Here is a 126065-nt window from a genome sequence, read left to right as displayed (position 1 = left end):
AAGAGAGAGGGAGGTGGGGAGAGAGAGGGAGGTGGGGAGAGAGAGGAGGGGAGAGAGGAGGGGAGAGAGAGAGAGAGTGCCTTTTTAATTCAACCCAAACAACCATTTGCAGGCAGTGCTTTTTTACTTCAAACTAACTATATTTTCATTTTCAAACCAAATTAAGGGTACTCACAGTGCTGTAGACATTTGTTCAATGTCATTCAGAGCTCAGAGTGACAGAGACTAATTGACAGAGCTCCAGCTTGCAGAGACTAATTGAGGCACACCACTTCCTGGTTTTATAGTCCCTTCCCCTGCCTCCAGCGGGGGCGGCAGAGAGAATGGGGAATTTTGTAAAAACATTAATATCTCAGTCATTTTTCATCGACGGGAAAAATTCTCGGCACACATGCGGCGGAGGGGGGCTCTGAGCAAGGTGGCCAAAAATGACGGCCATGGGTGGCGGCGGTCTCTCGGAAATCGCAACACAGATGGCCAAAACCGGTCAAGAACAGACTTTTAGTAATATACTAGACCAAGTGCAGATTCGTTGGGTCTGTTCCCCCAATGTGCGGTTGTGGGGGGGAGGCGGCATGCAGCGTCACACACACTAACTAACCGCCCCCCGCACTCACGCTAATTACCCCCCTTGATATTATATTAATATTATTAATTTGCTCCTTTTACCCCATACACACCCTATCTACTGGTGCATAGCCCCCAACTTGCAGTCACATCTAAAGAGGGGGTGGGGAGGGGGTAGAGAGTGAGGGCAGAGAGAGAAGGGGCAGAGACAGAGAGAGAGACAGAGACACAGCGAGAGGGGCAAGAGGGAGAGGGGGGTGGAGAGGAGGAGAAGAGGGAGGGCGGGTGAGGGGGGAAAGGTGGGGGAGGGGGGGAGGAGAGAGAGAGCGTGAGAGTGAGGGGGAGAGAGAGGGGGTGCTGAGAGTGGGGTGAGGTGGGGAGCAGGGAGGGGGAGGTAGGGGGGAGGGAAGAGGGTAGGCGGTGTGGAGGGGAGGGGGTTTAGGGGAGGGAGGGAGGGGAGGAGGGGAGAGAGAGAGATGGGGGGAGGGGGGAGATGGGGAGGGGAGGGGGAGGAGAGATGCGGAGGGGAGGGGGAGGGGAAGGAGAGGCGGGGGGAGGAGAGGCGGGGGGGAAAGGGGGGAGAGAGGGGGAGAGAGGGGAGGGTGGGGAGCAGGGGAGGTGGAGGGAAGGGGGTAGGGGTGTGTGGAGGGGAGGGGGTTTAGGGGAGGAATGGTGGGGGAAGGGGTGGAGGGGAGGGGAGGAGAAAAAGAGGGGAGAGAGACGGTGGGATGGGAGAGGGGGGAGAGGAGAGGGGGGAGAGGAGAGGGGGGGAGGAAGAGGGGGGAGGAAGAGAGGGGGGGAGGAAGAGAGGGGGGAGGAAGAGAGGGGGGAGGAAGAGAGGGGGGAGGAAGAGAGGGGGGAGAGGAGAGGTGGGGAGAGGAAAGGGGGGGGAGAACTTAAAAAACATTTTAGAACCAAAAAAGACACATTCTGCAAGCATTGTAGAACCAAAAGAGACACTTTTTGCAAACGTTTTAGAACCAATAAACGCTTTTTGCAAACATTTTAGAACCAATAGACACATTCTACAAACGTTTTAGAACCACTAAGGACACCTACATTTGAGTAGACATGTGTTCAGTGTTATTCACAGCTCAGAGAAACGTGACCCTCTGCCTTCCTCCATCTTGAAGAGACTGATTGGGGCACACCACTTCCTGGTTTTATAGTCCCTCCCCCCTGCCGCCAGCAGGGGCAGCAGAGAGAATGGGGAATTTTGTAAAACCATTAATATCTCTGTCATTTTTCATCGACGGGAAAAATCCTCGGCACATATACGGCGGAGGGGGGCTCTGAGCAAGGTGGCCAAAAATGACGGCCATAGGTGGCGAAGTTCTCTCGGAAATCGCAGCACAGATGGCCAAAACCGGACAAGAACAGACTGTTAGTAATATAGATAGATAGATATAGATATATAGATGTATGGTATTATTCAAAGGTTCAAAAATGCCTTTTTACTGCGCAAACAAAGTTTTTACTGTATTTTGGTACAAATGACAATAAACCAATACAATAAATATAATTATCACAATTATGGGCTCCTTAATCAATACTACAATACCACAGGTAGACAAAAGTGCTGGAGAAACTCAGCGGGGGCGGCAGCAGCTATGGAGCGAAGGAAATAGGCAACGTTTTAGGCCGAAACCCTTCTTCAGACTGATGTAGGATGGGGGGGTGGGGGGGGGGCTGGGAAGAAGAAAGGAAGAGGGCTGAGGGAGAGCTGAGAAGGAGACAATAAGGGCTACCGGAAATTGGAAAAGTCAATGTTCATGCCACTTGGGTATAGACTGCCCAAGCGGAATATGAGGTGCTGCTCCTTCAATTTCCAGTGGTGCTCACTTTGGCCATGGAGGAGGCCCAGTACAGAAAGGTCGGATTCGGAATAGGAGGGGGAGTTGAAGTGCTGAGCCACCAGGAGATCAGGTAGGTTATTGCGGACCGAGCGGAGGCAAAACGATCACTAAGCCTACGCTTGGTCTCACCGATGTAGATCAGCTGACATCTAGAGCAGCGGGTGCAATAGATGAGGTTGGAGGAGGTGCAGGTGAACCTCTGTCGCACCTGGAATGACTGCTTGGGTCCTTGAATGGAGTCGAGGGGGGAGGTAAAGTGACAAGTGTAGCATCTCTTGCGGCTGCAAAAGGGAAAGTGCCCGGGGAGGGATGTCAATACCACATCCTTTTTCAGCACCCCAGCCCTCATCGTACTTGCCGATTCAGTACCCTGGAATGTTGATGTTCCAACCATGTGTCTATGATAGCAACAATATCATATTCCCAGATGTTGATCAACACTGTTATCCACCTTGTATGCTGTGAGCAGATGCTATAAGCATTGGTGACTTAGTTTTCCTTCTGCTTGCAAGAGGCATTTAGACAGGCAATTTGCAAGATATCCAATGATACACCCCTAATGTGGGCAAATGGAATTAGTGTAGATGGGCAAAGAAGTTAGCATGAACGGGATGGACCGAAGAACCCATTTCTGTATTGCATAACCCATTGACTCATTGATTTAACTGTACCTCTCCCCCAAATGTGAGAATCTGTGTCCCATTACTCAGCCATGTTACAGAGAATATTTGTTATATCATATATTGTTATTGAATGACTGTAGCGGCAGATTTTCATTTCTTTCGGGTAATTAGCACCCTAGCCGCTATTTTGATGAGAATGGTTGAAGGGGGTGTCTTCTAAACGCACGCAAGCTCACTCATGGAGACCTTCAGAGCTTCTTCTCAGATATGACTTCAAAACACAGTCTTTTGATGAATAAATGCTTTATTGTTGCTAGAAAACAGTAAGATACATCCAAGTTTCTTCCGACTCGTTACTACAATCTTCTTCGAACTCCAGCTTATTACTTTAGACATTAATAAACTCATCATGTCTCCGTAACACTGGCAAGATCTGGCATGATCTCCTTTAGATCTCCCATGGACCCCGCATGGCTCGCATGGCTCGCATGGCCCGCATGGCCCGCATGGCCCGCATGGCTCGCATGGCCCGCATGGCCCGCATGGACCCCGCATGGACCCCGCATGGGCCCCGCATGGCCCGCATGGCCCGCATGGTAGAAGGGTTAAACTGCCCCATCGTCTCTCAAAACTAATCTAAAAACTAATCTCTTACTCAAGCATCTAAGCTCCAAACACGCCCAAAAACACGTCATAAATCCCACCCACAATATAACGGGCAGTCTAAAATTTAAAGGCACATGCCATCCTCAATGACATGCAAAACAGGCCAAATGGCCACTACATGGCTTCTAAACAAAAGTTATTTAAAAGTGTTTTAGGGTATTAGTCTGAGCAACATTAAGGTAAATCTACCAGTTTGGCACAACCAAAATCAAGACTGCTAGATTATTGGAGTTTTACTGTTATGTTTCCTTATGAGTAAACTTCCCGTAAGGAAGTTGGAATCCACACAGGTTCATAAGTAACCTGTCCAGTTCACACATGTCCCAACTTCTCCATAATTGGCCATAATGATCCAGAAATCTGAAACCTTATGTCCTACACATTATTTTAGTTATACCAGTTTTGCATCTGGAAGCGTGTACGAAGGAACTACAGATGCTGGTTTAAACCGAAAATAGACACAAAAAGCAGGAGTAACTCAGCAGGACAGGCAGCATGTTTGGAGAGAAGGAATGGGTGACGTTTCGGGTCGTGACCATTCTTCAGACTGGTTAGGGATAAGGGAAACGAGAGATATAGACAGTGATGTGGAGAGATAGATAACAATGAATGAAAGATGTGCAAAAAAGTAACGAAGTTAAAGGAAACAAGCCATTGTCAGCTGTTTGTAGGGTGAAAAGGAGAAGCTAGTGTGACTTGGGTGAGTGAGGGATAGAGAGCGAGGGAATGCCGGGTCTACCTGAAGTGAGAGAAATCAATATTCATATCACTGGGCTGTAAGCTACCCAAGCGAAATATGAGATGCTGTTCCTCCAATTTGCGTTAAGCCTCACTCTGACAATGGAGGAGATCGAGGTCAGAAAGATCTGGGTCGGAATGGGAAGGAGAATTAAAGTGTCCAGCACCTGGGAGATCTGAAAAGTAAAAGGCATCTGAAAGCAGTTAGTATCCTGGAGTGACCACTACTATGCGGGCAGACACTAGTAGAACAGCCTTTTGGGTGCGGCCATGTGGAGGTGCAAATTCTATGCACTGGGTAAGTACGAAGCTTTGACTTGAGAGGGCTGTGTGGACGGTAAGTGTGAGGCTTTGGCATGAGAGGTCTTGGTGTGGAGGGTGACAGTCTAGTGCAGTAAAGAAGGCAATTAGGGCAGTGGTATGCTCCTCCTGCAGGATGTGGGAAGCCAGGGAGACATCCAGTGTCCCTGAGGACTACACCTGTGTGAGGTGCGTCCATCTGCAGCTCCTTGCAGACCGCATTAGGGAACTGAAGCAGCAGTTGGACGGCCTCCGGAGCCTCCAGGAAACTGACAATGTCATAGATAGCAGTTACATTGAGGTCGTCATTGCACGGGTACATGCAAAAGGTAGATGGGTGACCACCAGAAAAGGGAGAGTACAGCAACCCCCTGTGGCCATTCCTCTCAACAACAGGTATACCACTTTGGATACTGTTTGGGGAGATGACCAGTCAGGGGAGAGCAGCAGTAGTCAGGTCTATGCCATTGCCCTTACTCTGGGGCACTGGAAGGAAGGGTGAAGCAGGCAAAGCCATAATGAAAGGAGCTTTGTTAGTTAGGGGTAGGCAGGAGATTCTGTGGCAGCGGAAGAGACTCTAGGATGGTGTGTTGCCTCCCTTTAGTCAGGGTTCAGAATAATTCAGAGTGGCTGCAGAACATTCCCCAAGAGGAGGACGAGCAGCTGGATGTCATTATGCACATGGGCACAAGTGACATCAGTAGGCAAAGGGATGAAATCTTGCTGAGTGAATATAGGGAGCTAAGCAAAAGGTTTATGGAATGAGTTGCCAGAAGAGGTCGTTGAAGCAAATACTATAACAGTATTTAAAAGACACTTGGACAGGTTAGTAGGTACATAGAAACATAGAAAATAAGTGCAGGAGTAGGCCATTCAGCCCTTCGAGCCAGCACCGCCATTCAATATGATCATGACTGATCATCCAAAATCTATATCCTGTTCTGGCTTTCTCCCCATATCCCTTGATTCCCTTAGCTCTCAGAGCTAAATCTCTCTCTTGAAAATGGGTTAGAGGGATATGGGCCAAATGTGGGCAAATGGGACTAGATTAGATGGGCCATATTCGTTGGCATGGACGGATTGGGCCAATGGCCTGTTTCCATGCTCTATCGGATATATCCTTGTGTACTCACGAACATGTGGAACAAAATAATCCAGATGATTACAATCCGATACGTCCTGCTCTTTAATCTTCTCATTAGCTCCCTAAATTCATGTTGCAAGACCTATTTTTTTTACCTTTGTCAGTGGTAGCAATGTGAACCATGACTTCTGACCTTTTTACTCCCACTTTAGGTCATTCTACAAACCATTCTGTTACATTCCAGACCCTGGTATAATAGAGGCAAAAACACATTTCTTGAGTCGCGTTTATTATTGAAGCAGAACCAATGTATTTCCCTTTGTTGAGTCAACTACCATTCTTGCCCTTTGACCTCTGTCCCTTGTGCATCTGCGCCACTGATGATGCTATGAGTGTGTTCTGTCTGTACTTCTTATAGATAACTGACCCCGATGCCACATTTTGCAACATAAACGAATTTGGAACAAGATGCACTCTGATATGATATTTGGGCAACACCAGTAACAAACTGAGGCATCCTGGTCGTGCCTTGGCAAACAAGTGCAGTGAAGAGTGACACAAAAAGCTGGAGTAACTCAGCGGGTCAGGCGGCATCTCTGGAGAAACATAGAAAATAGGTGCAGGAGTAGGCCATTCGGCCCTTCAAGCCTGCACCGCCATACAATATGATCATGGCTGATCATCCAACTCAGTATCTCGTACCTGCCTTCTCTCCATACCCCCTGATCCCTTTAGCCACAAGGGCCACATCTAACTCCCTCTTAAATATAGCCAATGAACTGGCCTCAACTACCTTCTGTGGCAGAGAGTTCCAGAGATTCACCACTCTCTGTGTGAAAAATGTTTTCCTCATCTCGGTCCTAAAGGATTTCCCCTCTATCTTTAAACTGTGACCCCTTGTTCTGGACTTCCCCAACATCCCCAAAAGGAAATAGGAGACGTTTGGGTTGAGACCCTTCTTCAGACTGAGTCAGAGGAAGTGGAAATGAGAGATATAGATGGTGGTATAAAGAGATATAGAACAAATGAATGAAAGATAACCAAAAAAGTAATGTAAATAAAGGAAACAAGATATTGTTAGCTGTGGGCTGGGTGAAAATGAGTTACAGACAATGAACCTCGACAAGATGACTTGATACTGGTATGGGGGAGGGACGGAGAGAGAGGGGATGCAAGGGATACTTGAGCAATCAATATTAATTTCATACCGCTGAGTTGTAAAGTGTACTGTTCAATTTATTTGGTGCGTGTGACATTGCGCCATGGAATAATTCAGGGAATTGGCCGGTGCATTCGGGTCATTCAGGAGTTGGGCAGCAAAGGGCACTGCAGTTGAGATGCGACCATAGGAACGGTGGCGTTACAGCCAGGTGGGGCAAGGGTCGGCCCAGGAGGCTGCAAGGTGGGCAAGAGGGCCTGCTGATAAAGGAGGGCGCTACCGGCGGAGTGCGGCGTGACCACAGCGGCAGCGCATTGACGACAGCCGCCGTTGACTCGTTTCTTGTTCCCTAGTTACGAGAGAGACGCGACCTGACGGATGTTGGTGGAATTAACGCGTGAGTGTTGTGCACAGGGAACGGTCGAGTTGATCGCTGTGTGTGCAGTGATTTAAGTGAGTATTCCGCCGAGAATCACTTCTGCTGGCAACTGCTTAGATTGTCGGCACAACGCGAGAGGGCACTGGGCCCGATTTGATGTTGAGATGTGGACAAATGCGAGGTGAGGTCTACAAGATGATGTCAGGATTATTTAACCGAAAGGAAACTCGGGCCTTAAAACTCGTAGGTGAGGTGTTGTTAAAAATGTTTATGTAAACATAATTAACACCACAGATCAGCTGCAAATGTCGATGCGTTAAGGAAAAGAAACATATACAGGAGTTATGTGCAAATCACAAAGTTCTGGGGCAGCTCAGCGGGTCAGGCAGCATCTGGGAGGCAATGGAAAGGCGACGTTTCGGGTCTGGACACATCTTCGGACTAATGGAGTAGTAGGGAGAAAGCTGGAAAAGAGGTAGAAAGCCAGGGATGAAAAGGAGACAAACGATGTCAGATAAGGAAAATAGGGGTGAAATGTGTAGCCAGAGGGAGGCATACAGGTGGAAGAAGAAAGGGGGAAGTGGAGAGGGGGTATGGATTGTGGGAGAAATTGATGTGGTGAACCTCTGTCTCACCGGGTGTGGATATAGGGAAAAATAACAGATCACTGGAGATGATCCAAAGCCCGATCCTCAAAAGAAAGGGATCTAACAATGAAAGAGGTGTAGAGCCTGGTGTATATTACAAACATATAATGGTTTGGGATCTGATCCACCAGAGAGCTCTGTTTCCTGCATCCCTATATTTAACAACCTTATCTACTTTATGAACAAGTTCCTTATCTACTCTCTGAGCAAGCCAGGCCTGTGTAAGATATGTGAGTTAATGAACTGAACATGAAGCATGAACTATCTGTAGAAGGTGACCACAGAGCTTTCGGAAACATAAAAATCTATTTAATTGATCAATTGCTGATATCAATTTTCCATGAAGTGAAGCCAATCAACCATTGCACAATCTCCCATGCCATGTACTATCCCTAATCAGGCTTTGTCCGTCTAAATTCCTGTATATCCTATCCTTCAGAAAACCCTCTAGTAACTTTCCAACTACAGATGTTAAGCTCACTGGCCTATAGTTCCCAGCATTTTCCCAGCAGCCCTTCTTGAAAAAAGGCTCAACATTTGCCACCCTCCAGTCTTCTAGCACTTCCCTGTATTTAAAGACGACGCGTAAATTTCAACCGCAATTTCATCTGGTTTCCCACAATGTCCTCGGATATATATGATCAGGCCCTGGAGATTTGTCTACCTTCATACACGACAATACCAGCACCTCCGACCAATCCGCTGATCTTCTAAAATCAGTAGCCCGTTCCTGCTTTTTCCCCATATCCCTTGATTCCGTTAGCCCTAAGAGCTCCACTGCCTTCTGTGGCAGGGAATTCCACAGATTCACAACTCTTGAGTGAAAAGGTTTTTCCTCATCTTAGTCCTAAATGGCCTACCCCTTATTCTTGAAATGTGACCCCTGGACTACCTCAACATCGGAACGGTGTAAGGTGTTGCACTCTGGGAGGTTGAATGTAAGAAGGGACGTCATCTTTCTATGTTCTCCAGGGATGCTGCCTGATCCACTGAATTTTGCCAGCACTTTCTGTCTTTTGTTTAGTCATTGAGCTGTACAGCATGGATAAGGGCTTGTGCACCAATGTGTCTTCCTGAGATTGGCCCATATGCCGGCTTTTGATCCATATCATTCCAAACCTTTCCTATCCCATGTACCTGTTCAAATGTATTTTAAAGTTTTATAATTGTATTTGGCTCTACCACTTTCTATCACAACTTGATCTATATATTCGCCACCTTTACAGGGGCAAAACCTTTCCAAGGAGCAAAACAGCAAAACCTTTCCTATCCAAGTATATGTCCAGATAACTTTCAAACATTGTACTTGTATACGGCTCTACCATGTCCTCTGGCACCTCAAACCATATACCCATAATCTTTACAAGGGCAAAATAAATGGAATAAAATAAAATAAAAGGGTCCAGACCCAAATGGTCACCCATCCTTTTTCACCAGAGATGCTGCCTGACCTGCTGAGATACTCCAGCACTTTGTGTCTATCTTCAGAAGTTTATGATTGTTGGATATGAATTAGCTTAGCTCTGCAGTTTTTGAGTATTTGGTAGTATTTAAAAAAAAAAAAAAAAGCAAAATGTACTTTTTATTTCTAACATTAAATATATATTATGCATCTATTTCCTGCAGATTCTGGAAATACAAACAGAATGTTAGAGGAAGAGGATATCACTACCACTTCAGCTTATGCAAAATGTCAAGTATGTTTCAGATATGGTCCAGATAGTCTAAAATGGACACAGTCTGTTGATCTGTATTAATCTTCCCCTAGTCTACTTATCTCACTAATGCTTATTATCCTGACATAATTGTTGGGCCAAGATGGTCAAAAGATCGTAAGAACGTAAGCATAATCTTTGCATGCTTCCTGCTTGCTTTCCCATATGTATGTCTGCCACAAGGATATTTTTCTACAATACACCCGGTCTCTTCATCTCGGCTGTTAAAATAGATTGCAAATTATGGATGCCCCGGTACTGATGACAGAGTAGTGAGTAGTGCCTGCCGAACTGAAAGGACCCTTTTATCCTAGCGCTGTTTTCTGGTGACTGATCCTTTATCATGATTTTTGACTTTAGAGGTACAGTGTGGAAACAGACCCTTAGGCCCATCAAGTCTGCGTCGACCAGCAATCATCACATATACTAACACTATCCTATACACTGGGGACAATTTTACCCAAGCCAACTAACCTACAAACTTACACATTGTTGGAGTGTGGGAGGAAACTGGAGCTCCTGGAGAAAACGCACACGGTCACAGGAAGAACGTATAAACTCTGTAGAGACAGCACCCATAGTCAGAATCAAATCAGGGTCTCTGGTGCTCTAAGGCAGCAACTCTACTGCTGCGCCACTGTGCCACCCTCATGGAAACAGGCCCTTCCGCCCGCGTCTACACTGATGTTCAATCATTCGTTCACATATCCTCTGTGTTATTCCGCTTCTGCATCCATTCCATATATAGTAGGGGAAATTTGCAGAGGCCAATTAAACTAGAAATTGTATATCTTAACTCTGCCTCAACTAGCTCCTCTGGCAGCTCGTTCCAAACACCCACCACTCTTTGTGAAAAAAAGTAACCCCACAGTTTCCTATTAAATCATTGCCCCCTCACTTTAAACCTATGTCCTCTGGTTCTCGATTCCCTTACTCTGGGCAAGAGGCTCTGTGCGTCTACCTGATCTATTCCTCTCATGTTTTTGTACACCTCTATAAGATCACCATTCATCCTCCTGCGCTCCAAGGAATAGAGTCCCAGACTGCTCAACCTCCCCGATAGATCAGGCCCTCGAGTCCTGGCAACATCCTCGTAAATCTTCTTTACACCCTTTCCAGCTTGACAACATCTTTCCTATAACAAGGTGTCCAAAACTGAACACAATACTCTAAATGCAGCCCCACCAACATCTTATACAACTGCAACATGACCTCCCATCCTCTGTACTCAATACTCTGACTGATGAAGGCCAACGTGCTAAAAGCCTTTTGACCACCCTATCTACCTGGGATGGCACTTTCCTGTACTCTTAGATCACTCTGCTCTACAACACTCCCCAGAGCCTTGCCATTCACTGTGTAGGTCCTGCCTATGTTAGTTCTCCCAAAATGCAACATCTCACATCTCTCTGTATTAAATTCCATCAACCATTCCTCAGCCCACATGCCGAACAGATCAAGATCCTGCTGCAATATTTAACAACCATCTTCGCTGTCTACAATACCACCCATTTTTCTTGTCTTTATTAGCAGGGACATAGAATGAAAGAGAGGAGATTATGGTACAACTGTATAAAACATCATTTGATCACAGCTTGATGGATGTGTCTGCACCAGAAAGTGTGCACAGGGGATTGACCAGAATGTTGCCTAGGATGGAGTGTGTTAGTTATAGAAAGTCTAGGTTTGGAGCAGAGAGAGCTGGGGTGGATCCTGATTGATGTATATACAATTAAGAAGCATAGATAAGGTAGAGGGTGACAAACATTTCCTCTTGGCAGAAGTGTTTATAATAGGTTGAAGGGAAGGGATAGGACATTTAGAGGGGACTGGAGGAGGAGTATTTTCATTCAGAGAGTGGTTGAAATTGGGAACACACTACCTGAGAGGTGATTGTGGCAGACCCTGCACAATTAGAAGCACATTGTGCTTATTTGTTTATGATATTTGGTGCTAATAGCAGGCAAGGATGCCCACAGCCCTTTATAATTTAGCACATTTCTACCAGGCTCCCTCTCTCTTCTCCACTCCCAGGAAAATAAATGCAGCCTCTCCAGTTTCTCCTCATGACTGAAAAGCTTTGTCCCAGCAAAGATTACCATGAATCTCCTCTGCACCTTCTCCAATGCAACCATGCCTTCTTATAGTGTAGTGAACAGAGGTGGACAGTTAGTTCTTCAACTGTAGTATAACTGATATCTTATTAAGTTATACAAGAATCTTCCAGCTCTTCGATGTCTCTGGCAATGAAATTGAGCTGTTTATGTATGTAAAGGGGCTGTCCCACTTGGGCGACCTAATTGGCAAGTTTAGAAGAGTTTGAAAAAATGACATGTAGACCTCCTTCGACTATGTAGAAGACCTCCTTCGACTATGTTGAAGACCAGCTTCGACTAGCTACGACTAACTTCGGGAAAATTGGACACCGAATAGTGGCGAGTGAAGACGACCTCCTTCGACCTCCCTTCGACTATGTTGAAGACTATCTACGACTACCTTCGACTACCCTCGATTACCTACGACTAACATACCGACCTACTACGACTAAACCTACGAGTAAAAAAAGTATCGTTTTTTTCCATGGCGACCTTTATTTACTCGCGGCATTTAAAAAAAATTTAAATATTTTTATTAGAAGCATATACATATCATAACCAAAACACAATTTGTTTACCAGTTACATATTAACACAGCTTCTGTTTATTTTTTTATAGTTTTTTTTGAGAGATAGAGCTATAGAGAGAAGGGAGGGAGAAAAAAGAAAAAAACAAAATAAATTACCAATAACACAATTTTGGAGATAGGTCCCTATATTATAAAGTGTAATTATTCATCCAATCCTGGATTCAAGTTTCAGTCAAGCTTCCGTGCTGAACCAATTCACCCTTTCAGAAAATCAATAAATGGAGACCATATTCTAGCAAATAATTCTGATTTGGCAATTAAGATAAGTCTAATTTTTTCCGAATGTAAGGTCTCAGACATTTCCATAATCCACATTTTAATTGTGGGGGTTGTTGGGTTTTTCCAAAATTTTAATATTATTTTTTTCCCAATTATTATACTATAATCAAGGAAATTTATTTGGTTTATTGTAAGTTTTAAGCTATGTTCTGATATTCCTAATATTAATAGTTTTGGATCAGAATCCAATTGGATATTAACAACTTCAGAAATAATTTTAAAGATATCCGTCCAGAAATTTTTAATTTTTGTACAGTTTACAAAAGTATGAGTTAAATTAGCTTCTAAATATTGACATTTGTCACAGATAGGAGAATTATTTGGAAAAATTCTGTTTAATTTTGTTTTAGAATAGTGCAGTCTAAAGAGTGTCTGGCATTTAACGAGCATTGATGTATATGTTGCAAACTTTCATCTCATATATCTTTCATTATGGGTTGAGCTAATTCATTTCCCATGCTTGTCTATATAGTTCCGTCGACGGGACCTCACTATCTAAAAGAATATTATAGATAATAGTAATTTGTACTGTAACTGTAATTTTTTAAAATATGTGCAATAACCCATACTGTATATAGGAATCCTATTTATTCACTCTATTCATCCATTGTCTTTTTATAGATATGTATATAGCGCCGCAGAACTGTGCACCTTATCCCCCCCCCCCCCCCCTTTGTTTTGTTTTTTGTTTTTTGCACTAATTACATGTCTGCACTGAGAAGGAGCTGCTTTTAATCTCATTGTACATGTGTATAGTGACAATAAAATGGCATTCTATTCTATTCTATTCTATAAATGTGAGATATTAATTTATCTGTGTTAGGATGTTTATTCAAACATTCGTCAAGGATCTCTGGTTCTATATTCTTGTGTATGTGATTTAACATAATCTATATTACTAAAGGTCTAATCTTGACCGCTTTTGGCCCACTGTGCTGCGATTTCCGAGAGAACGCCGCCACCTACTGCCGTCATTTTTGGCCACCTCGCTCAGAGCCTCCCTCTGCCTTCCTGGACTGGAGGATTTTTCCCATCAATGACAAATCAGAGAGATATTAATGGTTTTTTTTAATTCACCATTCTCTCTGCTGCCCCTGCTGGAGGGAGAGGGAGGGACTATAAAACCAGGAAGTGATGTGCCTCACTCATCTCTGCAAGATGGATGAAGCCAAAAGGTCACGTCTCTCTGAGCTCTGAATGACACTGAACACATGACTACTCAACTGCGAGTCCCCTTAATGTGGTTTGAAAATGAAAATATGGTTTGTTTGAAGTAAAAAAGCACTGCCTCAAATGGTTGTTTGGGTGCTTTGGCGAAGTTAAAAGGCACTACTTTCTGCGAATGGTGGCTTGGGTACTTTGGCTTGAAGTTAAAAGCACTACTTACTGCAAATGGTGGCTTGGGTGCTTTGGCTTGAAGTTGAAATGCACTACTTACTGCAAATGGTGGCTTGGGTGCTTTGGCTTGAAGTTGAAAGGCACTACTTATTGCAAATGGTGGCTTGGGTGCTTTGGCTTGAAGTTGAAATGCACTACTTACTGCAAATGGTGGCTTGGGTGCTTTGGCTTGAAGTTAAAAGGCACTACTTACTGCAAATGGTGACGGGTGCTTTGCCTTGAAGTTGAAAGGCACTACTTACTGCAAATGGTGGCTTGATGCCTTTTGCTTGAAGTTGAAAGGCACTACAGTACAAATGGTGGCTTGGGTGCTTTGGCTTGAAGTTGAAAGGCACTACTTACTGCAAATGGTGGCTTGGGAGCTTTGGCTTGAAGTTGAAATGCACTACTTACTGCAAATGTTGGCTTCGGTGCTTTGGCTTGAGGTTAAAAGGCACTGGTTACTGCAAATTGTGGCTTGGGTGCTTTGGCTTGAAGTTAAAAGGCACTGCGTACTGCAAATGATGGCTTGGGTGCTTTGGCTTGAAGTTGAAAGGCACTACTTACTGCAAATGGTGGCTTGGGTGCTTTGGCTTGAAGTTGAAAGGCACTACTTACTGCAAATGGTAGTTTGGGTGCTTTGTCTTGAAGTTGAAAGGCACTGCTTACTGCAAATGGTGGCGGGTGCTTTGGCTTGAAGTTGAAAGGCAGTACTTACTGCAAATGGTGGCTTGGGTGCTTTGGCGTGAAGTTGAAAGGCACTACTTACTGCAAATGGTGGCTTGGGTGCTTTGGCGTGAGGTTGAAAGGCACTACTTACTGCAAATGGTGGCTTGGGTGCTTTGGCGTGTAGTTGAAAGGCACTACTTACTGCAAATGGTGGCTTGGGTGCTTTGGCTTGAAGTTGAAAGGCACTACTTACTGCAAATGGTGGCTTGGGTGCTTTGACTTGAAGTTGAAAGGCACTACTTACTGCAAATGGTGGCTTGGGTGCTTTGGCTTGAAGTTGAAAGGCACTACTTACTGCAAATGGTGGCTTGGGTGCTGTGGCTTGAAGTTGAAAGGCATTACTTACTGCAAATGGTGGCTTGGGTGCTTTGGCTTGAAGTTGAAAGGCACTACTTATTGCAAATGGTGGCTTGGGTGCTTTGGCTTGAAGTTGAAATGCACTACTTACTGCAAATGGTGGCTTGGGTGCTTTGGCTTGAAGTTAAAAGGCACTACTTACTGCAAATGGTGACTTGGGTGCTTTGCCTTGAAGTTGAAAGGCACTACTTACTGCAAATGGTGGCTTGATGCCTTTTGCTTGAAGTTGAAAGGCACTACAGTACAAATGGTGGCTTGGGTGCTTTGGCTTGAAGTTGAAAGGCACTACTTACTGCAAATGGTGGCTTGGGAGCTTTGGCTTGAAGTTGAAATGCACTACTTACTGCAAATGTTGGCTTCGGTGCTTTGGCTTGAGGTTAAAAGGCACTGGTTACTGCAAATTGTGGCTTGGGTGGTTTGGCTTGAAGTTAAAAGGCACTGCGTACTGCAAATGATGGCTTGGGTGCTTTGGCTTGAAGTTGAAAGGCACTACTTACTGCAAATGGTGGCTTGGGTGCTTTGGCTTGAAGTTGAAAGACACTACTTACTGCAAATGGTAGTTTGGGTGCTTTGTCTTGAAGTTGAAAGGCACTGCTTACTGCAAATGGTGGCGGGTGCTTTGGCTTGAAGTTGAAAGGCAGTACTTACTGCAAATGGTGGCTTGGGTGCTTTGGCGTGAAGTTGAAAGGCACTACTTACTGCAAATGGTGGCTTGGGTGCTTTGGCGTGAGGTTGAAAAGCACTACTTACTGCAAATGGTGGCTTGGGTGCTTTGGCGTGAAGTTGAAAGGCACTACTTATTGCAAATGGTGGCTTGGGTGCTTTGGCTTGAATTTGAAAGGCACTACTCACTGCAAATGGTGGCTTGGGTGCTTTGGCTTGAAGTTGAAAGGCACTACTTACTGCAAATGGTGGCTTGGGTGCTTTGGCTTGAAGTTGAAAGGCACTACTTACTGCAAATGGTGGCTTGGGTGCTGTGGCTTGAAGTTGAAAGGCACTACTTACTGCAAATGGTGGCTTGGGTGCTTTGGCTTGAAGTTGAAAGGCACTACTTACTGCAAATGGTGGCTTGGGTGCTTTGGCTTGAAGTTGAAAGGCACTACTTACTGCAAATGGTGGCTTGGGTGCTTTGGCTTAAGTTGAAAGGCACTACTTACTGCAAATGGTGGCTTGGGTGCTTTGGCTTGAAGTTGAAAGGCACTACTTACTGCAAATGGTGGCTTGGGTGCTTTGGCTTGAAGTTGAAAGGCACTACTTACTGCAAATGGTGGCTTGGGTGCTGTGGCTTGAAGTTGAAAGGCACTACTTACTGCAAATGGTGGCTTGGGTGCTTTGGCTTGAAGTTAAAAGGCATTACTGCAAATGCACTTACTTCCTGTTTGCACTGTATATTGATTTTAGATAAAACGCTACCACTTGCGGCTGTGATTTTTGGCCATCTTACTCAGTCCCCCTCTGCTCAGCAGGTGCAGAGAATTGTTCCCATCAATTAAAAATAAAAGTGTTATTAGTGTTTAAAAAATGTTGAGAATCTTTCTCCTGTCAATCACGCCATGAAGGCCACACCTTTTCCGGTGGGAGGGGGAAGGGTTATAAAACCCAGAAGTGTGGGTGTGGCTCAGTCTCTGCATGATGGGGGAGGGAGAGGTCACGACTGTCTGAGCTGTGAATGAACTGAACACACTGAATGGCTACTGAACTGTGAGTTTGGTGTTTTGTGTGGTTTTATGGTGGTATCATCCTGCATGAAATGGTATGAAGCTGCATTTGAATTTGGTGGCCTTGCACCCTGCTTGAAGTGGAATGAAACTGCACTTGAATTTGGCGGCCTTGCATCCTGCTTGAAGTGGTATGAAACTGCACTGAATTTGATAGCCTTGCACCCTGCTGAAAGTGGTATGAAACTGCACTTGAATTTGGTGGCCTTGCACCCTGCTTGAAATGGTTTGAATCTGCACTTGAATTCGATGGCCTTGCACCCTGCTTGAAGTGGTAGGAAACTGCACTTGAATTTGGTGGCCTTGGATCCTGCTGGAAATGGTAGGAAAATGGATTTGAATTTGGTGGTCTTGGGAATAGCCATGAGTCAACTGCCAGCCCACCAGCTGTGAGTGAGCTGCCAGCAGATCAGGCTTGAGGGACTGAGATGCCACCCCAAGAACCCATACCAGCGCTCCAGAAAGCCCCCCCACTGGCCACCAATATTGGAATTGGTGGAGAGGTGAAATATTGCGTCGGGGGACCAGCCCTCCCGTGTGAACATAGGACCCAACAGGTCCCACTTAGTCTAGTAATTTTATATTGTTCTATTAAGTCTCCCCTCAACCTCGGCCATTCTAGAGCAAACAATCAAAGTCCTCTCTGTAGCTGAAACCCCCCAATCCAGGCAACATTCTGGTAAACCGCTGCACCCTCTCCAACGCCTCCATATCTTTCCTGTAATGAGGCAACCAGAAATGATCAAAAGCGCACAAAATTACTTTCCAAATCACCTGAGATTAAACTTTTGTTCTTTACCATTTACCATTTGCTCTATCTTTATAGAAAAATCAGTTTGACAACTAAATAGCGTGGTAGTGTTGTAGATTATTCTAGAATGGCAAGACGCTTAACAGCATTGATGTGTAGAGCTATCATGGAGTCCAAGTTCACAACAATGATAGCATTACTTATTATTGTCAATTCAGGATGAATTACGCAGGACGGTTGCTGTCAGAGCGATGAAACAGTCTACAAATGAAGAAAATTACGTCGAGGATTTTGACCATGGTGAGAATTTGCTAATACATACCATAAACTGTAGCAATGTAACTATTTTCAATCTCGTCAAGTATCCACATTCAAATTGATTGGAATTAATGTTGTAAATCTCAATTACTTTCATAAGTTTATCTTTTTTTGCTTTAATGATTATTGGAGCATCCAAAATATGCAATGCTAAATGTTGGAATCAATGAGAATTTTCCAGTCCACTTTTAGTAGCATTAGCCAAGTTTACTTTTTTATTCACAAACCTATGAAATTCATGAAATGTTTGTTTCAACTGGAATTGCAGAGGGGTGGGAACCAGAGCAGCAGGTCAGCAAATGGAAAGTCTGATGAGAAAATGGAAGTTATGACAAATAAATCTCAAAGAAAGGACAGGCAGGAGAGATTCATGAATATGAGGATAATTAAGGATGTGATGTGCTTACTTCAATGCAAGGATTATTGTGGGTAAAGCTGATGAACTTGGAGCCTGGATCAGTGCTTGGAATTATGATGGTGTAGCCATTAAAGAAACTAGATTGCGAGAGGGACACGACTGGCAACAAACTTGCTTCGGTTTCGATGTTTCAGACGTTGTGTCATATGTTGATAGAATAGAGCGGCTGGGCTTGTATACTCTGGAATTTAGAAAGATGAGAGGAAAACTTATTGAAACATATAAGATTAAGGGTTTGAACACGCTAGAGGCAGGAAATATGTTCCCGATGTTGGGGGAGTCCAGAACCAGGGGCCACAGTTTAAGAATAAGGGGTAAGCCATTTAGAACGGAGATGAGGAAAAACTTTTTCACATAGAGAGTTGTGATTCTGTGGAGTTCTCTGCCTCAGAAGGCATGGACGCTGGTTCTCTGGATGCTTTCAAGAGAGAGCTAGATAGGGCTCTTAAAGATAGCGGGGGTCAGGGGATATGGGGAGAAGGCAAGAATGGGGTACTGATCGTGGATGATTAGCCATGATCACATTGAATGGCGGTGCTGGCTCTAAGGACCGAATGGCCTACTCCTACTCCTGCACCTATTATCTATTGTCTATTGTCTAAGATAGAGAGGGGATAAAAGAGTTGCAGTTGCTGCTATACTAACCAAGGAGAACATCACGGGGATACTCAGCGAGTACATACTGGAGGGTACGTCTACAGAGGCAGTATGGGTTGAGCTCAAAAATAAGAGGTGCAATTACTCTAATGGGATTATATTATAGGCCACTGAATAGCCAGTGGGAGATAGATCCGACATGTTGACAGATTACGTAAGGATGCAAGAATCACGGGGTTATTGCAGTGGGTGATTTTAACTTGCATTTTGATTGTTAATGACTGGAATTTACTCAGGGCAAGAGGATTAGACAGGGTACAATATGTAAGGTGTATCCAAGAAGGCTTCCTTAAACTGTATCAGGATAGTCTGACTCGAGGAGGCACCATACTTATATTGGGAAACAAGCCTTGCCAGGTGACTGGAAGAAGAATTTGGAGATAGTGATCACAACTCCATAGGTTTTAAGATTGCTTTGAGTAGGGACAGGTCTGGATGTTGGGGGATAGTTCTTAATTGGGGCAAGGAGGGTAGATCGGGAGCATTTGTTATTTGGTACATCCACAAATGACATATGGGAGTTGTTTAAAGGCAAGCTAATCAAAATACAGGATCAGCATGTTCCAGTAAGGAGGAGGGATAAGGACAGCAAGATAAGGGAATCGTGGATGACAAAGGAGGTTGTAAATTTGGTCAGGAAGGAAAATGAAGTGTACGTCAGGTTTAACAAGGTGGCATCAGGTGGGGCTTATGAGGAATATAAAGCGAGTAGCAAATAAATCAGGTGGGTGATTAGAAGGGCCAATATTTGCCATGAAATGTCATTGGTGAGATAGATTCAGGAAAATCCCAAGTTTTTTACATTAAAAATAAGAGGGTGACCAGGGAGAAGGTAGGAGCACTCAAAGTTAAAGGATGAAAATCTATGATTGGAGTCCAGAGGTGAGGTACTGAATGAGTACTTTGCATCTGTATTTACTGAGTGTTGGACTTGGAGGGCAGTGAGGTCAGTGTGGAGAATACGAATATGCTCTTGCAGTTTGGGATCAAGGAGGAGGAGATGCTACGTTAGGGGGATAAGTTCTCAGGGTCTGATGGGATCTGTCCCAGGTTATTGAGGAGGGCAAGAAAGGAGAATGTCACCAGAACGTGCACCTAAGGTAGCAATGACATGGTAAACTCACATGGAGGTGAACATTCCAGAAGGATTTGGAAGCCCGGGACGCTAACCCATCGAGGGTGGAAGACGTCGCACATGACTGAACAGAGTGTCGAAAGCTTGCTCCCCAATGCACTCAACAATGTTGGAGGAACTAAGTAAGTAAGAAAGGAGATGGAGGGGCCTTGATGAGAGTCTTTGCTAACCACAGGCAAGGTTATTCCTTGGAAGTAGAGAAAATCTAGGGAACTAGAGGCTGATGATCCGGTGATCAGTGGTAGTTTAACTATTGGAGAGAATTCTTTGAAATTTACTCCCAATTGAAGGAGAACACGCTAATTAGGGATAGGCAACCCGGTATTGTTGTCCAGAGATGCTGCCTGTCCCGCTGAGTTACTCCAACATTTGGTGTCTACGTTCGATTTAAACCAGCATCTGCAGTTCTTTCCTACACGGCATTATATGCAGCAGGTTGTATCTCATTAACTTGATTGAGGTGACGACTTAGATTGATGAAAGTAGGGGGGTGAATGTTGTATACTTGGATTTTAGTAAGCTCCCTCGTGGTAGGCTGATCCAGAAGATTAAGATGTACAGGATTCACATGACTTGGTTATATGGATTCAAAATGGGCTTATTCACAGACGACTGAGGGTTGTGGCAGAAAGTAGAGATTCTGGCTGGAGGTGTATGACCAGTGGAGTTCTGCAGAGATCTGTGCTGGGACCTCTGCTGTTTGTGATAAATGACCAAGACATAAATGGAGATGGGTTGGTGAGTAAATTTGGTGACAACACCAAAATTGGAGGAGATGCAGATATTGAGGATCTAGATTTGCATCTACGCCCCAGTCAATAATGAATAAATGAAAATCCCCTGCTGCTACTACCCTGTTGCTTTTACAGTTTTCTGCGGTCTGCTTACATATCTGTTCCTCTATTCTTGATGACTATTGGGAATCCTGCAATATAATCCCATTAAAGTGACCATCCTTTTCTTATTACGAAGATCTCCCCATGCAGTCTTATTAATCGATCTCTCCAGGATATCTTTCCTAAGTACTGCCTTAAAGCTCTCCCTGATCAGCAATGTAATTTCCCCCATTCCTAACTCCCTCTGTCACGCCTGAAACGTTTGTACACCGGAACTGTAGCTGCCAGTCCTACACTTCCCTCAACTACATGTTCGTAAAATTGCAACAATATCATGATCTCCTGGGCTGATTCATGCTCTCAGCACATCTGAATTATCTGTGAGACTACTTGCATTAAAGTTAATGCAGATAAGAGGACCGGTCCTCTCATGCTTCGCTTACTGTCTCTGCCTAATGGTCCTGTCTGTTCCATTTTATATTTTCTACGTATGGATTAGCCTTTCTAACTGTAATCCTGATCCAGTTTGTGTTTCCCCAGTTTAAACCCTCCTGAGTAGCACAAGCAAACCTCACTGTGAGGATTTTAGTACCTTTCCATTTTTTATTTCTAAAGAACACCAGATGGGTTTTTATGACAAACCATTATATCTACAGCCATCATGATGGAGGCCAGTACTTTCTTTAAACAGATTTAGTTGATTATTTGATTTTAAGTTCTCCAGCTGAAATGGTAGGATTTGTATTTCACAAAAAATATATATTCTGTTTAGCTTATTGTCACGTGTACCGAGGTACAGTGATAAGCTTTTGTTGTGTGCTAACCAGTCAGTGGAAAGAAAAAACATGATTACAATCAAGTCATTCACAGTGTATAGATACATGTTTTAGGGAATAACAGTTAGTGCAAGGTAAAGTCAGTAAAGTCTGATCAAAGATAGCCCAAGGGTCACCAATGAGGTAAATAGGAGTTCAAGACTGGTTGTGGTAGGATGATTCAGTTGCCTTATAACAGCTGGGAAGAAATCTGAATCTGGAGGTGTGTGGTTTCACACTTCTATACCTTTTGCCCGATGGGAGAGGTGAAAAGAGGGAATGGCCAGGATGCGACTCATTCTTGATTATGTTGCTGGTCTTGCCGAGACAGCGTGAGGTATAAATGGAGTAAATGGAAGGGAGGTTGGTTTGTGTGATGGTCTGGTCTGCATCCACAATTCGCTGCAATTTCTTGCGGCCTTGGATGGAGCTGTTCCCAAACTAAGCTGTGATGCATCCTGTTAAAATGCTTTCTATGGTGCATGTGTAGAAGGTTGCTTGATGGTCACTGGAGTTAAGGAGGAAATAGGTAAAATAAACATAGTAAAATAAGAAATTAGTGGTTTATCATCTTTGAAAGTGGATAAATATCCAGGTCTGTTAGAATATATGGAACTACGGCTAAGAAAGCACATTAATGCCTCTACTTCCTCAGAAGATAAAGCAAGTTCAGCATGTCTCCAATGACTTTTATCAACTGTAGAAAGCATCGATTGGGATTCAACACAGCCTGATTTGGTAACAGCTTTGTGCAAGATTGCAAGAAATTATAGAGGGTTGTGGATGTAGCCCAGTCCATCACACAGACTAGCTTCACCCCCTCATCATCGATCCCATCTACACTTCATAATGCCCTGGGAAAGCAGCCAACATAATCAAGGACTTTTACACTCCAGTCATTCCCTCTATTTCCCTCACCCTTCGGCAAGATATAAAAATTTGAAAGCTCATACCACCAGATCCAATCTACCTTCGATTTTACCAGCATTTGGAGCTATTTCTTATACACCAGATTCAGGAACAGCTTCTTCTACTCTTCATTACTGTTATCAGACTACTGAATGGTCCTCTCATGAGGACAGGGAGCATTCTCGATCTTCCAACTTCATTGCAATTTTTCTCTAATGCAATAATGCTGTAAAATACTTTGCATTCTGGCATATTTTTCTCTCTGCACTTGTGCATGATATATTCCATCTTTGGAAATGTGCTGATAATAAAACCAACTTTGTGGAGAGTTCCATAAATTGCTGTTCAAGCTCCAAGCCCCGTAGCTCAAGCAATTCTAGCTGATAACATTTCTTGTACCCATGGATGGTCAGATCTGCCCCTGCCCAGATGCAGTTGGTATGCTCTAAATTGGTACATTTTAAAATTTTAAACTGTTATGGGAAGCAGCAAGAATGAGCTGTGTGATTTTGAGCAGCTCCATCATATAGGAGCAGGAGGAACTTTGCTTGTTGAATATTTTCTGCATTGCAAGTGTTTTGACTGCAAAGCATTTAATTACTGTAAAATGTTTTGGGACGTTGAGTTTGCGGAGGATGAACGCAAACAAATTGACTTCTATGATTAAGTAATAAAACACTTCATTGGCATAAACACTGTGACACAATGATACAGTGGTAGAGTTGCTGCCTTACAGTGTCGGAGACCCGGGTTCGATCCTGACTGCGGTGCTGTCTGCACAGAGTTTGTATGTTTTCCCTGTGACCGCATGGGTTTTCTCCGGGTGTTCCGGTTTCCTCCCACATCTCAAAGACTTGCAGGTTTAGCTTCGGTAAAAGTGTAAATTGTCCCTAGTGTGCAGGATTGCACTAGTATACGAGCGTGGACTCGGTGGGCCAAAGGGCCAGTTTCCACACTGTATCTCTGAACTAAACTAAATTAAACATAACCCTTTAAGTCAGATGTGATTTCTTTGAGGCAGTTTTCGAATTTGCTCAGAATCCTGGTGCTACCATTCTAAGCAAATTCCAGAGATCCACCCATTTCTATTACCCCAGATATTTCAACATAAATTGGAAAATCCCTTTGTTCTGTTTTCACACCTTACACTTCCTTATCTACACACTTTCTTATCTGTGTACCCCCCCCCCCTCCCCTGACATGTCTGAAGAAAGGTCTCGACCCGAAATGCCACCCATTCCTTCTCTCCAGAGATGCTGCCTGTCCCGCTGAGTTACTCTAGCATTTTGTGTCTTTCAGTTTAAACCAGCGTCTGCAGTTCCTTCCTACACATAACCAATTCTAATTTTTGCTCCCACTAGTCCAGCACATTTTCTCAAGAATGACCCAGTTATTATTTGCTTGCAAACCCCTTTCTGCCCTTTGTGGTGATTTTGGAATAGATTCCCTGGGGAAGGGTGTTTTAAGGCACATAAAGGAGGGTCAACATTTAAGAAAAAAGGAAATCCGATCTTGAATCTAATCCATGTTAGACAAATTGTTCTTTTGCAGAGCTAATGAAGGATTTTGGTATCAAAACAAGAACTACAAGCTCTGAGAAAACAGAGAAGAAACCATTGATGTGTCATTATGTGTTTTCAGAATATGAGAAACCAAGAAGAATATTTATGAAGAATACAAAAAACAATGATGCTGAACTTAATATTTTAACTATCACAGAAAAGCCAGCAGAACACCATCACAATTATGACCAATGGAGCCCACCATCTTTTTTGAAATCTGCAAAGAGTAACTGGAGAGAAAATGAGGGGAAAGCACCTATCCCTAAACCAAGGGACTATAAAATGAAACAATCATCCTCAACAGGTATTTTATTTTTAATATATGACATTAACCTAATGTAACACATTAAACATTGCAATTCAATCTTTGAAGTGTCTCGACCCGAAACGTCGCCTTATCCTTTTCTTCAGAGATGCTGCCTGACCCACTGAGTTACTCCAGCACTTTGTGTCTATCTTCAAAAGGTAGCCGTTGGATTGGTTGAGTTAGTGTATTCCAGTGTCAGAGCAGCAACGAGACATTTCAAAAGGTAACATTTGGATCGGTTGAGTCAGTCTATTTCCGTATGGGAACAGCAGCGGGGATTTCAAAAGGCAATGGTTGGATTAGTTGAGTTAGTGCATATCAATGTCGGAGTAGTTGCGAGCAATTTCAAAAGCTGGATTGGTTTAGACTTTACTTTTAGGCATTAGAACCTATTTCAGCATCAGAGCAGATGCAGGAGATTTCAAAAGGCAGGCGTTGATTGGTTAAGTGATCAAAATTGCTGTGGGGGAGGGGGGTTAATGTGAGGCTTCAGCTCAAGAGTTTCAGCGAGGAGGCTAGGGTGACATGGTGGCGCCGCGGTAGCGTTGCTGCCTTACAGCGCTAGAGACCCGGGTTCAATCCTGACTACGGGTGCTGTCTGTACGGAATTTGTATGTTCTGCACGTGACCTGCGTGGGTTTTCTCCGGGATCTTCGGTTTCTTCCCACACTTCAAAGATGTACAGGTTTGTAGGCTAATTAGCTTGGTAGGATTGTAAATTGTCCCCAGTATGTGTAGGACAGTGTAAGTGTGCGGGAATCGCTGGTCGGCAAGAACTCGGTAGGCCGAAGGACCTGTTTCCACGCTGTAAGTAAACTAAATTAAACTAAACTAAAGAGGAAATCAGGAGGTAAAGATACAGTCAGCTGTTTATTGTGTGTGATTTTTGTGCTTTTCTTTCTCTTGGTTTTAGTGCTGTAGTGATGGCTGGTAGAATGATGCACTGTCCTCCTGCAGGATGTGGGGGGGGGGGGGGGGGGGGTCAGGGAAACTGCTAGTGCCCCTGATAAGAGCATCTGTAGGAATTGTGTCCAGGTGCAGCTCCTTAGCATTAGGGAACTGCCGCTGCAGCTGGACAAGCTCAGGACCATCCTGGAGAACGAGACCTTCATAAATAGTAGAGCAGAGGGATGTAGGAGTACAGGTGCATGGTTCCTTGAAGGTGGTGCCACAGGTAGATAGGGTGATCAAAAAGGCTTTGGCACATTGACCTTCATCAGTCATAGTATTGAGTATAAAAGTTGGGAGGTCATGTTGCAGTTATATAAGGCATTGGTGAGACCGTGTTTAGAGTATTGTGTTCAGTTCTGGGCACCATGTTACAGGAAAGATGTTGTCCAGTTGGAAAAGGTGCAAAGAAGATTTACAAGGATGTCGCCTGGACTCGAGGTGCAGGAGAGAGGTTTAGCAGGCTGAGACTCTATTCCTTGGTGCACAGGAGTATGAGAGATGATCTTATAGAGGTGTATAAAATCATGAGAGGAATAGATCGGGAAGATGCACAGAGACCCTTGTCTGCAGTAGGGAAATCGAGAAGCAGAGGACATAGGTTGAAGATAAAGGAGGAAATATTTAATAAGTATCTGAGGGTTAACATTTTCACACAAAGAGTGGTGAGTGTATGTAGGCAGTGACCATTGCAACATTTAAGAAACACTTAGATAGGTACATGGATAGGACAGGTTTAAAGGGATATGGGCCAAACGCAGGCAGGTGAGACTAGTATAGATGGGACATGTCGGTCGATGTGGTCAAGTTATGCTGAAGGGCCTGTTTCCATGCTGTATGACTCCATGACTCTACAAGAGAGTAGGTGGGTGAACATGATAAAAGGAATAGACAGTGAGTGCAGGTGGCTCCTCTGGCCGATCCGTTCAAAACAAACACAAAATGCTGGAGTAACTCAGAGAAGGAAGAGGTGACGTTTTGGGTCGAGACCCTTCCTTTGACCCGAAACGTCACCCATTCCTTCTCTCCACAGTTTTAAGAGGGAGTTAGATGTGGCCCTTGTGGCTAAGGGGATCAGAGGGTATGGCGAGAAGGCAGGTACGGGATACTGAGTTGGATGATCAGCCATGATCATATTGAATGGCGGTGCAGGCTCGAAGGGCCGAATGGCCTACTCCTGCACCTAATTTCTATGTTTCTATGTTTCTATGCCGCCTGTCCCGCTGAGTTACTCCACCATTTTGTGTCTAACTTTGCTTTAAACCAGCATCTGCAGTTCTTTCCAACACATTATACCCTTCTGGATACTGTTGAAGGGGATGATTCATCAGGGATGAGCAACAGTAGCAGTCAGATGTTTGGCAGCGAACCTAGTTCTAAGGCACAGCAGGGAAAGGTAATGTCAGGCAGAGCTATAGTAGTAGGAGTCCTGTTAGTTGGAGGGACAGACAGGAGATTCCGTGGGAGCAATTGAGACTCCAGGGTGGTGCTTAGTCTCCCTGTTGCCAAGTTCCAAAATGTCTCGGAGCGGCTGCATGACATTGTCAAGGGGGAGGGTGAGCAGCCAGAAATCGTTGTGCCCGTTAGCACAAATGATGTGGCTAGGAAAAGGGATGACATCCTGTAAAATGATTATAGGGAGTGAGGCAAAAGGACCTCCAAGGTAGTGATCTCCAGATTACTTCAAGTGTCATGTGCTAGTGAGGGTAGGAAATGGAAGATAGGACAGATGACTGTGTAGCTGTCAAGTTGGTGTAGGAGGCAGGGATTCTGATTTTTGAACCATTGGGATCTCCTCTGGGGCAGAGGTGAGCTTTACGGGAGAGATGGGATACGCCTAAATTGGAGGGGAACCAATATCTTGGCGGACAAGTGTCCTGGCACGAGGACCCTGACATGTTGGATTAAATTGCATTTATTTTAAAGCGAGAAGACTGACAGGTAAGGCAGGTGAATATTGGGCTTGGACATGGATGTGTGACTGGGATGTTGTAGCCATTAGGGATACCTGGCCAAGAGACAGACAGGTTTATCAGCGTAATGTTCCAGGGTACAGGTGCTACAGGAAAGGTATAAGTGGGAGTAAAAGAAGTGGGATGTTGCATTATTGATGAAGGAAAATGTCATGGCTGTAGTCCAAGATGACATTACTGATGGTATATCCAGTGAAGCCATATGGATGCACTTGATAAATAAAATGGGGATGATCACCTTGTTGGCAATGAACTAGAATACTAAATAGTCAACGGGAATTAGAAGAGCAAATATGCCAGGAAATTACGGACAGCTGCAAGACCAGTAAGATTGACATAGGAGGGGATTTTAACTTTCACAATGTAGACTGGGACTGTCTTACTGCCAAGGGCTTAAATGGGGTGGAATTTGTCAAATGTCATAGAGTCATTGAGTCGTACAGCGTGGAAACAGGCCCTTTGACCAAACTTGACCACATCGACCAAGATGCCAATCTATTCTCGTCCCGCACGCATGCATTTGGCCCATACAGTTCCACATCTTTCCTATCCATGTACTTGTCCAGCGGGACAGACAGCATCTTTGGAGAGAAGGAATGGGTGACGTTTCGGGTCAAGACCCTTCTTCAGACTCAAGTCTCGACCCGAAACGCCACCTAATCCTTCTCTCGTATGTCGATAGTCTGTCTCCTGTGATGCAGGCAGAGAGGTTGAGAAAAGGGAGAGAGGTGTCTGAGAGTCCAGGTGAATTTAAAGGCAGGGTGGAAGTTAGTGGTGAAGTTAATAAAGTCCATGAGTTCTGCAGGAGGGAGGAGTATTATGACCAGTTTTGGTCACCCAGGCTTAGGAAAGATGTTAAGTTGGAAAGATTGCAGAGAAGATTTACGAGGATGTTGCTAGGACTTGAGGACCTCAGCTATAGAGAGAAGTAATAGGATCCTGAGGTACTGATTTTCACACAGAGTGTGGTGGGTATATGGAACGAGCTCCCAGAGATGGTAGTTGAGGCAGGTACTATAACAACATTTACCAGCACAGGAAAGGTTTCGAGGAATCTAGACTACGCGTAGGTACGAGGGACTAGTGTAGTATAGGTGGGGCATATTGTTTGGCTGGGGCAAGTTGGGCCAATGGGCCTGTTTCAGTGCTATATGACTCTGTGGCACTAGAACTATTTTTTCCTTGATATGTATATTGCTAACATGTTAATTGCACAACAGGAAAAGGCACTAAATCTATGATTCCATTTTTTGTTTCTGCTTTTGTGAAGAAAGGGAAACGAAGAGTTCACTTTCAGGTGAATTTCCAAAACCAAGACCACGTTACAATCTTTTGAAAGAAGAAAGAAATGATTTGGAGAAACAAGACGATAACCTTTTTAATATGTCTCATTCGCCGTTTTCTTCAGCTGTCAAACACAAATTGCACTCTGGAGGTTCACATTCTGAGGTAATGCAAGCAAACGTGTTGTTTTCTTAATAGTGCTGAATAATACCTTTGATTGAACTTTATGAGGGGACAAAACATGTTGTGGTATGTGGGGGATAATTAGAATGCTGAACATAGACCTGGAACAGGCCCATAGGCTCACAATGTTAATGCCGAACATGATGCCAAGTTAAACTAATCTCAGCCTGCATGTGATCCATATCCCTGCATTCCCTACATATCCATTTCTAAGAGCCTCTTTATTGCTATAATCGTATCTGCCTCCACCTCCACGCATTCTAGGCATCCACTACTCACCGTGTAAACAAAAATGTCCCTCATATCTCATTAAAACATTGCTCCACTCACTGCAAAACTGTGCCGTCAAGTCTTTGTCATTCCCACTCTGGCAAAAAGTGTCTGACTGTGTACCCTGTCTATTCTGCTAGTTCACATTGTCATTGGAAAATATTACCAAAATCAGGCACAATACCAGCAATGATCACCGTGAGTTTCTAAACTAGTTGTGAACAGCATGAAAAAATTATTTGAAATTCGTAAAGGGATAAATTCATAGATAATTAATTTATTTGCAGAGCAAGTTTAATGTGAACAAGTGTAAGGTGGGACGTTGAATGTAAGAGGAAAGTAGACAGTTGATAGCAAATCCCTTAACAGCAAAGCAGTGGAGCGATCTTGGGGTTCAAGTCCAAAGCTTGCTGAAAGTGTAGGAAGGAACTGCAGATGATGGTTTACACTGAAGATAGACACATAAAACCCTTCTCTCCAGAGATGCTTCCTGAAAGTGGCAACATCAGTAGATAGAGTGGTATAGAGTGGTTATACTTGCCGAGGACAGTCTAGGCATGGAGTATAAGAGTCAAGTAATCATGTTACAGCTTTATTTGGAGTATTGTGTGCAGTTCTTGTTGCCTTATTTACAGGAAGGATGTGGATTTGGGTAGAGGTGCAGAAGAGTTTTACCAGAATGCTTCTGGACAAACTTTTATTGTTTTCTTTGGAGCTTCGGAGGTCGATAGTATATAAAGTCGTGAGGCATAAATAGGGTAGATAGTCAGAATCATTTTCTCAGGAAGGAAATATTGGTTCAAAAAACATAGGTTTAAGGTCAGATGGGGAAAGTTTAAAGTTCAGAAAACTGGAGGCAAATGTTAACCCTCTATTCACGAGGGGCTGCAGGGAAAAGGTTGGGAACTACAGGCTAGTGAGCTTAACATCTGTGGTTAGAAAGTTACTAGAGAGTATTCTGAGGAATAGGATATACATGCACTTAGATGGACAAGGGGTGATTAGGGATGGTCAACTTGGTTTTGTACATGAGAGGTTGTGTCTCACGAATCTGATTTAGTTGTTTGAGGACATGACCAAAAAGATCAATGAAGTCAGAGCTGTCGACGTTGTATACATGGATTCTAGTAATACATTTGGCAAGGTTCCGCATGGTAGGCTGCTCTGGAAGGTTAGATCCTATGTGATTCAAGAAGAGATAGCTGAATGGATAAAAAATTGGCTTCGTGGAAGGAAGCAGAGGGTGATGGTGGAAGGTTGCTTTTCTGACTGGAGGTCTGTGCCTCACAGTTCAGTGCTGGGTCCATTGTTGTTTGTCATCTATATTACAATTACAATCACAATAATACTTTATTAGCCAAGTATGTTTTGCAATATATGAGGAATTTCATTTACCAAGTCAGTCATACAAATAAAAAGCAACGGAACACACAAAACACATTTTAACATAAACATCCACCACAGAGACTCCTCCACATTCTTCACTGTGATGGAAGGTGAAAAAAAGTTCAATCTCTTCCCTTTGCTCTCTCGCGGTCGGGGGCCTCGAGCCTTCCATTGACGGGATGATCTTGACTCGCGTAGCCAGCGGTGGGCCCTCCGCGTCGAGGCGATCAGCTTCTGCATCGGGGGGATGTCAGTTCCCCCGCGCCGGACAATCGAACCCCGCGTCGGGGCTGTTCGAACCTTCCGCGATGTTGGAGCTCCCGACATCCACGGCCTCTCCCGAGACTGCGAGCTCCCGGTGTAAAGTCCGCAGGCCTCGGTTGGAGCGATCCCAGGCAAGGGATCGGCCCCGCAGTGCAGCCCATGGTCAGTCCGAGGAGGCCTACAGCTCCATCGATGGTAGGACGCTGAGCGACCGGAGAATGCAATCCGAAAATTAAATGCATCTCCGGCAAGGTAAGAAATTGGAAAAAAAGTTACCCCCGACCCCTCCCCCTCCCCCCACATAAAACAAACTGGAGAACATTTACACAAACATTTAACACACACTAAAAAATTTTAAAAATACGAAAAAACAAACAGACTGTTGGCGGGGCTGCCAATCGTGCGGCGCCCCTGGTGGTGTGCCAAATCAATGATTTGGATAAGAACGTACATTGCAAGGTTAGCAAGTTTGCAGATGACATAAAAATGGGTGGTATTGTAGATAATGAAGGTGGTTGTCAAGAATTACAGCAGCATCTTGATCAGGTGAGCTGAGGAATGGTTGATGGAATTTGATACGGAGAAGTGTGAAGTGTTGCATTTTGGGGGCAATAACATGGGCAGAACCTACACATGGTTCTAACGGTAGAGCTCGGAAGAGTGTTGTAGTGCAGAGGAATCTAGGAGTACAGGCACATAGTTCGTTGAAAGTGGCATCTTAGGTAGATAGGGTGGACACACAGGCTTTTGGCACAGTGGCTTTCAGTCAGAGTATTGAGTATAGAAATTGGTAAGTCATTGTGCAGTTGTATAAGACGTTGGTGAGGCCTCATTTAGGGTGTTGTGTTCAGTTTTGGGCATTATGTAATTGGAAAGATTTTGTCAAGCTGGAAAGGACGCAGAGATGTTGCCAGGCCTCAAGGGCCTGAGCTATGGAGAGAGGTTGAGTAGGCTCGAACTCTATTCCTTGGAGCGCAGGAGGATGAAAGGAGATCTGAAAGAGGTGTATAAAATCAAGAAAGGAATAGATTGGGTAGACGCTCAGTCTCTTGCCCAGAGTAGGAGAATCAAGAACCAGAGGACATACATTTAAGGTGAGGGGGGGGAAAGATTTAATAGGAACCTGAGCGGTAACCTTTTCACACAAAGGTTTGTAGATGTATGGAACGAGCTGCCGAAGGAGGTATTTGAGGCAGGTACTATCGCAACGTTAAGAAACATTTAGACAGGTACATAGATAGGACAGGATTAGATGGTTATGGCCCAAATGCAGGTAGATGGGACTAGTGTAGATGAGACATGTTGACCGGTGTGGGCAAGTTGGGCCAAAGGGCCTGTTTCCACACTGTAAGACTATGACTCTATGAGAAGTGCGGGACTAGTATTTTCCTCAGAGAATAGTGGTGGAACCACATACATTAGAGGCTTTTACATAGGCATGTGGATATGCAGGGAACAGAGACATATGGATCATGTGCTGGCAGAGATTAACTTGGCATCACATTGAGCACTCTCCTCTGCCTGGTGGAGCTGGTCCTCACTCAACAAATTCTCCTTCGACTCCTCCCACTTCCTCCAAATCAAAGGCGGAGCCATGGACACTTGCATGGGCCCTAGCTCTGCCTGCCTCATTGCAGGGTAGGGCGGACAATCCCTGTTCCAGGCGTACACTGGCACTATCCCAGAATATCTCCGCTACATTGACAACTGCATCGGGGCTATCTCCTGCACCTATGCAGAACTCATGGACTTCATTAACTTCACTACCAATTTCCATCCTGCACTCAAATTCAAATGGACCATCTCCGACACCTCCCACCCTTTTCTTGACCTCACCATTTCAATCACGGGAGATAGACATTTGTTACAAACCTACTGACTCCCAAAGCTATCTGGACTACACTTCTTCCCACCCTGCTTCCTGCAAAGTCTCTATGCCCCTACTCCCAATTCCTCCGTCTCCATCGTATCTGCGCCCAAGATGAGGTGTTCCATACCAGGGCATCCGAGATGTCCTCATTCTTCAGTGAACGTGGGTTCCCCTCTTCTGTCACAGATAAGGCCCTCACACGTGTCTCCTCGGTATCCCATACTTCCGCTCTTGCTCCCCTTCCCCACAGTCGCAACAGAAACAGAGTATCCCTAATCCTCACCGTTCGCCCCATACAGCCATTGCATACAGCACATAATCCTCTGACATTTTTGTCGCCTCCGACGGGATCCCACCATCTTCCCATCTACACCCCTTTCCGCTTTCTGCAGAGACCGTTCTCTCCGTAACTCCCTGGTTCATTCATTCATTCCCTTCCAAACTAACCCCTCCATGATACCTTCCCCTGTAACCGCAGGGGATTCGACACCTGTCCTTATGCCTCCTCCCTCGTCTCCATCCAGGGAACCCGACAGGTGAGGCAGAGGATCACTTGCACCTCTTAATAAGTTCATAACTGAGGAGCAGAATTAGGCCATTCGGCCCAACAAGTCTACTCCGCCATACAATCATGGCTGATCTGTCTCTCCCTCTCAACCCCATTCTTTTGCCTTCTCACCATAACCTTCTCCAATCTCATCTACTGTATCCGTTGTTCTCGGTGTGAACTCCAATATATCGGCGAGATAAGACGCAGACTGGGCGATCGTTTCGCTGAACACCTACTCTCAGTCTGCCTTGGCACATGCGATCACCCGGTTGCCAAACATTTTAACTCCCCTTCCCATTCCCATACTGACTTTTTTGCCCTAGGCCTCCTCCACTGTCAGAGTGAGGCCACAAGCAAATTGGAGGAACAACAGCTCTTATTACACTTGTGCTGCTTACAAGCCAACGGTATGAATATCAATTTCTCTAATTTCTGGTAACCCTTGCATATCCTCTCTCTCCTTCACTCCCCCACCCTATTTGTCATGCTAGTTTCACTGTTCGTATACCTTCAACATCACCTCATCCACAGCCAACAATGGATCATTGTGGGCTCCACCTTTCCTGAGTCATTGTTGCCGGCTTTGATTTGTTCTGTACCGTTTCTCACCTCTAGATACCCACTCCCCTGACACTCTCTGAAGCAGGTTCTCTACCCGAAATAGCACCTATCCTTTCTTCGAGAGAAGCTGCCTGATCCACTGAGATACTTCAGTATTTTGAGTATAGAAGTTGGGAGGTCACGTTACAGTTGCACAAGACATCGGTGAGACCATATTTGGAGAGTATTATGTTCAGTTTTGGTCACCCTGTTATAGGAAAGATGTTCTCAAGCTGGAAAGGGTGCAGAGAAGATTTATGAGAAAGTTGTCAGGACTCAAGGGCCTGAGCTGTAGGGAATGGTTGAGCAGGCTGGGACTTTATTCCTTGGAGTGCAGGAGTATGAGCGGTGATCTTATAGAGATGTACAAGATCATGAGAGGAGTAGATAGGGTAAATGCACAGAGCCTTTTATCCAGAGTACATAGGTTTAAGGTGAGGGGGGAAAGATTTAATATTAACCTGAGGGCAACTTTCTTACATAAAGGATGGTAGGAGTATGGAATGAACTGCCAGTGGAGATAGTTGAGGCAAGTGTAGTTTAGAGATACAGCGCAGAAACAGGCCCTTCAGCCCACCAAATCCGTGCCAACCAGCGAACTCCGTACACTAACACTATCCTACACACTAGAAACAATTTACAATCTTTACCAAAGCTAATTAATCTATAAACCTGTACGTCTTTGGAGTGTGGGGGGAAACCGGAGACAGCACCCGGAGTTAAGATCAAACCCGGGCCTCTGGCAATGTCAGGTAGCAACTCTACCACTGCGCCTCTGTGCCGCCGGTTCCATCACAACGATTAAGAAACATTTAGACAGGTACATGGATTAGATAGGTCTAGAAGGATATGGGCCAAACGCAGGCAGGTGGGACTAGTGAGATGGGCATGTGGGTCGATGTGGGGACGTTGGGCCGAAGGGCCTGGTTCTATATAGTAGACATTGTGACTCTTTTACTCAAGCTCTCCGGCCACACAACCTCTTTATGAATCTTTTCTGTGCTCTCATTGGCTTAATTGCATCCTTCCTATGTTTATATCTTGTTAATTTATAAAGTATTTCTTGTTATTCAAGTATTCAAGAAGTGCCAGTCTTCTGTCAAAAGCATCATCATTAAACATAAGCAGAAGTACATCATCAATACCCGATGCCAGGTTTGCAGATTATATTGAAGCACAAGTGCAATCTCCTACAGGTTGGTTAATGAAGTTAATAATATTTCTACAATACTTATATTCAAAGGGACATTCTTAGGTATTTTAAAAGCAGAGATTGACAGATACTTGATTAGTAAGAGTATCAAGGATTATGAGGAGAAGGCAGGAGAATGGGGTTGAGAGGGAAAGATACATCAGCTGTGATTGAATGGCGGATTAAGCTTGATGGGCTGAATGGCCTACTTCTGCTCCTATGACTTATGAACATAAATTTGGGGGCAGTTATAGCTGTCAATGGAGTGGTGTGCTCCTCCAGTCTGATGTGGGGAATTAGTGTGCAGTTTAGTGTCCCTGGTGGCTATGACTGCAGGAAGTGTGTTCAGCTGTAGCTCCTCTCATAGCACACGGATCAGTTGGAGTGACACACTGAAGAGCATACAGGAGGCAAAGAGGGTTATAGGCTGTAGGTTCAGGGTGGTGGTCACACCAAAGGTTCAGACAGATAGATGGGTGGTCACCAGGAGAGGCACACAGGAAATCCCGGAGTAAGGTTGATAGGGATCAACTGCCTCCACCACTTCCTCTGGCAGTTTGTTTCATGTAAGCAGTAAAATGTTGTTTTACATGCTATCCAGGTAAATTGTACCATGCACAGGTAGAACAGGTAGTGCAAAAGAGAAAAGAAACAAAGTTCAGAATATATTGTTATAGCTACAGCGAACATGTAGATAGGAAATGTGCAGGGCTGCATCGAGGTAGATTTGAAGATTGGAAATACATCCCTAATACATGAGAAATCTTTTGAAGAGTAAATCCAGCTGGGAAGTAGCTTGATTCGCGTGATACATGCTTTCAAGCTTTTGGGTCTTCTGCACAATAGGAGAGTGGAGAAGAGAGAGGGAGTGAGTAGTTTTTGATTATGTTGGCCACTTTCCTGAGGCAGTATGTATAGATGAAGATGATTGGGCAGAGGGGTGGGGAGCCTGAGCTGCATCCACAACTCTTGGACAGCACAGTTCCATGCCTTCCATGCATAGATTGCTTTCAATGGTGCATCTATAGAGATTTGCAAGGATCTTTAAAGACATGCTGTATTTTAATAGACAATAGGTGCAGGAGTAAGCCATTCGGCCCTTCGAGCCAGCACCGCCATTTAATGTGATCATGGCTGATCATCCCCAATCAGTACCCCGTTCCTGCCTTCTCCCTATATCCCCTGACTCCGCTATTTTTAAGAGCCCTATCTAGCTCTCTCTTGAAAGCATCCAGAGAACCTCTGAGGCAGAGAATTCCACAGACTCACCACTCTCTGTGAGAAAGACTTTCCCGAGTCTTCTGAGGAAGTAGACGCATTTGTGTGCTTTCTTGCCCAAAGTGTTGATGTGGTTGGATCAGGTCAAACTGCTATTGATATTTACATCAAAGGGATGGTCTTGACCATTTCCACTTAAGCACTGTTGAAGGTATTTGTGCATTTGACCGGCACCCTGAATCTAGCTTTCATGGCGGGTCCAGTTGCCCTTTTAATTATATCTCAGATTGGAACATGAAAATCAATAAGACATGTTGCAGCTTTATAAAACTTTGTCTAGGCTGCATATGGAGTGTTGTGTACAGTTCTGGTCACCCCATTATAAGAAGCATGTTAGAAGCTTTGGAGTGGGTATGGATGTTCACCAGAATTATGTCTGGATTAGTAGATATAAGGACAAGTTGGACAAACGTAGGTTGTTTTCTCTGGAGTGTCAAAGGTTGAGGGAAGGCCTGATATGTATTTAAATTATGGAGTTGGGAAGTTGTGTTACAGTTGTACAAGACATTGGTGGGGCCACACCTAGAGTATTGTGTTCAGTTTTGGTTACCCTGTTATAGGAAAGATGTTGTTGAGCTGGAAAGGGTGCAGAGAAGATTTACGAGGATGTTGCCAGGACTTGATGGCCTGAGCTATAGGGAGTGGTTGAACAGGCTAAGACTTTATTCCTTGGAGCGCAGGAGGATGAGGGGTGATCATATAGAGGTGTATAAGATCATGAGAGGAATAGATAGGGTAAGTGCACAGAGTATTTTACCCACAGTCAGGGAATGAAAAACCAGAGAACATGGGTTTTAGGTGAGAGGAAAAAGATTTAATAGTAAACCAGAGAGACGTTTATTTTTTTTAAAGGGTGGGGTAAATGGAACAAACTGCTTTTAGACTTTAGAGATACAACTTGGAAGCCGACCCTTTGGCCCACTGAGTCTGCGCCGACCAGCGATCATCCCATACACTAGCACTATCCTACACACTAAGGACATTTTACAATTAACGGAAGCCAATTAACAGACTAACCTGTATGTCTTTGGAGTGTGGAAGGAAACTGGAGTACCCAGAGAAAACACACGTGGTCACGGGAAGAATGTACCATCTCTGTATAGACATCACCGCAGTCAGTATTGAACGCAGGTTTCTGCTGCTGTAATGCAGCAACTCTACCGCTGCACCACTATGCCAGAGGAGGTAGTTGAGGCAGGTACTTTCACAACATTTAAAAACATGTGGACCAGTACATGGAGAAGATAGGTTTAGAGGGATATGGGCCAAACAAAGGCAGATGGGACTAGTCTAGATGGAGCATTGTGGTCGGCGCGGCAAGTTGGGCTAAAGGTCCTGTTTCCATGTTTCCATGCTCTCTGACTCTCTACTTCTCAATGGAGAATATTTGGGGTCTGGACCCGTTATTTTTGTAACTACGAAATGCACCTGGGAGTTTCAATTTATGTTGGCAATGTTGAAAAATGGCATTATATGTTAAGCGAGCTGAGATGCGCAATTGATGGTAGAAGGACATTAGGCACACTAGTATGAATCTCTACTAATTCCACTAATGGCTATAAAATCCAATGTCTGGACAAAGTATTTTCAGGTCTTTACCCCAGGAAGCTTACAAAAAGGATCCATCTATAGTTGTTTAAAATTTTGAATGTACTAATAAAATACAGATTTGAATTTATTTGGGAAGTTAGGTTAATTTTTAAAAGGTAAGTTGAGATTTGTTTACAAAAGTATTGGGTTCTACTTGTCCTTGATGAATCATATTCCTTACCTAGCCACATTCCTTAAATGTTAACTTTTATTTATTAAGTGTCCTGATGCTTTAAGTGAGTTGCAAATAAATTAATTTTAAATGCATGTGTTGTATTTCTAAGCCAAGGTTCATGAGATTGTTAGAAAGTTATGTCTGCCAGAAATCTGAGAAGCTATTGTGGGATGGCAGGACTTTCATATGAGGAAAGACTGGATAGACTTGGCTTGTACACGTTGGAATTCAGAAGACTGAGGAGGGATCTTATAGAAACTTACAAAATTCTTAAGGGGTTGGACAGGCTAGATGCAGGAAGATTATTCCCGATGTTGGGGAAGTCCAGAACTAGGGGTCACAGTTTAAGGATAAGAGGGAAGACTTTTAGGACCGAGATGAGGAAATCATTTTTTACAGAGAGTGGTGAATCTGTGGAATTCTCTTCCACAGAAGGTAGTTGAGGCCAGTTCATTGGCTATATTTAAGAGGGAGTTAGATGTGGCCCTTGTGGCTAAAGGGATCAGGAGGTATGGAGAGAAGGCAGGGATGGGATACTGAGTTGGATGATCAGCCATGATCATATCAAATGGCGGTGCAGGCTCGAAGGGCCGAATGGCCTACTCCTGCACCTATTTTCTATGTTTCTATGTTTCTATGTACAGGTTTCTGGTGATAACCATTATGTCAGGTGGGATTTCTGCCATTGTTGAGCCCTTGTAAAATGATGCCAACAGTGCTGCCAAGAGTACATCTTTAAATCATGATAGATAGTGTTGACGGCAAGTTTAGTTGGTTACTTTTCACACTACTTATTACCAACAAAGAAAATTCTAAACCAAAAATATTAAACCAGAGTTTATAAGAATTCATTGATTCTGTTACTTAAAAATAAGTAATTTAACCAGCTAAAAACTGGATGTTCTCCCATGTAAAATAAAGTTAAATAACATTCCATCAATCGATTATGATACATATGTAGAATGTTTATGTAAATCTTTTAACATTATTTTGCTTATAGATAGTGATGTCACAGGCAGCTATGCAAATGATAGAATCAATGGGAAGATATCACCCATTGCTGGGGCACAATTTGAAGATAATAACACAAATGATGAAGTGAAAATTAAATTAAAGCACTTGTTACAAGCAGAAGCGAATGTAGATCATTGGCAAACTCAAGTGTTTAAACCCAACTTGGAGCAACATGTCACTGATCATGCCATCCCGGAGTCTTTCATGGGGAATTCTTCCAAATTGAAGGTAATTATTTTAAATGTTATTTACTTACTTTGCAATGATTCTTTACCAACAATTCTTTATAAACTATCTTTCCAAGGTAGTATCATTTCTGTTTTTACCATCAAATGTTATTTAAAACTTTTCAAAGTAAATAGAACAAGAGATTTTGGAGGTATTTCGATAATTGGGGAATTTAAGTGATTATACAGAGTATATAGAGTACTCGGAGTAAGTTTAAAGAAATTCAAGTTTAATTTAATGGATTGATATTTCTGGATTACTACCTGCATGTTGTGTAGTACAGCTGGGGCTAAGAGACATAGAAACATAAAAAATAGGTGCAGGAGTAGGCCATTCGGCCCTTCGAGCCAGCACCGGCATTCAATATGATCATGGCTGATTATCCAAAATCGGCACCCCGTTCCTGCTTTCTCCTCATATTCCTTGATTCCAATAGCCCTAAGAGCTAACTCTCTCTTGAAAACATCCAGTGAATTAGCCTCCACTGCGTTCTGTGGCAGAGAATTCCACAGATTCACTCTCTGGGTGAAAAAGTTTTTCCTCATCTCAGTCCTAAATGGCCTACCCCTTATTCTTAAGACAACTGAAAGGGGCTGGGGATAACAAAAGCTAAAATGAATTTGGTGAGATCCGAATGGTGTCAGTCTAGAGGATGGAACAGAGTGGTTTGTTGAACATTCTGAGGGTGGGGTATGAGCTATAGTCATGGTCTTTTTGGCATCGATGATGTATGCAGTAGAGGAATGAATTCTTGTAAGCAGATTACAGGGATTTGAGAAAGAGTCTCAAATATAGAAAGTTTCCCAAATCTGCTAAGGAATTTCTGATGAATGTGTGGCTGAAGAGATGATGTAGAGTAGAGTTCAGAAAATAGACAAGATGTGCCCAATGTTTGTGTCCACTATGGTGAAGGTAAAACCATGCCACAGGAAGAAGGAAGACATTTCAGTGGCCTCTGCAGAAAATCTCATATTTGGCGTCATTGGAATAAATGCCATAGAGATAGGGGAACTGTAAGAATGGAACAGAGTTGCTGCAAGAGGTGGAATGCCACGAGCCTGTCGGTTTGTAGTGGATGTTTGTGGGTAGCTTATATACTCTCAGAGATTAAAGTGCAGAGATCTAGAAAGGGAAAGAAAGTTAGAGAAGGACAATGTTTAGATGTCACAGAAAAAAAGTTCTGTATGAGTGTAGGAAGGAGCATTAATGAAGTCTTCAGTGTACTGGAAGAAGAGTTGAGGGAATGGGCCCGTACTACTGAAATAATGACTGCATCATGTCTTTCAAAAAAGAAAGGTGTTGCTTGGGCCGATACAAGTGCTTGTGGTTACTTCTTTGATCTAGTAAATGTGAGTGAAATTGAAGGAAATGTTGTTTTAACAACTAGCTTCAAACAAGGAGGTCGCAGGCTGTTCAATGTCAGAACATTTTTAGCCAGGTGAATAAATATGAAGGGGAGCTGGTTAAGCCTTTGTTCAAGGAAGGTGTAGTGGTCCTTAACACCCTCTTCAAATGGGATGGAGGTGGAGAGAAATTATACATAGAGTGTGAAGATGAGCTAGTTGGGACCAGTAAATTGAAAACTGTTGATGTGGCAGAGAGCTTGGAAAGGAACAGTACCAAGAGAGAAAGGATGGAGTCAGGGCGAAAGGAAATTACTTTGCTGGTGTAAGACCAAGTTGGAATAAGAGGTCTAATTCAACATCCTGCTTGTGGATTTGGCAGAAGGTATAAGTGGGCTGTGTACAGCTGGGATACTACAACCTTGGAAACTATGAAAGTATGATTTCCTGACATAATGAGGTCCATGACTTTCCTGACATAATGAGGCCCATGACTGTGTGAGAGGTAACAAATTATCCCTGGGATGGCGGGACTGTCATATGTGGAAAGATTGAAGAGACTAGGCTTGTATTCACTGGAGTTTAGAAGGATGAGGGGGTATCTTATAGAAACATATAAAATTATAAAAGGGCTAGACAAGCTAGGTGCAAGAAAAATGTTCCCAATGTTGGGCGAGTCCAGAACCAGGGGCCACAGTCTTAGAGTAAAGGGGAGGCCATTTAAGACTGAGGTGAGAAAAAACTTTTTCACCCAGAGTGTTGTGAATTTGTGGAATTCCCTGCCGCAGACGGCAGTGGAGGGCAAATCACTGGATGGATTTAAGAGAGAGTTAGATAGAGCTCTAGGGGCTAGTGGAGTCAAGGCATACGGGGAGAAGGCAGGCACGGGTTATTGATTGGGGACGATCAGCCATGATCACAATGAATGGCGGTGCTGGCTCGAAGGGCCGAATGGCCTCCTCCTACACCTATTTTCTATATTTCTATGTAAGTACAGTCCAAAGGGATGTATGAGGATGCAGTTTACATAGAACAGTACAGCACTAGAGCAGGCCTTTCAGCCTACAATGTTTGTGCCGAACATGATGCCAAGACAAACTCTTAGCTGCCTGCACATAATGCGTATATATTACCTCCATTCCATGCATATCCATCTGCTGATGCAAAAGTTTCTTAAATTTCACTACAATATTTGTCTCCACCACCGTCCCTGGCAGTGTGATCCAGGCACCAACTGTATAAAAACACTTACCCCCCCCCCCCCCCCCATCAACCTCCTTCTCCTTTCAATTTTGCCCCTCTTAACTTAAAGCTATGCCCTCCAGTGTTTGATATACTGGAAAAACAGTTACTGTCCACCCTATCTCTGCCTCTCATAATCTTATATACTTCTATCAGATCTCCCCCAACTTCCGGCATTCCAGAGAAAGCAATCCACGTCTGACCAATCTCTCCTTGTAGCTAAAACCCTCTATTCCAGACATAATTCTGGCACACCTCCTCTGCACACTTTCAAAAGATTCTACATCTTTCCTGCATTGGGGCAATCACAACTGCATACAATACTTCAAATGTGGCCTAACCAAAGTCCAAAAAGCTACATCATAATCAAGATACTCAATGCTTCAACCATGAAGGCAAACACTAGTCCCACCTGCCTGCGTTTGGCCCGTATCCTTCTAAACCTATCCTATCCATGTACCTGTGTAAATGTTTCTTAAACATTGCGATAGTATCTGCCTCAACTACCTCCTCCAGCAGCTTGTTCCATACACTCACCACCATTTGTGTAAAAAAGGTATTCTCAGGTTCCTATTAAATCTTTCTCCCCTCACCTTAAACCTATGTCCTCTGGTTCTTGATTCATCTACTCTGCGCAAAAGACTCTTTTCTTTTCCTCTCATGATTTTAGATACCTCTATAAGATCGCCCCTCATCCTCTTGTGCTCCAAGGAACAAAGCTCTAACCAGCTCTACCTCGCATTACAGCTCAGTTCCTCGAGTCCTGGCAACATCCTGGTAAATCTTCTTTGAACCCTTTCAAGATTGACAACATCTTTCCTATAACATGGTGACCAAAACTGAACACAATACTCTAAATGTTGCCACACCAATGTGTTGTATAATGGTAACATGAGCTCCCAACTTCTATACTCAATACTCTGACAGGTGAAGACTAATTTGCCAAAAGTTTTTTTGACCATCCTATCTACCTGGAATGATGTACCTGAACTCCTGGATCCCTCTGTTCTACAACACTCCCCAGAGCCCTACCATTCACTATGTAGGTCCTGCCCTTGTTAGACTTCCCAAAATGCAACACATCACATTTCTCTGTATTAAATTCCATTTGCCATTTCTCAGCCCACCTGATCAAGATCCTTCTGCAATTTTTGACCGCCATCTTCACTATCTCAATACCACCCACTTTAGTGTCATCTGCAAATTTGCTAATCATGCCTTATACATTCTCATCTTACCTCATCTGGCAGTTCGTTCCATACCCCCACCACCTTTTGTGTAAACTGTAAGTTGTAGTATTCTCATACATATCATTGATATAGATGACAAACAGCAAAAAAAAAATGGCCTCAGCATAGAACCCTGAGGCACACCATTAGTCACAGGCCTCTAGTCCATCACGCTCTGCTTCCTTCTATGAAGCCAATTTTCTATCTATTCAGCTTTCTCTCCTTGGATCCCATGCAATCTGTTTATTTATGTAACATCTATAGCTCTGCCATTAACTTTTTTGGTCACGTCAAAAAAAAACTCAGATTTGTAAGACATGACCTCCCATGTACAAAATCATGCTGACTATCTCTAATCAGTCCCTGTCTATCTAAATGCATGTGAATCCTAACCCTCAGAATACTCTCAAGTATCTTTCCGACTACAGATGATAGGGTCAGTGGCCTGCAGTTCCCAACCTTTTCCCTGCAGCCCTTCTGGAATAGAGGCACAACATTTGCCACTCTCCAGTCTTCGGGCACCACACCAACATTTAGCTACGAATCATAAATCTCAGCGAGGGCTCCTGCAATTTCCTCTCTAGCTTCCCAGTGTCCTCGGATGTATCTGATCGGGACCGAGAGATTTGTCTTTCCTCATTCACATCAGGACCTTCAGCACCTCTGCGACCATGATACTGACTGCTCTCAAGACACTTCCAATGACTACGCCAAGATCTCCCGTTCCGTCTTTTTCCATAGTAAAAACAGAATAGAAACACTCATTGAGGACCTTGCCTATTTCCTGTGACGCCACACAGATTTGACTGTTTTGATTCCTGAGGGGTCCAACTCAGGACCTCTGGTTATCCTTTTTCCCTTTATGTGCTTATAAAACCTCTTGGGATTATCCTTAATGCTATCTGCCAGAGCTATCTCATGACCTATTTTTGCCCTTATGATTTCCTTTTTTAGCTTAGTCCTTAGTTCCCAAAACTCCTGACAAAAGCCTTAATTTCCCTCCTCAGCCAGGCTTCCTTACAATTGCCTGCCTTGCCCTTCACTCTAACAGGGACGTGCATATCCTGAACTCTTGTCAGCACACTTTTAAAAACATCCCATTTTCCTGACGTTCCTTCTATCAAACAACTTACTCCAATCTACTTGAGCGAGTTCCATTCTCATACCCTCAAAGTTGGTCTTGCCCCAATTTCGAATTTTAACTCGTGGGCATGCTCTGTCCCTATCCATAATTATCTTAAATCTAATAGAACAGTGGTTGCTGGGCCCTAAAGGTTCATTCACGAACACTTCATCCACTTGCCCCTACCAATTTCCCAAGACTAGATCAAACGTTACCCTCTCCCATGTAGGGCCCTCAACATATTGCCGGAGGAAATTTTCCTGAAGACCTTTGACAAATTCCACCCCATCTAAACCTTTTGCACTATGACGCTCTCTGCCTGAGAAGATGGTAGATCCTGACAGGTAACAGGTTGGACAAGTGAGGGAGTGTTTTTGATAGGCAGACGGCTAGACAAAGACCAGAGATAAAATGTCAGAAGCTGTGAGACAAAAGGATTGAAAATTTGCGAATTGTGATGCGAGAGGAAGGAATGCAGATGGAAAGGGAGCGAAGGGGAGAAATAAGTGTGAGTCCCAGTGGGGCATAGGGGAGAGACGGGGAAAGAAGAGGGAGGGCGCAAGGGAAGAACGGGAAGGCAGGGGGTTGTAAATGTCTATAATTGGAGAATTCAATGTTCATACCTTCTGAATTTCTGAATTTGTAGTCGGCAGGGCAGTACTCTGCATATCGCCAACTTGGATGTGTTGTGCACACTAACATGCTGTTAGTGCCCCCCTAAAACTGTCCAGTGAAGGTGATTTGACTATATTGTTGTCTAGTTTATTCCATTCCCTTAAGGTTCTTACAAAGAATGAGTTCCTATAAACATCTGTCTTGGCGAATGGGGTTTCTATTTGCATATCATTTCTCTTGTTACTATTGGGTTGGAGGCTACACAACAGAATATGAGGTGCTGTTACTCCAGTTTGTTTGTGGCCTCACTCTGGCAGTGAAGGAGGCCCAGGAGAGAAAAGTCAGTATGGTAATGAGGAAGCAGTAGTTATTATGGTTAGCAACCAGGAAATCCAGTAAACCTTGGTGGGCTGAGCGCAAGTGTTTGGCGAAACGGTCATTGGGTCCACTCTCAGTCTTGCCGATGTACAGGAGGCCATATCAGAATGTGCTTGCATCGCAACGTTATAAACATTGAATCCTCCAGTTTTAAGTAACTAGAAAGCACCTCACCTCCCTTCTTTCCCCCCTCCCCCCCCCCCCCCCCCTTCCACCTACATTCCTTCCTATAGCTTCACAATGCATGACTCTTCGATCCTTATGTCTGACGACCTCTGTGTTTTCATCTCTGGCCTTTGTCCAACCATCTGCCTATCAATGCCCCCCTCACCTGTATCAACCTTTTACCTTCCAGGCTTTGTCCTGCCCCTTCTCTCTTCTAGCTTTCTCCCCCCTCCCATCCACCCCCCACAGTCAGTCTGAAGAAGGGTCCTGACCAAGAAGGGACCTTTCCATGTTCTTCAGAGATGCGACTTGATCTGCCTACAGCATTTTGTGCCCTTTTTTTGTAAACCAGCATCTGCAATTCTTTGTTTCTACACTATACTTTTTAAAATTAAATTACGTATAACTTTTCAATATTTTCCATCTTAATTGGTATTTTTCCTTAACATGCGATGAAAAAGACGGTTGTGTTTAGAATCTTAATGGGTGTACAAGTATATGCTTCTCACAAAGTAAGAACTGTCACTTAATTGCACATATTGTACAGGATGAATTTCAGCTTTTGAGAATTTATCAGTGTTTTAATTACACAACTTTAACCAAACAATAGATAATTTAAATAATTCAGTCAAAAGTACTTTTGATGGTCAAGAGTCAAGGGTGTTGATTTGTCACATGCACAAGGACCAGAACAATGACATACTTAATTACTGCAGCTACACAGCCACATTACAATAAAAACATATACAATAAATGATCAATTACATGAGATAAACCAGACCATAATGGCGCAAGCCAAAGTATACAATCAAACCTCAGCAGTGCAAAGACAAAAAAAGTTCAGTGGTGTGGTAGTGTTGTGGTCACAGTTCTAGACAGTGGTTTAATGGCCTGACGGCTGATGGAAAGAAGCTGTTCTTGAACATGGAGTTAACTATTCTCAGGCTCCTGGAACTTCTTCCTGATGGTAGCAGTGAGCTGAGAGGTGGCCAAGGTGGTGTGGATTATTGATGATATTAGCTACCAGCTCGAAGCAGCGTTTACCATAGATCCTTTAATGGTAGGAAACTCAATACCCTTCATGTCATTGCCTACTCTTTCCGCAGCCTCTTTCTTTCTTGGGTGTTCGAATTACTAAACTGGTGCTCCTATACTCTCTACCATATACTTGCAGAAGTTCAATAGAGTATTTGTCAACATGCTGAATCTTCTCCATCTTCTGAGGAAGTAGAGACATTGGTGAGCTTTCCTTGTAATAGCATCAACGTGCTGGGCCCAAGTCAGATCTTCAGTGATATGCACACTCAGGAACTTGAAGATGTTGACCCTCTCTAACACCATCCCACTGGTCTCCAACCCTCTCCAACACCACCCCATCCCCGATAGAAACATGATCCCTCAGCTTTTCTTTCCTGAAGTCAATAAGTACAGAGAGGGTAGAATAGGTGATTGAGCAAATAGTGTTGATGTGTCCCTGTGCTGCCAGCAAGGAAGAGGAGTGTTGTCAGTTTGTACTGATTGAAGTCTGCCAGTGAGGAAGTTTTGGATCCAGTTGCAATAGGATGAGCAGAGACCCAGTTCCTTGGGTCTGGTAATTCGAATTCCACTGGACCTTAATTGGTACATGTGACAATAAACTGACCTTGAAACCTTGAGTTTGGAAGAATGATGGTGTTGTGTTTCCTCCTATCTAATTTATGTTTTTGCAAGAAGGCTGAGCAAATGAAAATATTTACTATCGTACTTGCAGGAGAAAGACCAAGCTAGGATGGAATGGATTGGGAGCAAGGGTCAAAATCCAAAATCACATCGAAAATCAAATGATAGCAGGTAATGCAAAAATAACATACTGATGGTCCAGCACTCCTTTATGGTGATTTTATGCTAAAATATGCAGATTCACATAAGGTTTCAAATCCTTATTCTTTAATGGGAATCTGTATTCAAAATGAAAATAAGCATTAGGGATAAAATGGATTGTTGTGGAAAATGTTTCAAATTTGTAGAACTGTACAACACAGGAATAGGCCCTTCTACCCATGATGCCTGTGCCGAGCATGATGGAAATTAAGTTAACCTCTTCTGTCTGCATATTCCTCCATTCTCTGCAAATTAATGTGCCTTCCCATAAGCCTCTTTAATACTGCTACAGTATCTGCTTCCACCATCACCCCAAGCAACGCATTCTGGGCTATAATGTTCCGTGTAAAATTAATTTCCCCATCTCATCTTAAAGCTATGCCCCTAGTCTTTGATATTTCCATCTTGCAAAAAAGATTCTGACTGTCAAATCCTATCTATGCCTCTTTAGTTCTTTAGTAACTTGTCAGTTTCTTTGTTGAACTAAATTAAGGCGCATGTTGCAATCAAAAGCGCTTGAACAATTGGTTGGGAAGAAAGCCAAACTGTAAGAAAGACGACTGCGCCTCCTTTTCAAGAGCAGCCAGCTCTTGCACGGTCGGTGCCAAAGCATCAACATGACCCTTAAACGTGCTATCAAGTTCTATCAAGTTTGTCTTCAGTCTCCAACATACCAGAGAAGCAGGCTAAGTTAGTCCAAGCTCTCTATTCACATGGTGGACATATGGAATGAGTTGCCAGAGGAGGTAGTTGAGGCAGGTACTATAACAATATTTAAAAGACCTTTGAAGATATATGGACAGGGACATCGATAGGAAAAGTTGTGAGTGATATGGGCCAAATGTGGGCAGGTAACTAAGGAGGACACAAACAATCTTCCTGATATAATAGTGGCCAGAGGATCTGGGGTGACGGAGGAACTGAAAGAAATCCACATTAGGCAGGAAATGGTGTTGGATAGACTGATGGGACTGAAGGCTGATAAATCCCCAGGGCCTGATGGTCTGCATCCCAGGGTACTTAAGGAAGTGGCTCTAGAAATCGTAGATGCATTGGTGATAATTTTCCAATGTTCTATAGACTCAGGATCAGTTCCTGTGGATTGGAGGGTGGCTAATGTTATCCCACTTTTTAGGAAAGGCGGGAGAGAGAAAACAGGGAATTATAGACCAATTAGCCTGACATCGGTGGTGGGGAAGATGCTGGAGTCAATTATAAAAGATGAGATAGCCGAACATTTGGATAGCAGTAACAGGATCGGTCCGAGTCATGGTCCGAGTCAGCATGAATTTACGAAGGGGAAATCATGCTTGACTAATCTTCTGGAATTTTTTGAAGATGTAACTAGGAAAATGGACAAGGGAGAGCCAGTGGATGTAGTGTACCTGGACTTTCAAAAAGCATTTGATAAGGTCCCACATAGGAGATTAGTGGGCAAAATTAGGGCACATGGTACTGGGGGTAGAGTGCTGACATGGATAGTGGGGTACCGCAAGTCTCGTTACTGGGACCGCACCTATTTACAATATACATCAATGATTTGGATGAAGGGATTCAAAGTAACATTAGCAAATTTGCAGTTGACACAAAATTGGGTGGCAGTGTGAACTGTGAGGAGGATGCTGTGAGAATGCAGGGTGGCGCAGCTGGTAGAGCTGCTGCCTCACAGCACAAGAGTCGTGAGCATAGAAACAGGCCCAGCAGCTATACCAGCTGCGCCACTTGGACATATGGATTCAGAACAAGCTTACCAATAGAAGACAGAGGTTATGATGACAGACAATAGAAGACAGAGGACGACAGATGGCACAATGGGCTAAGTGTTCGGCTGGCAACCTGAAGGTGGCCGGTTCGAATCCTGCTTGGAGTGTGTACTGCCGTTGTGTCCTTGGGCAAGACACTTCACCTACCTTTGCCTGGGACTAGAGACGGAAATTAGCTACTGATTGGCTACAATCTCGCATATTTACATGCAAATGTTCATTAATATGCACTGTCCCTATAAAAACAAATTATTATTATTATTATATATTATGATTGAACCCTATATTCCCTGATTGATCACTTTTGTCACCTCCTCAGATCTCGCTTGTTTATATGTGTATGGGATGCTCTTTAATCTTACATGGTATTGACATGTCACGGCAATTTCTGGTCCTCCTAATTCCCTACGAGAGTTCTTTCCTGCATTCTTTATATTCCTCAAAGGGCTGTATGATTTCACCTTCCTAAACCTTGGATGTGCTTCTTTTTTTCTTTTTGACCAAAGCGAGAACCTCTTTGGTCATCCAAGGTTCCCTTACCTTGACATCTTATCCCTCCTCTTTTCTGAAGCATGCCAGTCCTGAAGTCTGATCAGTTGATCTTAAAATGACTCTCACGTGTCAAATGTGGACCTACCCAATAACAGCTGCTGCCTATTTACTCTGCTTAACTGCCTAATAATGTTTGAATCTGCCTTACCCCAGTTTAGTATCTTTTCCCCAGGACCAGACTTACTCCCACTGGTAAATATTTTAAAAGCTGCGGAGTCTTCAATTGTTTAACATTGGAATCATAGAAAGTAAGTATAAGCATTTGCACTTTTCACAGGTCTCTGAATTCACCCGTGCAGACCATGGGAAGATCTTCTGCTAGAAAAAGTCCACAATCCAAAACAACTGAACCTCGATATTTGGGAACATTAAAAATCTTGGACAGAAAGGCTTTACCAAATGAAACTTCTAACCTTGAAGCTCCAGACACTATCAGGGCATCTATTTATCAGGTGATTGATAAGACAAAAGTTGGAATTAAAAATGTTTTGTTTAATCTTGTGTGAATTTACTTGTAACTGGAATGTCTATCTTAGATTTGCTGAAGGAAGTAAGAATAGACATTATTACCAGCATAATTTTCAAAATGTTATCACTGTAGTGGTTTATTACAATGCAACCACTCCCGCATTTAAATAATTGTTTATGCTGGGCATTATAGGTACCAACTTGGATCAAATTTCTCAAGAAAAATCTTCTTGGACATTTGGCATGACTTATCTTGGTGCAACTTTATGAAACATTGGTTAGCAGAGCTGGAATATTATGTGTAGTTCCGGTCACCACATTGTATAAAGGAGACGATTGCACTGGATGGAATGTTTAAGTTATGAGGAGAGCTGGGTTTGTTTTCTTTCATGTAGATGTGACTGAATGTGTACCTGACAAAGGCATGCAAAATTATGAGGCATATTAGGGGGCGGGACAGTGGCACAGCTGGTAGAGCTGCTGCTTTACACAGTCAGAGTGTCAGTGAATGAATGAATGAGAAAGTGGAATAACATAGAACTAGTGTGAACGGGTGATCGATGTTCGGCGGGAACTCAGTGGATCGAAGGGGCTATTTTCAAGCTGTATCTCTTAAAATTATAGCTAAATAGAAACATGGTAGATAATAAGAAACGTTTCCCCATAGCAGTGGTGTCTAAGCTGAAAAGGCATCAATTTAAGGCGAGTAGTAAGGTTTAGGGGAAAACCGAGGAAGTATTTTCCCCCCTTTGTTTAAGAAGGGAAATAAAGAGAATCTAAGAAATATAGGCTGGTGAGCCTCATGTCAGTAGTAGGGAAACTATTGAATTATTTGAGATAGGATCTACTCACATTTGGAAGATAATTGGCTAGGGACAGCCAGCACGGCTTGGTGTGTGGCAGGTCGCGCCTTACTAACTCAATTGAGTTTTTTGAGGTGATGAAGGACATTAATGAAGGTAGGGCAGCGGATGTTGTACACATGGATTTTAGTAAGGCGAAGGTAGACAGTCTGAAGAAGTGTCTCAACTTCAAATGTCATCCATTCCTTCTCTCCAGAAAAGCTGCCTGTCCTGTTGAGTTACTCCAGTATTTCCTGTCTATCTTTGGGGTAAACCAGCATCTGCCATTCCTACCTGTCCCACTTAAGGGCCTGTCCCACTGACGCGACCTTTCAGCGACTGTCTTCAACCTTCAAGCTCAAGGGCACTCTCCGGAAAAACCTAGAGCTGGATCGACCATCAGCGATGAAACCGAGAGCTGGATCGACCGACCGCACACACATGCACGCGCACACGCACACACAGGCAGGGGCCAGGGAAAGTGGGGGAGCACTGTCTGAAATTCACACCCGCAATGAACAGGAAGGTAAAAGACGGCTGCACAGTGAATGGTAATTCCTTTAGAGAGCGGGGGGGGGGGGGGGGGGGTGAGAAGGGGAGAGAAGTGGGGGAGAAGGAGTGGAGACACTTTTAAGAAGCCAGACAACTTATAATAAAGTTTAGCGGGCATTTAACTTACTGGTCGGTTTTCCTTGGTCCTGAAAACTCCAATGAGCCAATTAAAATGCCCGGTCAGCGAAGGAGATTGCCTACGGCTGCCCTCGACTGCCTATAATTACATAGCGACCCCACTCCACTGCACTACGAGTTCAAAAGAACCATGCCGACCAATTTTGACTCGCGGAAATTTTTTTAACCTGCTGAAATTTTTTCCTGAGGCCGCGAGTATGTGGGAACTCCCCTCCAGTATGAAGGAGAGTTCCAGTGACCTCATAGGACCTCCTAGGACCACGTGTCGACCATGCTGCGACTTTGAGTCGAGGGCAAACTCTTCTAAACTCGCAGATTATGTCACCGCAGTGGGACAGCCCCATTACGCGACCTTTTTGGCGACTGCCGGCACACGTGATAGGTCGCCGAAAATTTGCAACATGTTGAAAATTCAGCGGTGACTAGAAAGACGCTACGACTCTTTGGAGACCTCTCACGACCATAGGAGATCTCTCACGACCATACAGGTTGTATGGTCGTGAGAGGTCGTCTATGGTCATGAGAGGTGACCCGCGACATGTCGCCATGGGTTGCCTGTATGGTCATGAGAGGTCTCTCTATGGTCGTGAGAGGTCTCCAAAGAGTTGTAGCGTCTTTCTGGTCGCCGCTGAATTTTCAACATGTTGAAAATTTTCGGCGACCAATGACGGGTGCCGGCAGTCGCCGAAAAGGTCGCGTAAGTGGGACAGGCCCTTAAGGCTTTTGATAAAAGTCCTTCATGGTAGGCTGATCCAGAAGATTAAGATGCACATGATATGCAGTGACTGGTTGTGTGGATTCAGAATTGGCTTATTCATAGAAGACAAAGGGTTGTGGTGGAAAGAAGATATTCCGACTGGAGGTCTGTGAGAGGAGTTGCAGGCAGTGAGGAAGGCTGTCAGAAGATACAGAGGCATACGTAAATCTGCTGTAGAAATGGGTGGAGGAATGGCAGAAGTAATTTAATCTGTGCATGTGTGCCGTGTTGCACATTGAGAGGTTGAATGTAAGGAGAGTATATAGTTAATGGCAACATGCTTAACACCATTGATGTGCAGAGGGATCTTGGAGTCTATGTTCATAGCTCACTGAAGGTGACAGCACAAGTAGATAGGGTGGTAAAGAAGGCAAATAGGATAGCCTGCCTTTATTGCTTAAAGCATTGAGTATAAGCGTCAGGAAGTCATGATGCAGCTTCTTAAGAATTTGGTTGGGTCGCATTTGGAGTACTGCTTCCAGTTCTGGTTGCCCCTTCCGTCTATTACAGGAAGGATGTGGAGGCTTTGGATAGGGTCTTCTTTCGTGTGGCGTGCACAGCCTAAAGTTGTAGGACAACTTGTTCTATTTGATCTTCCGTTTGTGCACGTCGAGTTGATTGCATCAGTCGAAACAGGGCGGACCACGTGAAGGTTGCAATCTTCCACCCATTGGATAAGGTGCAGAAGAGGTTTGCCAGAATGCTGCCAGGATTAGATGTGTGACGCACGTTTTTACATAGAGATGGTGGGGGCCTGGGAATTATTTCCAGAGATGACGGTGGAGGCAGATAGGATAGTGGAGTTAAAGAAGCTGTGAGAACGCTCCCTCCCATGGATACCGCTCCGATCCCTGCCACTGACAGACAGAAGGGAGAGGGTGAGAGAAGAAGAAGGGGAGAAGGAAGGAAAAAGAAAGAGAGAGGGGAAGGGAGAGAAAATGGGGCATTTCTCGGCTAGCTATGTTCCCCTGTTGCAGATTGGAGGAAGACTGAGACACTGGGATAAACACAAGACCACCAGCGCCATCGTGTGGTGAAGACTGGGCTGCCAGGTGTAGCCTTAGATAACCAGCTTCTCCACTGAGCCAAATACGGCGTGACTGGAGTAAGCCTGAGACTGCCAGTGCATCTTACCCCATGCCCACAGACAATGAGGGACTGCACCCACACACAGAGGTAAAGACTGAGCCGCCAGGATAAGCTTGAGTTCACCAGCGCCATCTCTTCAAGCCCAAACCACAGCTCTCAGGACAAACCTGAGACCGCCAGTGCCCTCTCGAGGCAAGGGTGACCTGCAGGGAGGAGAAGCCTTAGATCCTCCTCCTTCATGACTGGGACTGAGCTGTCAGGACAAGCCGAGATCATCGGCTCTTCCTCACGTGCATCCTGACAATGAGGCAAAGCACCCCGCATGCAGACCTGAACTTTCTAATCACTGTGAATAAATCATATCTCGTGAGTTCACCCTGCCACGACTGTCGGTGTGGTCATTGCCGAACCCGGGGGCGTACCCCACGGCATACTGCGGGCGGATGCAGGCAAGACCACAGTGGCTACTTGCATGATGGACAGAATTTTTTTTACCAAGTCCCAGGATCATCGCTATCTGAAGGGAGAGGGGAGTGATGTGGCAATGCACTCTCCCTTGGCTGCCGCTCTGATCCCGGTCACCAGCAGACAGAATGGAGAGGGTGAACGAAGAAACAGGAGAAAAAGAAGAGGAAGGAAGAAAAAGAAAGAAAGGGAAAGAAAGTGGGGGCATAATCCTTGTGTTGCCCTGTTGGAGCCACGGGGACAAACCCAAGATGACCAGAGCCACCGTGTGGTCAAGACTGAGCTGCTGGAAAAAGCCCAAGACATCCAGCTCCTCATCCGAGGTCAAGCCTGAGTGGCCAGAGTGAGCCTGAGACCACCAGTGCCTCCTACCTGCCCGCAGACAACGAGGGACTGTGCCCGCATACAGTGGCAAATACCGAGCCATGAAGAAAGCCTGCGACCGCCAGCACCATCTCTTCGAGCCCAAAGCTGTGCTGTCAGGACATGCCTGAGACCACCACTGTCTCGCCTGGAGGCAAGGGTGAACTGCATGGAGAAGCCTGAGATCTCCACGCCTCCTCCTTCAAGACCAGGACTGAGCTGACGGGAGAAGCCAAGATTGCCAACACCTCCTCATGTGCCCCCTGACATTGAGGGACACCGCCCTTCCTTGTCACTGTAAGAAAATTATATCACGTTAGATCACTCTACTGCGAGTGCTGGTGTGGTAATTGTCGAACCCAGCGTCGCCCCCGACATCACTTTTAGATAGGCATATGGAAGTGCAATTGGTATGGATAATGTAGAGACAGATGTGATCAGCTTAGCTTGGCATGGGCCGATGGGTGGGTTCCTGTGCTGCACTGTTCTATGTTCTAGAGGGTGATTGTAATCTGAAACACAATGCCTGTGAAGATGGCGGAGGCAGGTAGCCTCACCATTTATGAAACATCTAGGCAAGCATTTGAATCAGCAAGGAATAAAAGGCTGCAGACCAGTAGATGAAAGATGTGTGTCTGTAAATGTAACTGTAGATGAAAGTGGTGTCACAGGTAGATTGGGTGCCTGCTGTTGGTATATTAGCCTTGTCAGTGTATGGGTATTTGAGTATAGAAGTTGGGACATTATGTTACAGTTGGGGTGGCACAGTGGCGCAGCGGCAGAATTGCTGCCTTATAGAACTAGAGACCCGGGTTTGATCCTGACTACGGGTGCTATCTGTACAGAGTTTGTACATTCCTCCTGTGACCACATAGGTTTTCTCCAGATTCTCCCGTTTTATTCCACACCCCAGAGACATACAGGTTTGTGGGTTAATTAGCTTCAGTAAATTGTAAATTGTCCCAAGTGTGTAAGATAGAGTTAGTGTACAGGGTGATCGTTGGTCGGCACAGCCTCGGTGGGCTGAATGGCCTGTTTTCATGCTGTATCTCTAAAGTCTAAAGTTGTACAAGACATTGGTGAGGAGCACTGTGTTCAGTTTTGGTCACTCTGCTATAGGAAGGAAATCATTAAGAGTGGAAAGAGTGCAGAGAAGATTTATAAGAATGCTGCTAGGACTTGAGCTATAAGGAGAGATTGGGCAGACTTGGGCTTTATTCCTTGGAGGGCATGAGGTTGAGGAGTGATCTTACAGAGGTCTATAAAATCATTAGGGAAATAGATAGCGTAAATGCACAGTCTTTTACCCAGGATAAGGGAATGGTATTGGGGGTGGGGTGTTGACGTGGATAGAAAATTGGTTGGCAGACAGGAAGAAAAGAGTAAGAGTGAACGGGTCCTTTTCAGAATGGCAGGCAGTGGCGAGTGGAGTGCCACAAGGCTCGGTGTTGGGGCCGCAACTGTTTACCATATATATTAATGATTTGGAAGAGGGAATTAGGAGCAACACTAGCCAGTTTGCGGATGACACAAAGCTGGGTGGCAGTGTGAACTGTGAAGAGGATGTTGGGAGGTTGCAGAGTAACCTGGACAGGTTGAGTGAGTGGGCAGATGCGTGGCAGATGCAGTATAATATAGATAAATGTGAGGTTATCCACTTTGATGGCAAAAACAAGGGTGGAGATTATTATCTCAATGGGGTTAGGTAAGGGTTAGGTACAGCGAGACCTGGGCGTCCTTGTACTCCAGTCACTGAAAGTTGGCTTACAGGTACAGCAGGCAGTGAAGAAAGCTAATGGAATGTTGGCCTTCATAACAAGAGGATTTCAGTATAGGAGTAAAGAGGTTCTTCTGCAGTTGTATAGGGCTCTGGTAAGACCACATCTGGAGTATTGTGTACAGTTTTGGTCTCATAATTTGAGGAAGGACATCCTTGTGATTGAGGCAGTGCAGCGTAGGTTCAGGCTTGATCCCTGGGATGGCGGGACTGTCATATGACGAAAGATTGAAAAGACTAGGCTTTTATTCACTGGAGTTTAGAAGGATGAGGGGATATCTTATAGAAACATATAAAATTATAAAAGGACTGGATAAGCTAGATGCAGGAAAAATGATCCCAGTGTTGTAAAATGTTCCCAATGTTGGGCGAGTCCAGAACCAGGGGCCACAGTCTTAGAATAAAGGGGAGGCCATTTAAGACTGAGGTGAGAAAAAACGTTTTCACCCAGTGAGTTGTGAATTTGTGGAATTCCCTGCCACCGAGGGCAGTGGAGGGCAAATCACTGGATGGATTTAAGAGAGAGTTAGATAGAGCTCTAGGGGCTAGTGGAATCAAGGGATATGGGGAGAAGGCAGGCACGGGTTATTGATTGGGGACGATCAGCCATGATCACAATGAATGGCGGTGCTGGCTCCTCCTGCACCTATTTTCTATGTTTCTATGAATCAACAACAAGAGGACATATGTTTAAGGTGAGAGGTACAAGATTTAATACAAACCTAGTGGGCAACTTTTTCACTCCAAGGTTAGTGAATATATGGAATGAGCAGCCAGAGGAAGTAGCTGAGGCAGATATTATAACAGCATTTAAAAGACACCTGGATAAGTACATGGATAAGAATTTTACAGAGATATGGGCAAAAACATGGGGCATCTGGTTGGGTTGATAAACAAGCCCTGATGGCTGGACTACACCCAGTCTGTGAACAATTTCAGGCACCACGCATTAATACTTTAAAGATAGTGTATTGCCCTTGGATCCCAAGAATTTGGAGTGGATGTTACACCTATAAGGATTCTATTCCCTAAATTAGTAACTTCTAAAAATGAATGGAATTGAGAAGATAAAGTCTGGGAACTATAGGCTAGTTAGTCTAACATCTATGGTTGGAAAGTTACTAAAGAGTATTCTGTGGGACAAGATATACATGCATTTAGATGGACGAGCTGATTAGGAATAGACAGCACGGTTTTGTCCGTGGAAGATCGTGTCTCATGAATCTGATTGAGTTTTTTGAAGGTGTGACTAAAAAGTTTGATGAGGCATTTAACAAGGTTTCACATGGTAGGCTGCTCTGGAAGGTTAGATCGTTAACCTTAATCAATCAATAAAAATCAATAATCAATAAAAATCTACGTCAATAAAAATTGCCTACCGCTCAGTCCTTCGGCCACTTTGCGGGAAATCTGATCACCTAGCTGTGCTTCTACTCCCTGCCCATAAACAAAAAACTGAAGCAGGAGGATCCAGTACAGAGAGTTGTTCAATGTTGGTTGGCACGGTACTGCTCTGAGTCAGTGGACTGGTTCACATTCAGGGTTTCTGCAGCCAATCTGAATCAGTACGCCACTGCCTTGACTGACTTCATCAGCAAGTGCGCAGAGGAGTACGTGCCGACGAAGATCATCCGAGTGGTCCCCAACCGGAAACCATGTATGGACCGTGAGGTACACTCACAGATGAAGGCCATGTCCAGTGCACACCAGGTCCGGGAAGTCAAACGATCCCAAGCGTAAAAGAAAGCCTGCTATCATTTTCACAAAGCTCTCAACAATACCATGAGATAACACTGGGATAAACTTGAGTCCCAGTATAATTATTCGGGCACATGCAGAATATGACATGGTCTGAATACTATAACTGGCTACAAAGTGAAGTCAGGCAACATCAGTGGTGATAGTGCGGCCCTACCTGATGAACTCAATAACATGATGCTTGCTTTGAGCACAAGGCCGATGACATCTGTCCCTTCAGGCTCAAGTGTGCCTCTTCCCAAGGTCACTGTGGCAGAAGTTAGATCAGCCTTCCTGAGGGTGAACCCACGGAAAGTAACTAGCTCAGACGGAGTCCTTGGCCATTTCGTTAGAAGCTGCGCGGACCAACTAGCGGGAGTATGCAGGGACATCTTTAATCTCTCACTACTCCGTTCTGTGGTACCCACCTGCTTCAAGAAGACCACTATCATCTTGAATCTGGTGCTGAAGAAAAGCAAGATCACATGCCTTAATGTCTAGGGGGCGCCGTCCTGTGGTATGACTGCCCAGCCTGCAGCTGTTCGTTTTTCACTCTTTTTTTTTAATTTTTAGTGAGTTTTAGTGTTTTGTTTTATGGAGTTCTAGACTTTTTTATGTGGGGGGGAGGGGGAAACTACTTTTCAGGGTCCTTACCTGGTCGGAGATGCAGCTTTTCTCCGGGCTGCACTTTCGACCCGTCCTCGCGGCCTACCAGCGGGCCTGGAGCGGCGTTTCGTGAGTGGACCGCCCAGTACCTCGGCTTCGGCAGCGGCACAGCGCTGGAGCGCTATTGCGGAGCGGGCGATGCCTTGCCTGGGTCGCCGCGCTGGAACCGTATGCTGAGACCGCCGAGATAAATATTGCGGAGCTGCGGGACTGTGGAGCGGCCAGCTGTGGGCGGCGGCGCTGAACCTAAACATCGGGAGCCTGGGATCTCTCGATGAGATTGCCAGTGGTGGAGCTCCATCCGGCGCGGCCTTGTTGGCTTCGGAAGCCGCGGTCTCTGGTAAGGGAAGCGGCCGTTCCAGGGTTTCCCAAGCCGCTGAGAGGACTCTCCCGACGCCGGAGTACAATCATCCGGCGAGAACGGCCTGGAACATCGGGCCTCCTTAAAGGCAACTGTGGAGGCCTCAATAGGCCCGACTATGGGTGGACATGGGATGGGGACTGGACACTGTGCCTTCCCTTATAATGGGAACCATTGTGGGGGGATGTTTTTATGTTTAAATTTCTTTATTATTGTTATGTCTGTATTCTTTCTTTATGTGCTGCATTGGCAAGAAGCATTTCACTACACCTAGGTGTATGTGACCAATAAAATAACCTTTGAACCTAATGACTGCTGTCCAGTGGCCTTGACAACAACCTGCATGAAATGCTTTGAGAGGATAGTTATGGAATGCATTAAATCCAGTCTACCAAGTAGCCTTGACCCATTGCAGTTCGACTACTACCACAACAGAGCACGGTGGCGCAGCGGTAGTGTTGCTGCCTTATAGTGGCAGAGACTCGGGTTTGATCCTGATCATGGGTGCTGTTTGTCTGGAGTTTGTAGGTTCTCCCCATGAACTGCATGGGGTTTTTTCTCCCGGTGCTCTGGTTTCCTCCCATACTCCAAAGACGTACAGGTTTGTGGATTAATTGGTTTCTGTAAAATTGTAAATTGTCTCTAGTATGTGTAGGATCATGTTAGTGTGTGGGGATCACTGGTCAACATGGACTTGGTGGGTTGAAGGGCCTGTTTCTACGCTGTATCTGTAAATTATGCCATTACGCTGTATCTGTGACCGATGCCATCTCCTACACTCATCCCTGGAACACCTGGTTAAGAGAGACACCTATGTCAGACCTATTCATAGACTACAGCTCTGCTTTTAATACCATTATCCCATCCAAACTTGTGGAACTTGGAGTCATCTCAGCAACTGGATCCTCAACATCCTGACTAACTGAACCCAATCAATGAGGGTAGGGGACAAATCATCCTCTATGATAATTCTCAATGCTGGCGCCATGCAAGGATGCGTTCTCAACCTCCTTCTGTACTCCTTGTGCACCTATGACAATGCAGCCAGGTACAAATCCAATTCAATTTACAAATTCACGGACGACACCACCGTTGTGGGCCAGATATCAAATAATGATGAGACGGAGTACAGGAACGAGATTGAGAAACTCATGACCTGGTGTCAAAACGACTGAAGAAAGGTCTCAACCCGAAAAGTCACCTATTCCTATTCTCCAGAGATGCTGCCTGATCCTCTGAATTACTCCATCTTTTTGTGTCAACCTTTCTCTCGGTGTCAGCAAGACATATGAGATAGTGATCAACTTCATGAAGCAAAGTGGTACACATACCCCAATATGCATTGACGTGGCCGACGTAGATAGGGTGGAAAGCTTCAAATTCCTAGGAGTAAATATCACCAGCAACTTGTCCTGGACCACCCAAAAGTGGCTTAATGGAAGGTAGCAGAGGGTGATGGTGGAAGGTTGTTTTTTGGACTGGAGGCCGATGACTAGTGGTGTGCCTCAAGGTTCGGTGCTATGTCTATTGCTGTTTGTCATCCATATCATTGATTTGGATGAGAACGTACAAGGCATGATTAGTAAGTTTGCAGATGACGCTAAAGTGCTTGGTATTGTAGATAGTAAAGATAGTTGTCAAAATTTGCAGCAGGATCTTGATTGGATGGGCAGGTGTGCTGAGGAATGCTTATAGGAGTTTAGTACAGATAAGTGCGAGATGTTGCATTTTGGGACGTCTAATCAGGGCAGGACCTACACTGTGAATGGCAGGGCCCTGGGAAGTATTGCAGAGCAGAAGACTCTCGGAGTGCAGGCACATGGATCCTTGAAAGTGGCGTCATAGGTAGATAAGGTGGGCAAGAAGGCTTTCGGCACATTGGTTCTTCATTAGTCAGGGTATCGAGTATAGATGTTGGGAGGTTATGTCGCAGTTGTACAGGACATGGGTTAAGCCACATTTGGAATATTGTGTTCAGCTTTGGTTACCCTTTTATAGGAAAGATGTTGTTAAACTGGAAAGGGTGCAGAGATTTATGAGGATGTTGCCAGGACTCGAGGGCTTGAGCTATAGTGAGAGGTTGAGCAGGCGAGGACTTTATTCCTTGGAGCACAGGAGGAGGATGGGTAATCATATGGAGGTGTATAAGATCATGAGAGGAATAGATAGGGTAAATACACAAGAGGACATAGGTTTAAATTGAAGAGGGAAAGATTTAATAGGAACCTGAGGGGCAATTTTTTTACACAAAGGGTGGCAGGTATATGGAACGAGCTGCCAGAAGAGGTAGTTGAGGCAGTTACTACCCCAACATTAAAAAAAAACATTTGGACAGGTACATGGATAGAATATGTTAAGAAGAATGTGGGCCATACACAGGCAGGTAAGAGTGGTGTCGATGGGGCATGTTGATCTGCGTAGGTAAGTTGGACCATAAAGGCCCTGTTTTCACTGAGATTACTCTATATGAGACTATATCCGACCTTTCTGTCCTGGGCCCCCTCCATGGCCAGAGTGAGGCCCACCGCAAATTGGAGGAGCAGCACCTCATATTTCGCTTGGGCAGTTTACACCCCAGCGGTATGAACATTGACCTCCAATTTCAGGTAGTCCTTGCTTTCTCCCTCCCCCTCCCCTTCCCAGCTCTCCCACAACCTACTGTCTCCGCCTCTTTTTCTTCCACCTCCTCCACATCAGTCTGAGGAAGGGTCTTGAACCGAAACGTCACCTATTCCTTCGCTCCATAAATGCTGCCTCACCCACTGAGTTTCTCCAGCATTTTTGTCTACCTATATGAGACTATCTCAGTTGACTTGGAAGGCCAGAAGCCAAATATTAGGACCAGGAATTAAGATTGGAAATGCTTCTATATACAAGGTCAGATAGAAGTTTGGAATTCTCTTCCATAAATATATATTTTTTTCAGTTACGAGAATTGTTTTTTTTGTCAGCTTGGAATTAAGGGATCTCAGACATGTGTAGATAGATCATTTATTAGCCATGATTTCATTGAACCAGCTCAAAGATATAAATAGTTACATTATTTTACGGTGTTCCTTTATTTTCATTTTCCTGTGCCTGCAATGTTTTGATCTTCCTGAGTTTAGTTTAGAGATACAGCATGGAACCTAGCCCTTCAGCCCACTGAGTTCACACTGCCCATCGATCACCCTTTCACTCGATGTTATCCCACTTTCCCATTCACTCCCTCAATATTATGGGCAGTTTTGCTGGACGCCAATTAACCTGTCGCCTTTGTGATGTGGGAGGAAACCGGAGTTTCCGGAGGAAACCCACGCGGTCACGGCGAGGAAACCCGTGCAGTCACAGGGAGAATGTAGCATCTGAGGTCAGGATGGAGCGTGAGACTCTTGCACTGTGAGGCGGCAGTTCTACTAGCTGTGACTGTGCTGTCCGATACATTTTCTTGTCAATTGTTTTATTAGTAGTAGCATTTTTAATTAAAAAATGACCCTTATTCAGTCATCTATAGAAATTACTACCTGTGATTAATTACCAGTAATTTATGTGTATTTATTCATGTCTCATAGGTGTGGTTAGAACGGAAAAAACACCTTCTTCATGAAGATAAAAAACAACAAAAGCTCAAGACACAACATGAAAATGAGAAGAAAGAGCAGGTTTCCTGATTCACCTTTAATGTTTTTATGTAAAATGCTAGTTTCATCAATGAAGGATTAACTTTGAAATATTGCAAGTACACAAGTAAAAGGATTGATCCATTTAAAGAAATTTGAAAAACAAAATTATTGTGATGTGCTGCTTTGTACTTGAAAAAAATGTTTCAATATTTAATATATAATGTCCATTCTGACCTGTGGACACCCATCAGTATAAATCCCATCTTTGAACACGGCACATAGACTTCTATGCTTAGGCACTTCAAGTGCTTATCTAGACACTACTTAAATGCTGTCAGAGATTCTGCTTCCACTATTCTCTCAGGTCTCTTGACCCGAAATGTCACCCATTTCTTCTCTCCAGAGATGCTGCCTGTCCCGCTGAGTTAGTCCAGCATATTGTGTCTACCTTCGATTTAAACCAGCATCTGCAGTTCTTTCCTACACTAGGCATCATCACTCCAGGTTTAAAAGGTCCCCCTCATATCCCCTCTAAATCTGTTACCCCAGAATCTATATCATCTAGATTTGTCTACCCTTGATAAGAGTAAAACAAATCCTGCACTCCAACCTATTAAAACCCCTAATAATTTTATATACCTCAATAATGTTCTCTTTTCTCCACTCCACTCCACTCTCTCCTCATGTGAAATGCTCCATCCAAGGCAACCATCCTTAGTGAATCTCCAATACGCAAAACCCAATGCTGTCACATACTTTCTCCAGTATGATGGCCAGTATTCTGCCTGGGTGGCTTACAACTCAACGGTATCTCCCCTTTCTTGACTATTTCCGACACCTCTCTCACCTTTCTTGACTCATATTCACCTGGACTATCTCTGACACGTTTCTCCCATTTCCTGATTTCTCTGTCCCAAACGCAAGAGGTTTGACGTTTACTACAAACCTCTGACTCCCAGTTACGTGGATTACACTTATTCCCACTCTGCGTTTTGCAAAGATGCCATCTCCTACTCTAAATTCCTCTGTCTCCGCCGCATATGCTGGCAAGATGAGGCTTTCTATGTACAGTATATGAAGACAACCAAGACGTATTCATTCTTTAGTGAACGTGGTCTCCCCCTGGCTGTCAACCTGCTCAATCTTATCATATAGCTCAGGCCCTTGGGTCATGGCAACATCCTCGTAAATCTTCTCTGCACCCCTTCCACATTAAAAAAACACCTTTCTTATAACCGGGAGACCAAAACTGAGCACAATACTCTGAATATAGCCTCACTAGTGTCTTGTACAACTGTAACATTACCTCTCAACATCTACACTCAATACACTGACTAATGAAGGTTCTGCAGCTGAAATCCAGCTGCAACTCTGGAGAACAAAAGATCGATGTGAGCTCCTCTGATACATGTGTTCGCTGAGCAGCTGGATGTTTGGGGATTGTTAACCCCACAATTTTTGGAAAGATTGAAAAACCAGAAGCCCAAATTAATAAAGTTTATTATTCCAGGGAGTTTGAGGAAATTATTTAAATCTTTGCTAGTCTGTGATCTCCTCTCACCTCATGGTCTTCCCATTTTCTGAGCAGAGAGCATTATGGTCTAATAATTCCATGTACATTATTCCTTGAAAAGCTGGTGATATGAATATAGATATCTTTGTGCATTTACAATGCACCCTTTGTCATCCTTTAGGATCCTCTACAAATCTGTCATTTTATTAATTTATTCTTGAGTGGTGGTGGGTTGTCTTCTTGTAACAGTCCATCTTGTGAATGAAAAGCGATACACTTCCAAGGTAGTGTGTGCGTGGCACGTGCGTTAGAGATAACCAGCATATATGTGTGTTCCCCTTGCACCTGCTGTTCTCATTCTTCTCAATGAACACAATTCCATGTATGATACAACATTCTCCCCCCTTTATCAGAAATAGAAAAAGCTGCAGCTCTCTCCCTTTCAAACATTGACAGAATTTCAGCTCCTATTTATTGTTCTTCTTGCATTTGTGATGTGATCAGATTCTGGCCATGTCGCTAGACCAACTCTCAAACTTTACAACAGTAAAGCCAGTGTCTGTCACAGCTGTGTAGCTTGTCAAATCTATACAATTTTGATGTTTGTGAAGGAAACCAGCTTTCGTGTGACTTCCAGTTTCATTACATTTGCACAATTAGCTTATAACAGCTTATGTATTTCCTCCATCATATGTTGAATTGTGGTTGTCAGATTTAGTGTAACTCTCTTCACTGAAATCTCAACTCTGACCAGTCTTTATCCATTCTGAGAAGCACCAGCACGTGGCAACCGTGCATTCAATTACACCCTCCCACATAGTTAATCCGTTTTATAATGGGCAAGAAATGACCACATCTTGATAATTGAATTAAGAACCACCGATTTTGGGGGGAAAATATGGTACAGTAGGTAATCCTTCAGGCTTAAGCTGCAATAACTAAGGTTTGATCATGATCTCCATTGCACTGTGTGTGGGGTTTGCATTGTCTCCCCTTGAGTGAGCAGGGTTTACCTAGGGTGCTCTGATGTTTTCCCACATCCCAAACATGCTGATAAGTTAACTGACCACTGTAAATACATTTAGTGTTTGTGGGTTGTACAAGAATCAGGGTCGAATCGATGGGTGTGTAAGAGATGAGCAGTTTGTGAGATGATTTACCTGATAAGATTAGCCAGATCATCTTTCCTTCATGATTTTAATTAGGCTAAATTTAACAATTTAGCGCCGTTTCAATTCAAATATCATGTCTTGAAATTGTGGAGCCATTGTTCAAATCCACTTTCAACCTGTTTACACAAATCACATATTAGTCCCCATTTTTAACATTCTTCACATTCACCTCAACTCCCCAGATTCTCTAATGGCCTGTCCCACTTAGGCGATTTTTCAGCGGACTGCAGATGACTGTCAAGTTGCCGGCAGTCGCCTGAAAAACTGGCAACTGGAACGGCGACTGTCAGAGTGGAACACACACAAACACATCACTTCCTTCACCAGCCCGTTATGCAGGCGGGGGACAGGGCAAGCGGGGGGAGCGCTGTCTAAAAAATTCACACGGTGCAAAGCCAAGGTGAAACAGACACACACCACAATGAACAGGAAGGTTGGCACTGTAAAAAGATGGCTAAAGCACAGTGTACGGTAAGTCCTTTAGGAGAGGGGGGAGAGGGGGGAGAAGGGAGGAGGAGGAGCGAGACAACTTTTAAGTTGCCAGAGATACACGGCTGTGAAGCTCAGCAGACATTTAAGATTATCGGTCGGTTATCCTTAGTTCTGAAAACTACTGCTTACCTTTTTTTCCCAATGAGCCAATGAAATTCATCGGTCAGCACCGGCTACAACCTACGAGAACCTCCGAGAACCTTCGACCTCCTGGCAACCCGTAACGACCTTGTGGCGACTCGCTACACTCCATGGCGGCTCCATTCTAGTGGCCACTAATCTTTCAACATGTTGAAAAATTCACGGCAACCATAATGAGGCCGCGACTAGTTCCCAGAATGCGGGAACTCCTCACGACCATGAAGGCGACTCCCCGGCAACTACCCGCGAACATGTGGTGGCCATGTGGCGACTGCAGTGGCCTAAAAAGTCGCCTAAGTGGGACAGGCCCATTACTCACACACTAGGAACAATTTACAATGGCTAATTAACTTATCAACCTGTATGTCTTTGGGACATAGTAGGAAACAGGAACACCAGAAGAAAACCCGCGTGATCACAGAGAACGTGTAAATTCCACACCGATGTCAGGACAGAAGCCAGCCACTGGCGCTGGCTGTGAAGCAGCGGCTCTACCTGATACATCATTGTGCTGCTTTGAGCATGTATTAATTTACGCAATCAATACACACGATAGTACAGCTAGATACAATTTTATTGAATTATCTTTAATCTACAGCCTATTTTTTGTACTCCTTCCTTTTTTGAATAAGTTTGTAACATTTGCAACTTTAGACATCTGGAACTACATCCGTATATAAGTAGAACGGCATGGTTGTGGTCATATCTGTAATAGGCACACTTATATTCCTCAAAAACTAAGTTGGATTTACCAGCTTTTCTACTTGCAGTGCAGTTGACCTATTATATACCCTCTCTCTACCTTCTATTCTTCTACTAACTCCTTTCTTGGAAGAACCATCTTGATCACTGAATTCTCATTCAGTGCTTCAGTTTTAACCTCTGGCTCGTTTTAGGTTCTTAGTATAATGTGGATAAATGTGAGGTTATCCACTTTGGTGTCAAGAGTAGGAAAGTAGACTATTATCTGTATGGTGGCCGATTAGGAAAAGGGGAATTGCAACGAGACCTGGGTGTCATGGTACACCAGTCATTGAAAGTAGGCATGCAGGTGCAGCAGGCAGTGAAGAAAGCGAATGGTATGTTAGCATTCATAGCAAAAGGATTTGAGTATAGGAGCAGAGAGGTTCTACTGCAGTTGTACAGGGCCTTGGTGAGACCACACCTGGAGTATTGCGTACAGTTTGGTCTCCTAATCAGAGGAAAGACATTCTTGACATAGAGGGAGTACAGAGAAGGTTCACCAGACTGATTCCTGGGATGGCAGGACTTTCATATGAAGAAAGACTGGATAGACTCGGCTTGTACTCGCTAGAATTTAGAGGATTGAGGGGGGATCTTACAGAAACTTCTTATGGGGTTGGACAGGCTAGATGCAGGAAGATTGTTCCCGATGTTGGGGAAGTCCAGAACAAGGGGTCACAGTTTAAGGATAAGGGGGAAGATGAGAAAAAAAAATTCACACAGAGAGTGGTGAATCTGTGGAATTCTCTGCCACAGAAAGTATTGAGGCCAGTTCATTGGCTATATTTAAGAGGGAGTTAGATGTGCCCCTTGTGGCTAAAGGGATCAGGGGGTCTGAAGAGAAGGCAGGTACAGGATACTGAGTTGGATGATCAGCCATGATCATATTGAATGGCGTTGCAGGCTCGAAGGGCCGAATGGCCTGCTCCTGCACCTATTTTCTATGTTTCTATGTAATTAACCATATAACCATATAACAATTACAGCACGGAAACAGGCCATCTCGGCCCTACAAGTCCGTGCCGAACACTTATTTTCCCCTAGTCCCATCTACCTGAATCGAATTGTTCTTGACATTCCTTTAATTATCCCTATTAATGTTTACAGTGGCTGCAAATTGTCACTACCTTTTCCACAGAGTTATACAGCACAGAAACAGGATGTATGGTCCACTATGTCCACGCTGACCTCCCTTTTATCTCCCATTTAACAGACTCTAAGCCTTGGCAATTCAAGTGCTCTTTGTGATACTGAATGTTGCAAGAGTACCTGTCTCCACCATCCACTTGTGCTGTCTTGTTCCAAATTCCTCCCACTTTCTGGGTGAATAGATTATTCTTTGGACTCCATCTAAATTTTTTACCCCCAATCTATGCCTCTAGTTTTACGCGACCATTCTTCTATTTACCTCTTTGCCCCTCATAATTTGATACCATTGTACCATTTAAACGTTATCCCTTTCTGATTCTGTGATAATCTAAAATATTCCACTAAGAAACTAACCAAGAGAACAAAAGATCTACCTGCTTCCATTTGGTATAATTGAGCATTTCCATATTGGCTGAGATGAACATTAGATTTTGCTGCTGTGTTTCATGGTCAAATAACTACTAACATTCATTGAATAGACAAGATACTGGAAGGGTGATCCCATGTATTGAGCTGCATCAGAGTATATCGTGTCCTTTAGTGAAGAGGCAAAATGGAAGGAAAACTAAATAAAAATGTGTATATGGAGATGAAATACAAAATATTTGATATAATTTGGAATAGTTCTTTCATTTTGCCATCTATAAAATTTGAGGGACAATGAAACATGAATGTTTTAACTAATTGCTTTATTTCATTTAAAGAAGATTATTGAGACTAAAGAAGATGCAAAGGCATCATTCGAGGCCTGGCGGAGAAAAAAGAAAAATGCATTCCAAAGAACTGATGATAAGAAGAAAGAAGAGGAAAAAGCAAAGCAACAAGCAGAAGCAGAGAAAGAGGAGAAGAAGGGAGAAGCAGAAAAGGCAAGAAGTGATAGTTGATTAAATTTGATTAATTGACAGTTTGGTCTACTTTAATGGAAAATTTTGCTTTCAAGATATGTTTCATAACACAAAATCTTTAGCAAAAAGCATTTAATGATCAGGGAATATTAAGCAAATCAAACTGAGTACAAAAATTTGTTTTTAATCTTCAAAAGTTGAGGAGAGAGTTGGTGAGCAGCAAATTTAGGAGAGAAAACATTTTTGAAAAATCGGTGGGAGAGTTAAGAGAAACTGGTTTTTGATTGATTTTTAAGTGAAGGAAGGCCATTTAAAACAAGCGTTTGATTGGCTTAGGAAGAGACAGCAGCCATTAAAAGCAAGGAAGATTGCAGAATTGTGGGAGATTTTTTGTAATCTTTAAAAGTCGAGACATTAGTTGGTGAGCAGCCATTTTGAGAGGAGAAGGTAGTCTTGTACATTTTGAGAGGAGAAAAAGCATTTTGATGGAAAATAGGCTTTTTACAAATGAAGGAGGACATCTACAAAGCAGGCTTTTCAATGACTCAGGAAGAGATACTGCAGCCAATAAAATGAAGGGCAGGGTTAGCAGAGGGGCCTATTGCGAGCGGCTGAGTTGAGGTGAAGTACTGCAGTTGTATGTAAGTGCAGAACTGAGGCTTTGGTTCAAGAGGCTTCAGAGAGAAGGCTGAGCAAATGGTAATGGCTGGTTAAGGTCTGGTTTGCTGTGTAATCTTCCGAAGTGTTTGGTATCATAGAGATGGCAGGTGGGATAGTGGAATGCTCCTCCTGCACGATGTTGGAAGTCAGGGGCTTTCCAGTGCTCTTGAGGACCACATCTGCAGCAGGTGCATTCGGCTGCAGCTCCTTACGAACCACATTAAGGAACTGGAGATGCAACTGGATGACCTCAGGATTAGCCAGGGGGTGAAAGTGTCTTAGATAGTTGTTACAGTGAGGTGGTCACGTCTAAGGTACAGGCAGGAAGTAGATGAGTGACCACCACGAAAGGGAATATGCAGAAAGTGCAGGAAACGCCTAAGGCTGTTCCCCTCGACAACAGGTGTCCTCCTTACATTACATTGAATTGAATTTAATAAATGTTATTAGCCAAGTATGTATACATACAAGGAATTTTTGGTGCTTTGCTCGCAAGTAACAACACGATATACAGTAGACAATTAAAAATAAGACATAATTTAAACATGTGAAGAATGAAAGAAAATACCAGAGCAAAAGAGGCTACAGACTTTTGGCTGTTGAGTACAGCTATTGCTCATGGAAAAAAAGCTGTTTTTATGTCTGGCTGTGGCGGCTTTGACAGTCCGGAGTCGCCTTCCAGAGGGAAGTACTTCAAAGAGTTTGAGGCCAGGGTGAGAGGGGTCATAGATGATCTTACCCGCTCGCTTCCTGGCCCTTGCAGTGTACAGTTCGTCAGTGGGGGGAAGGTTGCAGCCAATAACCTTCTCGGCTGATCAAACGATGCGCTGCAGCCTCCGGATGTCATGCTTGGTGGTTGCGCCAAACCAGACCATGATGGAGAAGGTGAGGACAGATTCTATGATGGCAATAAAAAACTGGACCATCATTACCTGTGGCAGATTGTGTTTTCTCAGCTGCCGCAGGAAGTACATCCTCTGTTGGGTCTTTTTGACGATGTAGTCGATGGTGGCCTCCCATTTAAGTCCCTGGAGATGATGGTTCCAAGGAACTTAAATGACTCCACAGATGTGACGGTGGTGTTGTTGGTGGTGAGTGGGGGGAGGGGAGAGGGAGCTCTCCTAAAGTCTACAATCAATTCCACCGTCTTTAGAACATTGAGCTCCAGGTTGTTGCAAGGGCAGCAGGACGCCAGCTGTGTCACTTCCTGTCTGTAGGCAGATTCTTCCCCATCCTGGATCAGTCCAATCAGGGTTGTGTCATCCGCAAACTTGAGAAGCTTGACAGAGGAGTGTGTGGAGGTGCAGTCGTTGGTGTAGAGAGAGTAAAGGAGAGGGCAGCCTTGCGGTGCTCCTATGCTGAGGGTCTGCGGGTCCGAGATGTGCTTTCCCAGCCTCACATTCTGCTTCCTGTCTGTCAGGAAGTTGGTAATCCACTGACAGAAGGGTTCAAGCACAGTCAACTGGGAGAGTTTGGAGTGTAGTAGCTCTGGCACAATGGTGTTGAATGCTGAACTAAAATCCACAAACAAAATCCCTGCATAGGTCACCTGGCGGTCTAGGTGCTGGAGGATGAATTGCAGGCCTAGGTTGACTGCGTGATCCACTGGTCTATTGGCCTGGTATGCATTTTCAACCTCTCACTTCTGAGGTCTGAGGTTCCCACCTGCTTTAAAAGGGCATCAACAATACCAGTGCCCAAGGAGTGCAAGGTGACATGCCTCAATGACTATCGACCAGTGGCACTAATGTCTGTGGTGATGAAGTGCTTTGAGAGGTTGATCATGGTGCAAATCAATTCATACCTCGACAAAAACCTGGACCCACTGCAGTTCGCTTACCGCCACAACAGATCAACGGTGGATGCGATCTCGCTGGCTCTCCACTCCGCTCTGGACCACTTGGACAACAAAAACACATATGTCAGGCTGTTATTCATTGACTACAGCTTGGCATTTAATACCATCATCCCCTCCAAGCTGGTTACCAAGCTCTCAGATCTGGGTCTCTGCGCATCCCTCTGCAATTGGATCCTCGACTTCCTCATTCACAGACCACAGTCTGTCCGTATTGGTGGAAATGTGTCATCCTCGATAACAATCAGCATGGGAGCACCTCAAGGCTGTGAGCTCAGCCCCCTGCTGTACTTACTCTATACTCATGACTGCGTAGCCGGACATAGTGCGAACTCCATCACCAAGTTCGCCGACGACACCACTGTTGTGGGACGTATCACTGATGGGGACGAGTCAGAGTATAGAGGTGAGATCGACCGATTGACCAAATGGTGCCAGCACAATAACCTGGCCCTCAACACCAGCAAAACCAAGGAACTGATTGTGGACTTTGGGAGGGGTAGGATGGGGACCCTCAGTCCCGTTTATATCAACGGGTTGATGGTGGATAGGGTCAAGATCTTCAAATTCCAGGGCATGCATATTTCTGAAGATCTTTCCTGGTCCCAGAACACTGATGTGTTGGACGACAGATGGCACAATGGGCTAAGTGTTCGGCTGGCAACCTGAAGGTGGCCGGTTCGAATCCTGCTTGGAGTGTGTACTGTCGTTGTGTCCTTGGGCAAGACACTTCACCTACCTTTCCCTGGGACTAGAGACGGAAATTAGCTACTGATTGGCTACAATCTCGCATATTTACATGCAAATGTTCATTAATATGCACTGTCCCTATAAACAAATTATTATTATTATTATTATTATTATTAAATGTAATTATAAAGAAAGCACATCAGCACCACTACTTCCTGAGAAGATTACTGAGAGTCGGTATGTCAAGGAGGACTCTCTCGAACTTCTACAGGTGCACAGTAGAGAGCATGCTGACTGGTTGCATCGTGGCTGGTCCTAATGACTACAGGCCTGTCGCACTGACCTCTGTAATCATGAAGACCCTTGAAAGACGTGCTGGCCCACCTGAAAAATATCACAAACCCCCTGCTGGCCCCCTGCAGTTTGCATACTAGGCCAATAGAGCAGTATATGACGCAGTCAACCTAGGCCTGCGCTTCATCCTCCAGCACCTAGACCGCCAGGGGACCAATGCAAGAATTTTATTTGTGGATTTTAGCTCTGCGTTCAACACCATTGTGCCAGAACTACTACACTCCAAACTCTCCCAGTTGACTGTGCCTGAATCCCTCTGTCAGTGGATCATCATCTTCCTGACAGACAGGAAGCAGCATGTGAGGCTGGGAAAGCACATCTCGGACCTGCTGACCTCAGAATAGGAGCACCGCAAGGCTGCGACCTCACCCCTCTCCTTTACTCTCTCTACACCAACAACTGCACCTCCACAGACTCCTCTGTCAAGCTAAGCAAGTTTGCGGATGACACAACCCTGATTGGACTGATCCAGGATGGGGAGGAATCTGCCTTCAGACAGGAAGTGACACAGCTGGCGTCCTGGTGCCATCTCAACAAATTATAATGTTTTATTTTTAATTGTCTACTGTATATTGTGTTGTTACTTGCGAGCAAAGCACCAAGGCAAATTCCTTGTATGTATACATACTTGGCTCATAAAATTGATTCATTCATTCATCCATTCATTCATTCATGTTCTGCGCAGTCATTGTGGACCATAAAGCCTATTCTTTTCCTGTACTGTTCAATGGTTCAATGGTGCTTTATTTGTCACATGTACAATTACACAGTGAAATTCTTTTTGCATATATTACACATGCAGGCGTTGCCATTTTTGTCACCATTATTAAAAGTCCAAAGTACAGTCGGCCCGCTCGCTCGATGTATTGGAGCACTTCCTACGAACCCCCTCCTCGTCCAGCCATCTTTGTGTCCTGGAGGAGCCTCGTGCAGCCGACCTTGAAGGCGCTGGAGGCATTACACCTGTTCACCCCCCTACCGGCCCTTGCTCCTCGCGTCTGATGTCTCCAGATCCCTCCCGGTTATGCCATCCGACAAGTCTTCGGGCGAGTTACCGTTACCGCCGACCGACGAGACTTTGGGCGGGCCCCTGGTTACACCGTCAAATGAGCCTATGGGTGGGTTACCGGTCCCGTCGACCGACGAACCTTCGGGAGGGTCCCGCTGACCGACGAGCCTTCATTCGGGTTCCCAGTCTATGTTCTATTTAAAATTCTGCGGGAGCTTTGATGAGTAGAGGTTGTGTTCCGCTAAATTTTCTCCCAATTCATATACTCAATACCCTTGCCTATGAAGGTAAGTAAGCTGAATGCCTTTTCCACTACTCTACCCACCGGTGTCATTATTTTCAGAGAGCTGTGAACTTGCACGCCAAGGTCACTCTGTACATTGTGTAAGAAAGAACTGCAGATGCTTGTTTAAATCGAAGGTAGACACTCAGTGGGTCAGGAACATCTCTGAAGAGAAGGAATGGGTGACATTTCGGGTCGAGACCCTTCTTCAGACTACTGTCGGGAGTGGACGGGGCAGAGATAGAATGTAGTCAGAGACAGTGAGTGGTGGGAGAACTGGGAAGGGGGAGGGGATGGAGAGGGAAAGCAAGGGCAATTTGAAGTTAGAGAAGTCAATGTTCATACCATTGGGGTGTAAACTACCCAAGCAAAATATGAGGTGCTGTTCCTCCAATTTGCGCTGGGCCTCACCCTGACAATGGAGGAGGCCCAGGGCAGAAAGGTTAGATTGGGAATGGGAGGGGGAGTTGAAGTGCTGAGCAACTGGGAGATCAGGTAAGTTAAGACGGACTGAGCAGAGTGTTCAGCGAAACGATCACTGAGCCTGCGATTGGTCTCGCCGATGCAGAGAAGTTGACACCTGGAACAGCGGATACAGTAGATGAGGTTGGAGGAGGTGCAAGTGAACCTCTGCCTCACCTGGAAAGACTGTCGGAGTCCTTGGATGGAGTCGAGGGAGGATGTAAAGGGACAGGTGTTGCATCTCCTGTGGTTGCAGTGGATAGTACCTGGGAAGGAGGTGGGAAGGGACGAGTTGACCAGCGAGTTTTGGAGGGAACGGTCTCTGCGGAAAGCAGAAAGCGATGGAGATGGTAAGATGTGGATCACGTTGGAGGTGGCGAAAATGTTGGGGGATTATGTGCTGTATGCGACGGCTGATGGGGTGGATGGTGAGGACAAGGGAGACTCTGTCCTTGTTACGAATGGGCAGAGGGGGATCAAGAGCGGAGCTGCGGGATATCGAGGAGACCCGAGTGAGAGCCTCATCTATAATGGGAGAGGGGAACCCCCGGTTCCTAAAGAATGAGGACATCTCTGATGCCCTGGTGTGGAAAACCTCATCCTGGGCGCAGATGTGGCGTTGACAGAGGAATTGGGAGTAGGGAATAGAGTTTTTACATGAAGCAGGGTGGGAAGAAGTGTAGTCTAGATAGCTATGGGAGTCAGTAGGTTTGTAGTAGATGTCGGTCAATAGTTTGTTTCCTGTGATGGAGACGGTGACATCTAGAAACGGTAGGGAGGTGTCGAAGATGGTCCAAGTGAATTTGAGTGCAAGATGGAAATTGGTGGTGAAGTTGATGTAGTCAGTGAATTCTGCATGGGTGCAGGAAGTAGCACCATTGCAGTCATCAATGTAGCAGAGGTAGAGTTCGGGAATAGGGCCAGTGTACGCCTGGAACAGTGATTGTTTGACGTACCCTACAAAGAGGCAGGCATAGCTGGGACCCATGCGAGTGCTCACTCTAAACATTCATGCTTCCAAGGTACCTGTTTACTGTGTATATTCTGCTATCCCACAAGATGAATACCTTTCAAGGGGAGATTTTAAAAGCATTTCTATGGGGTGGAGTGAAACTGTAGGAAGCAGATGATAGCATAGGGAGAAGATCATAGTTCAACAGGTGGTTCGGAGTAGGAATTAAAACATTGGTTGGGCAGCTGATCAGGAACTCTTTATTCCCTCTCCTTATTTCACATATTTCTTAATGGCTCTTAATTAAACTCAAATGTTGTCATCGTTGTATTAAGTAGATTTAAATTTGTACACGGTTCTTAATAGGTTGTCTGCATGTTTCCTGATCAGAAAAATGCAACATGATAGGATAGTTCATCTTTTTCTCAACTATTTTTACCTAAAGTCTAAAGATATATTTTGTGTATTAGTGCTACAAATAGTAATGAAATAACATTTTTTCTCTTTGACAGGTATTTGAAAAATGGAAAGAAGATAAAGATCAAAATCTAAAAGGAACTTTACAGAAGCAAAAGCAAATTAAAAGAGAGAAAAAGGAAAAAGAAAAAGAGCAAGTCACTGAACGAAAGAATGAAAATGCTTCAGCTTTTATGAAATGGTAAGCAAATTTTATTCCCATTATACTAATATTGTAAGAGATATCCATTGGGCTGAACTTCTAGTTACTTCAATGCTCTGTTTCTCACAGTTGTAGCTGTTTCTTTTTCTTTTCCACCTCAGTGATCTCCTATTACCAAGCCTTTGCCATATTCCCTCGGCTGGCACAACCACAATTCGTACCATTCAACCTCTCTTGGACTCCTTTCTTACATGGATATTTATCCCTCGCCCTTATTTGCAACTTAAGACATGCTGGCTTACTAATTTATCCTATTTCTAAAGAAAGATCATTGCCCTGAAACGTTAACACTGTTTTTCCTCTCCAAAAAATATAGCCTGTCCTGATAATTACTAAAATTTTTTAAATTTCTGATTTTCAACATTTTTTTGTTGTTTTCCATTGATACAGTTATGGAGTTTTATAGCATGAAAAAGTCCTTCAACCCCTGGTCCATGCCAACCAGCTCAGTCCATTGACCCACCACACTATGTGTGAAAATGTTTTCCCTCCGGTACTTATTAAATTTTTCTCCTCTTATCTTAAACCTCTGTCCTCTGGTTCTTGATTCCCCTACCCTGGGAGAAAATGTCTCTGCATTCACTATATCTATTCACCTAACAATTTTATACACCTCTGCCTGTCCTACCTGCCCCCCCTCCGGTCCTGGTAAATCTTCTCTGCACTCTTACCAGCTTCATGGCATCTTTCCTGCAGCAGGGTGACCAAATCTGAATACTATACTCTCAATGTGGCCTTACCATTGTCTTGTACAGGATGTCTCGTCCTTACTTTTGACATCTGACATCCTTACTTTTATAAATCACTAGACCAGGAGCGGACCTGTTGGGCCCGTCACACAAGACAATATTCCACCACTGGCCCATAGCCCCCAACTGTGCAGGCGCGGCTGAGGGGTTCCCGTTGTGACCCCAGAGATCCCCATGGTGACGCGAGTCACGGCAACCCTCCCCCAACTGCGCCTCGCTATCCCTCTTCCTACCCTATTCTCCTCCATTCCCCCTCATCCCCCAGCACTCCCTACCCTCCTCTTCACTCTCCCACTTCTTTCCCCTCTCCTCCTCCCCACTCCCTCCCTCACCTCTCCCTCTCTCCCTTTCCCTACCCTCAGTCAATCCCTCCCTCCATAACCCCTCTCCCCTCCCTATCCGCCTCCTCTCACACTATCTCTCGACTCCCCATCTCCCTCCTCACCTCCCCCACTGCCCTCTTCTCCCTCTACCCCCTCTCCCTATCTGCCCCACTCCCCCCTCCTCTCCCCCTCTCTCCCCTCCTCCCACATTCTCCCTCCTCACCTCCCACACTGCCCTCATCTCCCTTTCTCCCACTCCCTACCTCCCCCACTCCCCCCTCCTCTACCCCCCTTCCTCCACCAATCCCCTTCCTCCTCCCCACTTTCCCCTCCTCTCCCTCTATCCCCCTCCTCCCCCTCTATCCCCCTCCTCCCCCCATCCCACCCCCCCACAATAAAATCGTAATTTTGTTTATGGATTCGGAATCCCATTGTGACGTCATTGTGATGACGTCGAAAGCAGCTGACGGGCAGGGCAAGTGGAAAAGTGGTTTGAAAAGTGTTTTTTGTAAACTTTAAGATGTCAACTGTAAAATATACCATCAATCTGAATGAAACGTGCTTCTTTTACATCCCAAGACAATGGTGAGTAAGGTGGGCCAAAAATTGTAGCGCTATCATGTACCGTTTTGGCGTGGTTTTGTAATATCATGCACACGCACGCACGAACGCAATCAAAGAAGATGAGAGTTTTAGTAATATATAGATTTTGATAGAATTATACTTTTATTGCATGCCCTAACTATATTATTTACAAAGCTTAAGTTAGCATAATGCAACATTTCCTCTTTCAAATAAGTGGCCTGTAAAGTCATTCAGTCACATTCCTAGAGTAACAAAAGATGCCTGAGAAAATTACATGATTTATTTTCATCTCTCCATACAGAGCAATGTGTCAAATTTCCCTTCATGCCTTCACATTGCATAATATCTCAGCATTCAAATTTATTCTTATCAATATCGTTCATTCTTATCGATTCTTATCAATATCGTTCAAATTTCGTTAATCGTCAATAAAGGAATCAAATTCAAATCAAATTCAAATCAAATCACAGATGTTTCTCATTTGTAAATAATGCGATAACTATGGGAAATTTTTCTTTGCCGTGAATTGAAAAGAACCAATTCAATTAATTTACCGTAACTGTTTCGGGCGGCCCAGTTGTGCCCCGGTAAAGTCGCTATCTTACAACACCAGACACCCGGGTGACAGGGGACGCGGAGCCCGAGAGAAAACCCATGCTGTCACAATGTCTTTGGCTTTGCGATGTGGAAGGAAAGGTAGAACCACTGTGGTAGTTCTATCCTACACATTTTGAATTGCCCTTAGTGTGTAGGATAGAACTACTGGAGTGGTTCTATCTTTCCTCCCACATAGTGTATGGGGGATCGATGTTCGGCATGGACTCGGGGTTTCCACGCTGTATCTCTAAACTAAACTAAGATAAAACGGTTCACAAACACCATTCGCTCCATGCACCTCGTGGTCATTCAGTGAAACAATGTCTACAACAATTCGGTCTACAACAAATACTCCAAATGCGGCCTAACCGAAGTCCTACAAAGCTGCATCATGACATCCTGACTCAATGCTTCAACCTGTGAAGGCAAGCATACCATATGTCTTTTTTACCACTCTAACTATTTGAGTTGCCACTTTCAGAGTGCAATGGTCTTGGGCCATAAGCTGTTGATCGTCATGTAATGTATATTTTCCCCTTACATTTGACCTCCAAAAGTGTGACACCTCACACTTGCTCAGATTAAACTCCATCTACCATTTCTCCGTCCAATTTTGTAGCTGATCTTTCTCCAGCTGGATTCCTTGACAGCCTTCCTCATGATCTGAAACCCCAGCAATCTTGGTCTCATCTGCAAACTTATTAACCAACGTGTCTGTTTATGACCAAGTTTTTAATATATATCACAAACAGCAGAGGTTCCACCACAGATCACTGCGGAACTCCACTGGTCAAGCCTCCAGCCTGAATAATGTCTATCTACTCCCACCCTCTGCTTTCTATATCAGTAAACCAGTTCTGATTCCATACAACAACTTATTATTAATCCCGTGCATCGTAATCTTTTGGAACAGCCTACTAAGGGGGACTTTGTCAGTTCTAAATGGCCTACCCCTTATTCTTACACTGTGTGACCCCTGGTTCTGGACTCCCCCAGCATCGGGAACATTTTTCCTGCATCGAGCCTGTCCTATCCCTTAAGAATTTTACATGTTTCTATAAGGTCCCTTCTCATCCTTCTAAATTCCAATGAATATAAGCCCAGTCGATCCATTCCTATTTTCTACTTCAAATTTGGCACCAGCATTGCTTGATGATCTGAAGGTTTCTTCTCACTTTCTTAGATAGGTAAATATTCAGGTAGTCTGGAGTCTGGTTCTCGGGTTGCTGCAAAGATTTGTTCTATGTCTTAACTCTTAAAAATGTTTTTCATATCTGTATCAACTTCAACTTCAATTTTAACACAACTACTTTCATAATTAATGGCAATGTAAGGAATGAAAATAAACAAATAGTACTGAAACAAAAGAAGAAAGTGATTGCAAAAGATGAGCAGAAAAAGAAAATTGAAGAAGAATATACAAAAACTGGAAGAGAAGAGATGGCAGCACTGGTGTATGAGAAATGGCTGGTAAGAATCGAGTATATTAAGGAATGATTTTGAGGGACATTATTGCCATAGAGGGAGTGCAGAGAAGGTTCACCAGACTGATCCCTGGGATGTCAGGACTGTCTTATGAAGAAAGACTGGATAGACTTGGTTTATACTCTCTAGAATTTAGGAGATTGAGAGGGGATCTTATAGAAACTTACAAAATTCTTAAGGGGTTGGACAGGCTAGATGCAGGAAGATTGCTCCCGATGTTGGGGAAGTCCAGGACAAGGGGTCACAGCTTAAGGATAAGGGGGAAATCCTTTAAAACCGAGATGAGAAGAACTTTTTTCACACAGAGAGTGGTGAATCTCTGGAACTCCCTGCCACAGAGCGTAGTCGAGGCCAGTTCATTGGCTATATTTAAGAGGGAGTTAGATGTGGCCCTTGTGGCTAAGGGGATCAGAGGGTATGGAGAGAAGGCAGGTACGGGATACTGAGTTGGATGATCAGCCATGATCATATTGAATGGCGGTGCAGGCTCGAAGGGCTGAATGGCCTACTCCTGCACCTAATTTCTATGTTCTATGTCTATGACATTTTAAAAAGCTTCAATTCAATTAATTAGTTTAAGTAATAACCAAAATCTTTGGGTCAAAATCATTGCACGGAACAAAATTTATGAACAGACAGTTCAATTAAAAAATTCCTTTTAAATTGTCAATACCTAACTGTCAGAGTATGTCATAGTGCTGATTTATCTAATGCTCAAAAGAATGTCAAAAGAATGACTACCTTTGAATGTTTTGTAGAAACAGTCTTTGATTAGCATCAGATTTAGACATTCTTATTTGCTTTTGTGATCTCTTGACGTCCCTGAGCACTTGACAGCCAATGAAGCACTTTGCAGCAGCTAATTTCTGCCTAATAACAGTATTGCCAGGTTGATTAGTATTAACCAGAACATTTGTGCTGATCTTCCAAATAGAACCATGAGATATTTTGCATGCATATGAGAAAGTATGTTATGTTTCAATTTAACAACACATCTTCCGTGGAACTCTTAACTACATGCCTTTGGGCAGCGGTAGAATTGCTGCCTTATGGGCCTGCCCCACTTAGGCGACTTTTTAGGTGAGTGCAGGAGACTCTGCGCTCGCCACATGTTCGCTGATGGTCTCTGGTGAGTCTCCTTCATGGTCGCGAGGAGTTCCCGCATTCTGGGAACTAGTCGTGGCCTCAGTATGGTCGCCACAAATTTTTCAACATGTTGAACATTTTTCTGTGACCAAAAATTGGTCGCCATGGAGAAAATCAATAATCGTAGGTGCAGTTGTAGTGGGGTCGCCATGTAGTTATGGGTAGTCGAGGTAGGCATAGGTTGTTTTAGTTAATCGCCTTTGCTGACCGGGCATTTTCATTGGCTCATTGAGGAAAAAAAACGTAAGCAGGAGTTTTCAGAACCAAGGATAACCGACCAGTAATACTAAATGTCCGCCGAACTTCACAGCTGTGACTCTCTGGCTTATTAAAAGTTGTCTGGCTTATTAAAAGTTTTCTCCACTCCTTCTCCCCCCCCCCCCCTTCTCTCCCCCCCCCCCCCATCTTCCTCCCCCCATCTTCCTCCCCCCCATCTTCCTCCCCCCCTTCTCTCCTCCCCCTCTCTCTCTCCGCCCTCTCTCCCCCCCCCTTCTCTCTCTCCTCCCCCCCTTCTCTCCCCCCCCTTCTCTCTCCCCCCCCTTCTCTCCCCCCCCTTCTCTCCCCCCCCCCTTCTCTCCCCCCCCTTCTCTCCCCCCCCCTTCTCTCTCCCACCCTTCTCTCCCATCCTTCTCTCCCCCCTTCTCCCCTCTTTTAAAGGACTTACCATACACTGTGCTAGCTGTCTTAATTACAGCACCAACCTTCCAGTTCATCGCGGTGTGTATCTGTATCACCTTGGCTTTGTACCGTGTGAATTTCAGACAGTGCTCCCCTGCTTGCCCTTGCCCCCGCCTTTGCGATGTGTTTGTGTGTGTGTTCCACTCTGAAAGTCGCCGTTCCAGTTCCCGGTTTTTCAGGCGACTGCCGGCAACTTGACAGTCGCCGGCAGTCCGCTGAAAAATCACCTAGGTGGGACAGGCCCATTACAGTGACAGACTCGGGTTCAATCCTGACTACGGGTGCTGTCTACATGGAGCTTGTACGTTCTCCCCGTGACCACATGGGTTTTCTCCGAGATCTTCAGTTTCCTCCCACACTCCAAAAACGCACGGGTTTGTAGGTTAATTGGCTTGTTATAAATGTAAAAATTGTCCCTAGTATGTGAAGGATAGTGTTAATTCAATTCAACTTTAATGTCATTGCACAAATACTAAGTATGGGTACAACGAAATGCAGTTTTGCGTCAGTCCGTAGTAGTAGTGCATATAGAAATTTAAAAAAAAGAAGATACAGAATAATCAAAAATACAGAATAATTAAACAATGGGGACGGAGGGACCGGAGAAATCTATCGGCGGTACTCCGAGTTCAGCAATGTGATGGTATAATTGTAGAAGCTGTTCCTCATCCTACTGGTACGAGACCTGAGGCTCCTGTACCGCCTCCCTGATGGGAGGAGGGCAAACAGTCCATGGTTGGGGTGGGAGGGGTCTTTAATGATCTTCCCAGCCTGTCTCAGACACCGTTTTCGGTGGAGGGCATGCATGGCAGGGAGCGGGGCACCGATGATGTGCTGCGCGGTTTTCACCACCCGTTGTAGTGCCTTCCTGTCCACAACAGTGCAGCTGCTGTACCATACTGTGAAGCAGGTGGTCAGGATGCTCGCGATGGTACAGCGGTAGAAGTTGGTCAGGATCTGGGGGGACAGGTGGGCTTTCTTGAGCCTCCTCAGGAAGTAAAGGCGCTGCTGTGCCTTTTTGATCAGCTTGGAGGTGTTGAGGGACCGGGACAAATCTTCAGAGATATGTACCCCGAGGAATTTGTAGCTGGAGACGCGCTCCACCTCAGTCCCGTTTATATGGATGGGGGTATGGCTGCCTCCTCTGACCTTCCTGAAGTCGACAATAATTTCCTTCGTCTTCTTGGAGTTGAGGACGAGGTTATTGTTGGCACACCAGGTTGTACCGGGATCGCTGGTCGGTGGGTTGAAGAGCCTGTTTCCTCGCTGTATCTCTAAACTAAACTAAGTTTCAGAAACAAGACTGTTTTTATTGAATTTATTCAGTATCAAATGTATTTCGTTTATATACTAGGTAATCATTCTTTTATCAGTCTAATTTTTGCATCATAATCATCTTTGATAGCATTAAGAACAGTTCATAATTCTGTAAGCCTTTCCTTTAACAATTATGTTTCAGAAATTAGAGTTCAATGTGTCATCCATGGCATATTAATCCATTCAAGTCAAAACAACATCAAAATTGCCATTCTTAAATTTCTTTTTAAATTTACAAAATCTGAAATATGTTATACTTTTTCAGATTTATTCACCCCAGACAAAATGAACATCCTTTTATGGCACAATCACAAATCTGCCCATTCTAAGCATTAAAATATAATCAGTTTCATTCGACACGAGCTGTGCTACAATACCCATCTCAAAGTAGACAACAATCCAACATATGGAAGATAAATTCAACAGACAGGCAGCATCTCTGGAGAACATTGATAGGTGACATATTGGGTTGAGATCCTTCTGCAGACTGATTGTAGGAGGGAAGGAGTGTGAGAAGAAAGCAAGAAGAGGGGAGAGGCAGGACTAAATTAGTCAGGTACTAGGTGGACACAGGCAAGGAGGGATTTTGATCGGCAGATAGTTGGAACAAAGGCCAGAGATAAAAGAAGTAGGTGTGAGATAGGAATGAAGAGTTGGAATTGTGAAACCAGAGGGTGGAAAGTTCTGGTTACTGTGCTTCGTCCGCTATAACCAATCTATATTACTAAAAGTCTGATCTTGACCACTTCCCGTTGTTCTGTATATTGATTTCAGAAAAAACGCTGCCACTTATGGCTGTGATTTCTGGCCATCTTACTCAGAGTCCCCCTCCACTGCGCAGGACAAGAGGATTTTTCCCACCAATGAAAAATAAAAGAGTTATTCGTGTTTAAAAAATGTTGAGATTCTCTCTCCTGGAGGCCACGCCCCTTCCGGAGGGACTATAAAACCCAGAAGTGTTGAGTGCCTCAGTCAGTCTCTGCAAGATGGGGGAAGCGAGAGGATCACGCCTCTCAGTCTGAGCTGTGAATAACACTGAACACATGTCTACTAAACTGTGAGTGGTTTTACTGACCTGTCAGTGCCCTTAATGTGGTTTGAAAATATAGTTTGGAAATGCTAAAGCTATGTTGCCTTTGGTTTGGGAATGCTAAAGCTGTGTTGCCTTTGGTTTGGAAATGCTAAAGCGGTGTTGCCTTTGGTTTGGAAATGATAAAGCTGTGTTGCCTTTGGTTTGGAAATGCTAAAGCTGTGTTGCCTTTGGTTTGGAAATTCTAAAGCTGTGTTGCCTTTGGTTTGGAAATGCTAAAGCTGTGTTGCCTAATTAAAGTTGCCTTGCCCAATTAAAGTTGCCTTGCCCAATTAAAGTTGCCTTGCCCAATTAAAGTTGCCTTGCCTAATTAAAGTTGCCTTGCCTAATTAAAGTTGCCTTGCCTAATTAAAGTTGCCTTGCCTAATTAAAGTTGCCTTGCCTAATTAAGGTTGCCTTGCCTTCTATATAATTAAAAGTCTAATTTTGACCACTTCCTGTTTGCGCTTTATATTGATTTTAGAAAAAACGCTACCATGTACTACTGTGATTTTTGGCCATCCTACTCAGAGTCCCCCTCCGCTCATCAGGTGCCGAAGATTTTTCCCGATGAAAAATTGATGAGTTATTAGTGTTTAAAAAATGTTGAGATTCTCTCTCCTGTCAATCACGCCATGAAGGCCACGCCCCTTCTGGTGGGAGGGGGGAGGGACTATAAAACCCAGAAGTGTGGGCATGGCTCAGTCTCTGCAAGATGGAGGAGGGAGAGGTCACGACTCACTGTCTTTAGTGGCCTTGCACCCTTCTTGAAATGGTATGAAACTGCACTTGAATTTGGTGGCCTTGCACCCTGCTTGAAGTGGTAAGAAACTGCACTTGAATTTGGTGGCCTTCCACCCTGTTTGAATTGGAATTTCAAGGAATAGCCGTGAGTCAACTGCCAGCCCACCAGCCGTGAGTGACAGGCTTGAGTGACTGAGCCACCAGCCCAAGAATCCATTCGGCCCACAATGTTCATACTAGCCCTCTGGAAACTAGTCCCTTCAGGCCACAACATCCATACTAGCGCCCCAGAAAGCACCGCCCCCCCCCTCTGGCCAGCAATATTGGAATTGGTGGAGAGGTGGAATATTGCGTTGGGGGACTAGCCCTCCCGTGTGATGCTGGGACCCAACGGGTCCCACTTAGTTTAGTATCCATTATAAAGAGGTCTGTAATAATGAGGGTTGCTGTAATCATAAATCATAATTTCTTATTGTTTTATTGCTTGTTATTTACAGGAACAGAAAGACAAAAAGGAAAAGAAGCAAAAGAAAATCAAGAGTGCTTCATACAGCGACCCACCTCCTCCCTGGAGCCCCCCTAATAAAACAATACCATTTAGAAAATGAACATTATTATAACTGGTAAACAGGCAGTGGAATTCAGAGAGCAAATTATTGCCAATTAACAATGTTTTATAAAAGTATGGTTTTAAGAAAGAACAGTATTTTAATCTATGATCATTTAAACATAAACCATAGACCATTCAGCCCATCACATCCATACTGACCAGTGGGCATCCATCTGTATTTAATCCATCTTCCAGCATGGCCCATCACCTTCCATGCCAAGACAATTGAAGTGCTTATCCAGAAACATCTTAAATCTCATCAGCGACTGCTTCCACCACACTCACTGTGCATTCTAGTAACTCACCATTCTCTAGTGAAAAAGATCCACCTCAGAACCTCTTCCCACTTAAGCAAAATCTATGTCCTACACTTATCTACCAGTTTATATGGGGAAATGTTTCCTGCAATCTCTACCACTCCAAACATCATGTACAGTACCTCAGTTATGTCCTCTCAACCTCCTTTAGAGTTTAGAGATACAGCATGGAAACTGGCCCTGGGCTCACCATGTCCACGCTGTCTATCGTTTACACATTCACACTATGCTATTCCACTTTCTCATCCACTCCCTGTATACTAGGGGGAATTTACAGAGGTCAATTAACCTGCAAACCCGCACGTCTTTGGGATGTGAGAGGAGAGCGGAGCCCCTGGAGGAAACTCACGCGGACACAGGAAGAACGTGTAAACTCCACACAAACAGCAGCCAAGGTCAGGATCGAACTCTGGTCTCTAGCGCTGTGAGGCAGCGGCTCTACTAGCTGCACCACTGTGCCGCTCCCTTTATTTCAGGTGTCCTAAGATTTTAAATAAACCACCATGATGAACTGAAAAAGAAAGCTGACACCTTGAAGACAGGGTTGTAAATATGTTTCCCCCTTCCCCCACCCAAAACAAACACTTAGACAAACCAATAAATCCAAAAAAAGTCGAAATAACGAACACACTACTGGCAGGGCAGCTGACTCGCAGAGCCCCCAACTGACCGATACTTTCAATCTCGAAACTCGTGGAACTTAGAGACAGCACTCCGCTCTGCAACTGGATTCTCGACTTCCTAACCAACAGACCATAATCAGTAAGAATGGGTAGCAAATCATCCTCTATGATAATCTTCAACACTGGTGCCCCGCAATTATGTGTTCTCAGCCTCCTGAAGTAGAGATGGTCGAAAGCTTCAAGTTCTTAGGAATAAATATTCCAGCAATTTGTCCTGGCCCAGCCACATCGAAGCTATGGCCAAGAAAGCTCACCAACGCCTTTACTTGCTTAGAAGGCTGAGGAAGTTTGGCTCATCCCCTACAACCTTCACCAACTTCTACAGAATCGCCGTAGAAAGCATTTTATCAGGATGTTGTTTATCAGGATCCCAGACCATCACGCAAACCAACCTCCGTTCCACGGACTCCATCTATACTTTGTGCTGCCTTGCCATGGCCACCGGCATAATCAAGGATCCCAGTCTCTCCCTCTCCCCTCTCCCAATAGGCAAGAGGCATAGAAGTTTAAAAACACATACCTCCAGATTCCGTTTCTTCCCAGCTGTTATCAGGTAAATGAACTGTCTTCTCACCAGCTGGAGTGTGGTCCTGACTACCCATCTACCTCGAGACCTTTAAACCATTTTTTAATCAGAATTATTGGACTTCATCTTGCACTAAACGTTATACCCTTTATTCTGTATCTGTACACTATAGATGGCATGATTATGATCATGTATAGTCTTCTTTAAGTGGATAGCATGGAACAAAAAGTTTTTCACTGTATCTTGGCACACATGAGAATAATAAGCTAAACTTTTTTTTCTGCACCCTTTCCAGCTTAACAACATCTTTCCTATAATAGGGTGACTCTCCCACTAGTGGAAACATCCTCTCCACGTTTACTCTATACAGGCCTTTTACTATTCGGTAAGTTTCAATGAGGTGCCCCCTCATCCTTCTCCTCAATTCTTCATATTCGAGAGGTCTGATGGGTAAGGCTGATGAACTCAGGGTGTGGATAGGTACATGTGACTGGAACATTATAACCATTAGGGAAACCTGGCTAAGGGAGGGACAGGATTGGCAGTTTAATATTCCAGGGTACAGGTGCCACGGACGAGACAGAGGTGGGGTTAAAAGAGAAGGGGGAGTTGCTTTATTGATTAAGGAGAATGTCATGGCAGTAGTCTGAGACGACATTACTGATGGTTTGTCCAATGAGGCTATAAGAGTGGAGCCAAGAAATAAAAAAGGGATGATTGTTGGGAGTGTACTATAGGCTCCAAAGTAGTCAATGGGAATTAGAACAACAAATATGCCAACAGAGGCAGCTGCAAGACTTACAAGGTTGTAACTTTCCCAATAAAAACTGGGACTGCCATAGTGCCAGAGGTTAGATGGGGTGTAATTTGTAAAAAAAATATTCAGGAAAGTTTCTTTACGCAATACATAGAAGGAAAAGGGCAAAACTTAACCTACTCTTAGGAAATTGACACGAGCAAACGACTGAAGTGTTGGTGGGCGATCTTTTATGGAACCAGCAAACATACTTCTATTTGGTTTAAAAAGTTATGAAAAGGACAGTGCGGGCCCACAAGTTCTCAATTGGCGCAAGGCCAATTCAGATGGTATTAGACAGGAACTTGTTCAGTCCGAAGAAGGGTCTAGATCTGAAACATCACTTATTCCTTTTCACCAGAGATGCTGCTTGACCCACTGAGTTAATCCAGCTTTTTTGTGTCTGCCTTAGGAACTTGCTAAAGTTGATTGGAGTAGGATGTTTGCGGGCACAGGGACATGGAAAGTGGGATGCTTTAAAAAAAAAGTGATGGTGAGAGTTCAAAGCATGCATGTTCCATTAGAATGAAGGGCAAGGCAGTAAGGAACCATGGTTAAAGATATAAATTGAGGCCCATCAGGTAAAAGGAGGCACAGGCCAGGTGCAGGCAGTTGGATAGGCAGCAAATGTATCCCTGGAGGAATTTAGAGGACTGAGGAGCATACTTAAGAAATAAATCAGGATGGCAAAAAGGGGCAGGAGATAACTGGCAGATAAAATTGAGGAGAATCCAAACAGATTTTTACATACATTAAGGGAAAGAGGTTAACTAGAGTGAGAATAGGGCTCCTTAGAATCCAAAGTAATCATCTGTGGAGCCACAGGTGATGGTAGAGGACCTCAAAGAGTATTTCTTCTTTGTTACTTTGGGGAAAAAACATGAAAACCAAGGATCCTAGGATAGTTGACAGTTAATATTACGGTCAAGGAGGTACTAGATGTCCGAGGCCACATGAAGGAAGATAAATCTCTCAAGCCTGATCAGATATTTTCAAGAACACTGTGTGAAGCTAGAGAATAAATTGAAGGAGCCCTGGCATATATATATGAATCATCATTAGACATGCACGAGGAGCCGGATGACTGGAGGGTGGCTAATGCTTCATCTTCATTTAAGAAAGAAAGTCTGGGAAGTAAAGAGAAATGAGCCTAATATCTACGGTAGGTAGGTCATTGGAGAGGATTCTGAGGGATAAGATATGTATCCATATGGAAAAACAGGCTGATTAGGGATGTACTAGGGATAGTACATGGTTTTGTACATGGGAGATGGTGTCTTATAAAACTGATATTTTTTGACGAGGGCAAGACCTTAGACGTCTGTATGTATTTCACCAAAGCCTTTAATAAAGTTCTGCATGGTAAATTGCCCTGGACGGTTAGATCGCATGGGATCTAGTGAAGCTATCAGAGTAGACACTGAATTGCCCTCATGGAAGGCAGCAGAGGCTGATGGTGGCAGGTGTTTCTTGCACTGAAGGCCATGGATCGCAGCTCTGCCATTGCTGATGTGGTTTAGATCCACGATTTTGTTGAGAATGTACCAGGCATGATTAGTAAGTTTGAAGATGACTATAAAGCAGGTGATATTATAGATCATAAAGATGGTTATCAAATTTGATCAGCTGAGCAATGGCTGAAGAATGGCAAATGGAGTTCAATGCAGATAACTGTGAAGTGTTGCATTTTGGGAAGTTGAACTAAGGCTATCTTCATAGTGAATGGTAGGGCCCTGTGCAGTATTATGGGGCAGAGGGATCTAAGAGTATAAGTACATAGTTCCCTAAAAGTGACATCACAGGTCCATAGGGTGGTCAAGCAGACTTTTGGTACCTTGGTCCTCATCAGTCAGGGTATTGAGTATAAAAGTTGTTACGTTTTGTTACAGTTTTGCATGACGATGGTGAGGCCGCACTTGGAGTACTGGGTTCAGTGTTGGTCACCCTGCAGTAGGAAGGATGTCATTAAGCTTGAAAGATTGCAGGTAAGTTTTACGAGGATGGTGCCAGGACTTTAGGGGCTGAGCTATAGGGAGAGGGTGAGCAGGCTAGGACTTTATTCTTTGGAGCGCAAGAAGCTGAGGGGTGAACTTAAAGAGGTGTAAAAAATAATGAAGGGAATAGTGTGAATGCGCAGTCTTTTACCCAGGGTAGGGGAACCAAAAACAAGAGGATATATGTTTAATGTGAGAGGGACAAAATTTATTATGAGCCTGAGGGTCAACTTTATATTCGGAGGGTAGTGAGGTACATGTGCTGCCAGAGGAGGTCGTTGAAGCAGATGCTATAACAGCATTTAAAAGACACTTGGATAGGTACATGGATAAGATAAAGAGATATGGGCCAAATGCAGGCAAATTAGACTAGCTTAGAAGGGGCATCTTGATCAGCATATACAAGTTGGGCCGAAAGGCCTGTGTCTCAGCCATGATCATATTGAATGGCGGTGCAGGCTTGAAGGGCCGAATGGCCTACTCCTGCACCTAATTTCTATGTTTCTATATGACTTCCTCTGACAGTTCAATCCAATACTCACCACCCATTGGGTAAAAAGCATGTCCATCAGGTTGTCTTCAAATCTTTCTCTTCTCACATTAAATGTCTGCCCACTAATTTTAGATTTTCTACCCTAGAAAAAAAGACTTACTATCTACCTTTTATATCCGCCTCATGATTTTAGAATCATCCTAAAATTCACCCCTCAGCCTCTTTCGCACTAGGGAATACAATCACCCCTGTTGTTGATGTGTATACTACATTTTCACTGGTCTTCTGTGATCACCATGTAAACAGACCATTTCTATATTTCCACATTTTGCAGGGAACATAGTCATACACCATGGAAACAGCTCAACTTGTCACACCGACCAACATGTCCATCAAGATTAACTTTTCATCTTAAGTCTGCATTTCATGCTTTCTGGGATTAATCGTGCTTCCAAGATTTACCTTCCCCACACACTCAATGTTCTTGATGGCTTCAGCACTTTCGATGACCACTAATCTTCCAATCCCATTTTGTTGCCAATGTCAAAAATTCGAATGAAGTCTTTTACTTAATGTACAGACAAATACACTTCAGACACAAGTAGCTCAAACAAGTTATAAAAAGTTTATTCAAAGATTTTACTCAGTCTATCTCTGTATATAGTCTTACATACGCAACATATACATTTTTATGATGGCAAAATAAAATTCATTCCACAACAAATTAAGAGTTTTTAAAGTAAATGGACACACATGAGTATCTGGAGTAAAACACAAAATGCTGGTGGAAGACAGACACAATTTGCTGGAGTGCCTCAGCGGGTCAGACAGCATCAGTGGGCCCAACTTGCCCACCGCCGTCAGACTCGCTCCACAGGGCACCGCAGCCTACGGAAAAGCCGATGTAGAGCGAGTGGTCAAAGACCTGGTAGTCTCGTCAAAGCCCCGAGATTGAGTCAGGCCGAGGTCGAGGTCGGGTTGGGCCGAGGACGAGGTCGGGATGGGTTAAAGTTGAAGACCTGAGGTCGAGTTGGAGTCCCCGTGGACGAGGTCGGAGCCTCGAACGGAGTTGGGCCAAGGACAGGTTCAAGCCGAAGTGGACGGCCTGTGCCCCAAGAACAAAGGGAGCCGGCATGGGGGGGGGGTGGTGAGAACAAATGGAGAGCTGGCATGGAGGGGGCGAGAACAAAGGGGGACCTGGTGGGGGGATGGGGGACGGGATGAGTACTTTATGTAACTTTGTCAGCGTCTTTGTGGCGACTCTTTTGTGTACCTTGTATGTAAAAACAATGAATTTCACTGCACCTAGCTCGGAACAAGTGCCAATAAAGTATCATCATCATCATCCCTGGAGAAAAGAAATAGGTTGAGACCCATCTTCAGACTTGAGTCGGGAGAGGGAAAGAAGAGGTATGAAAAGGTACAGAACAAATCAGAGCTGGCACAGATGTGCAAAGAGCCCACAACAGTCCATTGTTGGCTGTGGAGGAGGTGTTAATGAGGTGATACGGACAGTGAAACTAGCAGGAACTCAGCGGGTCAGGCAACATGTGGAGGGAATGGACAATGTTATGGGCCCGGCTAACACTTCAGATCTGGGGAGTCTAAAGAAAGGTCCTGAACTGAAACCACTTCTGTCCATTTCCACCAATGATACTGCCTGACCCTCAGAGTTCCACCAGCAGTTTTCCAGCATCTGCAGTTTCTTGTGTTTCTATTTTGGGAGCAACTGACTGCATGTGCTCTAAATGATAAAGGTCATCTCTGTTTAGAAATAATTGGTTACATTGAACGTTAAAGATGCTTCAGGAATGCAACTTTTCTTCATTTCCCTTGCTTTTAATTCAGTTTACCTCTGCAACAATCCCAAAATAAATTACAGGGCTGCCAACTTTCACGCATTGAGCGTGAGAGTCACTTATTTGACAAAATTCTCACGCTCTCACCCTGATCACAAATTTCTCACGCTCAAAAATCTGCAGATGCTGGAAGTTCAAAATAAAGCAACAATTGTGTGAGAGGTGAGTAAAAACCATGAGGGGAATATATGAGGTGAATGCATAGTCTTTTTCCCGGGACATGTGATTCAAGAACTAGAGGGCATTGGTTTAAAGCAGGGCTGTCAAACTACCGGCCCGCGGGATGATTTGGTGGAAAAAAAAAGTAGTTTAGTTTCTCCCGTGCAGATGGTGTGATACGTGAGACACAGCGGTGGTCCCAGCACCAACCCCCACCCCCCCCCCCCTCCCCTGACCCTCCTGAGGCACCACTCACACCTCGCACCCTCACCTCCAGTGGCTCTTTGTCCGTTGGTCGCACTATCCACGCCGCATGGAATTCTAACCCCGGCCCGGAGACAGGAGCGGACCAGGTGAGTGGAGGCGTCGGTGCCGCCTCCGGAGCCGCGGGGATGAATCTCGGGCTAAGGCTCTGCTCCGATGCCCGACCCCCGGGTCACTGACCCTCACCTCCTCCGGGCCCCAGCTGGACACAGAGCACCTGGGCCGGCCCGTATTCCCGGGGAGGGGGGAGAGGGAATCACTTCCCGGGCATCGCCAAGTCTCCACTCACTCCGGGTGTTGTCACCACTTCACTGACACACACTCTCACACACAACCTAACACACACTGACACACACACTGGCGCACACACACAAGGTTTAAAGGGATATGGGAAAAAGGCGGATAAATGGGACTAGTTTAGATGGGGCATCTTGATCTTCATGAACACCTTGGGATGTCGGGCCTGTTTCCATGCTGTAAGACTGTGACACATTGTAGAAAGGGTGGAATTGCTCTGGAGAGGATCCAGCGACGATTTATGAAGATGATGGCAGGGCTGGAATTTTTATTTCACTTTGAAGAAAGATTTGATAACTGGGATTGTATTCTCTGCAGCAAAGGAGGTGAAGAAAAGACTTAGTTGAGGGGAATAATATGAGAATAGGACCTGTTTCGCTTAACAAAGAGTGTAGGAAGGAACTGCAGATGATGGTTTAAACTGAAGATAGACACTAAAAACAAGAAAACTCAGCAGGACAGACAGCATCTCTGGAGAGAAAGAATGGGTGATGTTTCGGGTCGAGACCTTCAGACGGAAGAGGTTGAAAACCAGCCATAAAACACAATGACTCGAGATGTGTGTTATCCAACTAAGGGCAGAAATCAGAATCATGTGTTCATCTTTATTGATGTGACACCATAATAAATATATTACAGAAAAAATAATATAATGGGGTGGCACGGTGGCGCAGCAGTAGAGTTACTGCCTTACTGCCACATGGGTTTTCCCTGGATATTCCGGTTTCTCCCACATCCAAAAGAAGGATGGGCTTCTGTAAATTGTCCCTGGCATGCAGGATGGAACTGGTGTATGGTAGATTGCTGGTCGGTGTGGACTTGGTGGGCTGAAGGGTCTGTTTCCATACATATGTTTTACATATATATCTTAATTTCACTTAATTGAATAAGTGGCATTATTTTCATCTTGGTTTTATAGGTAAAGGGTAAGGTTGCCTTGTTTCTCTGTTTTTTCTCTATATATATGCATAACAGCATGAATTATAATCTGATTTCCATACATGAATATAGTCATTCATGTGCTGCACCTGTTGATCAGAGCCTGGCTCTACTGTGGAATGTAATTAGGAATGTAATTTAGCCTAACCTTATTCATACCTAATCCAATTTAAAGCATAAATGTTGCATTCAAGTGTAAGTTGCCACAGTAAGCACCAGATTGCACAATTTCACGCTGAAAATGCGAAAGCTCCCCCCCTCCCACACCCTTCCCCCCTCGGTCGCTACGCTCCGTCACAATTTATCACTCTCAACCAAAGATACACTCCTCTAGGGTACACAAAATTGCTGGGGAAACTCAGCGGGTGCAGCAGCATCTATGGAGCGAAGGAAATAGGCGACGTTTTGGGCCGAAACCCTTCTTCAGCTGCACCCGCTGAGTTTCCCCAGCAATTTTGTGTACCTTCGATATTCCAGCATCTGCAGTTCCCTTTTGATACACTCCTCTAGTATCTTTGCTCTCAACCCTCACTCAATGTTGGCAGCCTTGAAATTAAATGTTCTTTTATTTTCTTGCCACTGCAAGATTTCCAAGGGAAAAGTCTCCACAAGATTGGCAGCGTGTTTTATGGTCTTATCTTTGAACAGATATTGCGTGCAAAGCAATAATTTGCAAATTGGACAAGAAGTTCTACATTTTGACTGCTTTTGCAAATTGTTTTCGCGTTCTCTCCTATTTTCACAGTATTCTTCGCCCCGGTAACGTTCCCATTCAATTCGCATATTTGCAATCCGATGCACGCAATGATCTGCGGGTGGGTAATGCAATTTTGTTGGTAAAGCGCCGATTGCATTAAATTTGCTGCAGCAGTTTCTTTACATTTACACGCACACACTCTGTAGGCCCAGGGAGAAGAGGGCTTGGCGCGCATCGCCACGTGCGCTGGGCCCGCGTCGTGACGTAGTACGCCACATCTTCGCGCGTCATATGCGTCCCGCCCCGCTCGGGGCTGGGTATAAATAGGGCGGGCGGCGCAGAGGCGGGAGCGCAGAGCGTTTGAAAATAAACCGGCGGAGCGCGGCCTGACACGCGGCAATGGTGAGCGCGCTGGGTCGTGGGCCGTGTCTCCCTCTGACCAAGAGAATGGAGACTTAAAAACCACCTCTCCGCGCTTCTGTGTGTTCATCCTATCTTTAATAACTGACGGGTTTTTTTCCTCCTTTTTTGCTTCGGCAGGCTGGCGGAAAAGCGGGTAAAGATTCGGGCAAGGCGAAAACTAAAGCGGTTTCCCGCTCGCAGCGAGCCGGGCTGCAGGTGAGTGGCAGGCGCCGCGCGGCGCTCACTCCGTCACCGGGCGGGGGGGGGGGCGGGCGGAATGGCAGTGGGTTGAGCGGGCGGGCGGGCGCCGCCCACCAAACTATTCATCGGCGTAGGAGAAGCCTGGCGCGCGTCCTTTCCGTCCACACGCGCGGGCGGGAGGGGCGGAGTTAGCGGCGGATAAATCTCTTGGTTCACGCTCGCTCTCTTTCTACCCGCCCCAGTTTCCGGTCGGTCGGATCCACCGGCACCTGAAGTCGAGGACGACGAGTCACGGGCGGGTGGGAGCGACGGCGGCCGTTTACAGCGCGGCCATCCTCGAGTACCTGACCGCCGAGGTGAGTCCGGCTCTTGTAGGGACGGGGGGGCGGCGACGGGCAACGGCCAGGTCTGACCGGGGCGGGGGGAGGTCTCTCTTTTCACCGTGAGGAGAGATCAGGGTAAAGGACGTTTAAGTGAATTGGAGAGACGGAGTGGCTGAGTGACCTGCTCATGGGGGGACGGGGACGGTGTGGGGCATCTGACCTGAGGTGCAAATGCTGCAGGGATGAGGGAGCGTCCAGCATCGTGGAGGAGTCTGGTGTGTGGAAGGTCGTCCCTCCCTGTGGATGGGGAGGGGAGTGAGTGGGTGGAGGTTGCCCTGGAGGGAGGGGTGATCTGTTCTCCCAGGGTTGTTAATTGATGAGGGAAAAGATTAAGTACTTGCAACCTCAATCCTATTGAATGTTGGGGCCTGGTGACAGAGACCCAGGTTTGATCCTGATCTCTGGTGTTATCTGTGTAGAGTTTGCACAAACTCCCTATGACCATGTGGGTTTGTAGATTAATTGGCCTTTAAATTGTCTGTGTGGATGTCAAAGTGGGATAACAGAACTAGTGTGAATAGGCAATTGATGTTGGCTACGGATCTGGTGGACTGAAGGACCTGTTTCCATGCAATATCCTGTCGAAGGGTCCTGGCTCCAAATGTCACCTGTCCATTCCTTCAGATGCTGCCTGACCAGCTGAGTTCCTCTAGCACTGTTTTGCTCAAGATTCCAGCATCTGAATTTTCTTGCCCCTATTTCATCACACTATGGATTAGATGCTGATATACGATTGTAAATGCTGGAATTCTGACCAAAGTACAGATACCAAATGTCATCTTGGTGAGACCTCTTGATTAAAGGGAGGGACTGTGAGGGTTCATGGGATAGTCTGCGAAGAGATGAGGAATTCCCTCTCATTTACAATTTCACAAGCTCCATTTTCTGTGAAGTACTTGGCCCACCGTAATGGATCCCCACCCCTCGGTCGAATCAGGCTGAAGGATCCTGACCCAAAATATCGTGTTCATTTCCTCCCCAGATTCTGCCTGACCTGCTGAGTTCCTCTAGCAATTCGCCTTGTATTTTGGGCACCGTTACATCAGGCTCTTCAGCACAATTTCTAGTTTGACTGGATGGAGTTTGGAGATTGGTATTTTTATGCCTGTTTAATTTATCTATCTCCCCAGGTGCTGGAGCTTGCAGGAAATGCATCCAAAGACTTGAAGGTGAAGCGCATCACCCCTCGCCACTTGCAGCTTGCAATCAGAGGAGATGAGGAGTTGGACTCTTTAATCAAGGCCACCATTGCAGGGGGTGGTAAGTACCTCATTGCAGTATGAGTCCTAGCTACATACTGTTTGCACTGTAGAAATTAAGCTGATTTTACTGTTCACAGTGCAAATTGCCCTGATATAAATGTCTCTGTTAACCTAATTTGGGGACCACTTGTATTGTATTTGGGCAAAAAAAACAAACTGATCTGCATGTCCCCATGTTGGCTTGGTGGAAAAGTCAGCCAGCCTTTCAGTAGGAGAATGATAGGCAATTGATGCAACATTAGTGCAGCTGCAAGACAATTCAATGTGGCTGAGTTTACTGCTCTAGAAGCATTGACATAAACTTGTAGCAATAGTAATAATAATAATAATGGATGGGATTTATATACCGCCTTTCTAGATACTCAAGGCGCTTTACATCGCATTATTCATTCACTCCTCAGTCACACTCGGTGGTGGTGGTAAGCTACTTCTGTAGCCACAGCTGCCCTGGGGCAGACTGACGGAAGCGTGGCTGCTAATCTGCGCCTACGGCCCCTCCGACCACCACCAGTCACTCACACACATTCATACACAGGCAAAGGTGGGTGAAGTGTCTTGCCCAAGGACACAACGACAGTATGCACTCCGAGCGGGATTCGAACCGGCTACCTTCCGGTCGCCAGCCGAACACTTAGCCCACTGCGCCATCTGTCGTCCCGTTGCACAGTTGCACTGTATACTTTTGACATTTATGTGCACATGAAAAGTTTGAAGAGATATGGGTCAGATGTGGGCAAACGGGACTGGCATAGATCAGCAAGAATGAATTCGGCATTCGGCCTGTTTTTGTGCAGTATGACTAATGCTATTTGTTTGGTGCTGTGGTGCCTCATTCACTTGTTTCTTTTCCAGGTGTAATTCCACACATCCACAAATCTCTAATTGGCAAGAAGGGACAGCAGAAGACTGTTTGACGATCAAATGCCATTTTAATTTTTTAGTTCATTATCTCAGGGTTCCATCTCTGTTTAATCAGCTGCAGAAATTTTGGAGGATCTGGCAGGAAAGACACTGGACTTCTGAAATGTGATTAGAAAACTTTATCTCCATATATGGGGGGAGGGGTCATTTTAAAATAACGCTTAACAGTAATAGTTCCCTGTGCTTTGGTATTGGGAAGCAAAGTATTCTGTGAAACTGAGCAAGCTGGAGATATTCTCTAGTGTAAGAGGCCCTAATGTAATGTTTAAATGCAGGAAAAGCTAATTGCTTGTATAACTTTTATTTTTGGAGTGAAATTGAATATGGATGGGTTGTCTGACTGTACTTTGGGTGAAGTTTTCAATAAAATGCATTAAAAAAAAAAAAGCATCCTATATGGTGATCCCTTTGGAAGGAGAGTTGAAGTTCCTTGAACTGCAGCAATTGTGTGACTGTCTTTACATGGAATATATTGAATGCCCATAGCTAAACAGTTGATGAAGCACTGCAGTCTGTTCTGAAGGAACTGGAGGGTCATTTCAGTTCCTGGATTTCCTGGTTGGTATGGTGTAAAATTCTGCTGTTCTTGCCCTATGGCACATACTGTGTTTTGAATTGCTATTTAAATAAGCAATCCTAAACTAAGATGCTGCAGTGAGGCAATGACAATTACGAGTGACTTGAGTTAATATGCTTGAATACATGGGATCTAAGAGCAGAGTTGTTTAACTCCCATGTTTAGCCTACTATAACTCGGTGACCAATAGCAAACTAGAGCAAGGTGCTGGAGTAACAAACCAGGCAGCATCTCTGGAGGCCATAGGTTGGTGATATTTTGGGTTGGGTTCCATTTACTGTCACGTGTACATTAAAAAGCTTTTGTTTACTTAATACATTCAATCAACACAGATATTAAACATGAATGCAATCAAGCCAAACAGTACAACAGTGCGGAGATAAAATACCATAATGCAAGATAGTTATCAATATTTAGCATGTAATAGTTAGAAGAAAATGTCCAATGTCTGCAAGGGGGTAGGTTAGAAAAACAGGAGTATACGCTAGCTTATGGAAGACTAGAGTATGAAGGGACAAAGCTGTTCCACAGTGTGGTGGTAAATGCTTTCAAGCTTTTGTATTTCACTGCCTGAGGGGAGAAGGGAATGACCAGGGAGGGGAAGAAGTTGCTTTCTTGAGGCTGCGTGAAGTGTTGGAGTGGGATGTCTGGTCTGATGGACTGGGCTACATCTAAACTCTAATTTCTTGCAATCTTGGGCTGAGCTGTTTCCATAGCAAACTGCAATGCTGCTTGACTGCTTTCTATGGTACATTTGTAGTAGTTTATGAGATGTTGGAGACATGAATTTTCTCAGTCTCCTGATGTAGCTAAGGCAGTGATGTGCTTTTTGGCTGTTTTATATACCTTTGTTAAGTTGCTGTACCTCTGCTCCAGCGAAAACAAACTATTTCTATCCAGGACTCTCCTCCACATTGCAGTGTAATCATTCCTGTTTGGTGACCTGAATGCATACAATACTTAACAGGGTTCGAAATTAACGGTTGCCCGGGTGCCACTGACCACTCAAAGCACCGCCGGGCAACCTAAACACCGAGTAATTTTGCCCGGCTTGGCAACCAGATACTGGTTTGTACCGAAGATAGACACAAAAAACGAGTAATTCCGCGGGTCAGGCAGCATCTATGGAGAAAAGGAACGCGACGTTTTGTGTCAGCGGTGACTGTTGTATTGCGTGGGAAATATACTAGGAGCAGGGTGAGGAAGGGTCGGGGCGAATGACGGGCCCCGAAACAAACCCTCTTCCTCCTCCCGCCCGCCCTGATAGCGGCCGCTGCCTGCAAACCCGCTAACGGCGCACTTTCAAAACAAACATTTGGCGAGACGTTCCCAACAGCCAAGGCAGCGGGGCGATGTCCGAGGAGCGCGGACCTTCCTTCCTCCCCACCTCGCCCCCCTCTCTTGTACGCCTCCTCCACCCACTACCCTTATCCTGGGACCCCTTCTCTCCATCCCGCACTGATCCCCATTCCCGACTCTATTCAGTCCTCACTGACATCCCCTGTACTCATCTCCCCCCACCCCCCCCCCCAATCTATTCTCCTGCCACCCCCACCATCCATCTTACACTGGTTCCCCAATTCATCCTGTACTGATTCCCCATCCATCCTGTACTAATCCACGCATTCATCCCGTACTGACCCACCCTCCATTTACCCTGCACCTTCCCCTCATTCATCCTGTAGTGATCCCCATTCATCCTGCACAGACCCACCGATCCACACTGTACTGACCCCCCCCCCCCCCCCCCCCCCCCCCAAAGTACTGATCATCCCATTCAAGAAGAATGGGGGGAACTGTGAAGAAGGGTCTCGAACCGAAACGTTGCCTATTTCCTTCGCTCCATAGATGCTGCCTCACCCACTGAGTTTCTCCAGCACTTTTGTCTACCCCCATCCATCCCGTACTGAACCCCCCCCCATTCAACACCACTGACATCCCCCGTGCTCTCTCCTCACAATTTTACCTACTCCAACCAACACGCACTAATTCACCTGCCTCAATCCATCCATTCTTCACCGACTGCCTTCTTCCACCCCGCACTGATTCACACACCGCCCTCCCTGACCCTATTGTCCTGGGAATGTCTTCAGAGCGAACATTGACTATGCTTGATAACGGAATGCAATCAAATGTGTTTTAATTCCCAATGTTATTATTTGTTTTAATCCATAAAGATGGATTAATTAAATTGTGAACACGTGGAACATTAAAACCGCAGTGTTCGATTGTCACTGCTGCAGTTGACACGTTATTACAGAATTCATTTTAACGGCAAATCATTGCTCTTAATATGGATCAGTACTGTAGTTATTTAATGAGCAACATTCACAACTATACGTACGCATATATGTTACCATGGTCCACGATTTATTGACACAGGTTGATCATACGCTGAATAATCCAACCATATTTTTGTTTGGAAGTGGAAAGAACTAATAGAAATTGCATTAATTGCAATGTGTAAAAAGAGTTGAGATACTGTCTTATAATTTTGCTGCATGTCATTGTGGGATATATCATGTCTTGATTGGTGAATATGTTTAGTTTGTGACTTTATTTGAAGCAGAAATAATATGTGAATGCTTCATTGAGTATAATTCCAACTGGTAACTACGCACTTCGTCCGAGCACGCGTCATGCAAGCCATCTACCTGACTACCTAAACTGTCATTTGGCAACCTAAAAAGCTGCCAAGGCTGGCAACAGGGAAAAAAAGTTACGCGAGAGCCCTGCTTAAGAGGCTTAGGGTCTGAAGGGACCCAAACCAAATTGGGTGGAGCTGCTGCATTACAGCACCATAGACTTGTGTTCAAACCTGATTATTGTTTAAACCTCAATTTTCTGCACATCCATGTGTCTTATCTAAAAGCCTCTTGTATCTGCCTCGATACCATCTCTGGCAGCTTGTTCCAGGTACCCATGACTCTGTACAACAAAAAAACATACTCCCCGCACATCTTTAAACTTTGCCCCTCGCCACAAAGCTATGCTCTCTTGTCTTTGATATTTCCACCCTGGGGTAAAGGTTCCAACAGTCTACCTTATCTATGCGACTCATAATTTTATACACTTCTATCTGGTCTCCCCTCAGCCTATGACACTCCAGTGAAATGAACGTGGGTCTGGGGGAGGGGGGGGGGGGGGAATGGAGGGAAAAAATTAGTATACTTCCATTGTTTTCTGCAAGGAATGTTTCATATACTTGTTATGTTCAAGCCTTGTCAAGAGGGCAAATTGACTATAGTTTTGGTCCATCACTGCCCTTTCGTGTTTGACCTGTTGAGTTGAGGGCCTGAGCTATAGGGAGATGTTGGGGAGGCTAAGACTTTATTCCTGGGAGTGCAAGAGGATGAGTGGTAATCTTAGAAATGATGAGGGAAATAAATAGGGTTGATGCAGTGTCTTGACCCAGAATAGAAGAATCAAGAGCCAGAGGGATGGGTTGAAGGTGGGGGGGAAGATTTAATAGAAATCTGAGGAGCTGCTTTTCCACACAGGGTGATGGATATAAGGAATGAGCCACCAGAGGAGGTATTTGAGGCAGGTGATATAACAACATTTAAAAGAGACATGGACATGAAAGGTTTAGATGGATATGGGCCATATGCAAGTGTCGGGATTAGTTTATTTGTGGCATATTGGTCAGCATGGATGAGTTGGGTTAAAGGGCAAATTTCTACTATGATTCTAGTCTCCTAATTGTTATAAATTTCTGTGCTGTATGACTGAGTTTATGCTGATTATTAGAGCCAGGATGTTTAGGCGCTAAAAATCTGCAATAGGCAGGCAAAAAGGCATAATAAAATTACGAAAAAGGCATTTATTTCCACCACCAAAATATGGTTAAAAATGATAATTATAAAGATATACTACATTAAATGACAAAAGTTGTCTGGTTGCACATAATCACTAGCATTTTTTTCAAATTATCTGGTGTTAAACAATGTCAGACAAAATATGCTTCAGTTGTGAAAAACATATTTCTACCCAGCTGAGGTCACTGGTGCATACCCGAAACAAGCTGCAATATTCATGTTGATATCTTGTGCATAACAACTACCTTTGAGAACTTCAGCGATGTTTTGTATTTCTTCAAGATCTTTGTTAGCTGAAATCACTCACATTTTCCTTGTATGTCTTTACCTACATCACCAGGAACTTTACGAATATCGTCAGTTACTTTGTTGAAAACCTGCAAGTTATTTACTAATGTTACGCCACGTTCCTCAAAGGAAGTGATAGCTTGTAGGAGGTTTGCAAAATTGGAAGCCATAAACACAAGATCGCGGTAGAGGGATTTTTTCTGCATGATTTCACTGGCAATCCTGACTGCAGCAGATTCTTCTTCAAAACGGTTAACAATTTATTTTACTTTCCAAAATTTGCAGCATAGTAGAGTACAGCAGAAAGCCATGTACCCGACCTAGTCAAAACGGGCTGAGGAGGTAGCGGGATTTCGGGTGACATTGGGCGATTGACATTTGGAAACAAGCTACGTGTGTGCTCGGCAATTCTATGAAGTCCTTGAGCTAAGCATATCAAATGCAACTTTTTGGGGAATAAAACTTTTTTAAGAGCATGAGCAGCTTTTTTTCATGTATGGAGCTGCAAGTGAAGATGTAAATAACAGCAATAGTTGAGCTGTTTGACGTCTCCAATACCTCTGATGTCAACAAATACTCCTTTGATGGTCGACCTGCCTCCAGTGTACTGATGACCACATTGGCAACATATCTCCCCACAGCATCAGTTGTCTCGTCTATTGAGATCCATATTTTGTTGCGTGCAACTTAATCTCTAATTTTCTACACAACAATGTTGAAGTTGCTGTCAACATAATTTTTCCGTAATGACTCGCTCGGCATATGTTCCTCTATGTCTTTCTCTAAAAAAAAACTTCTGAGAATTTTGTTTTCCAATTTCCACAGTGGAATTCCAGCATCAATGAATGCTTTGCACAGATCACTCAAACTCAGATTTGGGACGAGCCAGCAGTAAATGTTGTGAGGAGACAAGCTTGCGTATTTCCCACCTTCAGTTTCTCTGGCGCCGACTTGTGTTTTGATGTCTGTACATGCTGGGAGATGAAATATTTCTTCTCATGATTCACTGCTTTCTCACATGCTTTGCAAAACAGCACACAGTACTCTAGAGAATATATCACTCCTGCGCGCACACACCAAATCGTTCAGGTTTTTACAAGGTGTTGACTTGACTAGGCATTTTGACACTTGCAGGGGTAGATCCTACAGGAGACGGGATGCAGACCTCTACAGGCAGGCCAAGTACAAGCTGAGAAGAGAAATCAGAGCTGCCAAGGAAATGTACTCTGAGAATGACTCATCTTCAGTGTGGAAGGGCTTGCAAGAAATCACAAGCTCCAAGAGGAAAACCCCCCCTTGGACAATCGTCAGCTGACCAATGACCTGATTGAGTTCTACTGCAGGTTCAATAAACAGAAACGTAATCCTGGTACCCCCCACACCTCCCCAACCAACACTTCACACCTACTCACAGCCTGACTTCAGTTTGAAAAGACTGGACCCTTCCCCACCTACTCCCCAATCACCACTTCACACCTACTTAAAGCATAAGTCCAGTCTGCAAAGACTTGACCCTTTCCCACGCACCCCTCTCCAATCACCACTTTTTAACACCCACAGCAGGGTTTCGCCCGGTGGTGTACATTTCCGTGTAAGTTACGTTAACACGGCAAAAAAAAAGGCTGATTTAGGCACTCAACCGTGAAAAATGCAATATCTTCCTGAAATCATCAAAAAAGGCACATTGCATTTATGGCAAAATCTTGGCTCTACTGATCATCAAGCATCTATTTGTAATAATCCTAGGTAGACAAAAATGCTGGAGAAACTAAGTGGGTGAGGCAGAATCTATGGAGCGAAGGAATAGGCGATGTTTTGGGTCGAGACTGTTCTTCAGACTGATGATAATCCTACTTCGTTTTCCCCAGATTACCATCAACGGAAAGAATGAGTCGACTAGGCTTGTATTTATCTGGAATTTAGAAGGATGAGAGGATCTTATAGAAAGATTAAACTCTTAAAGGAAAAATGTTCCCAATGTTGGAGTCCAGAAGTAGGTCACAGTTTAAGATTAAGGGGTGTGCCATTTAGGACTGAGATGAGGAAAAAGAAAATGAGTTGTGAATCTGGAATTTTACTTCGGAGTCACGTGAGTGACTACGTGAAGAACCCCGCTAGGACGCATGCGTGTCATATCGCTACACGCATTGCAACGAGTCACAGCAGGGGGAAGGACGTTCCCCTTTAGCGGCAGAATTTAAAGGTCGGGAACAGCAGGTAAGGAGACTGCGTTTTTCCACTTACCTTGCAGGTGGAAAGATGGACAGATCCACGAGAAGGAAGGCTGCGAAAAAGCTGGCGGGGGAGAACCGCGGAGTTGCGGACAGCCAGCAGCAACAGCAGCAGCCGACGGCACGCCAATCTCCCGAAATGGGAACAGCTGTGCCCGACTTCGTTCCCGCACCGGCGAAGCCGAGCGGGAAAGCGAAGCGAAAAACGGACCGAATGCCAGACTCCGATGAGTCTGACTTTGAGCAGCCGCGAGCGGCCAGTGCCCGTGAGCACCGGGGCCGGTTGGAGCGGCTGCAGGATGGGGAGCAGCCGCGAGTGGCCTATGCCCGAGAGCATAAGAGCCAGTTGGAGCGGCTGCTGGAGATGGAGGCTAGCCACAGTGGGCAATTAGTAAGCCCCACAGCAGTACCCCTTGTGGGGCTGCACAGTGTCTCTCCCTCATCAGAGGAGAGCACGGAGGGTCAATTCTGGGCTGACCCTGAAGAGGGCAGTGAACGACATACCCCCAGTATGCCTGGGGTGACAGAAAACATGCTGGACATGGTGTCCCAGTTTATCCAACCAGACCAAACTGGCCAAGACCTGGAGCCGAAAATAGCGGCAAGCATTGACTATATGTCATTTAACCAACTACAGGCACAGGCACTATCAGACACCATGGCACGACATTTACCTCCAGGGAACTGCAAGTCGCTAAATGTTCCCAGTGTAAACCAGTGCATCTGGAAACATGTGGGGACATCAATAAGAACCAGGGACTTGAAAATTCAGAAAGTCCTAACGGCAGGAATTACAGCTTTTGCCCGCACATTGAAGGTGCAAAACATGACCCAAGACCACCAAGATGCACTAGCTTTACTCTGCAACTCACAATATGAGTTGAACAACATCAGGAAAAGTGCTATCCAACCAGCTTTAGACCCCAAATTTGCCGGCCTCTGTAAACCTGGAACCTCCAAACCGCCAATACTACTATTTGGAGGGGATTTACCAAAACAAGTCAAAGAACTTGAGGAAGAGGCAAAAACACCGGGGCTCATAAAAGCAGCAACCAAAAGCCACTACGGCCAAAAATATCACCCCTACGGACCCCCCAGTCGGCCAATACTAACCGGAGCAAGCGCAAAAACCAGGAACACCCAACATCGGTCTTTTTTAGGCCATGGCCCAGCCCGACCGTCCTGGAAAATGCGCAAGCCTTCAACTCAAACCCAACAACAGACCCAGACAACGGCGCCTCAACGTCAACGGAGGATGCCGAAGAAATAACACACCTACCACTGGTAACCATGGAGGTAGGTGGGTCTGGTTCCTTAAGAATTAAAGGGAGCATGAAAGTTGGTGGGAGATTACGATATTATTTGGATGCATGGAATAAGATAACTACCGACACTTACATTCTAAGCAATATCCAGGGTTATACTATAGAATTTATACAAAAACATAACCCTCCAGTATAGCATGTACCGAACCGAATGTTCGTGCTCACAGGCATAGAAAAATCTAAAGCACATGCTGAACTACAGCGGCTATATAAAAAAAGGAATAATTGAACACACCCAACACGAATCACAGGAATTCGCGTCCAATATCTTTATAAAAAACAAGAAAGATGGTGGTTGCCGCATCATCGATTTGACTACTTTAAATACCTTTGTACAATATATTCATTTCAAGATGGAAACCTTTGTTACTGCTAAGCAATTGATTTCCGAAGGCTACTACATGGCAAGCATCGATTTAAAAGATGCTTACTATACAGTACCCATAAGAGGTGACCACAGACGTTATTTAAAATTCAACTGGATGGGTCAGCACTGGCAATACAGGGCACTACCTAATGGGCTGACATCAGCCCCCAGATTATTCACAAACATTTTGAGACCAGCCCTAGCGTTACTGCGAAAACAAAAATACATGGTAATGGCATATCTAGATGACATATTTATTGTTGGCAAAACTTTGGAATTGACCAAACAGGCAGTAACAGCCACAAAACAATTGTTTGAAGAACTGGGATTTATCATCCATCCAGTTAGGTCTAAATTAACGCCTTCAACAAAAATGGATTATCTGGGGTTCACCATTAACTCAGTTCTCATGTCAGTGACTTTGCCAAAAGAAAAAGTTACAGCCTTGAAAGAGGCTTGCAGCGAAATCATTGACATCACCAAACCATCCATTAGACTGGTAGCTAGAATAATTGGGAAAATAGTGGCTGCATTTCCAGCCACACAATTTGGACCTTTACACTATCGAAATTTACAGAGAGCAAAAATAAGAGCACTCAAAATTAATGGTGGCCATTTTGACAGACCAATGAAGCTACCAACAGATGCCATAATGGAACTAAAATGGTGGGAACACAACATCAAACTACCTGGGAACACAACATTTCCAGGTAGTTTATGCCCAGTGTTTTTAATAATGATGCCTCCTGTGCATTCCATCTCCCTCCACAGCTGGAGATGGAATTGGTAGCTCCCCAACCAAGTGCACTGGCATCAATTTGTAGTACCATACTGTGGTACTACAAATTGATGCCAGTGCACTTGGTTGGGGAGCTACCAATTCCATCTCCAGCTGTGGAGGGAGATGGAATGCACAGGAGGCATCATTATTAAAAACACTGGGCATAAACTACCTGGAAATGTTAAGTGCATTCCATGGCCTTAAGTCATATTGTTCTGGGTTAAATCACCAGCATGTTAGACTACAAATTGACAACACCACCATGGTGGCATATATCAACCATATGGGTGGAAATAAATCGACATCATGTGACAATCTGGCCAACACAATTTGGCAATGGTGTATCCAGAGAAATATTTGGATATCAGCTACCTACTTACCAGGTAAACTAAATTTAGTGGCAGACACCAGGTCACACAAATTCAATGAAAACACTGAATGGATGTTGGATAAAAATGTATTTGCTGAAATTACAGCACGGTATGGAACACCAGATATCGATCTTTTCGCATCCAGGCTTAATCACCAGTTATCAAATTATGTTTCATGGGAACCAGACCCGGGGCAGCAGCAACAGATGCATTTTCGCTGCTCAACCATGGATCCCGGTGATACAAGACATGGTATTAGAACCATGCATCACCATCCATCATAGACCAAGTTTACTGGTCCATCCGGTGACACAGGAAAGTCACCCCTGTCATAATCATACAAAAACCTATTAATTTGTAGAATTTGAAAGCGCCACTACAACACCTGGGACTGACGGACCGAACAATGGATATGATTGCATCGGCCCACAGACAGTCCACCAAAAAACAGTACTTGGTACACATCAAGAAATGGGGGAAGTACTGTCACGACAATAACCTCAACCACAGATCAAACAACATTCCGTCTGTTCTGGAATTTTTGGCAAACCTCCACTATGATGAGGGCCTCAGCTATAGTGCCATCAACTGCGCTAGAAGTGCTCTGTCAAACGACCTGTGGCAAGGAACAGAGCGGCATTCTGTAGGGACACACCCCCTGGTAACCAAACTCATGAGGGGCATTTTCAATACTAATCCCCCAAGAACCAGGTACACCCAAATTTGGGATGTGAGCATTGAATTGACTATGTTGAGAAACTGGTCTCCACCTACAGCTCTGTCCCTACAGACACTAACGATGAAAACGGTCATGCTGATGGCTTTGGTCACGGCACAAAGGGTCCAGTCACTACAAAAACTAAGGCTGGACAACTTGACTATTTCATCTGGGAATTTGACTTTTCATATCCATGAATTAATTAAACAGAACAGACAGGGATCAGCAGGGCAAAAAATAGAGTTCCAGGCCTACCCAACGGATGATCGTCTCTGTATAGTAACTCACTTACTATTATATATGGAACATACAAGAATTATCAGAGGCAAAGAAATGGCACTGTTAATCAGCCACAAACAGCCACACAAAAAAGTGACAGTCCAGACCATCTCAAGATGGCTAAAACAGGTCCTAATAAAGGCGGGAGTAGATACTAACATTTTAAAATCTCACTCCACCAGGACTGCAGCTATATCAGCAGCAATACAGTTGGATGTTCCAATGGACCAAATCCTCAAGACTGCAGGATGGTCAACGGAAAGAACGTTCCAACGATTTTATAATAAACCAGTCATTGAACCTGGAACATTTGCAGAAACACTTTTAAGTTCTGTAATATGATTTTACCCCATAAATAGGGGCTATGATTTGGTGTTAATAAAATTTTCGTTGTTTCAATATCATATTGATATCTAATGATGTTAACACTATTCTTCCCATAATCAAGGCAGATGTGATGCATGGACTCGTTCCACGGCATGAAATCACAGAAATTAAAATCTTCACGTAGTCACTCACGTGACTCCGAAGTAAAATAGTAAGATTAAACGAGAACTTACCAGTTTGAAGTTTGATCTTTATTTTATGAGGAGGAACGTTGAGGGAATACGTGCCCTCCGCTCCCACCCTTGATCATATACTCAACTGGTATCTCTTCTCTAATCTTACTATGTTTAGTCATTACAGTTATCTGTGATTTCACACCGCTGCTTTGAAGAATGACACGCATGCGTCCTAGCGGGGTTCTTCACGTATTCCCTCAACGTTCCTCCTCATAAAATAAAGATCAAACTTCAAACTGGTAAGTTCTCGTTTAATCTTACTATTCTCTGCCATAGAAGGCAGTGGAGGCCACTTCATTGAATGTTTGGGGAATCCTGGTCAGCATGGATTAGTTGGGGTAAAGGGCCTATTTCTACTGTGATTCTTTTCAAGAGTGTTAGATTTAGCTCTAGGGGCTAAAGGAATATGGGGCGAAAAGCAGGAACGGGGTACTGATTTTAGATGGTCAGCCATGATCATATTGAATGGCCTACTCTACCTATTTTTCTATGTAACACTCCCCAGATTTTATCCCTCACTTACACACTGGGCACAGGCACCCAATTAACAAATTGTTAAGTATCAAACCTGGGTGGCTGGGCTGGTGCACCTGCTTCAGTAATGTGCCACCACTCAGTCACAAGGAATAACTGCACAGGAAAGAATATTCTGTGTAATGGACTGGGCTATGTCCATAGCTCCCTTGCTGCATTTCAAAGTCCTGACTGCCAACTGTGGGACAGTGGCCCCTTTGTTGTAGCTCCTCCAGTAAAGGGAACCATTCTCCCCACATCCATCCTACCTACCCGTGTCAGAATTTTGTACCTTTCTCTCCTTCAGAACCCTAGTTTAGTGAGCCTAAGCTCCCCTCAAACAATGGCCCTGCATCCAAAGAATTGGACTGATAAAAAGGAGAATTCACCAATTTATAGTAATGCCCCCATACTGTCTCTTTCCTATGCTTCCCCCACCCCACCTTGGTGCCTCCCCACAACCTTTGACACCATTACTAATCAAGAATCTATCAATCTCCGCCTTAAAAACACCCAATGTCTTGCCGTCCACATCCATGTCAAGTCAAGAGTCGAGAGAGTTTATTGTCATGTGTCCCCGATAAGACAATGAAATTCTTGCTTGCTGCAGCACAACAGAATATTGTAAGCATAAATACAGAACAGTTCAGTGTGTCTATATAGCATATATATATATATATATATATATATATATATATATACCTAAATAAACGTAAAGTGCAATAGGCTATTATAGTTCAGTTTGTATGATGGCGAGTTTAATAACCTGATGGCTGTGGGTAAGAAGCTGTTCCTGAACCTGGATGTACCAGATTTCAGGCTTCTGTACCTTCTACCTAATGGCAGCGGAGAGATGAGTGTGTGGTCAGGATGGTGTGGGTCCTTGATGATGTTGGCTGCCTTTTTGAGGCTGCGACTGCGATAGATCCCTTCGATGGTGGGGAGGTCAGAGCCGATGATGGACTGGGCAGTGGTCACAACTTTCTGCATTTTTTTCCGCTCCTGGACGCTCAAGTTGCCGAACCAAGCCACGATGCAACCAGTCAGCATGCTCTCTATTGTGCACCTGTAGAAGTTCGTGAGAGTCCTCTTTGACATACCAACTCTCCGTAATCTTCTCAGGAAGTAGAGGTGCTGATGTGCTTTCTTTATAATTGCACCAGTGTGCTGGGTCCAGGAAAGATCTTTGGAAATATGCACCCCCAGTGTAGGGGTTTGGTTTCCTTTACTCCACTTTGGGCCCAACTGCCCGAGTGATTCTCTCCCTTGTCGGTGGGTCAAACGGCCACCACTCCACTCGAGCGGTTCCCAAGAGAGAATACAAAAAAGGGGTTCCCCTGGGTTCTAGACCTCGGAATTATGGTGGGATATGATAAAAGGTTGACTTGACCAGAGCGTGCTGATGAGAGAAAACAGAAACCAAGACGGACTCAAAGCAAGTCTAAAATTTACAGGCTTTATTAAACAATGAGAAATCGAATCTCACCAACACTACATAATACGTGGCTAAACTTATGCTTTAAACTAAGACTATGGAAAGAAAATTATCGGGCACGTCGTAAAAACTTACTTTACACAATTTTAATTACAGATGCACCCCCTTTCCCCTTCTTCTCTCAACTTCTATCCTATTTCGGGAACTTCACCAGGTCGTCTGGGGGTACTTACAGCTAGATCGTTGCTGGGGCAGGAGCCGTCCAACAGAAAAGAGCGAGTTCTTGCTTGACTGTCCCTTTTATACCCGAGTTTCTCCCTTGAAACCTCCCAGGTGGTTCTCTGGACAAAAGGGTCTTTTGATCATTCCCAGTTTCGATCTGGCATGAACAATAGGCTTCCGATGATAATGGGTTTGCTGATGTCACGATGCCTCAGCATGATCGTTATCCCATCACCTGGATGGGCTCCCATTGTCCCGGTGGATGGGCCATTTACGATGGTGATTGTCTTGCTGCTGGGCTGTTTACCCCCGTCTGCTGAGGCTCGGTTCCTTCCTTTGTTTTTCTAAGATAATCTCGTTATCTCCGTCCCGGCCTTTCCTGTTCACACCATTCGCATAGTCATGTAATGCCCAGGCCCACAGACAGGTTTTAATTAGGTCCTTCTGTGGATTGGGGGTTTTTCCTTTGCAGCCAGCAAGTCCGTTTTAAAAATGTCCTGGTCCTCTCCCCGAGTTCTTCCATAATTTTGGAGGATTTGCTCCAATAACTTACGCCAGGAATTTGAAGTTCTTGACCTTTCCACCATCGTTGATATAAACAGGATTGTGGGTCCCTATCCTACCCCTTCCAAAGTCCACAATCAGTTCCTTGGTTTTGCTGGTGTTGAGAGCCAGGTTATTGTGCTGGCACAATTTGGTCAATCGGTCAATCTCACTTCTATACTCCGACTTGTCACCATCAGTGATTTGTCCCACAACAGTGGTGTCGTCGGCGAACTTGATGATGGAGTTTGCACTATGTCCGGCTATGCAGTCGTGAGTATAGAGTGAGTAAAGCAGGGGGCTGAGCACGCAGCTTTGAGATGCTCCCTTGCTGATTGTTATCGAGGCTGACACATTTCCACCAATATGGGCAGACTGGTCTGTGGATGAGGAAGTCGAGGATCCAATTGCAGAGGGATGCACAGAGACCCAGATCTGAGAGCTTGGTAACCAGCTTGGAGGGGATGATGGTATTAAATGCCGAGCTGCAGTCAATGAATAACAGCCTGACATATGAGTTTTTGTTGTGGTCCAGAGCAGAGTGGAGACCTAGCGAGATCGCATCCACCATTGATCTGTTGTGTTGAATCTTGCAATGAATTCCAGATTCACCACACTCCAACTAAAGAAATTCCGCCTCATCTCCATTTTGAAGGTGCATCCTTTTATTCTGAGGGTGTCCTTTGGTTCTACTCCCATTATTGGAGACATCCTTTCCATATCCTTTCTATCTCGGGCTTCCATTATCCGGTAGGTTTAGATGAGATCCCCCCCTCATCTTTCTAAACTCCAAATACAGGCCCTGAGCCATGATACTTCTCCCTTGGTCCAGCCTACACACTCACAATGAGGCAACAGCCAAAAAGTCACATCAACACCTCTACTTCCCAAGAAGGACTATGGAAATTTGGCACATCTAATGACTTTTACAAACATCTGCGGATGCACCATAGAAAGCAAACTGTTGGTGTGCATCACAGCTTGATTTGGTTGCGTCACAACTTGGTAGCAATTACAGAAAGTTGAACATGTAGCCGTCTATCACACAGACCAGACTCCCCATCATTGACTCCATCTACACTAGGCTGCCTCTGGAATACAGCAAACACAATTAAAGGCCTGTCTCTGTCCCACCCCCGTCATTCCTTCTCTCTGCTCCCACCTTACAGAAGGTGCAGAAGCTTGAAAGCGTGCGTCACCAGACCAAAGAACAGCTTCTTTCCCTCTGTTATCAAACTTCTGGCCGGTTCTTCTGTAAACTAGGATACTGTCCGATTCACCTCTACCCAATTGCAGACATTAACGCTGAAGAACTTGAAGCTGGTCAGGCAGTATCTGAGGGAATGGCCAGACAAGTTTCAGGTCAGGACCCTTCTTCAGACTGAAGCTGGTGTGAAACAGGATCAATACCTATTAATACCAATAGTCAATATTTTGGATAAATATTATTTCTGAACTGTTCCAAAATATTATTTCTGAAATAGTTAATAGTACTGTTAATATTAAGTTTTGAAAGGTTATTTATCCAAAATGTTGACTTTCTCAATGGATACTGACTGACCCGTGGGTTTTTCATAAGTTCTAGGAGCAGTATTAGGCCGTTCGGCCCATCGAGAACACTCTGCCATTCAATCATGGTAGATCTATCTTTCCCTCTCAACCCCATTCTCCCGCTTTCTCCGGATAACGCCTGACACCCTTACTAATCAAATCAATGCTTTACAACATTTTGGATTGCTTGGTCGGGGGGTTAGTTTTGTTGGTTGGGGGAGAAAAGAAACTGTTCTGTGACTGACGTTTGAGATGGGAAGACTTCTCACTCCCCCTTCCAACATGCCAATCTCTCCGGTAGGCAGCTCAGCATTCTGCTTACATTAATAACAGCTCTGGCATCAATAAGGCGGGGACTAGCAAATCTGGTACAGTTGCCTCTCATTGGTGCGGCGAATGCGGGACAGAGGGCGAGGACTAGGCGATTCGAAACCTGCATTTCGCCACCCAGCAAAAAAAAAGCAAATGTGTTTTATTTTTTTCAAATAACTAGAGGTAAATTCATTTCAAGCATAGAGTGCACCTGCTACGAGGAGTGCTGTGCCGGATCCCTTTGCCCTCTGATACTGGCTGCTTGCGTGTGCGTGAGGAATCTGCTCATTTCCTGGTTGAGTCGCCGGGCGAGGCGTAAAGGGGTTTAAAAGATGGAAGGGAACAGAGACGAAGCGGATAAGTGCTTGAGAATAGCCCGGAAAGCGCTGCAGAATGGCGAACACGACAAGGCGCTGAAATTCTTGAACAAAGCGGAGAAATTATACCCAAGTATCGAGGCAAAAGGTGAGAATGCAGCATTTGTTAAAAAAAGCTATGAGGCTGTACTACAAAAAAATAAAGGCCGAGGCTTTATTTTTCCCAGTGTTGGAGTTGGGGTTGAGCGGAGCAGTTAATCAATCCCCGGGCACGTTTCAACTGTCAATCAACCCCCGCTACCGGGCTCGGTTCAACTGTCAATCAATCGCGGGCAGGTGAGACCTGCATTCTGCACCGTCATCTCTTCCGGATTTTTGTTTTGTCAGTGTATCAGTGTAGGAAAAATAATTGTGACCCTTGGAAATAACAAATGGCTTGTAGGCCAAGGTGTTGCATATTTAATGGTGGGGTTGAATGCAGTTTGGATTTTACCAAAATCTATCATCGCTAGATGAATTTCTTCACAAGAATCCACATAATAACGTAGCAAATCATAGTTCTAAAAAATAAAATGTTGATTATAAAAACCTATTGGTTAAGATGTGTTAACTGGTATCCAGAAACCAAGAGACCTGTTTAAATCTTCCCACAAGTTTTTAATTAAAGAAACTGGTATCAGAAACAGTTGCAGGGAAACAATCACATTATTATACAGCGCCCTCCATAATGTTTGGGACAAAGACCCATCATTTATTTATTTGCCTCCGTACTCCACAGTTTGAGATTTGTAATAGAAAAAATCACATGTGGTTGAAGTGCACATTGTCAGATTTTAATAAAGGTCGTTTTTATACATTTTGGTTTCACCATGTAGAAATTACAGCAGCGTTTATATATTGTCCCCCATTTCAGGGCACCATAATGTTTGGGACACAGCAATGTCATGTAAATTAAAGGAGTTGTGTTTAGTATTTTGTTGCATATCGTTTGCATGCAATTACTGCTTGAAGTCTGTGATTCATGGACATCACCAGCTGCTGGGTGTCTTCTCTGGTGATGCTCTGGCAGGCCTCTATTGCAGCCATCTTGGCTTAGAAGCATAGAAAATAGGTGCAGGAGGAGGCCATTCGGCCCTTCGAGCCAGCACCGCCATTCATTGTGATCATGGCTGATCGTCCCCTATCAATAACCCGTGCCTGCCTTCTCCCCCATATCCCTTGACTCCACTAGCCCCTAGAGCTCTATATAACTCTCTCTTAAATCCATCCAGTGATTTGGCCTCCACTGCCCTCTGTGGCAGGGAATTCCATAAATAAGCTTATGCTTATTTTGGGGGCTAGTCCCCTTCAGTTTTCTCTTCTGCATATCGGATTGGGTGATTAACTTGGCCACTCAAGTCAATCAAGGCATTTGTTTAAGCTTGAGCAGATAGGATGTGTCTATACACTTCAGAATTCATTATGTTACTACCATCAGCAGTTGTATCATCAATGAAGATAAGTGAGCCAGTACCTTCAGCAGCCATACATGCCCAGGCCATTAAACCCCCCCCCCACCGTGTTTCATAGATGAGGTGGTATGCTTTGGATCTTGGGCAGTTCCTTCTCTCCATCATACTTTGCTCTTGCCATCACTCTGATATAAATTAATCTTCGTCTCATCTGTCCACAAGACATTTTTCCAGAACTGTGATTGCTCTTTTAAGTACCTCTTGGCAAACTGTAGCCCAGCCATCCTATTTTTGCGGCTAACCAGTGGTTTGCATCTTGCAGTGTAGCCTCTGTATTTCTGTTCATGAAGTCTTCTGCGGACAGTGGTCATTGACAAATGTACACCTGACTCCTGAAGAGGTTACAGAGAGAATTCTTCTGTCATCAGCTGTGGAGGTCTTCTTTGGCCTGCCAGTCCCTTTGCGATTAGTAAGCTCACCAGTGCTCTCTTCTTAATGATGTTCCAAACATTTAATTTTGGTAATCCTAAGGTTTGGCTGATGTCTCTAGCAGTTTTATTCTTGTTTCTCAGTCTCATAATGGCTTCTTTGACTTTCATTGGCACAACTTTGGTCCTCATGTTGATAAAATAAAAGGTTCCAAAGGTGACTGAGAGCTCTCTTATACCTGCATTAAGGAGGCAATTAAACACACCTGAGCAAATACAAACGCCTGTGAAACCATGTGTCCCAAACATTATGGTGCCCTGAAATGGGGGACTATGTATAAACACAGCTGTAATTTCTACATGGTGAAATCAAAATGTATAAAAATAGCCTTTAATAAAATCTGACAAAGTGCACTTTAACCACATGTAATTTTTTTTCTATTACAAATCTCAAATTGTGGAGTACAGAGGCAAATAAATAAACGATGGGTCTTTGTCCCAAACACTATGCAGGGCACTGTATGACCCCTGGGGTCATTACACTGGGGGAGAATATTTACTAGGAACCCGAGGGGCAACTTTTGTTTTACACAAAGTGTGGTGGGTGTATTTAATGAGTTGCCGGAGGAGGTAGTTGTGGCTGGTCCTGTCACAACATTTAAAAAACGTTTGGACAGGTACATGGAAAGGACAGGTTTAGAGGAATATGGGCCAAACGCAGGCAGGTGGGACAAGTGTAGATGGGGCATGTTGGGCCAAAGGATCTGTTTCCACACGGTATGACTATGTTTTTGGGAAAGTGTCATTGAGCAAATTCCTTTCATGAATATAGTCAAATTTATTGTCAACTGCATGACAATGGTGAGGTACAGGTACAATCAGTATCATTGCAGCAACATCACAGCGTAGCCACGGGAGACTGGTGACTGAAATTAGAGCGCAATGGTATTGAGGGTAGGGTGTTGACGTGGATAGAAAATTGGTTGGAAGACAGGAAGCAAAGAGTAGGAGTGAACGGGTCCTTTTCAGAATGGCAGGTAGTGGCGAGTGGAGTGCCGCAAGGCTCGGATTGCTCTTTACCAAAAACTGTTCACCATATATATTAATGATTTGGAAGAGGGAATTTGGAGCAACACTAGCAAGTTTGCGGATGACACAAAGCTGGGTGGCAGTGTGAACTGTAAAGAGGATGTTAGGAGGTTGCAGGGTGACCTGGACCGGTTGAGTGAATGGGCAGATGCGTGGCAGATGCAGTATAATATAAATAAATGTGAGGTTATCTACTTTGGTGGCAAAAACAAGGGGGCAGATTATCTCAATGGGGTTAGATTAGGTAAGGGGGAGGTACAGTGAGACCTGGGTGTCCTTGTACACCGGTCACTGAAAGTTGGCGTGCAGGTACAGCAGGCAGTGAAGAAAGCTAATGGAATACTGGCCTTCATAACAAGAGGATTTCAGTATAGGAGTAGAGAGGTTCTTCTGTCGTTATATAGGGCTCTGGTAAGACCACATCTGGAGTATTGTGTACAGTTTTGGTCTCCTAATTTGAGGAAGGACATCCTTGTGATTGAGGCAGTGCAGCGTAGGTTCACGAGATTGATCCCTGGGATGGCGGGACTGTCATATGAGGAAAGATTGAAAAGACTAGGCTTGTATTCACTGGAGTTTAGAAGGCTGAGGGGGAATCTTATAGAAACATATAAAATTATAAAAGGACTGGACGAGCTAGATGCAGGAAAAATGTTCCCAATGTGGGAGAGTCCAGAACCAGGGGCCACAGTCTAAGAATAAAGGGGAGGCCATTTAAGACTGAGGTGAGAAAAAACGTTTTCACCCAGAGAGTTGTGAATCTACGGAATTCCCTGCCACAGAGGGCACTGGAGGCCAAATCACTGGATGGATTTAAGAGAGAGTTAGATAGAGCTCATGGGGCTAGTGGAGTCGAGGGATATGGGGAGAAGGCAGGCACGGGTTAATGATTGAGGATGATCAGCCATGATCGCAATGAATGGTGGTGCTGGCTCGAAGGGCCGAATGGCCTCCCCCTGCACCTATTTTCTATGTTTCTATCGACTCAGACACACACAAACTCAAATGATGTGTAAATCACACATATATTCTATGTGATAGTGAAAATAAAACACAATTAGAAAAAAGTCCACGGTAGTGCTGGAGATGGTCCTTAGTGTTCCGTTGCTGAAGTAGGATTAGGGCTGTGCAGGTCAGTTCAACAACCTGAGGTTGTTGGAAAGTAGTTTCTGTACCTCCTGCCTGACAGTAGCAGGGAGAAGAGGGCCTGACCCAGATGGTGGGGATCCTTAATGATAGATGATGCCTTCTTGAGGTAGCGACTGGTACAGATGCTTTCGATGGTGGGGAGGGCTGTGCCTGTGATGGACCCATCTGAGTCCACCACTCTGCAGTCTCTTGCGTTCCTGTGCGCTGGAGTTGCTGTACCAGGCATGATGCAACCAGTCGGGATACTGTCAATGGTACGTCTGTAGAAATTTATGTATTTGGCGACATGAAGAATCATAAATTTCTAAGATAGTAGAGATACTCGTGAGCCTTCTTGGTGATCACATCTTAGGAGTGGGAGAGGGGAGATATAATAGGAACCTGAAGGGTAACCTTTTTACACAAAGGGGACTGGGTATATAAAACGAGCTGCCAGAGCAGATAGTTAAGGCATGTATTATCATACGTTTAAGTGATATTTGGGTAGGTACATGGATGGGATAGGTTTAGAGAGATATGGTCCAAGCATGTAGGACTAGTGTAGATGGGGCATGTTGGTTGACTTTAGACTTGCAGTGCAGAATCAGGACCTCTTCCAACCAGCGATCACCCAGTACACTAGCACTATCCTACACACTAGAGACAATTTAACTGAAGCCAATTAACCTACAAACCTGTATGTCTTTGGAGTGTGGGAGGAAACTGGAACACCCGGAGAAAGCCCACACAGTCACAGAGAGAACATACAAACTCCATACAGACAGCACTCATAGTCAAGATCAAACCCGGGTCTCTAGCGGTGTAAGACAACAACTCTACCGCTGCATCACCGTGCCGCCCTTGGACAGATACATGGATTGGATAGGTTGAGGCGAGTGAGCAAGTTGGGCCGATGGGCTTGTTCCCACGCTGTATGACTCTATTTCTGTGATGGGCCCAGATCGGGCCATCCCAGATGTTAATGCCCAGGAACTTGAAGCTGTTAACTCTCTCCACAGCCTACCCATCAAGTTGTTTTTGAGCCACCACCTAGCCAGATGTTCTATCTCCCTCCAACATGCTGACTCATCACCATCTGCGTTTCAGCCGCCATAGTGGTGTCATCGGCGAGTGTATTGATGTCATTGGAGCTGTACTTAGCCACATAGTGTGTGTGTGTGTGTGTGTAAAGAGAGCAGAGCAGAGGATAAGTACGCAAACCTACAGGGCACCTGTGTTGATGGTCAGAACAGTAGTAACATATCATGCAGTACAGCACAGCATCTGTGGTGAACATGATGCAAATTAAACAATTTTCCTCTGCCTGTATATGCTCCATATCTCTCCATTCCCTGCATATCCGTGTGTTTATCTAAAAATGTAGGAAGGAACGGCAGATGCAGGTTTACACCGAAGATGGATACAAAAATGCTGGAGTAACTCAGTGGGTCAGGCAGCATTTTTGGAGACAAGGAATAAGTGACTTTGCGGGTCGGGACCCTTCTTCGGGGATTTCAGATTGAAAGTGGACTCCATATTCCATTCCCTGCATGTCCATATGTCTAAAAGTCTCTTTAATGCCACCATCATATCTGCCTCCACCACCATCCCTGGCAATGCATTCCAGGCACCCACCACTCTGTGTATTTAATCAAAAACTTGCCCCAACTTTTTACGACGTTGGTATACGTGACAATAATAAACTAAATTTGTGTTGCTACATTTGAGAAGTTATGAACTTGGACTCCCACATCCCTATATGCCCAATGATCCGTAAATCTGAACCTGCCACCTGCACCATATCCATTGCCTCATATTGGCCAACACTATTGTTCTACTTCTGGGGGAAAAGCAATTAATTTGTAACAGGCAATTTCTTCAAAGAGATGTGCTCTTCTATTTATTAGTCATGGAGCTGTATGGAAATGGGCTCCTTGGCTCAACTTGTCCATGCTGGCTAACGTGACATATTGAGCTGATCCTATTTGCCTGCATGTGGTGTATAACCCTCTAAACCTTTCCTGTCCCTATAGCTGTCCTAATGTCCAAAAGTCGTAATTATATCTGCTTCTATAGTTTCCTCGGGCAGGTTGTTCCGGATACGGACTACCCTCTGAGTGGAAAACGTTGCCCCTGAGGTCCCTCTTCAATATCTCCCCTTTCATCTTAAGCCTATGCTCTCTTGCTTTATCCTCTACTCTGAGGGGGGGTGGGGTAAGACTGTGAGTGCTTACTTTATCCATGCCCCTCATGATCTTGTACACCTCAATAAGGACACCCCTCTACCTTCTTCACTCCAAAGGACAAAGAGTGAGTGCAGCGTAGGTTTACAAGGTTAATTCCCAGGATGGCGGGACTGTTATATTATGCTGAGAGAATGAAGCAGCTGGGCTTGTACACTCTGGAGTTTAGAAGGATGAGAGGGCATCTCATTGAAACATATAAGATTGTTAATGGCTTGGACACACTAGAGGCAGGAAACATATTCCCGATGTTGGGGGAGTCCAGAACCAGGGGCCACAGTTTAAGAATAAGGAGTAAGCCATTTAGAACGGAGACGAGGAAACACTTTTTCTCAGAGAGTGGTGAGTCTGTGGAATTCTCTGCCTCAGAGGGCAGTGGAGGCAGGTTCTCTGGATGCTTTCAAGAGAGAGCTAGATAGGGCACTTAAAGATAGCGGAGTCAGGGGATATGGGGAGAAGGCAGGAACGGGGTACTGATTGGGGATGATCAGCCATGATCACATTGCATGGCGGTGCTGGCTTGAAGGGCCAAATGGCTTGCTCCTGCAGCTATTGTCTATTGTCTATTGTCTTTTTTCTTTGGAGTCCCAGCCTTTACTTTAGACTTTAGAGATACAGCACAGAAACAGGCCCTCTGGCCCACCAAGTCCATACTGACCAGCGTGATCTCCCCATACACTAATACTATCTGATACACTAGGGACAATTTACTATTTTACCTATGCCAATTAACCTACAAACCAGCATGTCTTTGGAGTGTTGGAGGAAACCAGAGAAATTCCAGGTGGAGAATGTACAAACTCTGTATGGACAGCACCCATAATCAGGATTGAACCTGGGTCTCTGGCACTGTAAGGTAGCAGCTGGTTGACACAGCAGCACTGTGTCAACCAGCCAATCCAACCTCTCCCTATAATTCAAGCCCACAAGACCACGTAACTCCCTGGTGAATCTCTTCTGCACCCTTCCCAACTGAATGACATTCTTCCTATAGATGGACAACCAGGATATTCTGAAACCAGTAAATCTGCCCTTTGAAAGCTTTTGTTTGCACAAATGCAGGAAAGTGCAGAAGGTGACCTGATAGTTATTGTGCAAGCAGACATCTTTCTTGGATCAGTTTGCAAGATTTAATAAGCCGAAACTCAACATTTTTAAGAACTTTGAAACTTAAAGTATATATCTTCTATATTACTAAAACTCTGTTCTTGACCGGTTTTGGCGATCTGTGCTGCGATTTCCGAGAGAACGCCGCCACCTACGGCCGTCATTTTTGGCCACCTTGCTCAGAGCCCCCCTCCGCCGCATGTGTGCCGAGGATCTTCCCCGTCGATTAAAAATGGCAGAGATATTAATGTTTTTACAAAATTCCCCATTCTCTCTGCTGCCCCCGCTGGCGGCAGGGGGGAGGGACTATAAAACCAGGAAGTGGTGTACCTCAATCAGTGTCTGCAAGCTGGAGGAAGGCAGAGGGTCACGTTTCTCTGAGCTGTGAATAACACTGAACACATGTCTACTCAAATGTAAGTGCCCTTGGTGGTTCTAAAATGCTTGCAGAATGTGTATTGGTTCTAAAGCTTGCAAAAAAATGTCTATTGGTTCTAAAGCTTGCAAAAAGTGTCTCTATAGGTTCTAAAGCTTGCAAAAAAATGTCTTGGTTCTAAAGCTTGCAAAAAATGTCTATTGGTTCTAAAGCTTGCAAAAAAATGTCTATTGGTTCTAACGCAAAAAAATGTCTATTGATTCTAAAGCTTGCAAAAAAAATGTCTATTGGTTCTAAAGCTTGCAAAAAAATGTCTATTGGTTCTAAAGCTTGCAAAAAAATGTCTATTGGTTCTAACGCAAAAAATGTCTATTGGTTCTAAAGCTTGCAAAAAAATGTCTATTGGTTCTAAAGCTTGCCAAAAGTGTCTCTATTGGTTCTAAAGCTTGCAAAAAGTGTCTATTGGTTCTAAAGCTTGCAAAAAGTGTCTCTATTGGTTCTAAGCTTGCAAACAAAAATGTCTATTGGTTCTAAGCTTGCAAAAAAATGTCTATTGGTTCTAAGCTTGCAAAAAAATATGTCTATTGGTTCTAAAGCTTGCAAAAAATGTCTATTGGTTCTAAAGCTTGCAAATAAAATGTCTATTGGTTCTAAAATGGTTCATACTAACGCTCCAGAAAGCGCCCCCCCCCCCCCCCCCCCCCCCCCCCCCGGTTGGCTTGGCTTGGGTGTGTCTTGAAATTCAAAGGCACTACTTACTGCAAATGGTGACATGAAGTTGAAAGGCACTATTACTGCAAATGGTGGCTTGGTTGCTTTGGCTTGAAGTTGAAAGGCACTACTTACTGCAAATGGTGGCATGAAGTTGAAAGGCACTATTACTGCAAATGGTGGATTGGTTGCTTTGGCTTGAAGTTGAAAGGCACTACTTACTGCAAATGGTGGCATGAAGTTGAAAGGCACTATTACTGCAAATGGTGGCTTGGGAGCTTTGGCTTGAAGTTGAAAGGCACTATTACTGCGAATGGTGGCTTGGTTGCTTTGGCTTGAAGTTGAAAGGCACTACTTACTGCAAATGGTGGCTTGGGTGCTTTGGCTTGCAGTTGAAAGGCACTACTTACTGCAAATGGTGGCTTGGGAGCTTTGAAGTTGAAAGGCACTACTTACTGCAAATGGTGGCTTGGGTGTGGCTTGAAATTGAAAGACACTACTTGCTGCAAATGGTGGCATGAAGTTGAAAGGCACTACTTACTGCAGATGGTGGCTTGGGTGCAATGGCTTGAAGTTAAAAGACACTACTGTAAATGCACTTACTTCCTGTTTGCACTGTATATTGATTTGAGATAAAACGCTACCACTTGCGGCTGTGATTTTTGGCCATCTTACTCAGTCCCCCTCAGCTGAGCAGGTGCAGATAATTCTTCCCATCAATTAAAAATAAAAGTGTTATTAGTTTAAAAAAAAATGTTGAGAATCTCTCTCCTGTCAATCACTCCATGAAAACCACACCTTTTCCAGTGGGGGGGGGAGGGGTTATAAAACCCGGAAATGTGGGTGTGGCTCAGTCTCTGCAAGATGGAGGAGGGAGAGGTCACGACTCTCTGTCTTTAGTGGCTCTGCACCCTACTTCAAATGGTATGAAACTGCACTTGAATTTGGTGGCCTTATACCCTGCTTGAAATAGAATTTCAAGGATTAGCCGTGAGTCAACTACCAGCCCACCAGCCGTGAGTGACTGAGTTGCCAGCACAACCGGCTTGATTGACTGAGACGCCAGCCCAAGAATCCATTTGGCGCACAATTTGCATACTAGCCCTCTGGAAACCAGTCCCTTCAGCGCACAACACCCATACTAGCGCTCCAGAAAGCCCCCCCCCCCCCCCCCCCCCCCCAACTGGCCACCAATATTAGGATAGGTGGAGAGGTGGAATATTGCGTTGGATGACCAGCCCTCCTGTGTGATGCTGGGACCCAATGGGTCCCACTTAGTCTAGTATATGTATATAATTCTCTACCCTAGGCAAAAGACCGGGTGTTCACATTCTCCATGCCCCATATGATCGTGTACATCTCAATAAGGATACCCCTCAGCTTCCTGTAGTCCCCTTAGGGGCGGTGCAGTGGTAGAGTTGCTGCCCTACAGTGCCAGAAATCTGGGTTCGATCCTGACTTTGGGTGCTGTTTGTTCGTTCTCCCTGTGACCACATGGGTTTTCTCAGGGTGCTCCGTTTCCTCTTGCGCTCCATAGATGAACAGGCATGTAGGTTAATTGGTTTCTGTAAAATTGTAAATTGATCTTGGTGTGTAGGATAGTGCTAGTGTAAGGGGTGATCGCTGGTCGGCACTAGGTGGGCCGAAGGGCCTTTTCTGCAGTGAATATCTAAAGTCTAAAGATGGGGACGGAAATGTGGCAACTCTTGCGTAATGCCTCTGTGTAATTTGCTATTCATACACTTGAGATTTTAAGGAATAGTAAGATTTTTACTGAATTTACTGAATGTAAAAAATGAAATTTCACTGTATCTTGGTGTCTGCAACAATAAAATACCACTGATCCATTGCAGAGGAGGTTCACCAGAATGCTGCCTGGATTAATGGGTATTGGCTTCAGGGAGAGGTTGTATGAACTTGGATTGTTTTCTCTGGAACATCGGACATTGAGAGGAGATCTGATAGAAGTATATAAAATTATGAGAGGCAGATATATGGTAGACAGTCAGAACCTTTTTCCCAGGATTGAAAAGTTCAATACTAGAGGGCATATTTTAAGGTGAGAGGGGCAAAGTTTAAAGATGTTTGTGGCAATTTTTGGGCCAGGAATGTGCTGCCGGTGGATGGTGGTAGAGGCAGATACGATAGACGTTTAAGAGGCTTTTACATAACATGGATATGCAGGGATATGGATCGCGTATAGGCGGAGATTAGTTTAATGGCATCATGTTCGACATGGACATTGTGGGCCAAAGGGCCTGCTTCTGTTCTGTGTACTAATGTGAACAATGCTTTGCTTAGATACGTTGCTGTAGCAATTCATGGGCCAGCGTGGGTTAGTCTGTAAAATCAATGTCCTCTCACCACCCACTTGTGGCTGTGATGTCAGTTACTCAGTGAAGATCCACATCCGATGAATTGGGCATCGTGTTCAACAAGGGACGGCACGGTGGTAGAGTTGCTGCCTTACAGCGCCAGAAACAATCCTGATTACGGGTGCTGTGTGCGCGGATTTTGTAAGTTCTCCCTGTGACCGCGTGGATTTTCTCCGGGTGTATGGGTTAATCATTAGTCCGCTTGGACTTGGTGGGCTGCATGGCCTGTTCTTATGCCTATGTTTTAACAAAATTTCCTCCAGTTCCGTTTGGAAAACGTGACTCATTGTTGTTGTACCTTCCCAAGGTACAAGTTGCCTTACCTTGCCACAAGTTCTATGCCTATGTTACCTCAGGGATTTGTTCCAATGCACATAAGGCAGCAACTCGACCGCTCCCTCCTCCGGCGTAACTGAATTCATCCTAAATTCTAAGGTAGACAAAAATGCTGGAGAAACTCAGCGGGTGAGGCAGCAACTATGGAGCGAAGGAAATAGGCGACGTTTCGGGTCGAGACCCTTCTTCAGACGAAGAAGGGTCTCGACCCGAAACGTCGCCTATTTCCTTCGCTCCATAGATGCTGCCTCTCCCGCTGAGTTTCTCCAGCATTTTTGTCTACCTTTGATTTTCCAGCACCTGCAGTTCCTTCTTAATCATCCTGAATTCTGGTGCCTGTCCGTGCATGCTCTCTGCTCTTCACCCTTCAACTCACCCCTAACCCTGCCTAAGATGCATTGACACCTGCTCTTGGACTCTTTACCCAAGCTCTCCATCTTGCTTCAGTGGTAATTTGTTTCACACCAAATGTAGTGGGTTCTATCAGTGTGGAGTTTGTTTGGTTTAGTTTATTGTCAAGTGTACGAGGTACAGTGAAAAGCGTGTTCTGTTGCCTGCTAAGCAGTCAGCAGAAAAACTATGCATGATTGTAATCAAGTCGTCCATAGTGTACAGATACATGATAAAGGGAATAACAGGGCTCTCGCTTAACTTTTTTTCCCTGTTGCCAGCCGGGCAACCTTGGCAGCTTATTAGGTTGCCAAATGACAGGTGCTCATTTAAGATGGCTTGCATGACGCGTGCTCGGACGAAGTGCGTAGTTACCAGTCGGAATTATGCTCAATGAAGCATTCACATATTATTTCTGCTTCAAATAAAAGTCACAAACTAACATATTCACTAATCAAGACATGATATATACCACAATGACATGCAGCAAAATTATAATACAGTATCTCAACTCTTTTTACACATTGCAATTAATGCAATTTTTATTATTTCTTTCCACTTCCAAACAAAAATGTGGTTTGGATTATTCAGCGTATGATCAACCTGTGTCAATAAATCCTGGACCTTGATAACATATATGCTTAACCATGCACACTAAAGGTTGATGCAAGCATGTTTTCTGTGAAGGACCAAAAATTATCATGACATGGCCATAGCTTGGGTCATTATTGCTATTGGTACAGAAACACTCTCCCACATAATTTATCCACAACAAAATATACAGGTTGCAAGGAATTTTGTAAAGACATTTTATGATAATAGCTGTTAAAATTGACTATACCCATCTGACAGGTTAAACATTACACTAACTAGCAAGAGATGGCCAAAGGACATAAATGCAGCAAATGTTCTTTTGGAAATATATTTAAAGGTGTCAAGACGCTACATTACCGGACATTCAGATTAGATGTATGTGGCAATGAAGATACCCAGTTTGTAATAAACAATTTAAAAAAAATTTGTTGATAAACGCTTTTTCCATCATTCCCACTTCAGAATTAATGTTAAAATTTCAACTGAAATATCTCCCGACCAAATTTGTGATGTAGATGACTGACTGTAGAAGTAAAACCTGGATAATTCCAACGTATAGTTGTGAATGTTGCTCATTAAATAACTACAGTACTGATACTCCATATATAGAGCATTGATTTGCCATTAAAATGAATTCTGTAATAACGTGTC

At 44.5% G+C, this 126065-nt stretch overlaps 4 protein-coding genes across 5 annotated transcripts in view; all 4 read left to right on the top strand.

Moving 5' to 3' along the window:
* Positions 1-4886: 4886 nt before the first annotated feature.
* LOC116979328 (microtubule-associated protein 9-like) lies at positions 4887-73204 on the top strand. The gene is made up of 13 exons (XM_033030964.1): positions 4887-5066; positions 7490-7619; positions 9646-9716; positions 17849-17930; positions 24360-24584; positions 28779-28957; positions 34991-35111; positions 39151-39392; positions 47238-47317; positions 49940-50114; positions 62429-62518; positions 68395-68556; positions 73106-73204. Exons 1-13 carry the CDS (start codon positions 4887-4889, stop codon positions 73202-73204), a joined length of 1836 nt encoding a protein of 611 aa, XP_032886855.1.
* Positions 73205-75293: 2089 nt separating this feature from the next.
* LOC116974467 (microtubule-associated protein 9-like) lies at positions 75294-84873 on the top strand. The gene is made up of 3 exons (XM_033022926.1): positions 75294-75458; positions 79068-79203; positions 84670-84873. The coding sequence occupies exons 1-3, from the start codon at positions 75451-75453 to the stop codon at positions 84778-84780; spliced, it is 255 nt and encodes an 84-aa protein (XP_032878817.1). The 5' UTR covers positions 75294-75450; the 3' UTR covers positions 84781-84873.
* Positions 84874-94103: 9230 nt separating this feature from the next.
* Positions 94104-97362, top strand: LOC116974458 (histone H2A.Z). The gene is made up of 5 exons (XM_033022916.1): positions 94104-94208; positions 94347-94424; positions 94652-94765; positions 95923-96052; positions 96907-97362. The coding sequence occupies exons 1-5, from the start codon at positions 94206-94208 to the stop codon at positions 96966-96968; spliced, it is 387 nt and encodes a 128-aa protein (XP_032878807.1). The 5' UTR covers positions 94104-94205; the 3' UTR covers positions 96969-97362.
* Positions 97363-112966: 15604 nt separating this feature from the next.
* dnajb14 (DnaJ heat shock protein family (Hsp40) member B14) overlaps positions 112967-126065 on the top strand; it is a 37350-nt gene continuing 24251 nt past the window's right edge. The window contains exon 1 of one of the 2 annotated variants that reach the window (XM_033022882.1): positions 112967-113334. In XM_033022882.1, the coding sequence (XP_032878773.1) occupies positions 113202-113334 (133 nt within the window). In that variant the 5' untranslated portion in view covers positions 112967-113201. The remainder of the gene's footprint in view (positions 113335-126065) is intronic. The other variant, XM_033022891.1, reaches the window with a different exon arrangement.

The sequence above is a fragment of the Amblyraja radiata genome, chromosome 1, assembly GCF_010909765.2.
Source record: "Amblyraja radiata isolate CabotCenter1 chromosome 1, sAmbRad1.1.pri, whole genome shotgun sequence".
In the NCBI taxonomy this organism is placed as follows: Eukaryota; Metazoa; Chordata; class Chondrichthyes; order Rajiformes; family Rajidae; genus Amblyraja; species Amblyraja radiata.
This window is presented reverse-complemented; position numbering and strand designations above follow the sequence as displayed.

Coding starts and splice junctions, on each gene's coding strand:
- LOC116979328 (XM_033030964.1), top strand. CDS start 4,887: ATGTGGGAAGCCAGGGAGACATCCAGTGTCCCTGAGGACTACACCTGT. Junction 7,620..9,645: donor TCGGGCCTTAAAACTCGTAG/GTGAGGTGTTGT, acceptor TATTTCCTGCAG/ATTCTGGAAATACAAACAGA. Junction 17,931..24,359: donor CGTCGAGGATTTTGACCATG/GTGAGAATTTGC, acceptor ATGTGTTTTCAG/AATATGAGAAACCAAGAAGA.
- LOC116974458 (XM_033022916.1), top strand. Junction 94,766..95,922: donor TCGAGTACCTGACCGCCGAG/GTGAGTCCGGCT, acceptor CTATCTCCCCAG/GTGCTGGAGCTTGCAGGAAA. Junction 96,053..96,906: donor GGCCACCATTGCAGGGGGTG/GTAAGTACCTCA, acceptor TTTCTTTTCCAG/GTGTAATTCCACACATCCAC.
- LOC116974467 (XM_033022926.1), top strand. Junction 79,204..84,669: donor TGGTGTATGAGAAATGGCTG/GTAAGAATCGAG, acceptor TGTTATTTACAG/GAACAGAAAGACAAAAAGGA.